The 144179-nt window shown below is 43.0% G+C and overlaps 3 protein-coding genes across 6 annotated transcripts in view; 1 reads left to right on the top strand and 2 right to left on the bottom strand.

The window, feature by feature from the left end:
- The window catches only part of LOC136644003 (fibroblast growth factor 14), a 346427-nt gene extending 333355 nt beyond the window's left edge, over positions 1-13072 (bottom strand). The window contains exon 1 of one of the 2 annotated variants that reach the window (XM_066619460.1): positions 13000-13072. The gene's annotated coding sequence lies outside the window, so the exon portion shown is untranslated. Of the gene's footprint in view, positions 1-9937; positions 9960-12999 lie in introns of those variants that run through there. The other variant, XM_066619462.1, reaches the window with a different exon arrangement.
- A 50545-nt stretch (positions 13073-63617) lies between these two features.
- Positions 63618-119184, top strand: TPP2 (tripeptidyl peptidase 2). Of its 3 annotated transcripts, XM_066619329.1 has the most exons (30): positions 63618-63783; positions 70462-70590; positions 73673-73768; positions 74713-74817; positions 76944-77068; positions 77471-77634; positions 79611-79765; positions 81540-81616; positions 83673-83800; positions 85465-85564; positions 86978-87126; positions 88365-88480; positions 91133-91301; positions 91505-91662; positions 92226-92302; positions 93704-93810; positions 94322-94476; positions 94958-95074; positions 97050-97150; positions 98565-98661; positions 98885-99022; positions 99353-99597; positions 102129-102207; positions 104556-104594; positions 112557-112708; positions 112846-112942; positions 115065-115195; positions 116698-116905; positions 118562-118681; positions 119082-119184. In XM_066619329.1, exons 1-30 carry the CDS (start codon positions 63622-63624, stop codon positions 119169-119171), a joined length of 3786 nt encoding a protein of 1261 aa, XP_066475426.1. In that variant the 5' UTR covers positions 63618-63621; the 3' UTR covers positions 119172-119184. The 3 variants fall into 3 exon arrangements, with proteins under 3 accessions (XP_066475426.1, XP_066475427.1, XP_066475428.1); XM_066619330.1 differs by lacking the exon at positions 104556-104594; XM_066619331.1 differs by lacking the exons at positions 118562-118681; positions 119082-119184 and having other exon boundaries at positions 115065-115206; positions 116698-116814.
- A 2317-nt stretch (positions 119185-121501) lies between these two features.
- METTL21C (methyltransferase 21C, AARS1 lysine) lies at positions 121502-126315 on the bottom strand. The gene is made up of 4 exons (XM_066621345.1): positions 126225-126315; positions 125479-125618; positions 123717-123834; positions 121502-121905 (listed from the first exon to the last, which is right to left on the bottom strand). The coding sequence occupies exons 1-4, from the start codon at positions 126313-126315 to the stop codon at positions 121502-121504; spliced, it is 753 nt and encodes a 250-aa protein (XP_066477442.1).
- Between the last annotated feature and the right edge of the window lie 17864 nt (positions 126316-144179).

Raw genomic sequence — 144179 nt, 5'->3', positions numbered from 1 at the left:
TGCCTCTGGCCTTCTGCTCCTCACCCAAATGAGACCACCCTCACTGCAACCTGTCTTAAAGCTTGGCCTAGGCCTGACAAAAACACAGGTAAATACATCTAGGCTTGCTTCTATCAATGGCCTTAAAAGCATGCCTCTGTCTGTGCTGTATAATGGTCAGTACCTAAAGGCTTCCTCTCACTGTGGAACTGCATGTTCACAAATGACAATATTCATCTCCAACTCATTCTGTCATTTCTCACACCTGCATGTGATCTAACCATCAGCCTACTTTATGATTAGCAGGCTTTCTTTACTGTCAAGGCTTCAGTCTTTGTAATGGTATTAGTAGAAATTTAATTCCAGAGAAACACAAGAGCATGCACATAATTTTAAACCAAGAATGGATGTCACGCTTTTCAGTTGGACTCTTTATGTGATGCTAATCATCTGTACAAATGTGACAGTGAATCAGTCCTGGTTCACTGTAGTTATCATGTCAATCTCTGAAAAATAAAGAGCTTTGCAAACATATTGTTGATTTTATTGATATCAGTGGAAATGAATAGTTTGAAATGAATAATTTAAAATATATATACATACAGTAGCTTGAGTCCTTGACATTTTAGACTAACCAAAACTAAAATCAGAAAGTAAAGAGTATCTGACAGTCCTGAGAATGGGTCTTGCATGTATGGGACTATATAATTTATATGTGCTTGAAAAATTCCCCTCTTCCTACCTACCGTAGATACTCGGGTATATCTCACAGATACGTCAAGGGCAGGTTTTGAGGCAAATCATGGAATATTCTATGACCCTCAGATGAGTAGACAGGTTAAACTAGGGGAGTGTCTGACTATAATTTTGTCTGATTTTACCCAAGGCTAGAGCCTGAAAAACAATCTACCAGTAATTGTTACCTACAAAGTGTGCAGTCTCTAATTTATTAAAAATTTAGTAGAAGATCATAACTAACTTTTTAAATTCTGGTCTTCACAAACTTTTTTGTAAACATTATCAGAGCAAGTGCACTATAAACAACATACCAGTAGAACCAATAATCAAATCCTTCTTTAAGGTGCTTGGTGTGTTAAGTCAGAGGCTCTACATAAAATATACGTACAAAACAAAATATACGTATAAAACTCGTACAACTTATAACACATAACAGGGAGTGTGCAATTCAATTCACAGCAGAGAGACAAGCAACAAGGACTGAGCGTGAGCAAGCACAGCTACACATAGCTGTAACCTGATTTACTGAGAAGCAGACCTATTGCCTTCCATAGATGTTATTCTTAAGTAATGGTGCACTGAATCATATAGTGCAAAGTGCAATGGTGCAAAGTCCCTTATAACCTCTGACTTTGTTTCAGATGGAAATGAGGATTACATCCTGGTGTTTAAAAAATCAGACCTCTGCCAAACATTTGCAAAATGGAAGGAGGGTGCAGAAGGGTCTGGTATGATCCTGCCAAAGAGAAGGAGGCTTGCTTGATTTAAATTGAAGTGTTGAGCCCTGGCTTACTTTTTGCTCAGGAGGAAGGAGTGAAAGTGTAAACTTTGGCTGTAGCTTGCAGAGACTAATACCCTGGTTGAACTGGAGACTAATAGCCTTAATTATCTTTGCATTGTCCTCTTGCTCTCCTTTCTGCTTCTCCTGGCTGCCTGAACAGCCCTGACCCCTAAGTGGCCCCAGATAAGGCAAGGAGAAGATTTACACTTGATTTATTGGCAGAAATTTCTTGACTTATAGGCAAGTATCTATGGTAGGTCTGAACACCAGGAACAGTAGCTAGAGATCACATAGTATAAATATGGAAAGGCACCTTATCCACTGATGCCTCAAAGTTTTGCAGAGATTGTTAGTGGTTCATCCCATGTCCTCCAAAGACTAGTCTTTAATATGATGGGAGCAATTCAGCCAAAGTTGAACACTCTGAGACCATCAGTTTCAGTAATGGAAATTGAGCACATACTTAGCTCTCCCTTTGGCACTAGTGGGACTTTGTGCCTAAAATGTTCTGCTGCGGCATAGCTGATTATAGATACCTCATGAAAATGTGATCAGTAATCCATTGTTAATATACAATATCCTTTTGTATACAATCATTCTCAATTTTTACTTAGGTTTGAAGTGTCCTTTACCAGCACCAATAGTTCCAATATTTCTGATATACATAGCTCACAACATTTCTGTTAATTTCACTCACCAGTCTGACATACTTCCTGTTCAATCTTTACATTAGTAATCAAACAAATCCTGCTACCTACTATGCAATTGGAAATTCTCAGACATTCAAAGCCAAAAATACAGTGCACCTTATGGAGAAGTAGGTTTAGCCCCAACATGGATATGATTAACTATATGACAAAAGGTATGAGTATCTACTTCGAAATAAGTGTGCATCCAATTCTTGGAACTAGATGAGAGGTGAAAGGATTGTGTGAACTGATCATATACCCTGCATCAAATATTCCATCATTTGGGTGCTTAAAGGGCTCTGCTGCCCCTATTGGTATTCAAAGACTGGACATATATAATCCAGTTCTTAGAACTTTTTAACAGTTCCAGGCAGCCCTGACTGGTGTTTCTGGGTGAGTAATCTCTTATGTGGTCTGTTTTTGTGTATGGGTGTATGTTTATTTGTTGCTGTGTTTTTTTGTGACTCTTTACGTATTTTGTATGTTTCCTAGTACTTTTTATTCTATGCCAATAAAGGTTGCTGAAACTAACTAACTAGTACCCAACTGAAATTCTGTTTATTGCTACATATGATTTCAGTGAGTTGGGACAATTAAGATTCTTATCTCCTCATTTTTTCCTGCCATTCATAAAACGGGGCCCAATCCTATGCTTCCGCATTTCCCAGGAAGACAGTGGTTCAGAAATGGCGACTGCTGTATCCTATGGGGCCAGGGAAGCTCCCGGAGGTCTCCTTGGGATAATGGAAGAGCAGTTCCCTTATCCTGTGTTGACCCCAGGCAGCCCCAATGGGTCTACTTGGATCTGCGCCTGCTATTGTGTGGGTGCAGAACCAAGGAGACCTGGGTTCTGTCTGGTCTATGCGGCTCAGGAGGGGATTTACGATTTGGTGGCACCCTCCGCCACCATCTCTGTGCCCTTCTGTGATCCTCCCTCTGGCCCGACCTCCCTACACCCAGTTCCGTCCTCCCCCCGCCCAGAAAAGCCTCACTGCCGACTGGTAGCGATACTCACCACCCCCGATGCATCTTCTTGGCACTGAGGGCTCTGGCAGGCAGTATGGCCTTACCGCTGGCACTCGAGTACATTGACACTTTTTACTACACCTGAAGCCAGTGGGAAGACTAGAGTTGTGGGTGGTAAGTCCAACAGGATCAGGCTATCCAAGTTCAGTACTTATACTACCAACTCTCAGTTTAGATTCGAATGAATAATTAACCTACCTAGTACACTTTTAAAGTGATTTTAATTTATAGTTATAAAAATGTGCCCTGGGAATAATATATAACTGCACTTTCTGCACTTTTCCACCTTGGGGAAAAAAGAAATCTGTGAAAAAATAATTGTATTGAATAACACCTCAACCCATGAATTCCATCACAACAGCAAAAAGTCCATCATAATAGCACGAATGGATGGGCCACCACAGTTATAAGTTCCAGATCTTCTCACATCACCTCACACATGTTGCTTTTCAGTGGAGTCAGTTCTCACAATCAGCTATCAGGGCATGCAGATTATACCTTTGCCATAGTGATATGGGATCACTGTCATCACTGTATAATTGGAATTGACAAGCCTCTTATAAATCCAAGGTCCTCAAAGAGGCACATTATCATTATTATTACTTCAACTGTATCATTCATTTACATGGGACCATGATTGGTGAGAGGAAAAAATTATTTAAAAACGTATAACATCTCATCAATACATGTTCACATAATTTGCTAGACTTTTTACTACTTTTTGTTTATTTGATTGCTTTTTGAAAGAAATGTTTGGACTCCTTGAGTGACTTAGTAATTACTTAGTAATTACTACTAATTTTCTTAGCATGAAAAAGTAATAACAGTTCATTCACTTATGGCCGAATCCAATCCCCCACTATCCTATGTGATGCAACTGCACTTCCAGAGAGCACACTGCATCCAGTGGAGGGGGGGGGGGGGGCTGGCCAGATGGCATGGGAAAGTTAAGTAAAAATATTTTTTTACTTACCTCTCCATAGGCCACCTGGCCATCCATGGCTCTCCTCAGACCTACACCAGTTATTTGCTGGTGTTAAGTCCAAGGAAATTTCTTCAGCAGCTTAGTACGTGGAAGTAATTGGCGGTGACATCATCACATCACTGCCAATTACATCTGTTAGCCCACATTGGCCCAACCAGGGGTCATGCAAGGGTCTTGCAACGCCCTGCCTGTCCAAAATTGCACTGCCCTGTCTTAGCATATTTTCAACTTTAAATTAACAGTCAATTGGCTTTTAAACAAATACTTTCACACAAATATCTAACATTTTTCAACAAAATAAATTCAAATATCATAATTAAATATGCCTGTTACTTATGCCCCCCAAATGCCAATCATCTTTTCAATGCTCAAATCAACCTGAACAGAGCTGGCCAAAGCAGACATGTCAAACAAAGAAGCGTGAGCTGGAAAGCAATTCTTCCATTAAGAAGAGCAATGCACCAATCTGATCAAGGAAAAAAATTAATTCATATAAATTTGAAAATGCATTCCAGGGAGGGCAAGTGTTTGAGTAGGTGAGATATGCAAAAATAGGTCATTTCCCATTTGAGGTCTGGGAGGGGCTTGCCAACGCTTTGCATCTACGTATTAACTTCATAACAGACAAACCTGCTACCCATCACATATTTGCTTACCATTCCAGACTCTGATGTGAAATAAAATAATCAATCCATCAAATCCTCTTTGGGAGATGGAAACGTATGTTGTCTGAATAAGGATCAGGATATTTCCTGTATCTTTAATAGCGCAGGTGTCCAGCATCAGATAGAGTCAAAATAATTCACTTCTGGAGACCAGCTTGCCTATGCAGGCCAGCCAAGTGGATGTTGTATGCATATGGAAGCTTGTAAATTGCTTTGGAGATGCATGCAGCAGGTTGGTCTCACTGTTGCTGATTGGAACTATTCCTAACTAAATGTGCATAGCTAGGTCTTTACCATCAGTGTTATATGAAAATGCCACCAATGATGCTTTGGAAAGATGTGTTTGAACATGTGAAAATCCAATTCTATGGTCACGCTCTGGCAGCACAGGACACTTTTGGGTAGTGTGAAGTCAGGCCACTCCCACAAATGGGTAGAGGCACAAAGCAAAGGCTCCAGAGTCCTCCATCACTGCCAGTAAGTTGGCAGTGGAGGCATGTCATGGGCAGAGATGCAGGGGGAGTTTCAGGATGGGGAAAGCAGAGGGCAGGAGTGGGTGGATCCTAGTTGCAGCATCTTGCAACAGGATCCTATCCCCCTTTTTTGAACCTTAGGTCCCAGGAGATCCATAGGTGATCTCCTATAGGAGATCCATAGGTGAGTTAATATATACTGTTTATTGCACACCCCCACAACCATAACATGCAGCACAATCTTTGTTGCCACAGCTGCATTCTGTAACATGGTGGGGAATACAATTGCAGGTCATGCCTCATTATCCACTGGGGGTTCCGTTCTGGAACCCTCAGTGGATAAAAAAAGTTAGTGAATAGCAAATCAAAGGCAAAATGGCTTTAAAGATCCATTTCCAGGTTTCTTGATCCTCCATTGTTGCCCCAGAATGCATTGCTATAGACACTATAATACATTCAGCCACTAGATGGGGTGAATAAAGGAATCTAATGGAATGAAATTATGGTTGAATGAGGAATAACGTCTATACTGATGCATTCTGGGGCAACAATGGAGGAGCAGGAAACCCAGAAGTGAGTCTTTAAAGCTATCTTTAACCCCTAGACGCTTGCAACTAGTGCAGTTTAACAGTGCAAAGTTAGGAAATGGTATTTTGGCACTTTTTTTCCTTGTTACAAGGCACTTAAAGGTGGATCCGGTAACAGTGGTGAGTAAAACCAGTGGATGCCAAATCAGTGGATAACGAGGCATGACCTGTAGGCTGTGAGTATGAGGGGTCATTTACAATAAAGACACAACTATGCAAATTTACTTATGAGTAACTCAATTGACCTCAGTGAGGCTTGCCATCTGGGCTGTGGGACAAAGTGCCACTTGGACAATTTTAAAATTCCATGTACATACAACTTCGACATGAAACGTGCAATGTTTTGCACTAAACTCCTCCACTACACAATCTGCAAAAAAGGCAGACTTTTGCCAAGTGCAGCTTTCTCCATTGTGGTGTGGCAGCAATGGGAAAAACCAGCATGTTCTGAACATATCTCTTCTATGCTGCTCTTAAATTAAAAGATGCTCTTAGAGTCTGAATATTTGCATCCTAGTAAGGACTGAAATATCTCACTGTATCCTAGTTATAACAATCTCTGAAGACGGGGAGAAAATGGATGCTTACAAACAAAAAGCCAGACAGACCCCTGAATCTGTACATATGGATTGCTTCCAGTGATGTGTAGTCTCAAAGGCAGCATCATGTGCAAAGCAAGTGGAGGATTCAGTCTTCTATCCTGCTATGATTCCTGTCAGTTTCAATTCCATTCTAAAAGCTTACCGCAATACATCTGGCACAAAGTTTTATGTCAATGCAGCTGGCCCAAAATCCCTGGTGGATGGCACACAAGGACAGCATCTCCAGATCTGCTCCTACCATTTCTGCACTCCATTCATTACTCTGGTTAAATAACAATGCATGACACTGCTGCACCACTCCTGGTAAAACAGGCTATTGCCAGCACAATAGAGCAGCATAGACTCCAGCACCAATGTGGCATTACACCTCAGCTCACCACATTCATTCAACACTTAAAAGTTTTGCACTGCACCTTATCTTGAGCTTTGACATGATAAAACCATATCTCATCTGAGCGGGGAGGAATCATGCAAAACGGAAGTTCATTTATTTAAAAGACTTTGCATATTTCTCTCAAAGTAGAAAACTAGGTTACCATAAGATTATTATGAATGTTCTGTGATAAGGGTACCTTATCATTTTGAAAGACTAACTGCTTAATCCTAGCCACCTTTCCAGTGCTGATGCAGCCGTAATGCAACCCCAGGGTAAGGGAACAATCATTCACTTAGTTTGAGAAGACCTCCGTGACCATCCCCCCACTACAGAATATTGTTCATGCCCCTTTAACACGGCTGCATTTGCACTGGAAAGTTGTTTAGGACTGGTCTGTGAGAGTCATATCATGTGCTTATGCCCTGAGTGTCCCACGTCATGAAAGATCTCAGAAACACAAGCAAAGCCATATCTCCTTTACCAGCTTAAGTGATCAGTTATTGCTGCCCATAGTACTGAACAAGATTTCAATCATGAACATTAACTGGCCAAACTAACTCACAACTTGCTATCTATCCAACGCTTTATTATTACTGTTTACACAAGTATAACTGCTGCATATCAACAATTCCCAAACCATTGGCTAGAACTCAAACTGGAGCAAATGGATTTCCATAACGTTAATGGCAATCTACTTCACAGGTTCATTGAGAGAACAAGACAAGGATTTTAGATGCATTACACATATTCATACCAATGTTGACTTCTAACTAGGGTCAAAGAATGCAAACTTAAACCAAAGGGGGGTTAACAAATTAACTGACACATCAGTCAGTCAATAGATTTGGTTGTACAGTGCAGCCAAGGCTCAAACTCTTAGGGAGGAGACAGAACATTCCTGGCTGCATTGTCATTTCCAGTCTTTGAGTAGAGGGGACTGTTCCTGAGCATACAAAAACAGACAGAATACAGGGGAGCATGAAGCAAGAGCAGAAACCAAGAGACTTCAACTCTCAGGGAGAGTGAAACTATACATTACTAAATTTATTTTTTTCCCCAGGGCAAATAGCAGCCACAGAGAGAGCCTGATGCAGACTAAAGAACAGGGCAGGGACTGGGGCAGAGTGCTAAACCCCCTGCCCTACACCAAAGGAACCTCAAACTGGCTGCTATTTACTGTATAAAGAAAGGAGCATATTATCTCCAACCATGTGCTTTACTATCACTCTGGCTGGAATGAGTCCTTAAGTTCCTCTCACCCCATCACCACTCCTTCATCCACAACAAACTTGGTGACTGGTATGTGCACTTGGGAAACACTTTCCTTTGCAGTGACTACAGTAGGAGAATATTCTGCTTGGAGGGGGCATCTGCTGTAGAGGACAATGAGGCACTCCTGTAATCACTGTAATCCAGTCCCATGCTGGTGTCAGCTTCCTGTTCTGCCTGTATTTTATCTTCTCTTCCACCCCAAGCCTAAGAGTTTGTATGCTTGGGAAACACTTTCCACAGCCACAGTCATGTTTACTGGTCAAAACCATATTACCATGCTGTTTGCAGGTTAGCAGCTGAATATATCTGAATTGATAATGGTAGACATACAGTCAGTTGTTTTTTTCTTTTCACTCGCTTAGAACTTTTATGTAGCCCAGATTCACTTATGTATACAATCCAGAGTTGGCCTGATAGTACAATCAAATCAAGAAATCATTTGCTAGGACAATATTTATAGGGGTGCCCAGGTTGTAACTCTTAAATCATGTGCCACCACATCGGATCTGAAAGTTGTGTTCCATCAAGCTGTGTGGTATTGGAAGGAGATCAAGGTGCATCTCCTAGTTCTTAAAATACAGCTGCCCAGGTCCAATTCAAGTTGGTTCACGCCCACACCTTTCCCAGAACTCTGCGAAATCTCAGGATAAAAAAACCAAGCATTATGTACTAAGAAAAATCTAGGCATCAAAGCAAACTATAATGACAATGTAATATATAAACTTTGGCACTCCAACTTATTTTGCTCACTTAAAAGTCTCAAAAGAAAAAAAAGTTTCAAATATTTTTTCTTGAAAATATAAAAAAGTGAAACAGAAAACCATGTCTCTTTTCCCATGAGCCACAACTTGAAAACCGAAAATATATTTAACCATCCACATTTGAGAGACACAAGCTGAAAATTTCAATTCCTATTTTGGGCACAAAGCATATAGTTCTCACTGGATTAGCTATTCGCTCCTCTTCTAAAATTAAATTAGTGCCTTGTCTCAGTCTTTCTGGAATGGCAGTGAAAAAATTAAACCATCTCAGGTAGTAAACAAGGCAGGGGAAGAAAAAACAGAGGGAAGGAGAAGATGATACAATTATTCTTATTAGCAAAAAGTTCGGGAAATATCTACATATTTCTACATATCAACAGTCATAACAGCAGTAGCACATCAGTGTTAGCAACTCCAGGCATAGACATTCAACATTGCTTTTGGACACATTTTCAATCAATTTAAAACCTGCACATCATTCAGAGGATGACGAATATCCTATATATCGCTATGACTATTCATTTTTCTCTAGGCAGTCAAAGACAATACATTCTGAATGCTGTACCACAGGCTTAGAAACAAAACAAAACAAAACAAAACAAAACAAAAAGCTTTACTTGGCCCTGGGCAGAAAATGTGTTTCATGTAACAGAGATGAGAGTATAGATACTGAGACAGGCAATGAAACAAAGGCAAAGAATGGTTTCAGAGCATGTTATTCCTGGATATAACAACTACTAAATGTTAAAAGAAAGACTTAAAAAAGATGTAGCAATACGTTGTTTCAGCATACATTAACAAATATGAATCAAGATGATTACTGCTTAACTTATTCACATCTCAAAAAAACAAATTATCGTGCAATGTCAAATACATATTACTTTCATTTTGGCTCTTGCTATGTTGGAGTTTGCATCACAAGATCCTTCTAAGAATGCAATAAAGGAAAAAGGAGTGAAAGACATTACTTGGTACTTTGTTCTTTGTACTTGGTACAATTTACCTATTAGCAGCACAGATGCTATCCAGACTATAGAACCCCCTTGGAAAAATGTCTGATATTTACTCCCAGAGGTCAAATATTACATCTTCTGTATCATTTGCTTTTCTCATGCCATAGTATCATGCTCAAACCTTGTCAAAGAAAACTACTTCCAAATGTGGATCAGTCCCTGACCTCCTGCAGCACAACCACTGTCAAAGAAATCTATTCTGAATACCCACATGTATTGCCAAGACTTTTCCATTTTAAAATTATAACCTATTTCTCCTCCTCTGAGTCATAACAAACACAGCATAATAGACTGCATTCAGACTATTCCTCTTGGCTGTTTTAAAGTTAAAGTTAAAAACGGTTTGCCTATACGTATTTCACATTAATTGATGGCTTAATTTTACAGCAGTCGTGTATTTCAAGTCCGCAGACTACCTGGTGCATATATTAAAGGCTATACTTGTGTAGCTTTAGCAGAAGGTGGGGGGAAACCACATTACCACAACAAAAGGCCGTAGACTGAAAGGGGGTAGGTTGTAAGAAGCTCTGCAACTTTTAGAAAGCAAAAGCATACGCATCAAAATCCATCTAGGACCCTTAAAGCACTGCTAAAATAGTAATGTTGAAAGATACACGCAACACCTGATGTTCCCTGGTGACACTTAACCCAGACTCCCCCCTACCCTGTCTCATGCTACATTTGACACATTATGCCTTATCACAAAAGGACCAGTACTTTTTCTTCTGTATAGGAAGAACCAGGATCACTTTAAAGGACAAAAGATATGGGAAGGGGGAGGAGAAGGAAACATAAAACCTCTGAGTTGTACTGCTTGTAGTGCAGGAATACTCTAGCAATGCTTATTTATTCTTATCAATCTGGCAAACCATGGAAAGGAAGTTGCAGCAGGGTGGGGGTGGTCCTCGCAACAACCTCCACGACCACTGAATTATCTAGAACAGTGTTTCTCAAACTGTGGGCCAGGACCCACTAGGTGGGTTGCAAGCCAAATTCAAGTGGGTCGCCATTCATTTCAATATTTTATTTTTAATATATCAGACTCGATGCTACCATGGTATGGGACTGCATTTGGGGAAATGTTACAGATGTGTACTTTGGTTACTATGTATATGCTTTAACAATGATAGTCAATGGAACTTACTTCTGGGTAAGCGTGGGTAGGATTACAAGCTAGGACTGTTAAAAATTTTCCTGCTTGATGATGTCACATCTGGTCATGACATCACTTCCAGTGGGTCCTGACAGATTCTCATTCTAAAAAATGAGTCCGGGTGCTCAAAGTTTGAGAACCAGTGATCTAGAAACCAGGCAGCCCAACCCAGCACTTGACTTAGGAAAGAGTCCTAAAGTCACTGGGACAACTGTATGGAGAAGGGACCTCTCCAAGTTGTGCCTGGAGGGGCCAAGGAGCCGGAAAGGGGAGTACGCATTGGCTCCTCTCATTCCAGCTTGTGCATTTCTCTGGCTTCTGGAGGGTGGGGGAAGGAGGCTCCTCTCCCTGCTTCTCTTGGGCCTCTCCAGTGGGCAACGTCTTGCCAAGGGGAGCTCTTTGGCTGTCTTGGAGGAGCATCCCCCGGCCTGGAGCAGAAGCAACACACGGTGCGCCTAAGCGAAGAGCCTTCTACAAAGGTTGCTCTGGGCAGTGTGGGGTCTTTTGCTGCTGCACCTTTGCAAAGTTGCCCATGGCGAGTGCCAAGTCTCCCTCACTGCAGTGCATGCAAGCAAAAGGGGAGCAAAGAGGCGCCTTGCGGAGGGACCAAAGCCCCCCCTCGCCCTCCGGGGACGCGACTGGAGGCAGCGCCTGGCTGCCTGCCTCGCTCCTCTAGTGGAGCTGGAGGCGCCGGGGCAGTCTTGGCTTTTTGGTATTCTGGGAAGGAGCTTCGGTTTGCTGCAGCAGCAGCAGGCAAGCTGGGGGGAGCCCACGAGCGATGCTCTCGCTCTCCCCGGCTGCAGCCCGAGCTGCTTGCTCTGCAGCCCGAGGAGGAGAAGGGTGCACGGCTGCCCCCAGCCACGGGAAGCGCCAGCAGCTGCCAACCCTGCTGCAGCTTGTTGATGTTGGGGTGTCAGCGGAAGCCTATGATCTACTACACTGCAGTGCCAGCGTCAGGAGCCGCCACTGCAGGGCAGACACCACCACACAGACACCCAGACCAGACGGGCGCGCTTCCTTCCCCTCCAAAGTGCGCCAGTGGGTGACTGCAGGGCAACACCGTGACCCTCGCCAGCTCTCCCGCCTTGCTCTGCCACCGGGTGGAGGGGGGGCAGGAGGGCTTGAGGAGGGAGGAAGTGGCCCCTAAGGGTTGGAGCCGTCCCAAATGCACCTGCATTTCCTTATGTAACGCACTGCTGCAAGTTTCCCTGTGGAAGGCTGACTGGAATGGCAGCGCAGGAGCCGCACCACAGGAGTGTCTGCTCGCAGCGTCCCCGCAACAAGCGCCTTCAGGCACGCGCACACATGCACCCCTCTGGTCCCTTTGGACAGGTGGGCTTTCCCTCAGTTCCCTTCCAGGCTGGGGAAGGGACAGCTGAGGCGGCTCCCCCGGAACCGCGCTTGCAGGGGTTTGCTCGGCGACAGTTTTGGCGGGAGTTGAGCCGAAAGTGCCACGCAGGACGCTGCCAAGCCCTGAGGTGCACCTGCCGGCTGCAGGCTCTGCTCTCGGAGGGAGCAGCAGCAGCAAGGCCCCGAGCCCTCTCCTGGAAACTCACAGCACCACCCAGGGGCGGTGGGGGAGGGAAGGAGGAAGAAACTGTGGCGTGGGTGGAGGGAGCTGCTCAGACCCTCTGCACCCATTTCCTCTCCCTGCTGCAAATGCCAACGAGCCAAGTTTCTGCACACTGCCGGATCTCCTCCCCACGGACCCGGGCTGGCTTGTGCACGGCGCTGCACGCATGCATGCCTGCCTGTGCCCCCACCACCACCGGCCTCGGCTACCTTTGCCCCCCCCCCCTCCACAGGACTGCAGACCTACCGCCGGTGACTGAGTGAGCAGCAGACAGAGAGAGGCACACACACCAAAGGAAAACAATGTGCTGCGACGGGCGGGCTTACCAGTTGGGTTCTTGTTTTTCTTAAGACTCCTGCCACAAAGACACTGCAGCATATGCGATCCTTTGCTGAAAATGTTCCAAAGAAACCTCATTGATTTGGGCGAAAAGCAATCCAGCGCTTATACACCCGGAGAAAGATGAGATCCTTGGGGTGGTCGTTGTTGCATAATAATAAGAAACTGAGATCAGTTCTCCTCCAGGGGGGTCCCAGTTTGTTCATAGACCACAATTGGAAAAAGCCAAAAACCAAAACACCAAGATTAGATCCTGAAGTCCCGGGGTTTTCTTGTCCCCCTTTCCCCTCACGTGGTTAATTTCTTCCAGACTTCTCAATGGATGCGTTTTGGCAGCCAGGGTGAACCGTGATACACCCCCCCTCCAGATCGAAGCTGGATTCTCACCCAAAACTGTGGAAGGAATAGATGAGACATAGATCCTCTCTGTTTTTGGTTTCTCCCCCTTTCTCCCCCTTCAAGCGGAAGCCAGGCAAGACATAAGGCGATGAGACCCCAGCCAAGGCCAAAAACTAACCCCAGACCACTGTAAAGCACGAAAGATCCCCAAAGAGGCAACCATAGCCTGTGACTTGATGGCTGGGAGGATGGGTGGATCTGTAGAACAAAGCCAAGGCAGGATGCATCCTACTAACAGACTGCCATGGTGCAGCCCCGGGAAGAGAGGACGGTGGAACACACAGCCAAGACTCCCCTCGGGAAGTGCTGGGCTTTCACCATCAAATCATCTCAGTGATGGATGTAACTGTGTGGCACCTGCAGTTCCCTGTCAGCCTCCGCCACAGATGCGGACCGGAGCCCTTCGCATGCAGGCAGACATCCACCCAACAGAGAGGCAGGTCTCTTCTCCTCCGTTCTCTCTCTCTCTCTCTCTCGCTCCCTGCTTCTTCTGACACGGGCGTGCATGGGGGGGGGACCACAAAGATAGCTTCCCCCCACCTGACACACTCACACACACATTCACTCTCTCTCTCTCACACACACACACACACGCACACACACATACAAACACACACACTGGATTTTGCTCCCGAGCCTGGAATATGAGTTACAGGCATTCAGCGCGAGTAGGAGGAGTTGAGATTTGCATTGAGAGACTGGCTTGCCATGACGTAGCCACGTGCTCCCAGGCCTGTCACCAGTGAGAGGCTTCAGCCAGCCCCGGGAAGGCAGTGTCACTGCAGTCCCTGCCTCCCCCTTCCCTTCCCTGCCCCTCTTCTCTCTCACCTAATGTGCTGCAGCTTAAAATATTGGACCCAGCCTGCCACTTGTGCACTCCTGGGAGAAGCTGTCCCTGCAGCCTACCCAGAAAGGAAAGCCACAGCATGACACACTCAGGCTTGGGGGGAAAGGGGGTGTGTCTGAGACACCCTTGGGACTACAAGAGGGGCTAGAGCTGATTTCGCTCAGGAGTACAAAGAAGGAATCACCCTTTCCTCCTACACAAGGAAAGAGCATAAAATTTATTTCCCTTCCTTGTCCAGGCTTTTTCTTGGTGCAAAACAAACCCAGGGTGAAATGCCAAAAGAGGGAATAGCACATTCATAGCTGTGGCTATCTAGCATAACATTGGGCGCAATCCTAACCCACTTTCCAGCACCAACATAAGGGTAATGCAACTCCAAGGTAAGAGAACAAACTTCCCTTACTTTGAGGAGGCCTCCATGAGTGCCACCCAAGTGCAGGATGCAGCACACGCCCCATTGGCATCGCTATGCCAGTGCTGGAAAGTTGGTTAGGATTTGGACCATTGTCACATTCCCTGCTCCATCCTTCCAAAGACATCAGCTTTGTTGCAAATCCCTGGACATGTAATCAATTGTCCAACTTTCTAACTTTATCCAGCAGGATAAGTGCTTTGTTTGGGTCTGGGAAACAGTTCAAAGCTCTGTCCAGTTATGTCTCACACGATTGAAACAAACCCAGAGCTAGTTCTGTGTCTATAAAAATGGGAATACAAGTGACTCCACCCTTTCTGAAGCAGCAGTGATTGTAAATAATATTAATATTCCAAGCACCCTGCACATTTTTTAGCATGCTATAAATGTAAAGTGAATTCACAGTATGAATTTGAAATTTAGACAATACTGTTTGGGATTATTAGTACAAATCTGTGCAAGTTTTGCATTAACATGACTGGCCATCCTCCTCCTCTGTTTCATTTCTTCATTAAGGCAAAAACAGCCAAAATTCTTTCTTGCCCATATGGTGAGTGGTGATTGTCACCCCTATTGTTTTACAGGAAATTATGAACTAATAGCACAATCCTAGACATGCCTATTGAGAAGTAGGCACACTCCAAGGTAAGTGTGCCCTGGGTCCCTTTTTTAGCCGCCCTGGGTCCCTTTTTGGGAGAAGGGCGGGATAAAAATAAAGTTTTATTATTATTATTATTATTATTATTATTATTATTAAGTGTATATACTATATTTAGGATTATAGCTTTAGAGCAGGGGTGTCAAACATAAGGCCTGGGGGCCGGATGCGGCCCCCGGAAGCTTTTTATTTGGCCCTCAGGCTCTTAGCTGCTGAGCAGCGCTGAGGTGTTACTGCTGAAACAGCAGCCCACATGAAAATTGGGCTGTCCCATATCTTGAAATATGATCAAGATTTGCATATTTTCTCTTCTGTCATTTGCAGTTAATGTAATTAATGAGAACAAAGTGCTGATTTCTGGCTATCAGCTGCTTAATGATGTCACTTTCTGGTTAATGGCATCACTTCTGGCCCTCAGCAGCCACGAATGCTAACTTCAGCCCTCTGTATGAAATGAGTTTGACACCCCTGCTTTAGAGTGCCTGTTCCTTTCACTTTCCCTCAGCCTAGGTTGATGTACAAGACCGGGAAACATTCAGACTCAAGAAGTCTCTAAGCAGGATCTATTGATGCTTCAGACTGCAGGCTCTTGGGACAGCATCATCTTAGAAAGGTGCCTTTCAGAATCCTGTTCCATTCTTAATTTCTTGCTTTTCCCACAAGCAGATAAAAGGTAACCCATTTTCCTTTTCGTCCTTGCACTAATGTCTAAGGGAGGCATTTTTCATAAGTTGAAGCTCCCCCTGCATGTGATATTATATGGACCAAAAAGCTGAAATGTGAAGCATTCAATCATCTGCTTGCTAGTAGGTTTCAGGTTGACACCTGAAGCCAATACAAGTGAGATAGTATTTCCATGAGGTCAGCTGCAATTCTGTTAAGATCAGAACTTTCAAGCATAGCTGGAAGAAAGTCTGATGATGTAATCCTATGCATGTTCACTTGGAAATAAGTGCCACTATGGTTAACTCCCAGATAAACCCCACTGCATCCTACTGGCTGAAAAGACTTGTAATATGGCAATATAAAATGTCTTGTTTTTAACACACACATTTAGGAATGAGATCTGAATGAGTGCAAATATTACAATGCCTGTCAGGCTACAATTCTAAACATCCTTTCCTGGGACTAAGGCTGCAATCCTATCCACACTTACCTTGGAGTAAGCTCCTTTCACTATAATGAGATTTACTTCTGAATAGACAGGCATAACCCACAATAGGGTAAACATGAGTAAACATGCATCGGATTGGTTTTTGGTGGCTTTAAGGGACAGTGCAGAGGCATATCTCAATGCCCACTGAATGGGAGATAAAGCAAGATATAAATTTGTAAATAAATAAAATATGTTTTAAATACAAATTTAAAAATTTAAAGAGCATCTACTGAGGTATGCTGCAAAAAAAAAAAATCAGATTCCTCTTTCCTCCATTGTTTTAATAAGGCCACTCTTGTCAATTCCGGCACATCTGTGCCATTTTGCCATGTATTGAACTGAAAGAATGAATGTGTTGTAACATTTTTCATATCAGGGTAACTTGGTCACCTCTACAGACTCATTATCTCTAGAAAATCTGAGGTTAATAAGTGTTGAAGGATATAACTACATTTGGAAAAGGAAGGATGTTCTAGTGAAGCCAACAAATACTTTGGCAACAATACAAAATTTAGTCACTCCTATGACTAATTAAAATGAATGGAACTTAAAAGTAATCACTTCTAATGTATCCCATAGACTTTAATAGGACTTAAAAACAACAAACTGCTCATGTACCCCTCTCCCAAACAATACAAGACAAAGTTTGGAATGACCCTGGGCAACATTTATTAAATCAAAATCAATCAATAGAATATGACACTCTGCAATGGGTCTGACCTTCTCAATACTCCTCCCTATCTTAGTGCAGATCCTGCTCTGTGGATGTAGCATGTAACTAGAGTATTCCCCCTTCTAAATGGCATCACCATTCTGACTCCAACCAGAGTTGTTTATTATTATGATTATTATTAACAGTATTTATATACCACTTTTCAACAAAAGTTCACAAAGCAGTTTACAGAGAAAAATCATATAACTAATGGCTCCCTGTCCCAAAAGGGCTCACAATCCAAAAGATGCAAAACACCAGCAGGCAGCCACTAGAAAAGACACTGCTGGGGTAAGGAGGGCCAGTTACTCTCCCCCTGCTAAATAAAAGAGGAGCACCCACTTGAAAAAGTGCCTCTTACCCCATTAGCAAGGGTTAATCTACTGAGGGTTAACCTACTGAGGATTCCATCTTCTCAGTGTCAACTCTTGGAAAGCAGGTGGAAGAAGCCAAAATGCACTGCCTCATCCAAGCCAAACAGCCTTTGAGGTTGAATGTGCCAGTGAAGAAGAGTGCAATGTTTCAAGTAACTAAGTAGTTCTGCTTCAGTAAAGTTTCTGCAAGATGGGCAGCCCAATTTGACTTTCTAGTAGAAGTGAACAGTCCTGGCCAGTTTGAGGAAAGCTGCTTCTATAAGGCAAATGAATGTTTTAATTTAATTTAAAACAGAGTTGCTGTAGCAGAGTAGTTAAGATAAAGGAACCAGGACTTCCCTAGTTTGAATCTTGCCTTTGCCCTTAACTCATTAATATTAATAGCACTCATTAGACAAGTCACCCTGTCTCAGCCTCAGCTGTAATATTTGGCAAAGAATACCTTACAGCAGTGGTTCCCAAACGTACCATTGCCACGATGCCCCACACTGTTGCCTGTGAGGATTTTGGCACCTGGAAGTAATCAACAATGATTTGTGATGTGATGATGTCATTGCTACCTACTTCCAGGTTTGAGATAATAAGGGGACCCTAAACATGGCAGTAAGAAGCTCAGGGCGAATGGAAGTGTTGCTTTTCAGGCACCAAGAACCATACACAGGAGTTCTGCCTACCAAATCAAGCCTCTGCTCTGTGGTCTTTGGCACTGTGTCATGGTCTTGCTGCTGGGTGGCAGGCATCCCATAATGCCCCTATGTGGTCACTGCAATACCCCAGGGAGCAATGATATCCACTTTAGAAATCACTGCCTTACAAGGTTGTTGTAAGAGAAATATCATGGTAATACAAGTGAAATGCTTTGCGTATGCAAAAAGCACTATACATATACTAAGTATTATTTTGAAAATCATTTTGAAAACCACTGTTTTGGCTCTTAAGCAAGATACTTCTGTTTAAGAGAATGGGAACATATGGCAGGCATAGCCAGTTGTAAGAATACAGCTGGTAAGTGTGTGTTGTGTTTAGTTGCTCAGTGTACAGCAGAGGGTAAGTTGCATTCTTATATGGGGGGGAGCAGGAAATGGCTGAGGATCTTCTACTTCAAGGAGAATATTAGAGAAGATTCAAAAGAGGACAAACAAAATGATCAGTGAGCTGAGGCACCTTCCTTTATGAGTTAATGCTACAGCGCTTGGGGCTTTGTTCATTGGAAAGAAGATTAAGGGGGAATATGATTGACAGTGCAAACCTATGCATGTTTCCTCAGAAGTAAGTTCCATTGTGTTCAATGGGTCTAATTCCCAGGAAAATGTGCATAGGAATGCAGCCTGAGACTTATTAAAGTTCTGCATGGCAGGGAGAGAGAGAGAGAGAGAGAGAGGTGTTTCTCCCTTGCTCACAATGCTAGAGCCAGCATTGTGGTTCTCCTAATTCTCCTTGTACATGGCCTCAGTCGGAACACCTAAAGAGTTGTAGAAAAATTTTCCTAGAGGATTTTCTGAGTTTCATGCCTTTTATTTGGTTCTGTCTTCTGACCACATGCCACACATGGTGGCACATATGGTGCTTCTGACCACACATCGTGCTTCTGTAGGTCTGTTGACCACCTAGAAATCCAGAATGCTAGAGTTGGAAGGTACCTTGGAGGTAATCTAATCCAGTCCCCTGCTCAGTGCAGTTGACTACAGCTCCCTGATGAAAGGCCATGCAGCCTGGTTAGGCCATGTGCTCCTTCAAGTCTGTTGACTACCTGGATCCATCACATGGTACTTATATAGGTCAGTTGCATCCCAATTGCCCATGAAGTGCATGGGCAATGTAAAGATATTTCCATTTTAGAAAGATGAAATGTGAAAAGGAAAAAAAAAAAGATATGGCCAGCTACACATACTTAGGATCAGATACTGAGAATGAAGCATCCTTTGCTAGTGGAACTGATTAGACCTAGATATGTTGCTAAAAATAAAATAATGATATTGAGAATATCCCACACAATCCAAAGCCACATTCTGTCACACTGGAAGAACAGAGAGAAAAATGCCTTTCCCTCTGTTTGTAATAAAAATTTTCCTCAGGCTTTGGATACCATGGCAATAAGTGCCATATAAAAACCTAGATCAATAATTATTCAGACACCATGTTAACCAGATCAGAGGACTGAGAGAAGGCAATCTAACTTGCAGATTACTAATCAATAGTTTCATAAGGTGGTGGGTAAGGGACAACATTTAAGCTACTGGTAACTTACACAGTACTTCCTTTGAAGGGTTGATGTTTGTATAAAAACCTCTAATTAGTTTTATTTTTATTTAAAGATCTGCTCAAAATAACTGCACAGTACTGGAGAGCAGAAGAATTTGTAAATGTCTGAGTAAATACTCCTATACCGCTCTAGTACAGTGATAAAGGCTGCAATTGTACTCACACTTCCTCAAGAATAAGCCCAATTGAACATAGTGCAACTTCCTTCTGAATAGATATGCAGAGGATTGCACTGCACAACCATAACTAGACATTTGGTATGTGTGGCTACCACTAAAATAGCAGAACCATGTCTCCTGTACTCTTCCATAGTAATGTCTAGCAATACAACTTTTGTGATGTAGTATTAAACAGGGTTAGTTTCCTCCTGAACATCATTAGTTTCTTCTTGTGATTGTGAGGAAATTCACTGCAAGATTATGTCACACCATACATTTTGTATTACCCAGGGAAAGGAAGAGGAGATGCAGGGATGCTGTTTTCAGTGGCAGTCATGCAGCCTCCGTACAGTCTAGTTCTGTTCTGGAACTGCTTCACAGGCTACATTTGTAGTGGACATGTCATTATAGCATCTTATAAGATGTGCAATAAAACTGCAATTGCTGGAGCAATGTGCATAACTTCACCACAAACCATGATAATCCTATAATTCCTTTTATTTGCACTGTACTTGAGTGGTGTAGTGGTTTGGGAGGTGGACTTAGACCTGGAAGATCCAGGTTCAAATCCCCCCTCAGCCATGAAGCTTCCTGGGTGACTTTGGACCAGTCACTTTCTCTCAGCCTCACCTACCTCGCAGGGTTGTTGTGAGAACAAAAGGAGAGCAGCAGTTGTGTACATCGCCCTTCACTCTTTGGAGGAAGGGAGGTATAAAAATGTGAAAAATAAATAAACTGCAAAAATATTGGCAGCAACTGTTACCCTGCACATGCCCAATCTCGTAAGCTAAGCAGGGTCAAGCCTGGTTAGTACTTGGATGAGAGACCGACTGGGAATACTGGGTGCTGTAGGCTTATACCATAGTCTTTCGAGACTGAAGGTTGCCAACCAACCAAAAATATTACAACACATGTGTGATCTCTCATGCACAATCAGACCACGTTCACAACTTTTCCTGCTACTTCACACACACACACACACACACACACACACACACACACACACCAAAAGGGCTTTGCACTTTGTTTTCTGAAGCCTGGGAAAGTTGTATCTTGAGATGCCCTCAGGAGCTTCATCTTATAAGTCCTCCAATTCAATCAAAACTCTTTCCAAAGAGATCCTACCTAGGATTGTCAAAATATAAAGCAACATCCATGGGACTTTCTCTTTGAAACAAGAGCTGTCATAACATTATTTAGGGAGAAGACTTTAGCACACAGGTTTCTTGATCTGTGTTTCAGTGAAACTCAGTTTTTCTCTGTGATCCCACAGATGAGCAATGAGAAAATGTTGCCATGCCAGCCTTTACTCCAGCCACGGAAGGAGCACCATCTGTTCTCAAACCAGAACGTTTGGCAAAGTCCAATGCAATTATTCATGCTCCACTAGACTCTGGGAGGAGGCTATAGCTTTGGAAAAGGCCATAGCTCAGAGGCAAAGCAAATGTTTTTTCGTACGTATAAGGTTTGCCTAAATCTCTGGGCCTTTTCTGTTAGTCAGAATACAGCCACGTCACATTTCAGTGATTGCTGGAAAGCCTTGCTAGCTCTGATTTAGAAGCAACAACGTAATAACCAGGCCTCTCGAGATGAATGTAGAATGGTCCTGTGGAGGAGCTGCTTTGACAAAGCCCTGCATAGTCTAATCTGTTGTGCTGCATTCCACATTAGAAGTCCTAATGTGGTGGGCATCTGCTGAGTGAGTCTGCAGCAGTCCTCCAAAGGCAGGTCTTTTCCAGCAGTGGCACCTGTTCTACCTGTTAAGCTAAGTTTTATGTTATTTGTTATGCTTCCCTCTCATCTATACTTTCAAACTGCCTAAACTTTCCTTCTCTGAATCTGTTAACAACTGATTAAACTTTATTGCATATTATCTAGCTTTCATGCCCCTAGATCAAGGGTACAGGGCCCTGTGTACCTCAGCTTGAAGGGTGTCAAAAGGCCTCCTTGCTGCCACAGTGCAGTACCTTCTCCTGTACCCCTGTCATGGGTACTTGGAGCAGTTGTGCACCACTCTAAGTGGGGCGCAACCATTCTGAGTGTCTGCGACCTGGAAGTAATTGTTGGTGATATCATGTGACAGCAATTACTTTCAGGCCAAGGACTTCCAGTGGGTGATATTGAGACTCATGGCCCCAGGTGCCAGAGGGGCCAGCTATGCCACTGCCCTTGGTGGAATATTTATCCTTGCTTAGGTCAGGCTTGGGTAGAAGTCAAAAAACCTCCCTTGAGACTGTACTCTGCCCAGTGGAGGCTCCAGTTTTGGGGGAAACCTGTGAGTGAACCCTCCCATGGCTGCTCCCCTTGCTATGGAAATCATGTGTGAGTGCCACAGTTATCCCTCCAGGAACTGGATAATTAATGGGTGGGTGTGCTGCTTTTTTACCTATTACTGCTCTAGGGTTTTTTTTAAAAAAAGTTGAAATGTTACTACTTTTAATCGACTCATCCCCATTTGTTACTCTGGCTTTTTAAGCATGTTTTGTATTTTACATTTGTTTGTTTTTAATTTATTTTTTTGAATTGTATGCTTTTAAAGTTATTTTTTGCAACTTTGTATATTTAGATCGATTTTGTCAACTGTTGTAAGCCACCTTGACCTTCTGGAATAGTGGGATATAAATGTTTTACAAAAAAAGAAATGTCCTCCTTTATCACCACTGCCACAGTTATGGCTTCAGTTATGTTTCACGGTGTGAAGGAGAACTTACATCCACTGCTGCTGCCATCAGCTCCCCACTGCCTACCAAAAAGCATCCCAACTGGACCAGGGGCCCTTGGCTTGCTTACCAGGCGATGGAAGAGAGAGGCACAGCATCCTGCCCAGGAGGGGGGATGGGGACAACAGCAGAGACCGACACTGAATTCTATCCTCCCTCCCATGCCTCAAAGCCCTGTATGGGTCTACTCAGTTCTGTGCCAGCGATTGAACATTTTGGAACTGCTGTACCATGGGACAGCAGCCCAGTTAGGATTGCCCACTTAATGTCAGGAAGATGATTGTTCAACTAACTGAAAATTAAACTAACCTGAAGAGCCAGCAAACGTTTTTGTCTTAAATCAGTCATGCAACAAACTGTGTTAAAAATATATTATAATGTTAAACCAAAACTGGCATCTGTGGGTGTAGCCAATTATATCCAACTATACCCTATCCGGTGGCGTCACTAGGGTCCGCGTCACCTGGTGCAAGATGCCAGTGCGTCACCCCCCATGCAGTGGGTGGGGCAATACCCCTGGTGGTGGGCGTGGTGATGTACCATCTGCCCCCACTGGTTTTTTGGCTGTACCATTTGATGGAACAAAGATAGAACACATTCTGCATGAAATTACGCATTGATTGATATATAACATACTGGTATTATTCCTCCAAACTGTGATTTTAGTGATTTTGATCACTAGTGGTGTCCCGTCCCCCCCAGGGTATCAACTTACTACGAGTAACACCTTATTGCAGCAGTTCTCAAACTTTTAGCACTGGGACCCGCTTTTTAGAATGACAATCTGTCCAAGACTCACCAGAAGTGATGTCATGGTGGAAGTGACATCATCAGGCAAATTAAAATGCTGGTCCAGCCCTGGTCCACCAAGTGAATTTCCTCTGTAGCCTGCCTGCAATAACAGCCCCCTTCAAAATCAGTAAAGTTTTCAGCCCTACCCAGTGCCCAGTTCAATTTAAGAACTTCTGTTTAAACCAGATCACTGCCAGGATCCACCTGGCTTTGCAAGTCTCAAAAAGGTTCACCTTATCAGCTGAAGCCTCTGTTTTGATCCTTTGGGGGGGGGGGGGGAGGCTGCCTTCAGGAGCACTTGTTTAGCTGCAGGTGCATAGGATCAGGACCATTCTGGTAGCCTTGCACTCTCCTTCACCTGATCTTCCACACCAGCCAAGGCATGTTTGCTTTCTCGTGAGTAAACTCCACTGTGAGGTTTAGTTTCACTTTCCATAGGGCTTGATACATTTGTCTGCTTGGAGGGAGGGACTTCCTTCTCAGGTGTTTTTGGGGGCTGCATTCATTGGATCAGGAAGGCAAAGGTGATGGCCCAATTATTGTATGGAGCTCCGTTGGGACCTTTTCCCAACATCACGATAATGGAGCGTGTCCAGTCTATTAGGGCCGCCTTTAGTGTATCCAGTACTGTCTCGAACACTTTTTTACTTCTGGAATCAGGCCTGATTAGGATAGAGGCCCGTATCTGTATAGCCATTTGCTCTTACTGGTTAAGGCTGCACCTATACCCATTAGGGATTGCTCCCCTAATCCTCCAAGATGAGTATAAATCCAGGTGGATTAAAGGGCTGGAACGAAAACTGTCCTCTTTGGGATTTTCCATGCCATTTTTGTTTGACATGGGACTGGCTCAGGCGGAAGTAAGGATTAAGCAGCGGATCTTTGACATAGAGCGCCAAGAAGACCTTAATAATGTCAGAAAGTTTTGTATCAAGGAGGAGCTCAGATATATAGCTGCCCCAGCTCCCTACCTTTTCCAGTTAGAAATCCCAAACCACAGAAGGGTGTTTACATTGGGGTGTTGTGATAGTTTGTCCTCAGCTGTAGTGGAAGGACGCTTTCAGAAGGTCCCATTTTTGGAGCGACTGTGTCCTTGTGGGGCAAACCAACCAGAAACCACCAATCATGTTTTGCTGGATTGCATTTTTTATAAGGGTATATGGTTATCCCTTATCTCCCCATTGTTAGAAGAGCTGACCAAAAGCCCAGGTCAAGATTATAGTCATTCTCTACTATCAGATACAAATCCAGAGGTAACGCGAGGGGTGGCTAAATTTTTAGCCGCTGCAGTTAGCATCAGGAGAAAGAGAGTGGATTGTGGCCTTCCAGGTTGCTCATAGAGGAGTATATATATTCTGAATAAGTTTTAAATTCAATATGGACTAGAAGACTTTCAGAAGTACCTTCCTCAGTTACTGTACTCCGTTCAATCCACAATAACTAGACCAAACTTAGTCTTATCTAGACTTAGGTCTATTAATTGTTAGTATTTTATGTTGTTAAGTGCCTATGTTAGGATGCTAAGATGGATCGTATGTATTTTCAGTTGTATACTATGAATGTATTGCAACTGTTACCCTGCACATGTCCGATCTTATCTGATCTCAGAAGCTAAGCAGGGTCAGGCCTGGTTAGTACTTGGATGGGAGACCGCCTGGGAATACTGGGTGCTGTAGGCTTATACCAGAGTCTTTTGAGACTGAAGGTTGCCAACCATTGCTATTTTTATGCTGGTCGGTGACCGTAATAAAACTGAACTGAACATTGGATCAGGACCATTCTGGTGTGGTTGGATTCCTCTCAGTCTGCCCTGTCTCACGGACTAAGGCAAGTTCACCTACTTGCAAGTAAATGCGTGATATGCTTCACTTTCACATTCCATAGGGATCCATTCATACGTTTTTTGGCCATAACTTTTGATAGAAAGGAGATATTTCACTCTGGTTTTTTGCATTGCATTCTGCTTGAAATTCTACATCCAACTGTATATAATATGATGGGGTTACTCCTAACTACCATGATTTTAGTGCGTCACCCCCCCAGTGCGCGTCACCCCCCCGTGCGCGTCACCCGGTGCAGCCTGCACCTCCTAGTGACACCACTGACCCTATCCAATCCACACCATTTCTTTTTCCTTCTTCTTGGATTTATATTCTTTCTCCATTTTCTGATTGTACTTTCTCATCATAGCTCACGCACATCTTTAATGGCACAAAACTGTTACTGGGTTGTCTGGCTTCACTTTCAACAAATAAAGACATCAATTAATATTTGGGAGTGACTCATCCTAATAGGAAATACTAATAGACAGGTACTTGTTTTTAGTGAAAGAACAATAAATAGGGATGTTAAATGGGGTGCATGAAACAACTCAATCAGATAAAATGTGCCTTTATGAATTACAAACAAGTGGGGGGGACAGAGAGAACTGCAAGTACTACCACTTTTCATACTTCTTGAGTAATGTACAATGAGGAAGTCACATATTTAGCTCACTCATTCATTCTTTTGTTCCTCAAATAGCTTGTAATATCATGGTCTGGAAATTTTTAATAAACAGAAACAGTTCCATCATTATGATGGGAGGGATCTGTGTGTAGGGAAGGACCTTGTATATTGCAAGGTAGACCCTTGGGAGGATCCAGTATGCCAGAACAAAAATATAGCTCAAATCGGAGCATTTCATATCAGACTACACAGTGTCAGGAGCAGAAAACAGGTTTTACCAACTCACCCCAGTAGTAGTAGTAATAGTGGTGGTGTTTGTGGTGGTAACATGTGTCCCTCCACATAGTGCTTTACTTTTCTACACTGGAAAGAATGCCAACAGAGGGCCCAATCCTATCCAGTTTTCCAGTGCTGGTGCAGTTGTGCCAGTGGGGTGCGTGCTGCATCCTGCGGTGGAGGGGCAGTCACTGGGGCCTTCTCACGGTATGGAAACATGTGTTACCTTACCATGGGGCTGCATTGTGGTTTCACCGGAGCTCAAAAGTTGGATAGGATTGGGCCCTAAGACAAAGTAAAGAGAACACCTTGGGGAGGGTGGCAAAACCTGCTCCTTGTCCCTCACGACCAAGCCACTGAAACTTCACCTTCCTCCTTTATCACCCCCCCCCCCACTCTTAATTTGTCTGATCCCTTCCCATATTCTGTTTCATCATCACATAGTGGAAAACTGGCTATAGATACCAAATCGAATCTATAAAGAAGTTGCCATACATTATCTAAATCATCCTTAAAGCAACTGTATACAATACAGTGGAGAACACATCCTAAGTTCACGGAAAGCTCCGAAGAGAACATTTTCTACTTCACTGCGTGGTCTCTTAGTTACGATGTTGAATGGAAATTTTAAATGACATATTCTTAGATCGCCTTGAAGGTGCTGTTCATGTTCTTCAATTTTGTTTACTTTCCACTCTAAGAAAACCATGCTGGTGGGTCTCCTACCTAGTTCCTGTTGATGCTGGGTCAGTCTGCAGATTTGGGTGTTCATCATTTGTTCAGTGAAATGGAACTTCCCAAAGACAGTTAATAAATCTTGTCAGCGGAAAGGTGAAGCAAAGGGGAAGCAAGTGTTCATGTGTAACTTAAAACAAAAAACAGAACCTTTTCCTGAACATCTCTTTATGAAAACTACAGAGAAAATACTCTGTCCTGCACATAATAAACCCAGGAAGCTGCCTTAATACAGTCAGACAATTCGTCCATCTAGCTCAGTACTGTTGACACTGATGGGCGATGGCTCTCCAAGGTTACAGAAAGAAATTTTCTCTGCCCTAGTGGGAAGTTGAACCTGGGACCTTCTGGATGCAAAGCATGTGCTCTACCACTGAGCAACATTCTCTCCTATATGCCTCCTGTGAGTCAAGGATAAATACAAGTAGGTGTGAGACATAAAGGGCTTTTGTTTCTCACAGGACCATAAAAGCATTACAGAGGAATTCCTGTAGGACAGAGAGTTTCTTAACACACACAGCCACATAAAGAGTCTCCTTGTGTTGAGAAAGCATTGCCTGCCTGTGAGCACTTCAGCAAGTGCATCACATGTGTATGGCAAGGATCAAATGCACAGCATGCCCCTAGATTGACACAGTTTGTTGTCACTATGGTGATAGTTAAGCCCATCACACAAACCGCATCCCTTCACATAAACAAATTTCTGAATGGATTTGACAGCATACTTGCAGCAAATCTTATTGCATGATGGGGAAACGCTTCCATATGAATTCACCTTGGGTGTCTCAGGTTTGAGGAACCATTTGCAAGGTTATTTATGGACCAAGGGTATATAGTCAGGCATTACCCTGCTATCCAGGAAACATTTGTGTTAGCATTCCACACATTCTTAATTTTTTTTCCAGTTTAGCTTCCACATGCTAAAATTCCATGTGCATTCAAAATTTGGCAGAACAGAAGTAATATGATTGGAACTTGTACCAAACAAACAGTTCTAAATGTACAGAATGAGCCTGGTACAAAAGACCAACATGTACACAGAGTGAGCAAATTTGTACCAGTTTTTATTTTTATGCAGGTCCAGTTAGAGAACATACACAAAGCAACTTGTACAGTTATTTGCCTTTCCCACCAAAAAACATAGACTGTTATAGTTGCCATCCAGGATGGGTCTAGCTACAGTAGCTCTGTATCCTACAGACATTCCACTACAGTGCTTTCATGAGCATGTGAGAACTAATAGACACATCCTATGTTAGTGAGACATCCTGTCTCACATCCTGTGTTAGTGAGAAATGCTTGAAAAATGGTCAATGCTTGAAAACAGCCAAGGCCCATCCAGTCTAGGCTTTAGTTTCCACCAGCAGTCAGACATAAACAGTCAGGGCAGGAAGGAGAGGACCATCCACAATGATTTGTTGTCAGCATACACTAAAAAGAACACAGTATGAAGGAGTTTAGGACTAGAAGCTATACCAGTGGTTCCTAAACTTTTTCAGCTGGCAGCTCCCTTGATCTACTGGGCCACTGGCTGTAACCCCATTAGAGCTACAATCCTATACATTGTATAGGGTGGCAGGTTTTTTGTGAGGATTTCACATCTCCCTTGGCTGGTTTCCGCAGCTCCCCAGGGAGCCACAGCTCACAGTTTGGGAAACACTAAGCTATACCAAGGTGATCAGGACCTTGCAGTCTAGGGAGGGGAAGCAAAGTTTTTTGGGAATCTTATAGAGATTTTGCTTTGAATACACACCATCATGAGCTGGGGAGGACAGCAAGATGTAATGAGCTAATTCCATTGTTCTGAAGAGCCAAAAAAAAAAAAAAAAGGCTTCTTACCAGTCAACCAATAAAATAATGCCATCTCCAGTGGTTTCCTCAAACTTTCATAAGTCTAGGCCAGTGGTTGTTAAACTTTTTAGCATTGGGATGCAGCTGAAAAAAAATGTTTCACTTTATTAGCCATCCAAGCCTTTGTAGTTATAATGGTGATTGGGCAGCAGTGCTTCCCCCGCCCCCTCCCCGTAGCAGGTTGTTTAACTCTTGATGCATGTAGCCTAATCTACCCTGTAAGTTTCACAAACCACCAAAAATTGGGTTATGATTCATTTGTGGGCCACAGACTCATAGTCTGAGAACCACTGCACTAGACATTCTAAAGGGTATTTGAACAATGTTCTTACCATGTGAAGATATGCAGGACTTTTCCTGGCTTGGAATACAAAAACAACCCAATGCTTTTTCACAGGGGTGAGAAGACTTCTAATGGGTAACTGCAGAATTTGGTGCTGCAAACACCATTTACGTTTGGATCCCTGGGGTCACAAGAAGGGTTAAGAACATAATGGTTTATGTCATAGCCTAAATATAGTTGGTTTTTTGCTTCAATGGAAATTAAGAGTTCCACTGAAGCTTGAAATGGAAGCAAATTTTATAACACTTAGATATATTTTAAAGCCGTTGCATGAATTATTGAAGGCTTCCAAATAAAATGGGACAGGTTGTAATGGGTTTGCTCATTCCTTAACACTAGTTAAAAGAAGATGCACAAAGAGTTCTGCAGAGAAGAAAATGAGGAAGAAGAAAAGGCTTATTTCTGCCACAGTGCCTTGTCTGCTGAAATTGGCATATAACAACCCAATCCTAACTAACTCCTAGTGTGGTGATACAGCTGCACCAATGATACAAAGTATTTATCCATTAAGGGTGCAATCCTGACCTGGGTTTGGGCCGGCGCAAGTCCCTTGCACTAGCCCAGGACAGTCCCAAACGTGCCGTAAGGCACATTTGCGCCTCCTCCGGAGGAAGCTGCGTCGGCGCAAGGAGATGCACTGGCACACTGAATTCAGCCTCTGTTGCGGCTTCCCCACCGAGTCTTGCATCGACCCAGCTGGGCCGACACAAGAGGGAAAGGTAGGCATGGGGGAGGTGGGGAGGAGGCGGGTGAGAGGTGTTCCTGGGAGGGGGAGGGTGGGCGATGGGCAGCCTCAGGGGCGGGAGGGCAGGGAGTGAGAATAAAGAGAATAAAGAGAATCATTTCCCCTTACCCTAAGAAACTCCCCAAGCTGTCCTATGGGACTACTTAGATCTGCTCCACCTAAGTTGGTGGCGCAGATTCAAGAAGCCTATGTAACACGAGGCTGCTCGGGAGCAGGGTTAGGATTCAGCCTAAGTGTCAGATCCTGGTTCCACCCCCCACCCAGGCCTGGTCCACCCACTGACCCACCCGCCGGCCACCCTCCCCCTGCCCTGGATTGCCCCGGAACACCCTCCCCGTACCCTCTCCAAACACCTGCACTGGTGGTATGCCACTGGTGCAAACTTACCCCATCTTGGCATGGTTCTGGTACATCTGTACACCAGTCTTGCCTCCTCTCATGTCAGTGAAATGTGATTTACATGTTTGCAAGAACTGGAGCATGCACAAGGAGCTTGTGCCAGTCGGGGGTGGGGGTGGGAGGGGGTTAAGATTGCACTGTCAATGGCATAGAGGGGGAAAGAAACCTTTGCAAACAAATGTGTTCATCAATATTTGCTCTGCTTGAAACAAAACAACTGTGTTCATCTACTGTGCTCTTAAATTATTCTAAGTCATCTTGAAATGTTCCACAAAACATTCTGATTTCAAAACTAACACTCCCCAAAATCAAAAACACCTATTTGTGGAAGAAAAAACAGCCTCATCTTGAAGGAAAATTTGTAAATACATGAATAAATAAGAGCATGTAGCATGGACCTCACACACGCTGTATCTTATTTTTGATTATAAGTATTATAACCCACTCTCAGACCTATATTGTCTGATACAAATTATCCCACCCCACAGTTGTGATCAGCACTTTTTAAAAGTGAGAGATCCTATTCACAGATATTCCATGTTGCATCTAGGCTGGTACTCAAGCTTACTATACTTGGTGACCTATATTCTCTATTCCATTTCTGCTTTTAACCATGGCTCTTATTCTTCAAGTTTGGCTTTCACAGAATGAGACAAATTTGTGCTTTGTGTACTTTGGGTATAATTTTCATTCTGTGAAAACCACTATGCTATTATAAGCTGTAAAACAAGTTATTATTAACTATTTTATGTGAGAAAGCAGAAAGAGCATAATTCATTTTGCTACTGCTTCTGAAAACAAATGCATTCGGCCTCTTTATGCAGATTTCTCAGAGCCTTAGAAGAAGCCAGATAGCAGTCACCAGTTTCCATGTGCCTAACAAAAATGCATGGAACAAACATATTGTGATTTTTGTTATTGCTCCAAAACACAATTTCAAACTAATTCCAAATTCCATTAATTTTTGTTAGCTACTTGAACAATTTTTCGAAAGAAAGAAAATGTTATTTAGTGGGCATGATGACCCTAACAACCTTTCAGGGGACCATGGAACCAAGATGCCTCTGAGCATGTTCAGGGTGCTAACCGACAGCCCAATCCTACCTAAATTCCCATGTGATGATACAGCAGAGCTGGAGCAGCTACCACTGTATCCCAAGGGGGATTTTCAGCTGCAGAGGTCTCCTCGGGGTAAAGGGAAATTTTTTCCGCCTTGCTCTGGGTTAAAGCCCAGCAGCCCCTATGGATCAACTTGAACTTGGACCAATTTGATTGCTGACGAAAGTCCATGTTAACCCAAGAAGGCGGCAACTCCAATAAATTGTGTTGCACTCATATCCTTGTCTCTTTCATCCTGATTCAGTGCCAAACCATTGAGGTATATCTCAAGGCATTGTATCCAGGTTCCTGCACATGTATTCAGAACCCCATGTGCACATGGTGCATGTGTCTCAGAGCATGCCTGATTAATTATGGTTTAAAAAAAATATACATATTTGTATCAAAACACTTGTTACATAAGCCACCCTCATGTTCTTGTACTCAGAAGTTATTTTTAAGATCCAGTTTCGTTTTTGTCATGGTGTATACACAGATATGGTTTCCTTGATGTTGCAAAGACAGGCAAGATGGAAAGCATGTGGAAAGGCTCCGACAGCAAGCCCATTTTGATGAAGTACAATAAACATTCCTTCTGTTTGTGGGGAAGGGGAATATTTGTTTTGTTCTAAAATCCCAAATGTCCAGGCCATTCTAATTTTGGAGAGATTGTGCAGAGAAGCATGGAAATTACCCTTTATTGTAATCATGCTGAATTAAGGAGTTATCAACACATGTAGCAGAATGAGGTGGTAATGACACGGCTTTATTACCTGAGACTATGTGTGGAAAACACCATCTTTTTGTTAGCAGAGCTGTGGAAAAGGCAACTAATTTACAACTAATTTTGGGGATATGTACCCCCAAAGTTCAGTGGCACCACACTCCCTACATGAGCTATGGCGTACAGTGATACCATTATTTGGAAGAGAGACTAAGAGCCTGATCCTGAACCTGGCATGTTAGCTAATTGCGGGTGTGCAGTGTTGCAAAATTGCTGTAAGGCACACCTGTGACACATACTACCCAGCCAGCTCTGGCTCAGCGCAAGATCACGCCGAGCCAGCGCCAGGCAGAGGATGGATGACTGCTGCCCAGAGCTCCGGGCAAGCACCGGGCAGTGGAGAGGTAAGTGGGGACATGGGGGAGATGATCCAGAGCAAGGGAGGGTGGGGAGAAGGCACGGTAGGGGTTGGAGGTGGCATGACCTGCAGAACTCAGCTCCGCTGAATCCGAAGGCCTACGTCAGGCCTCCTGGCCCAAAACAGGACTCCCTTACTCTGCACCAGCTAAACAGCTAGCACAGAGTTGAGTAGCCCCATTGCAGGGCTACTTTCCTTACTCGGGAGAACGGGATGAATGACCCTTTCCCCAAGGAGCTGGCGGCAGCTGCCCGGTGTGCTCAGGATGCCACAGCAGCCATTTTGGCTCTGTGGCAGCCCTGCATCTGGGCAGTTCAGGATTGGGCTGTGAGGCAACTGATAAGCTCTTGTAAGAGAACGGAGTCACAAGGAGTCACTGTCACAGTTGCTGTTGATCACTGGGCTGTGAGGGGGTGAAGGAGTCAACTGCAGTAAGGAACTGCAATAATTGTGGCTGCTCCGCTAGAAGCTTGAATGGCATATGTTGGCAAAAGAATGAGGACCACACAGGAAAGAAAACATCTGGAAGTGAAGAGTTCTACGAGTTTCTCATAGAAGATAAATTGTAAAAACTCCATTTGTAAAAAACCAAAGGGGGGTTTGGTGATAGCCTGCCTATGTGAACTGCCTTGGATCTGTACGTCTCTCACACATTGTGAGAGTTAGTGAGAAAGGCAATACTGTATAACAACAACAACAACTTCTTGGCTTTCTGGGCCCTGTCAATCAGCAGTGGAAACCCTACCCTGGTCCATTTGATGGGAGATGGAAAAGATCAATATTCAAATCAACCTAATCCCTGCTAACTGGGCAAGAAGCACTTTTTCAAGTGGTGTTCCTCTTATATTCAGAAGGGAGAGCATAGCTGTCCCTTTTCGCCCCAGCACAGTTTCTTTTCTGGTGGCTGTTTGCTGGTGTTCTTCTGCATCCTTTTAGATTGTGAGCCCTTTTGGGACAAGGAGCCATTTAGTTATTTGGTTTAGCCTGTTAACAGCTTTTTGAACTTTTTTGTTGAAAGGTAGTTCATAAATACTGTTATAATTATAATAATAACCCAGATTACCTGAAGCTGCCATACAATGCAAAATGGTTGGACACAATGCTTGTGGAAGATATTTGTTTACTTTAAATTTGGGTGTGTTTAAAATTCTAGAGCAATCTTAAATTTTGGAGTGGGCTTGGAACTTACAAAAATTAACAGTGCAATCCTGTGCATGTCTACTCAGAAATAAACATCACTGAATTCAGAATAACTTGTTCTCAGGAATGTTTGTATAGGATTGCAGTCCAAATTAGATAAACAGGACTATCACTGCCTAAAATGTAGCTGTGGGCAAGGATCCTTAATATCTTCTGATAATGTATAGCATTGTTCAGGACATTATTTTAGATTTTTTGGAGATATACCCCTCTCCATAAGAGGAAAACAGTGGCCCTTTCATTTTTATTTTTCTTGTGTTCATAGAACAGCAAAAGCTTTAAAAAAATCTCTTAGATCATCTATCAGCCCATCCTCATTTTCACGGTAGAATTCTTCTATGCTTCATCATGTCTGAAAAGATGGATTCCTTAAAGGCAGGCATTTTTCAAAGAAAAACACTAATCTCACGTCACTCTGATATGGAATGTGACACAGAGATAAATGTTTGAAGTCAGATGTGCTTGAATCCACCGCATGTGCAGCCCCAGATTCAAATTTATCTTTTAAAAATATCAACCTGGAGGTGCCAGCGAATGTGTGTTTTAGACAGCTGACAAGAGATAGATCTCAGAAAGAAGGTCAGGCAGGGATGAAATTCATTCTAAAAAAATTAGGTAATTAAAGAATAAGCACCACAAAGCTGAATTCTGCAATCTGTATAAATTATGCATATTGAACAATTTCACATTATTTTTCTTTGCATAATTTATTCTGGTTTTGCTATGGATGAATATTTGGTTTTGCAAAAAAGTTTCAGGTGGAATTTTATTTATTCTTTACTTCCCCATAGGCTCCAGCTCAAAATCTTAAAAAGCAACTTGTTGCAACAGAGGCATTAAAAGTCCTTCCGAGGGCCGGAGAGGCTGCACTTCTAGGTAAGTGTGGATAGGATAGCAGCCTGAGAGTGCACATTCTGCCCCTTTCCTGGCAAAAGAGGGAGAAGTTGCCTCATCGCAGGAGAGGTTTGTCTGAACTATCCCTCCACACATGATGAAGGTACTGTACTAGTCTCAAGTATCAGCTGATCAGGCCTCATTTTCAACAACTACTGGTCTGTTTCAGTACCATTACATTTTGGGCACAAGGCACTCAAACATGTAATGGTGGCTCAACTCCACGTAACTTGGATGATACAAGTTTCTGAATCTTTTTTATCTGCCTTTAGGCCTGGTTTGGCCAACTGCTTTAAGCTGCAGTCCTATGCACTCTTACCTTGGAGTAAACCTCAGTGAATATAATGTGACTTACAACTGAGTAGACATGCATAGGATTGGGTTGTATGTCACCCTGGGTGCACAATCTTCACTGAAAGCTGGGAATGGAGAGGTATACCTGTTGGTTGCTTATATAGCTTACACTCGTAGCTTACAGCACAGTCCTAACTAAATCCCTCCCCGCTGATGCAGCTGTGCTTATAGAGCATGCACTGTATTGGGGAGGGGGCAGTCTGGACACCTCCTCCAGATAAGAGAAATTTCATTCCCTTACCCTGGGGCAAGCGTCTGCTTCCCCAACACATCTCTTTGGGCCTGTGCCAGCTATTTTGCTAGTGCAAGCTTGAAGAGAGGGAAGGAGACAGGGGATGGGGTAGGATCTGGTGCACACTAGTGCCACCAAGATTCACCCTCTCCCACTCCCATTCTACCTCTGCCCACTCCCCTCCCCTCCCCACCCAGAAACTTCCCAATTCCTCCCCCGCCATGCTCCATTCCACCCACCCATGCCTCTACCTTACTTTTGCTGCCAGAGGAAGCTAGCAGTATCAGCGAGTCTGCAGGGTATTTAAAAAACTGTGTGTCCCACAAGATCTAAACCCCTTTTGGGGTTTAGAAAATGAGGGTTTTCAATTTCAAATTCTAGATTCAAATTCTTGGTGAATCACCCTATTATATGCTAGGAAATGTTTTAATTTAATTTCTCCTGCACCTGAATAACATAGGGTAGTCAAGGTAACATATGTCAGAAAGTACTCCAACTGTTGGCAACCTTCAGTCTCGAAAGACTATGGTATCATGCTCTGAATGGTGGTTCTGGAACAGCGTCTAGTGTGGCTGAAAAGGCCGATTCGGGAGTGACAATCCCTTCCACTCTGGGAGCAAGTGCAGTCTGTCCCTGGTCTGTGTCCCTGGCTATGGGCCTTCCTTCTTTGCCTCTTTGCCTCAGTCTGTTGGCCAAGTGTCTCTTCAAACTGGGAAAGGCCATACTAAACAGCCTGCCTCCAAGCGGGCTGCTCAGAGGCCAGGTTTTCCCACCTATTGAGGTCCACTCCTCAGGCCTTCAGATCCCTCTTGCAGATGTCCTTGTATCGCAGCTGTGGTCTACCTGTAGGGCGCTTTCCTTGCACGAGTTTCTCCATAGAGGAGATCCTTTGGGATCCGGCCATCATCCATTCTCACGACATGACCGAGCCAACGCAGGCGTCTCTGTTTCAGCAGTGCATACATGCTAGGGATTCCAGCTCGTTCCAGGACTGTGTTGTTTGGAACTTTGTCCTGCCAGGTGATGCCAAGAATGCGTCGGAGGCAGCGCATGCGGAGAGCGTTCAGTTTCCTCTCCTGTTGTGAGCGAAGAGTCCATGACTCACTGCAGTACAGAAGTGTACTCAGGACGCAAGCTCTGTAGACCTGGATCTTGGTATGTTCCGTCAGCTTCTTGTTGGACCAGACTCTATTTGTGAGTCTGGAAAATGTGGTAGCTGCGTTTGTTTAGTGAGGTTGTCCATGACTTTGTGTACCTTGGCTCAACGATCTCCGACACTCTTTCTCTCGATACCGAGCTAAACAAACGCATTGGTAAAGCAGCTACTCCAACTAACAAGCATGGAATACAACCTGAAAGCTACTGTTTTGTCTCTGTAAACATTTATTTAAACATCTGAACATTAAAATTCCAGGGACAGGAAGTGCAACTTGGGAGGACATTTAGAGCAGCAAAATGAGAGGTGGTGAAAGGGTTAAGCACCTATCCTTCACTTCCTGTTGGGCTTGTGTTTTAGGCTTGTGTATGGCAGTGCCTACCAAATCAGACCACTAGCCCAGCTCACTCACAGCAGTTTGCACTAGAGCAGGGGTGCCCAAACCCCAACACAGGGGCCACTTGCTGCCCTTGGGGACTCCCAATCCGGCCCACAGGGAGCCCCTAGTCTCCAATGAGCCTGTGGCCCTCTGGAGACTTGCTGGAGCTTGTACTGACCCAACGCAATTGCTCTCAGCATGAGGGCAACTGTTTGACCTGTTGCTTGAGCTGTGGGACGAGGGCTCCCTCCATTGCTTGCTATTTTACATCTGTGGTGCAACAGCGGCAGTGAAGGAAAGCCTGGCCTTGCTTTGTGCAAGGTCTTTTATAGGCCTTGAGCTATCGCAAGACCTTCATTTATTCATATAAGTTTCATCTCTAATATATTCATATATGTAAATTTATTCAAATTCAAAATGTAAATTAATTCTTTTTCCCAGCCACCAACACACTGTCAGAGAGATGAAGTGGCCCTATTGCCAAAAAGTTTGGATGCCCCTGCACTATAGTCCCAGCAGTGCTCCAGGTTTTCCAATAGGGGTCATTCCCTGCCCCCAATTGGAGATACCAAGGATTCAACCTTGGACCTTCTACCTGCTCCCAAGTGAAGCTGCTTTTCTGCTTTAGGTCTGTTGAGTTAGCATTTCCTCCATTTGTATGTCACGTGTAATCTGGCTTTTACATTCACACTTTCAAGACCTCTACCATGAGAATAGCCCAATAAATTCTGCAGTCTTGGTTAAATAGTTTTTTTTCCCCCCTGCACACTTCATCGTGCTAACAATAAACAAAAATGTGGATGAAATGCATTTAGATAAAAATATCTGAGACAGCAGTATTGGCTGCTACTATATTCACAAAACTTTGCACTTACCTACTTCTTTTTTTTCCTCAGTGCAAGAAATTTGCTGAGGCTTAAAACCCATGACTACACAGACATAAATTCAGGCATTTGAAGATGCGATTAGCACTGAAGCATATTAAGGAGGCAATCCTCAAGTGCTAACTTCAGGACGGTCCCATTTCAATCAACGGAATCATTCTGGAATGAATGGCTTCAGAATGGAAACCCAGGTGGCTTATAGATCCAGTTTGGTCATGGTGTTGTTTTCTGTGCACTTGGCAATAAAAGTTGAGTAAGAAGCAGATTTATGTAACTGCTTAAAGGATACGCATTTACTGTTTGATGTGGCATTTTGCCATCATTTCAGTTATTCTGGAGGAAAAGAAAGGCCTGGCTTGTGCACAGAATTATAGTCTTGCTGTGGACTGACTACACTGTATTAGCCAAGGTTTAACCAACTGCTTTAAATCCTTATGAATTTTTTAGTCTACAAAAAAAAAGTCAGACTAGTTTCATTACATCTAGACAGGAATTGCGTAACCTTTGTGAAGCAATTAATATTTCATCTCAGATGAAGCAATCCCATGTAGCTTTTACAATGCGCTGAACACACTACCAAAATGGAGGTTCGAACGGTTGACATCAAGGGCTGAACTTGGGCCATAAATGTCAGTCTCAAATGTATTAAGCAAACCATTAGAGGCCAGGGATGGGGTCTCTCCCACTTGAGCCAAATGAAGTGGACAAACACTTCTTCATCTCTAAGCATTTTCCATCCAACTTTCTATGTTTCTGGGAAGCTGCCAGGATCTCGTCTACAGTTAATTAGAGGTAGTTTGTAAAGCACTTCCAAGATTAAAGTGCTGCACAAGTACCAGGTATTAAGTATCATTCAAAGGAATAAAGAAAAGCCATTTCATGATATAATAAAAGAAGCTGGATGGTAAGACTATTGAAGCTTTAGAAGGAACTGTTCCAGAACTGAGCAACAACACAGCCTTTTAATTTGTGACTATGGATCTGCTACTATGCAAGTGGTCCTTTCCTTTCCAAGACAATCGACAAAAGGATTACCTTGCTTGACTTATAGTAGTTTCTTCACAAATGCATCATTCAAAGACTTTGGGACATGCAAAGGAAATTTTTTTCCTGTCTATTCTCAGCTGCCCCCTTCTTTATTAGGTGAAAATGTTGCTTTTAAATACATCTAACAGGTTTACAATAAATACATTTGCAATAAGATTTGAAACAAATTTGGCTGTAACACGTAACATGGTTTATTTAGCTCAACCATGATTTCTGTTAGTGCCTGAACCCAAATCGCAGCATTGTAGAGTATCTGATGTCACATGGAGGAGTAGGAAAGGCTATACAGTACAGTACTGTAGAGCTGCTCTGCTCTCTGTAGCTGGAATGGCTGAACCCTAGTGTTTTAGAGCAGTGTTTTTCAATGTTTGTCCCCTGCCATACCACTTTGCATGGTCCCTCTATTGGTAGTACAGCAGAAGTAACTGGTAATTATGTCATTGCCAGTTACGTCTGGGTTAGGAGGCCAGATATAAGAACAGCCCCACTGGATCAGGCCCATCTAGTCCAGCTTCCTGTATCTCACAGCAGCCCACCAAATGCCCCACATAATGACGTAATGAACAATAGTAAGAGGCTCAAGGTGGACGGGAGGGCTTATTCAAGCACACAAAAATCATGCTTTGGAGCTCTGCCTGCCAAGCCAAGCCTCCTACTGCTGTTCATTGCGTCGCATCACTGGTCTTACGGCCGGGTGGCAGGTATTGAGGGGTCCCATGGATACCACCAGGCACCACCTCAAGTACCACTGGTGTACCTGTACCAGTGGCTGAAAAACACTGTTTTAGAGCCATATTAATCCCCAGGATGCAATACTCCTTGTTTGCTGGCTTTGTACTGCAGGGCTTGACTACTCACACTGAGCTTTGAGGACCTTCATTTCATTTTCCCCAACACAATGCTCATTGGTGCACATTGATATGGGCAATGTGGTTTTTGTATAATCTCTGTGATAAGCACCACACACACTGTTTATAAAAAAGACAAGGTCCAAACCTAATAGAACCCCAGAGGGTTCAACATAAGCCATGAGTCACAAAGAAATGGTTGCTAATTGTTGAGTCACTGGCACACCTGTATATTGCCTATCGTCCATTGTACTGTATACATTCTGTAGCACTCTTCCAGTCAGAATCGATTCCCATTTTAGCAGAAATTCAGATGATTCTCAGTCTCAGCTAAAGTAAGCAATGGATCAAAATGAGCACACCTTTGAAGAAAATGCTTAAGTCAGCACTGTACTTCCCACAGGTATTCCCTTAAGTTTCAACAGGTCTGAAGATATCCGATTACTCATAACTACCACCTTTTGAAATGTCAGTTTGGAAGAGTGACCAGTTTGGGTCTTCTGCTGTCTTATACTTTTGCTTAGCATAAGTGGGCCAGACTTCATACTCCTTCTGCATATTCCATATGCAGAATAGACTAACAGTCCAATCTTATACTTACCACATGTCCTTGTTCCTGGTTCCTGTCCTTGTCCCTGTTCCTGACATAAAGCAGTTAGTGCCAGTCACAAAAGGTGCTCTGCTGAGAGCACCAGCGGGAAGGCCTTCACCTTCCCACCCACTCCAGAACTTTTCCTGCCAATTGCAGATGAAGATAAGTCAGAGAGGTGGGAGGGGCTGGCAGGAGAGTGGGGAGGAGACAAGATAGGGTGGATGAGGGTGAGGGAGAGAGATGGGCTGATTAGGCCTGGGAAGGGGGCAGGATGAGCACCACCAATATCATAACTCTTTCAAACCCAATTCATGCAGACCTGCACCAGCTATTCAGCTATTGTAGGCCTGAGTAGACCCTCTCCTGTGCTGCAGAGGCTTACCCTCAGGTAAGGGAACAAATGCTCCCTTTCCCAGAGCAGACCTCGAGGACTGCTCCCCCCCCCATAGGATTTAGTGGTCACAATTTTGCATCGATGGGGGGGGGAAGGAATAGATAGGATTGGGCTAAGTCATAATAATGTGAAGTGCCATGGTCATAAGACTGAGTCAATCAGACAATGAGTTCGTTGCATATGTTTGCTAATGCAGATTGAATTGAGAATCCCTGGATCACAGAAAGAAGCCTGGAGATGATTCTTGCACTTTGATTTCTGCTTTGGCTTATTCCAGTTTCTGCCTGCTGATACACCTCAGTGCCAATGAGCCATCTGAGAGTCCCAGCTGCAGCCAGTGACATTCAGATATAACATCACATTGGTGCACTGGCTGGCCTGGAAGGAGACAAACCCAAACAAAAGTCAGAAACTCCACAGCATGAGGAGTGTAAGAAGCCCTAGATGGCCTGAAAAAGAATGAGATACGCGTAAGTAAAATATGAGGTTTGGAAGGCCAACAGCAGCATCTGTTCTGGGTAAGGACAACTGACTTCTTCAGAGCTAGATAGGATAGCAGCCTCAGTCTGTGCACTATGTACACTTTCCTATGAGTAAGTCCCATTGAACATAATGGGGCTTACATCCAAGTAGACCTGCAGAAGATTGTACTGTAAGGAGGTTAGGCTGACATCTGTGGCTCTGGTCGTTGGGGAAGAGGGTATCCGAGTCCATGGAGGAGACTACACCCATCCCACTGGAGCCTTGGTGCGCATATAGGAGTCCTCAACTGCAAGAAGGGGGGCCTAGGAGCTGCATCTTCTCCCTTGCTCAAGGTGGCCAGCTCAGGAACTGCAGCAAGGATCACTAAACCATATTTGGCTTTGCTGCTGATTTGACTAAAAGGCATTAAGCAACAAAACTTGGGACTCAGCCTTTTCTTTGATGGCAAGAACTGGGCCCTGCTCCAACCCCTGGTGATCCTGATGTTGCTGGTCAATTCATTTTTATTGCCACTGTGGCTTCATAAGTTTCATTGCTGCAGTGTCTGGAGTTTTGGGGATTGATTCTGCTCTGCACTGTGTAACCTTCTGTCAATATGAGAGACGTAAACAGTCTCCAAAACGCACCTGAATAATTGATGAGGAATTTATTGCTTTCACCACTCATAACAGTCTCCAGATGAGAAGTTCTCCCTGGAGGAATTCAGGGCCAATCATTTCTGGTATTCTTAATTAAATGTAAAGGCAATGGAGACCCGTTTTGGAAAGATGGAAACAGCAGTCAGAATCTTGGAGTATTCTATTTTGGTGCCCAAACCACCTTGTGAAGGATAAAAGGGGACACCTTCACAGTCTTGTTTGCAGAGTGCCCTGTTGGCACAAAGCACTAGTTAAAGAGCACAGAGCTTGAATAAGCCCCTGCCTTTTTGGAATACGTTGAGTTTCGCTTCCTGTTTCTGTAGCTGTTTGTATTTTTACAGGGTGGGGTTGCTAGCCCCATGCCCAACCCTCCTCCTTTATCTGGGCTTGGGACCGGCAATGGTGGCAAACCACCACGGGCACTTCCGATTCGCAGCGCATATCTTATGCCAACCACTAACCCAACTCCCAAGGACAGCCATGAACTGGATTTCATATAAGAGGAAGCGAACACCAGGATGTCCAAAGATCACATGGCCATTAGATCTTCAGTGAAGGTCTTTTTCCATCAACCTGTCATGGGATGAAGCCAAGGCTACTGCAATTGATCAAGTACAATGGAGAGTGTTTACTGCCCAATGCACCAAACAGAGTGGGAGGATCTAAGTTTTTGGAATAAGAAGTCAAACAAAGATCTCCCCATCAAACCCTAGAGGTGCTATTTCCCCATTACAAAGAACCAGGCCATGAGTCATCTGCCCATGCGTCACCCAAATTTTGCATCCATGGGCAGCTATTGGTGACAGCTGCATTGGTTCAAATCTGCCTTGCCTTTTGCAAGATTTTCTTATCCTTTTTATGTCAGTATTCATTCTTTCTCTGCCTTCTCTCTACTTTTATTTTAGACCTGTCTGCTACAAGGAATTATTCTCCAGTATCTTGAATTTAAATACATCTCTTGTATTTTCAGAAAATATCTTGCAAGAAAATAAAATCTGACCCAGTCCTATCCCAATTTCCCACACCAATGCAGCCATAATGGAGCCCTGAAATGAGGGAACACAGGGCTCATACCCCAATGGTGGAACTGCATAAGTACTAGACAGTTGGATAGAATTGGGCCCTTAATGTTCCAACTTAGCCATTGTTCAACTTCCTTCTTTTTAACTACTGTTTATAGAGGTAGATTACGCTTTATCTGGACATCTGAAATCTAGACTATTCTGAAATCCAGACATTTGCGTCCAATACCTTAAAAAATTTTTTCTATAGTGTGAACTGTAGAAGGTCTTGTACTCATTCCCATGTACAGTGCAGGTACTGGCTAAGTGCCATTCTCGGCTATGTGGTGTATACAATGTACCAACAATGTTGAAAAATTTCAAAGAGGTCAGCAGACACTCATATGGGTAACAGTAAAAGGAGCAAGAGGTAGCATTTCTCATTATATTTATGCAACTATTCAAAAATCTGGACACCTTCCCAACCCAAGCAGTCTAGATAACGGATACTCAACCTGTATAAACTCCAGATGATGTTGTTGCCAAATCATGAGAATCCAGTATTTTCCTGTGTTGTTCTCGGATCATTTTTCAGACCTGATTTTTGGCACTTTTCTCACTAAAAAAACATGCTGAAGGTCAGGGGTTGCACACAGCCTCTCCAGCCCTCAGACTTCTTCAGATGCAGAATCACTGGGTACAGGTGGGGTGGCAAAGGTGGAGGGTGCCACCCCTCCAGCCGTACCACCAGGGACACTTGCACCCACTGACCCTCCCTAGATAAGCTAGTGCTTGAAGTGCCTTTGCAGTGTCAGCCTGTCCAGCATGGACTGGAAAAGTGCTATTGAAACTTTTCAGAACTACTGTGTCTTTAATTAGAAACTTCTTGTAACTTCTGCCTCTTAATGCAGCCTGTTTTATTTTTGGCAACTCATCCCTTAATTGGCCTGTAATTAGTCAGTTGGGGAAGTTAATTACTAGTTTCCTCTCATTACCTTTTCATTACGCAGGGTTAGGTTCCTGGAAAACCTAGTGTTTTGCCAGATTCCCAGTCCAAGCTCCACCTGGAGAATTATGCCCACTTTTAGCTAATTAGCACCCCTTTTTTACCCAAGAATGACCCTGGTTCTGCCTTGCAGTACTACTGGACTCCACCACCAGGGTAGCTCGCCTGTTTAACCTACAGAGGTCCTCCTTCCTGCAAGCAGCCTCCCGCCACTATAGCAGCTCCTTGGTCCTCAGCAGGTCTTGGACACAGCAGCCAAACACCAGTCTTAGTGTCTCCAGTAGTTTCTGCTCCAGCAGCTTTCAAAGTCCATTCACACATCAGTTCATCAGCAGTTCCAGCAGTCCATTAGCCATCAATTCCTCAGTCCATCAATCCAGTCTGTCCTTCCTCAAGCTTTCCTCCTTCTGCTGCCCACACCAAACTCTCCCTTCATCAGGTGCTTTTATGCCTGAGGGCTCTATTGCCTTCAAGTGGCTGCAGCTGTGCAGCACACTCTGCTGGATGCTCAGGCCTTACCCTTAAAGGGGCCACTGCTGATACCACATCTACCTCATCGCCAGATCTTCTCCTCGCGATTCCAGTATACCTAGTGGATACTGAATTAGCAGATACTGAATCATTGAGCCGATGGGGAAAATGGGGTTAGGTTCCAGGGGACCCTCTTCACCATACACTCTATGAACTTTATGAAACCGAATCTCAACTTGAAATCTATGGGACTGGGTGACAGTGAGGGCTCATCAACATCTCCAACATCAAATGCTTCCTCCTCCATGCTGGGTATCCCTCATCTCATTGAAGTTTGTGGCAATTACAATTTCCCCATGCTGGCTAACCCTCAACTTATTGAAGGTTGCTGGCCCAACAGTGAGGCCTCAGAGTTCAGCAGTGGGAAGGGGGTTGCTTCACAGGTCCTCCTCTTCCACCTGTCTCTTGGCACTTTCCCTGAGCTTTCCCTAGCCCCAGAACAGCCCTCGGATAGCCTACCAGAGACCTCACATGATTGGCCTGTCATCATTGCCAAGGTTGTGAAGGTTCAGCTGGAATCCCCAAGATCGTGGGGCAAATCTGGAAGCAGTCACAAATGTGTCTGATTCTCCAAGGGCCAATAGCAATACCCGTTTGATGCTAAACTTGACCAAATCCTGAAAACTTTCTTAAAAAATGAGTATATGGACATGATTACCACAATCCCTTTTCTCATTGGCTGTATTCTGTATAAGCATCTCCTCCTCTCACCCCTGCATGGTGCCAGCACTGCCTTCTCCACATGAGGAGGCCACTGTCTCTTCTTCTCCTGCAACCTCTCTTACCCCTGCTTGCCTGCCGGCTCATAGCTACACTAAGCCCCACCCCCACCCTGAGTGCACTGGCACACTATTAGTGGATAAGGAGAACATAGTTGGTGGCAATTCTGCCCCTTGCAGATAAGCAAGTTTGCATATAAAGAGAACCGACTGTATCTTGTTGTATAAACAGGCAAGGGATTCTGAACACTATAAGCAGCCTCAGCTCTTCTACCATCATTTCAAATTGCTGAATTTAGTTTCTGTGGCATTAAGTCAGAGATAACCTTAGTGACCTTTGATTTACAGAACCTCGTCAAGAGTCCTGATATGGCTTTGAAGTCATCGCCTCTGCCCACAAAGAATATGATTTGCTTGCTCATAGAAGCATTTTGTGCTTGACCAATTGTGCCTGTACAACCTGGATTATGGGAACAGGCATGAGCCTGCCCAGAAAAATCCACTTCTGTGATCAGAACAGCATTGAAAAGGAACAGAAAATGAGAGATGCACTGAAAATGGTTGTGCAGGGCATTCACATTGTACTGATGTGATAGCAAGAATCCAAAGACCCTCATGTTTTTGATTCTGTGATTTTCTTTGTATTTTTAAATCTTTGACTGCACCCCAGCATTTGAGGATTTCTACTGAAAAGTGGGCTGTAGCTTGCCTAAATAAATATTCTCAGGTGAAAGCACATTCATTGTGGTTAACTGATGAAAATTAAAGAGAGGGACAATTGAATGTCCACTTGCAAGCAGCCAAAAGTGGAACACACTGAATAAAAACCACCCAATCCGATCCCTGCTATGCTATAGCATGCAGCTGTACCAATGAAGCATGGCCTGCATACTATGATGGAAGGTGTCAGAAGGCCAATCAGTGGTAAGTAAAAAAAAATTGCCTCTACATAGGCCTTCTGGCTGCCTCTAGGTGTCCTCGGTCCCACATTGGCTCTTGTGCTGGCATTAATATGAGGAGAGGAAGGGGCAGGCTAGAAAACTGAAGATAAGCTCCACTGTGCGCATTTGGGTCTGAGATTAGCCCGTTTCCTGTCCCCTGCTCTTCCCCAGAACCGCCCAAACTTCCCCCTTCCAGCACCCACCACCAACCTACCAACACTGGTGCAGCCTCCATTGACTGCTGGTGCACACACTACCCCTCTGGCCATTTGCACCGGCAGTGTGGAAGTGGGCGATGGTGTCGTGGCTCTCATACCACCACAAAGGACCTTGGACTGGTGGAGCACAAGCAGAGGCGTATATAATGTTGTTGAACTGGGCACCAATGTTGTGATGTCACTTCTGGGTTCTGCAAGAAGGAGGAGGCACTGGCAGAGGCTACCTTGCATTCTAGTTGCCACCCCCATTCCTTCTGTTGCCACTCCCCATTCCTTGAAGGGGCACCCCCTTCAAGTCAGAGCTTCCACAGAAGCAGGAACAGGGGCGATAGCCATTTTGCAAAGCAGCTGCTGCTAGCGTCTTCTCCTTATTTGGACAACCCATAAGTCACGGAGGAGGCAGCATTAGTGAATTAGTGCCCCCTTTGGCATAGCACCTGGGGCAGGTGCTCCTCAGGCTCCCCCTTGTTACACCTCTTGTGCTGCACACAGTAGCATCACTAGGATTCGTGTCACCCGGTGCAAGAGGCCTGTACATCACCCCATGCAGTGGGCGGGGCAGCACCCAGGGGTGATGTACCATCGCCCCACCCCCACTGGGGTTTTGGCTGTACCTTTTGATAGAACACAGATATTTCAATGTGGCTTGTTTCATTGCATTCTGCATGAAATTACGCATCAATTGATATATAACATGATGGTATTATTCCTCCAGACTCTGATTTTAGTGATTTCGAACACTTGTAGAGTCACACACACACACACACACACCTTGCGTCAACTTACTAACACCTTATTGCAGCAGTTCTCAAACTTTGAGCACCGGGACCCACTTTTTAGAATGACAATCTGTCCAAGGCCCATTGGAAGTGATGTCATGGCCAGAAGTGACATCATCAAGCAAATTAAAATAAATAATTATAAATTAAATTAAAGTAAAAGAAATAATTAAATAAGGGGGAGCCAGCCCTGTTCCTCCAAGTGAATTTTCTCTGTAGTCTGCCTTCAATAACACCCCCCCCAAAAGAATCAGTGAGATTTCCAGCCCTCCCCAGTGCCCAGTTTAAAGTTCTTCTATTTCAAGCATATCAAGATAAAGACCCACCTGGATTTACAAGTGCAAAATAGAAAACTTTCCCCTGACCAGCTGCAGCCTCTTTTTTTGTCTTTTTCAGTGGGGGGGGGGGGGAGAAGAGGCTGCCTTCTGGAGTATTTGTTGTGCTCCAGTTCCATTGGATCGGGACCATTCTGGTGTCCTCACATTCCCCTTTGCCTGGCCTGATCAAAAACCAAGGCACTTCTGCCTACTCACAAGTAAATGCAACAGTGAGGCTGCTTCGCTTTCCATAGGGCTCAATACACTCATAGCTGGGAGGGAGGAACCTCCTTCTCGGGTGTTTTTGGGAGCTGCATTCATTGGATCAGGACCATTCTGATGTTGTTGAAGTCCTCTCAGCCTGCCCTTTCCGAAACACACTAAGGCAAGTTTGCCTACTCACGAGTAAACACACAATATGACTTGGTTTCACTTTCCATAGGGCTCCATGCATTTTTTTCTTTCCAGTTTTTTGGCCATAACTTTTGAAAGAAAGGAGATATTTCAGTCCGGTTTTTTGCACTGCATTCCGCTGGACATTCTGCATCCAATGATGTATGGCATGATGGGGTTACTCCTAAACTTGCAATTTTAGCGCATCATCCCCCAGTGTGTGTCACCCCCCTTGCACATCACCTGGTGCGGCCCGCACCCCCCTAGCTATGCCACTGGCTGCACAAGTTCTGTCAGTGCAAGGCCCAGATATATTGGGCTGTGAGACTACATCTGTTCTTACTTGAGAGTAGGGACCACCAAACTCAATGGCATGTGTATGATTGAACTGCAAGGCTGCAATCCTATACACACTTTCCTCAGAGTAAGTCCTATTGAACTCAATGGAGCTTATGTTTTGCCAAATTCCCAGTTCAAGCTTTGCCTAGAGAACCTATGCCCACTTTAAGCTAATTAGCCCCCTGTGTTCCCCAGCAATAGCCCTAGTTCTGCACTGCAACACTGCTGGAGCCCACCACCAGGGTAGCTAGCCTGTTCAACCTGCAAAAGTCCTCCTTCCTCCTCTGTCCTGCCAGCAGCTTTTCCAGACACCATAGCAACACCTTGGTCCTCAGTAGTTCTTAGGCTGGTGTGTGGAAGTCACACACCATTCTCCAGCAGTCTCTGTTCTAGCAATCCTCAGAAGTCCATTTACCCATCTGTTCATTAGTCTGTTTGTCCATCAGTCACTCAGCAGGTCCATTAAACCATCAGTTTAGTTCTCCAAGCTCCTCCTTCTGTTCTCTCAAGCTCTACACCCACCAAACTCTCCCTTCTTCAGGTGGTGCTTTTATCCCTTAATGACCTGGCTGCCTCTAGTGGCTGACGCTGTGCAGCACACCCACTGCTAGTTACAGCTTGCCTGCCAGAGCAAGGGGCCAATGTTGACACCACACTCTCTCCTTGAGGGATCTTGCACGCTTCCATCACAGCTGAGTAGACATACCTAGGATTGAACTATACATGTCTCTGAGACTACCTGGCTGCCAAAAGTATGCAATAGAAAGTGTTGTTTCTGCATAGTACATCGTTTGATAAATGCAGGGACAAATTCAATGCAGGGACAAATTCAAGCCGCAATCCAGGTAACACGGCTTTAAAATGTAATAACAGAAAGGTTTGTGCTTGGATCATGAATAGAAAAACAGGGGCTACTTTTATATTTTTGATTCAGGGCTCTCCAGTGCTTGCCTGAAATTGAAAGGAAATAATAATAAACCTTCTTATGCACAAACCAATCGATGGCTCATTGGCAGAGCACCTGCTTTGCATGGAAAAAATCCCTGACACCTCCAGTAAGAGCAGAGAAAAGTTTCTGTCTGAAACCCAGGAAAATCATGGTTGACAATATTGACCTAGATGGGCCAGAGGTCTGTTCACTAAGGGGCCAATCCTATTAAACTTTCCAACCCCTGTGCAGCTACAATGCAGCCCCAAGGTAAGGGAATAAATGTTCCCATACATTGAGGAGGCCTCTGTGACTGCCTCCCCACCACAGGTTGCAGCGCATGCCCCATTAGCATGGCTGCACTAGCACTGGAAAACTGGATTGGATTGGGCCCTAAGGCAGCCTTCTATAAAAGATCACTTTAGATAAGAAAAAAAAAGTGAAGCAAATTCATTTCTTGAATTATTAAAATTTATTTTCTCCCAATCTCTGTAGGACTGACTGGGAATTGTTGACCTGAATTTAGCCTAGGAAATAAAAATCTAAAGCAGCCATTTTCAACCACTGTGCCACGGAACCCTGGTGTGCCACAAATGGTCTGCAGATGTGCCTTGGGACTTTGGGGAAGGGTCATTTATTAGTAGGGCCACTGGGGGATGTGAGCCCCCACCAACAGCATGGTGTGCCTTGTCAATTGTCAAAAAACTGTCGGTGTGCCTTGACAATTTTAGTACCTTGTCAGTGTGCTGTGAGACGAAAAAGGTTGAAAATCACTGATCTAAAGCAGGGGTGCCCAAATCCCGGCCCGGGGGCCACTTGTGGCCCTCGAGGGCTCCCAATCCGGCCCCTGGGGAGCACCCAGTCTCCAATGAACCTCTGGCCCTCCAGTGACTTGCTGGAGCCCTTGCTGACCTGATGCAACTGCTCTCAATGTGAGGACGACTGTTCGACCTTTCACCTGAGCTATGGGATGAGGGCTCCCTCTACTGCTTGCTGTTTCACGTCTGTGTTGCAGCAGTGGCAGTGAAGGAAAGGCTGGCCTTGCTTTGTGCAAGGCCTTTTATAGGCCTTAAACTACTGCAATACCTTCATTCATTCATATGTTCCATCTCAAATATGTAAATTTATTCAAATTTTTAATGTAAATTTATTCTTTTTTTCCCCGGCCCCCGACACAGTGTCAGAGAGATGATGTGGCCCTCTTGCCAAAATGTTTGGACACCCCTGATCTAAAGGACTATAATAGAGACATCAAGCAAGAAAAGTCTCTTCATACAAGCAATGTTCATACAAGCTTCATACAAGCAAACATTTGGCGTTTGCTGTGTTTTTTTCTGCTACTCTGGGTTTTTATTTTTGTAAGTTCCTAACTTCTACAAACCTCTTGAGTTCAGTAAGTACCCAGAAACCTTTATCTTCTATGTAGGTGGTTGCATTTCAGTTCATTTATCAATGAACACAAGAGGGCACTATTGTTTCAGAGTTTAGGTATAGTAAGTACATATTCCAGAACTGAGAGGCTGTTAAAAGCAAAGAGAAGAATGGGAGACATTACAATTGCTTCTTCGCCTAATTTTTGGTACTCAGAGACAAATGTATCTGAAAGCTTCCTTGAGAGATAGTTCCCCATCTGTGCTGGAGGTGTAGAAAATGTACTGGGTCACATAGTATCACATACAATGCAATGAATTTGGTTTAGTTACATTATAACTAAATAATTAAAAAACAATATAAGAAAATAGTTAAATTTTTATCCCACCCTTGGTCTAATGGCAAAGAAAGTCTTTGAGTCTTCACTCCTACCTTTATCCTCTTGACAACCTGTACTGTAGGTTAGCCTGAGAGACAGTGACACAAGCTCGCACAGTGAGCTTCATGGCTGGGTGACTGAACCGGAGTCTTGTCACTTGTAGTTCAGCACACTAGCCAGTGTACCACAGTGGCTTGCTATAAAAGCGCAGTGAAAATTAAAACCCTTCTGCCTGGCCCTGGCCCATTTCTGGGCAGGAAATTAGTGTTCCAAACACTGGGAAGCTTCTACAAGAATCTAGGTTCTGTCTCTCTTTAATCCTTAGAGTCCTCAGGAAGAAAACATTTGGCGTTTGCTGTGTTTTTTTCTGCTGCTCTGGGTTTTTATTTTTGTAAGTTCCTAACTTCTACAAACCTCTTGAGTTCAGTAAGTAGCCAGAAACCTTTATCTTCTATGTAGGTGGTTGCATTTCAGTCTCAATCTAATCAGCACTCAAGGCCTTGGCAAGGCAGAGACTAGACATTAGAGGAAAACATGACATCCAACCCCATGTTGGGTTGGAAGAAATAGAGGAGAATCAGTGGGTGGGATAGTGTTGGCCCCTGCATGACATGAACAAGAGAGCTCATGTCAAGCTGCTGGAAGAAGTGAACAGACAGGGTGTCTTTTACCCTGAGTTTGCCACCAACTCCTCCTTCCTTTCAGGGAAAGTGGCTCCAATCTGCTTCTTATTCACTAAAAGCTAAGTGGGAAGCAAATCAGATGGCAGTGATCCAGCCCCCTACTCCCTCATATGCAGTCCTGTTTTATTTAAAGGGGCTACATGAGGATGGATGAGGGGTAATGAGGGGGTAGGGCAGTGGCTTCCAAACATTTTTGACTGGCAGCTCCCTTGACCTACTGGGCCATTGGCTGTGGCTCCCCGTTAGGGCTAAACTCCTATACGTTGTCTAGGGTGGTGGGTTTTTCCGCAAAGATTCTTCTGCTCCCTGGGGAGCCATGACTCACAGTTAGGGAAGCACGCAAGTAAGGGATTGCCAATGAAGTGGTGCTTACTCCCCCCCCCCCCGAAAAACTGCATGGAAGGCAGTGATTAACTTCTGTACCCACTCACCTTGCTTCTTCATTGCATAGCCTTTCAAACAGAAGAGAAATGTGGGACATGCTAGACTTCCTTATTAATTTAGATTGCACGAAAAATGAGAAACACAAGGAAGCTCTGCCTTCCATGTGGTTTTTTTTGGGGGGTGGGAGGTTGTGGAGGCCCTGTTTGTGGGATTGGAAGTGGAACAAGGATTGATTTGACCTTAGCTAGGTGTACTCGAGGTTTCATAGCCTACCCACGACTCACAAGACCTCCTGGATGTGACTTCTGGTCATGTTCGGGAGGTCCTCTGTGGGTCCTCCAGATGCAGTTGTAATCCATGGTGGGTTAAATCTGTGGATAAAGAGGACCCACCATAACACCATCAACATAGTCTTGTAATCCTTCAGAGATGAATTATTTCAGTGTGAGCTTCCACAAAAGCTTATGCTGAACTAAAGTGTTAGTCTTTAAAGGTGGTCCTTTGTTATTTTTGGCCCAACAAAGATGGCTGTCCCACTGGAAGTTGTTACCATGGCCATAGGCCAGGGTAGTAAACCTTGTCAAGGGAGTGCCCAGTTGGGAGGGTACGAAACTAGAAGGAAGAGCATATTCCTGTTTAGCATATGGCGGTGTGGTCTGATGGTGGAGGTTAGGGCAGGATGTATGATCTGATGGTTGAGTTGCTGTACTGCCTGAAGAACTAACCAGGAGAAGCAGTGGTCTCGTTTCTGGATGGGAGACAGAATGTCAGGCTGTGACAAGCTTCTGTACCCGTGTGGCAGAATGGAGTCACTGCTGAGTTGATGAGCGACTGCAGTGAGAGAGCTGGGGAGTGTGTCAAGGTCAGCAGGCAAAGACCTAGAGGACCTGTCTGGGCTTGATATACAATTGCCTGCTGAAGCTTGCTGGCACAGAACCACAAGCAAGAACCACACCGTTAAGGCAACATCAGGTGACTTAAGAGTTCTGTGAGTCTTTCCACAGAACATATTGTAAAAACTCCATTTAAAAAATGGTGGTTTAAATTGACCTGCCTATGTAAAGTGCCTTGAATGCTGTGTAAAAAGAGAAAGGCAGTATATAAACACTGATGTATGTATGCTACAAGGGAGGCCAGAATTAGGAAGAATATATGCAGGTTTAAACATATGGCAGCTTTTTAAAAACAAGGGAAAGGATGATTTAAGAGCACCTCTGATTTGGGACAGGACAGTCACTACCCATCCAGAAAAGAGACAGACAAGGGGACAGGGGGAAGAGAAACTGCTCTTTTCATATCAAAAAAAGATGTTAATTGTTTTCTCGGACAGGGCAGAGAATATATAATACATGGTGCACATGCAGACAACTGATTGACCTTCCATTCAAGCCAAATACCTGAAAGCTGAAAGGAAGGTGACTGAGTGTAATGGAAACGTGCAAGATCCCTCGAGTAGATAGGGTATTATGTGGTGGCCCCTTGCTCTGACAGGTCAGGGAAGCATGGCATTAAAAACTTGGCTTTTAGCAGTATATGTGCTGCAAGGTTGCAGTCATAGAGGCAACAAGGTCTTCAGGGATATAAGTAGCACCTGGAGCAGGGATAATTGGGGATGTAGAAGGAAGGAGGTTGGAGGAAAGAGGACAGATTGACTAAATGGACTGACTGATGGACTGAATGATTGGAGACTGGTGTGTGGCTGCCATGTCCAGGAGCTGATGGGAACCAAGATGTTACAGCAGTGGCCAGAGAAGCTGCTGGTGGGAGAGGGAAGGGAGGAGGATCTCTGCAGGTTGAACAGGTGAGCCACCCTGATGGTGGGGTCCAGCAGTGCTTTCTGCTGAATTAGGGCTATTAGGAACTAATTAGCTTAAAGTGGGCCTAAGTTCTCTAGGCCACATTTGGAAAGGGAATTTGCAAAACACTGCGTGCAGGGACATTGATAGGTTGCTGTGCCAAAAATTGGATAGAATGCAGCTGCAGCAGGAGGCTTGTTGGCAGATGCCACCAAGAAATAAACTCACCCACAGATGCACCCATCAAAAGCACTCACTATGTCCTTTGTAAAGCTCAGAATAGAACAGACGCTTATTCCTCTTTTAATGAGCATATGCACATACATATCATGCAGCAAGGAGACTTAATTGAGCAAATGGGGACAAGGAAATTATTGAAATGCAAAGGGAGAATTGTTAGCCACAGATTCAGTACTTCTGAATACATGCAGAGCATGTTTCCCTTCCCACTTACTTACACTGCACAGCGAACTTTATCAGGCTATACTTGTGAGATAAGGTGGTATCGTTCCACACAGGTCAAAAGGCCATTTTATGGAATGTTTCAGAGCAGGGGTGTCAAATATAAGGCCTGGGGGGCTGGATGCAGCCCCCCGGAAGCTTTTTATTTGGCCCTCAGGCTCTTGCTCAGCAGCGCTGAGGTGTTACTGCTGAAACAGCAGCCCACATGAAAATTGGGCTCTCCCATATCTTGAAATATGATCAAGATTTGTGTATTTTCTCTTCTGTCATTTGCAGTCCACTTCTGTCCACTGCCTTGTGGCTACATCCAGTTGTGGAAAAGGCTTCAGGAGTCAACCTCGAGGCAAAATCCGGAGCCGGAGTCCCTGAGGCAGTTCATGGCTGAACACAGTCACGTTCTGGCACCTCCTGCGACGCCGCTGGAACCAACCATATTGGCTTCTGCCTTTCCATTGGACCATTTCAGCAACGTGGAGAGGGGGGATTTGCTGCATGGGTAACAGCCCATACCTACTTTACCCAGGCTTCGCGCACTGGAGAGGACACTCTGTTCCAGAGCCACCATTCAGAGCGTGACACCATGGTCTTCCGAGACTGAAGGATGCCAACATTTGCAGTTAATGCAGTTAACGAGAACAACGTGCTGATTTCTGGCTATCAGCTGCTTAATGATGTCACTTTCTGGTTAATGACATCACTTCTGGCCCTCAGCAGGTACCCTGAATGCTAACTTCGGCCCTCTGTATGAAATGAGTTTGACACCCCTGTCTCAGAGCATGTGTCACAAGTCCTACATTACTGGAACTGGTCATGAACTACAGTTGCATAGAGTAAATATTTGATTTTTCTCAAATATAAATATGTAAATCGCTTTGTGAACTTTCCGTTGAAAAGTGGTATATAAATATTGTCAATAATAATAACGAAGGGAAAGATTTCTAAAAAAGGGATAGTGCAATATGTGGGAAAGTAATAAATGGTTCTTTAAAACAATGCAGAATATCATTCTGACAACTCTGGGCAATCACAAGGTACACTAATGTGCAAGGGATTTACTATGGTAAAAGGGCTTGGAGGCAGACTTTGGAAACCTGGCATCTGGGAACTGGGTAAAGAGGCACCTATTAAACTGGTGTCCTCTTCTATTTAGCAGGGGGAGAGCAACTGTCCCTCTTCACCCCAACATGGCATCTTTTCCAATGGCTGTTGCTGGTGTCTCTTCTGCATCTCTTTTTAAACTGTGAGCCCTTTGGGGACAGGAAGCCATTCGGTGATTTGTTTTGCTGTGGAAACTACTTTGTGAACTACTTTTTGAAAAGTGGTATATAAATATTAATTAATAATTAATTAATATTAATTAATAATCTCTCTCTGTGACTCGGTTTATTGGCTCTGGACTCCAGTTTAGCTGATTGGACTGACTTGCTTGGAATCTGTGGACTGGGACTTGACTCTGACTTCTGCTTGCTGCACTTGTGAGTTTAACAAGGTAAACTAATCAGCCTTAAGCGGGCACGAGGCCCAGTGGGGAGGAGCTGTGGCAAGATAATGCTATACCTCCATCACATTTCCTCACATGTCTCCCCACTAGCAACCTTCTGTCCCAGACATCCACTTGCCCGCCACTTCCCATGATGCTATTCTCTGTACCATCTGATTCCTACGTTGTTTCCTCTGAAAACCATTCTCTTTCCCACATTCTTTCCTCTCCCTTCTAGTCACTGACTCACTTAATCCCAGGCCCAAAATAATAACTTCAGCTTGATTGATGCAACAGTCCTGTAGGATCTGGAAGGAATTTCTGAGTATTAGGAAGAAGTCTCAAGATTCATTGCAAGGCATGATCTGTAACATCCGTTTATTTATTTAAGGCTGCAATCCTAGCTGCACTTCCCTGAGAGTAAGCCCCATTTAACAAAATAGAACTTACTTCTGAGTAGACCCGGTTAGGATAAATCCGGTTAGGATTCTGTTTGCAAGGCAGAATTGTGCATCCACCCAAGCACACTTCAATCATTTCATTTAAAAAGAGTTATTCAGGAAGGAGACTTTCTGGGGGTAAGTATGCTTAAATACACACATGCACACAAAACACATCAAAGGGAATACCAAAATTGTAGAAATCAGTTTTGAATTGATTGCTTTGCTATGTAAAATGCTAAGAAAAGTGGGGTTTATGTTTTTTTGTTAAGAAGTATGTAAGGGTATCAACTGACAGCCACTCTTTATAGCCTTCATATATCTCACGAAGGCTTTCGACCTGGTCAGCAGGGACGGCTTCTTCAAGATTCTCCCCAAGATTGGATGTCCACCCAGGCTCCTCAGCATCATCAGATCTTTCCACAAGGACATGAAGGGCACATGATGGCTCCACATCAGACCCCTTTGACATCCGAAGTGGACTGAAGCAGGGCTGTGTTCTTGCACCAACCTTGTTCAGGATTTTCTTCACTGTCCTGCTGAAGCATGCCTTTGGAACTGCAACAAAAGGCATCTATCTCCGGACCAGATCAGACGGAAAGCTCTTCAACCTCTGCAGACTGAGAGCAAAGTCCAGCTGAAATGTCTGCGCGACTTCCGCAGCTGTCACTACGCAGTCTGCCAAAGATCTCCAGCAGCTCATGGATCGTTTTAGCAAGGCCTGCCAAGATTTTGGACTGACAATCAGCCTGAAGAAAACACAGGTCATGGTTCAGGATGTGGACTCACCTCCCTGCATCACAATCTCTTCGCATGAACTAGAGGTTGTCCATGACTTTGTGTACCTTGGTTCAACGATCTCCGACACTCTTTCTCTCGATACTGAGCTAAACAAACGCATCGGTAAAGCAGCTACCACATTTTCCAGACTCACAAAGAGAGTCTGATCCAACAAGAAGCTGACGGAACATACCAAGATCCAGGTCTACAGAGCTTGCGTCCTGAGTACACTTCTGTACTGCAGCGAGTCATGGACTCTTCAATCACAACAGGAGAGGAAACTGAACGCTTTCCATATGTGTTGCCTCCTACGCATCCTCGGCATCACCTGGCAGGACAAAGTTCCAAACAACACAGTCCTGGAATGTGCTGGAATCCCTAGCATGTATGCACTGCTGAAACAGAGACGTCTGCGTTGGCTCGGTCATGTTGTGAGAATGGATGATGGCCGAATCCCAAGGATCTCCTCTATGGAGAACTCGTGCAAGGAAAGCACCCTACAGGTAGACCACAGCTGCGATACAAGGACATCTGCAAGAGGGATCTGAAGGCCTTAGGAGTGGACCTCAACAAGTGGGAAACCCTGGCCTCTGAGTGGCCTGCTTGGAGGCAGGCTGTTTAGCATGGCCTTTCCCAGTTTGAAGAGACACTTGGCCAACAGACTGAGGCAAAGAGGCAAAGAAGGAAGGCCCATAGCCAGGGAGACAGACCAGGGACAGACTGCACTTGCTCCCGGTGTGGAAGGGATTGTCACTCCTGAATTGGCCTTTTCAGCCACACTAGACGCTGTTCCAGAACCACCATTCAGAGCGCGATACCATAGTCTCTCGAGACTGAAGGTTGCCAACTACTACAACTAAGGGCCTAATCCTATCCAATTTTCCAGTGCTGGTGCAACTGTGCCAATTGGGCATGCACTGCATCCTGTGATGGGGAGGCATTCACAGAGGCCTCCTCAAGGTATGGGAACATTGGTTCCCTTATCTCAGGGCTGCATTGCAGTTGCACTAGTGGTGGAAAGTTGGATAGGATTGGGCCCTAAATTAATAAATAAAAACTGCTTTCCCTCTTGCAAAGCACTCTCAAGAGCAAGGTAAATGATAGAAAAAAGAACTACTAGTTCTTAACTGGAAACCTTTTCTCCCCTCTACTTTCTCTTTAACCTGATGGAGTTTCAGGCAGGGTGACAAGATGTCATAACCACAAAAGAGGACAAGGCACTTCAAAATGTAGGACATTCAAGAAAAATGCAGGACATGACAAAATAAAAGCTAAAAACACTCAAATATTGATTTCATGTGGTTAAAGACTATATCACTTGTTATTAAATTTGAAACTATATTACATAGAATGTATTATATATTGTTTATTACAACAAGGCTATGTGCTGCTTGCTCACAGGGAAAAGGAGGGCATTTAAGTTCTTTTCCAGAACATGAGGCTAAAAAAGAAGACATGTCCTGAAAATAGAGGACATGTGGTCACCAATTTGCAAATTCAGGATGCAAATTCTGAAAGAGATCCAGAGAGGCTCAGTGTTTAATAATCTAGCAAATGGAGACTTATTGATCATATAAAAATTATACTGTGGCGCAAATAGGTTTTTGAGTCCCTCCAGTGCAATCAATCCTATGCATGTTTACGCAGAAGTGACTATGCTCAATGGGACTTTATCCCCCAAATTAGCATGCATTCAGTGGCATCCTTAATTTGTTAAATTTAAAAGGTTGGAAACACAGGGCCAAACTAGAGATTCTCTTGCCTTGAACCAAAAGGTACAAACTGCAAGAGAAGAGATTCCTACTGGACATCAGGAAAAAAATTCCTGACGGTAAGGACAGTTCGGTAGTGGAACAGTTTGCCAAGGGAAGTGGTGGACTCTCACTCACTAGAGATCTTCAAGCAGAGGCTCGACAAGCACCTGTTGGAGATGCTCCAAGAGGATTTCCTACTACGGGCAGGGGGGTTGGACTAGATGACCTATTAGGTCCCTTCCAACTTATGATTCTATGAAATATAATCTGTAACATCAGCAGCAACCAAAGTGCAAAGTGCTTGCACAGTGAATGTTCTCCTACACTCTTACCACTTCTTAAAGAACATTGCCAACTTCCTTCCCATGCAAATAAAATCTGCATAAAGACAGCATTGAACCCGTGTCCTTGGACACTTGGGAGCAAACCCTGCTTTCTTTGAAGAAGCCAGTACTGACACTATCTCCTGTAGCCACTAGATGTAAACCAGTGGGAAGTGTGGGATCAGACAAGCTGGTACACAGGGCTGCCTTGGGTACTTGTCCCTTTGATAACACCCGCTCCTTCCTACCCCATTCCATGCACGCGGCAGGACCAGTTGCATTCTAGTCCCTTCATCTTGCTGCGACTTGAAATGACATCATTGATTTCATTGTCCAGTCCGGAGTTGTCTTCACGCGCCTCTAGCCTCGCACTTTGCACAGGTGTAATGTCTGACGTCACTCCTCGAGGCTCAAATACACGATTGGCTCAGAGTCTGGCTGTCCTCCACTTCAGTGGTTCTCACATGTTTAGCACCGGGACTCACTTTTCAGAATGAGAATCTGTCAGGACCCACCAGAAGTGACGTCATGACTGGAAGTGACATCATCAAGCAGGAAAATTTTTAACAATTCTAGGCTACAATCCTACCCACACTTACCCAGGAATAAGTCCCATTAACTATCATTGTTAAAAGAATATACATAGTGGCTTGTTAAAAGTACAGGTCTGTAATACGTCCCAAAATGCAGTATCATACTTGTAGCATCAAGTCTAATACGTATATTTAAAATAAAATATTGAAATGAATGGGGACCCACCTGAAACTGGCTTGCGACCCACCTAGTGGGTCCCGACCCACAGTTTGATAAACACTGCTCCAGTTTATTAGAATGTCTTTCTATTGGCTGAGGCTGCACAGCCCTGTGAAACAAGAAAATAGTGAGCTTTAATTAAAAAGAAATGGGAATAGAATGAGGATAACAATCTCTTTGGTGGACACTGAAGCTTTGCTCCTTAATTATGTCACATACAGCACCATCCTATGCAGGTCTACTCAGAACTAAGATCCATTATGTCCAGTGGGGCTTACTCCTAGGAAAGTGTGCATAGGACCATAGCCTTAATTGCAGTGAATATGTAAACAATGCATATCATAGCAGTGCACCCAAGTTTACAACACCTTAATAAATTATAGAATTTTCATTTATTACATTTTTATTGCACTTCTCCAAGGAGCCCAAGCACATGGTTCCTTCCTCTCCATTCTGTAATGGAAGATCAGATTATCAGGTGGATGATGTGGTGTTGACAGCTATTCCCTGTTTTGACAGCTGGTTGACAGCTCTGGGAAGGGCAGGGCTGGCTCCACAGCTGCAATCAATCAAGGCCAATGGGACTTGGATGGACACCTGAGCTTCATTTGACCTTGATGGGACTTTGAATGGACATGGATTTAAGAGATGGCTCAGCTGAGCCTAATTTGGACTTAACAAGGTAGCTCACAGCTGAGCTGCATTTTGGATTATGAGACATCCAAGGATAAAAAGCAGCTTCAGAAGGCCCAAAGGAGGTGAATAGAAGCTGACTCAGACCTACAGAAGGGGATTGCCAGGACCCTGCTGGAAGACACAGAAGAAAGAACTGCCAGGACCCTGCTGGAGGAGACACTCTGCTGGAGAGGAGGGATCCTACTGCAGAAGACTGGACCAGGAAGACTAGACTGTGCTTTGGAGATTGGATTGGACTTGCACTGGAGGCTTTGGACCTTTAACCACTGAGTTAAGTGGAGTTTTGGGGAGGGAAAGCCTCTGGACAAGAGGATTTGCAGGGAGTGTCTGTGTTTATAGCAATAAATTTGGTTAGTTCTTATAGATAAGGAGTTCTGTATTCATTTCTTTGTACACTGCAGCTGTTTTTTCTTGGAAAAGGAGGGTGTTAATTAGCCAAAAAGCAGGCATTAGAGGGGAGTTGGGATATTTGGACAGGACAAATTGGCATAGTCTGCAGGAGTCAAAAATTAGGATAGGACCATTCTCAACAACAACCCTGCAAGGTAGATTAAGCTCAGGCTCTGTGACTGACTGAGGACTGAAGTGAGGACAGCCTCTCCAGTTTTAGTCTAGCATTCTTACCTGCTGTGCCACACTTGTATCTGTGGGTGGCATCAATGATTTCCCCCAGCCTCCTTCTGGGTCTTAGCAGTTTACTCAGAGATACTGTGTTTAGGTCCTTCCTCCCTTTTAAATTAATGTTCAGCAGAATGTCTGTGTGCATACCCAGAAGACCTGTGTCTTTTCCAGTACAGGTTGAGTATCCCTTACCTGAACTGCTGGAAGGTGTCTGAGTTTTGGATTTGTCTGGATTTCAGAATAATTGCCTAATTATAATGAGAAATGCTTCCTCTTGCTCTTTTCACAGTTAGCCATACAGATGTCTGCTGGCCAGTTTTAACAGGGTGACCAGATGCCCTCTTTTTCCTGGACATGTCCTCTTTTCTAGCCTTGTGTCCTGGAAAAGAACTTAAATGTCCTCCTTTTCCCTCTGAGTGGGCCTCTGCAGGAAGATAATAGCCTTCATGTAATTAGCATATGTATGAAATTATATGTAATATAGTTTTAAATTTAGTAGTAGTAAGTAATATAGTGTTTAACTTAAGGCTCAGTCCTAACCTGTTATGTCAGCGCTTTCCAGCACTGGCATAGCGGTGCCAATGGGACATGTGCTGCATCCTGCCGTTGGGTGTTACTCACTGCGGCCTCTTCAAAGTAAGGGAATGTTTGTTCTCTTACCTTGGAGCTGCATTGCCCTTATTCCACTGCTGGAAAGCACTGATATAAGGAGTTAGGATTGCGCCCATAATCACATGAAATCAATATATAAATGTTTTTAGCTTTTATTTTGTCATGTCTGTTTTCCTTGGATGTCCTACATTTTGGAGTGCCTGGTCCTCTTCTGTGGTTATGACATCTGATCACCCCAAGTTTGACTTTTTTCAACAATTTAACAGGCATGTTATAGGTTCAGAGCAGAACAGAGAACTTCCAGCCTGTACCTGCATTCTACATGGGAATAAGCACAATCTAGTGCTCATATTACATAATTTTTACATATTTCATATTACATATTACAGGGGCTGGGGGATAAGAATAGGCCCTCAGTTTGGCTGTACTTGTCATAAGAGGCAACTGAACAGCCACCAGGTAGATGGGACTCATCAGCCTGGGAAGGCAGCTCATCTGAGAGAAGGAAAACTCTGATCCCAAACTTCCACTGCCTTGTGGCTACATCCAGTAATGGAAGAAGCTTCAGGAGTCAACCTTGAGGCAAAATCCGGAGCCGGAGTCCCTGAGGCAGTTCATGGCTGAGCACAGTCACGTTCTGGCAATTCCTGCAACGCCGCTGGAACCAACCGTATTGGCCTCTGCCTTTCTACTGGACCATTTCAGCAACATGGAGAAGGGGGATTTGCTGCATGGGAAACAGTCTATCCTTATCTACTTTACCCAGGCTTTGTGCACTGGAGAGGACACTCTGTTCCAGAATCACCATTCAGAGTGTGATGCCATAGTCTTCCGAGACTGAAGGATGCCAATTACAGAAAGTTTTTTTAAGTCTTGGACAAAAATGCCTCGATTTCAGAATAGTCTGGATTTTGGATGTCTTGGTAAGGGGTTATTACCTGTATATTATGATAATAGAGGGGGTAGGGTTGTGAATCTGCAGCCCCATGGTTCAAACTGCCAGAGGTTCAAATCCTGCCCCAACCATAGTCAATTGCAGGCTCTCTCTGGTCACAGATGCAGAGAGGGAACCTGGAGCTGTCTTTCTGTGCATGCATTTTAATTGTGGTCCTTAAAGAGGTGACCAGACACAATGGAGGACAGAGTGCCTATAGTATACCTTTAATCAATGTATAGAAGAGGGAATTTTGGCAGGTGCTGCTCCGCATGGAAGGGTTTGAAAACTGCACCTTCTAAATTTCCCTCTCCTATACAATACTTAAAGGTATAGCCACTCTGTCCTCCATTGGATCTAGTTGCCTTGGCTGCAATCCTATAGCACAGTGGTTCTCACACATTTAGCACTGGGACCCACTTTTTAGAATGAGAATCTGTCAGAACCCACTGGAAATGATATCATTAACCTAGAAGTGATGTCATTGCCAGAAGTGACATCATCAAGCAGGAACATTTTTTAACTATCCTAGGCTGCTACCCTACCCACACCGACAGAGGAGTAAGTTCCATTGACTCACTGTTACAAGCATATATATTGTAGCCTATTAAAAGTACAGGTCTGTAACACTTCCCCAAATGCAGTCACATCCCATGGGAGCATCCAGTCAAATATATTAAAAATAAAATATTGAAATGAATGGGGACCCACCTGAAATGGGCTTGCGACCCACCTAGCGGGTCGCGACCCACCTAGCGGGTCGCGACCCACAGTTTGAGAAACAGTGCAGTTTCCTGGGAGTAAGCCCTGCAAAACACAGTGGGGCTTACAGCCCAAGCCTAAGCATGCCTACTCAGAAGCCAGCCCCGTTCTAGTCAGTGGCTGCCACCCTAACCACACTTTCCTGAGAGTAAGTCCCCTTGAACAAACTAGGACTTACTTCTGAACAGACCTGGTGAGGCTTGTGCCCAGTGGGGCTTCCTCCCAGGAAAGTGTAACCAGCAGGCATGGGCTGGGCTGGATCTTTCCAAAGGGAACCAGAGCCCTGCACTGCCTCCCCTACAGCAACTTCCACTGGACCTGCATGGTCTGGTCAGGTCAGAACAGAATTCCCCTCCTTGACGTGCTAAGGCGTGACGTCACTCCTCGCGGCCCCGCCGATTGGTGCGCTCGCTTCTGCCTTCCCATTGGCTGAGGTCGGGGTGCATGCGCATTACGGGAAACGAAGCCTCCGTCCCCTCTTCTGCTCGTCAGAGGAGTTGCGTCACCGCGAGCGGCCCCCCGCTTCCTCTGCCCGTCGCGCGCGCGCTGGTCTCTCCCCCCCACCTTTGCTTCCTCAACATGGCGGCGGCCGGGGAAGAGCAGTTCCCCTTCCAGGGGCTGCTGCCCAAGAAGGAGACCGGCGCCGCCGGCTTCCTCTCCCGGTACCCGGAGTACGACGGGCGGGGGGTGCTGCTGGCCGTCCTGGACACAGGCGTGGACCCCGGAGCGCCGGGCATGCAGGTAGGGGGGCGCCTGCGGGGGGTGGATGGTCTCAGGCTACGAGCCCCTCCACGCTTTCCTGGGAGGAAGCCCCACTGACTACAGTGGGGTTTACTTCTGAGTAGACTTGCATAGCACTGGGCTCTAAGGCTGCCGTCCTGTGCACACTTTCCTGGGAGGAAGCCCCACCGACTCTAGTGGGACCTACTCCTGAGTAGACATGCCTAGGATGGGGCTCTGGGGCTGCAGTCCTGTCCACACTTTCCTGGGAGGAAGCCCCACTGACTACAATGGGACTTACTCCTGAGTAGGCAGGCGTAGGATTGGGCTCTTAACAGTGCAATCTTTTGGATACTCTCCTGGGAGTAAGCCCCACTGACTCCAATAGAACTTACTTCTGAGTAGGCATGGCTAGGAGTGGGATCTCAGTCTGCAATCCTATACGCACTTTCCTGGGAGGAAGCCCCACTGACTGAAATGGAATTTTCTCCTGAGTAGGCATGGCTAGGATTGGGCTCCCGTTGTTGTGGATGTATGTAGGCAGTTTGGGGGTTTTAATTATTGATTAATATGAGTAATATTGGTAGGGGAGTCCAATGTTCTTGGCAGGAAACGCAGTTCGTTTGGTGGGGAAATCTGGGAGTAGGTTAGTGAGGCGGTGTAGAAAGGGCAGGAGTTAGGTTCTAAGGCAGTTATTTTCAGTCAGTGTCCTGTGCTGCAGGTGGTCTGCAGTTGTGCCACCAGAGTTTAGGGGTGCATCGTTTGTTAAAAGGGTTATTGGGGAGCATGAGGCCACCACCAGCAGAGTGGTGTGCCTTGTCAATTGTCAAAAAACAGATGGTATGCTGTGAAAATTTTAGCAACTGGTTAGTGTGCCATGGGATAAAAAAGGTTGAAAATCGCTGCTCTAAGGCTCTAACACTGGAGCTAAAATTGTTAAGGCGTACCATCGGTTTCTTTGACAATTGGCAGGCACAGCAGGGACTAGCATCCCCCAGTGGCCCTTCTAACAAATGACCCTTCCCCCAAAGTCTCCTGGCACACTTTCAGATGATCTGTGGCACAGTGGCTGAAGATGGCTGCTCTGAGGACTCTAGGAGGTAATTGTAACCAGTCACAACAACAAGGCATACATTGTAGCTCTCGTAGACTACAAAAACAGCAAGATTGTTTAAGGACTAATGCAGGACTTCAACCTTTTTTGTGCCATGATGCAAATAACTGATGTTTCAAACTGGGGACCTACTGTTGATCCTGCCCCCCTCCTTGGACCCTATTCATCACTCCCTGCCCCAATATGCCTTTGGAGCACTGTTCACTATAACCAAATACAAGTCCAGCCTTGTTATACATGGATTTGACTCCTCAACAGGAATGGCCCCTGCAAATGAGAAGGAATGTGCTGATCCCTGGAGAAGGGGAAAATGCACCCCTTTAAAATCAGTTTAAAAAACTGAACAGTCCTGTAACAGTTCCCTCATTAATGAGAGAGAGAGGGCAGCTGGCTGACAATCCACTAATCCTTCTCTCTTCCCCCTGAGCATGTGAAAGAAAGGTGATCTCTTTGCATTGGTGGAGGGACTGAGTGAGTGGATGGAGGACTGACTGATGGATTGTCTTCTTAATGGCTCTTATCTTACATCACAAAGGTCAGCAAGGCTGTTTTTAAATCATCAGAGCAAAGAAACTTTGTTTTTTAAATTGATTTGCTATAGTGCATTTTTTGCCCAGGGGAATAATGAAGCTCAATCTGTTTTCTTATTGCAGCATGAAAAGTTACCATGAAGCCTTGCACTAGAGAGAGCTATTTTAGCACAATTGCTAAGAACCTGAGCAGGGCTGGGACACAATCTCCTCTTACTCTAGATCAGGGGTGTCCAAAGTTTTTGGCAGGAGGGCCACATCATTTCTCTGACACTGTATCGGGGGCCTGGGGAAAAAAATAATTAATTTACATTTAAAATTTGAATAAATTTACATAAGTTTACATAAATGAATATATTAAAGATGATCTTATATGAATGAATGAAGGTCTTGCAATAGCTCAAGGCCTATAAAAGGCCTTGCAAAAAGCAAGGCTGGCCTTTCCTTTGCTGCTGCTACTGCATCACAGACATGAAACAGCAAGCAGTGGAGGGAGCCCTCATCCCACAGCTCATGCAAGAGCTGTGAGAGGTCAAACTGTTGCCCTCACGCTGAGAGCAGTTGCGTCGGGTCAGTGAGGGCTCCAACAAATCTCCAGAGGGCCAGAAGCTCATTGAAGACCGGAGGCTCCCTGAGGGCCGCATTGAGAGACCTCGAGGGCCGCAAGTGGCCCCAGGGCCGGGGTTTGGGCACCCCTGCTCTAGATGGCTCTCCCTTTATCTGGTGGTGCTCTAGTTCAGTGGTATTCAATCTTTTTCGCTCCTGTAAGTTGCCTTGACCACACAGCTGAGGCTTCATGACCCCATTAGAGTCCCAATCCCAATGTTGAATAACACTGGACGAATGCATGTGTTGTTGCGTGAGCAACTCAGTGGGAAAGGAATGATGGAAGAGATGTGTCCCTGGCAGAGCAGTTACAGAGCAGAGTGTATACAAAGCATTGGGAAAACTACATGAAATGGAAAGGCCCCCTGATTGTGTTTTTTTTAAAAAATGCTGGAGATGTTCTTGACAAATGTTGAAGAGGTAAATGGGGTTAACCAATGCTACCTAAAGAAAAGTTTAATGTACTTAAATTGCAGAAAAGAAACTGCCTTTGGCCATTGTACTAAAGATATTATAAAGAATCGCACAGCACTTTATAAAATGTCACTTTGCCATCCTGACCACTACTTTCAGAATATTAAATGTTTGATAGAAAAATGAAATTTAACCCTCTTCAAGTCCTTTCTGCTATTGGCTGAAGAGGACTACCAAATTATGGTTAAGTTCAAGATGGGGATAGGGCTTGGAAAACTCAGGGTTGTCAGCATTTCAAAAGAATCTGTTTTGTGTGCAGTGTTTAAAACAATTAAAAGTCAGAATGAGTAAAGATAATCAATAAGGAGATTATTATCAGAATGTCTTAGTGCTAGATTTAGGATACACTGACAAGTTCCTCAGGATGGAAAAAACCAGTTTTGCTTTCCTAATGATTGGGTAATATTCCATAACCACAATTATGTTTACTGTGTTTGAATATTTAACTGGATTTAATTAAATCTGGATTTAATTTTTGGGCAACGCCTTCATTCATAAGAAGCATAAGGTGATAGGATGTTGCTTTTGTTTGAAGTGTAGGTGCATTGTGTTCTAGATGTCTCTTGTTCTTTATCATCTCTCCCACCCCCTAAGGGTGGGTTAAGTGAGTTCATGAAGCTTTTCTCTGTACTCCTCATGGGGTTGAGCCTTCTGAGGTCTCCAAGAACCTTCAGGTGAGCCCAACTTCTTCCTCGTTTTCTTCTTCCTTATTCTGTCCTCCTCCTTACCTCCTCCTTGCACTGAAAATGGCTTTACCTTTTCCTTATCCTTCTGCCATCTCCCCTGACAACCCAGAACTCCCTTTAAATGCCCAGCCCTACCATCTATTGGCCAGGTAGACTCTGTTTACTTGCTGACCTGGCTGAGAGAGGGCAGTGACCAGTGGCATTGCCAGCTGCTGCCCCCCAGCCATCTTCGTGTATGGAAGCTCTTTTCTCACCTACCTGCTGCCAAGCTGGATAGTTGATTCACCTTCTCTCTTGCTGGGCAGGGCTGTATGGACCTCTGCTTAGCTGGTTGGTGGTATCATCTGGGCTGACCTATTGCTAGGCAGAGCTGTGTCCCACTCTGCAAGCTGCTGAATCCTGCTGTGGCTTACACCCTCATAAAATTAGATTGACCAGCACAGTGTTAGGAAACTCCATTGGTTTCAGGCAGTGGAATTCAAACTGGGGTGTCGCGATGCCCCAGCCTGTAGGTCCTGGTCTCTGCCCCCTTAAGGGGTGGGGGCAGCCGCTCAGGGGGCTGCAGGAGCTTGCGTGCTCTTGCCCAAGCCTCCTGCAGCCTCCCGGGGGTGCGGGGAGCCCTGCGCAACCTTCGACAGGGCTCCCCAGATCAGGAAAAGTGAAAGTGGAGTGAAAGTAAAAGCAAGATTGCTCCACTTTCTCTTCTGACAAGGCTGCAGGGACTGGGGTGCACCCTCCAGTCCCTGCAGCAGCCGTCCCTGTGTGCGGGGAGCCCTGCCCAAGCACCTGCAGGGCGCCCCAGGTCAGGGAAAGGGAGAGTGGGGCGATCGTGCTCCGCTTTTGCGGAGGCAGAGCAGATCGCTCCACTCTCCCTTTCCCTGACCTGGGGCGCACACAGGGACGGCTGCTGCAGGGACTGGAGGGTGCACCCCAGTCCCTGCAGCCTCCTGAGCAACACAATCCTGGGGATCCTTCCCCCTGCCCCTGCTGCCTTCCCTGCCCCCGCAAAACTTACTGCGGGTTTCAAACTCCTGGAGAGTTTGAAAACTGCAGATTTCAGGGAAACCTAAGTACAATCAGCTTTGCACTTGATTGTAGCTCTTGTTTCAGTGTTCTCGGTACAAACATGGTAATTCTATTTAGTAAGCCTTCTAGCATGCAGATACATTTCCATCAAGCTTGTCAGTAGGTCTTGTCTCAAAATCCAAATACATGTTCTCTGAAAGCAAGATTTTGCTGGAGGAATAGATATGAGATTGGCTTATCCAGCATATGCTGAAAATGTCAGGATTGTAGCGCTCTCCATTATATTTCTGTTGTATGAGAAAGTTGCTTCATGATGATATTCCCTTGTCCAGTTCCGTTACGATTGTAATCTTCCTTCGTTTGGAAAGAAGGACTTTTAAAAAAATGTCTTTTTTGGGATTTGCAGAAAACAAAACATTGTGAAAGTCACTGCCTCTTTGTTGGAATTGTGATCTGTCATGGAAATAATTGAATTTAGAAACATTTTACTTCTTTAACCTGACTGGGTTGATTGTTGCTGCAGGCCTGGAGAGATGAAAACACACGATAGACTCCAGTAGTCTTATCCTAGATATGTCATGCACCCGAATGTGTATAAACAAAATAATAGAGATCGGACAAGTTTGTAGGATGGGTTGAAATTAAGTCCAGTGTAACTGTACTGTTAAATTTTACTTCTAGGAAAATGTTTCCTCATGAGATAGATAAATTGTTCAGAGTCTGGCTGTTTGGTGTTCTTTGTAATTTCAGATAAAAGTCTTCACCAAAAAATTCCAGGCATCTGAGTAACTTGAGGGGATAGTCCAGTGGTTTTCAAACTCTCCAGGAGAGTTTGAGCCACTGTAAGTTCTTGCGGGGGTGGGTGGAAGGCAGCAGCGTGTTTCCCAGGATCGCGCCAGTCAGGGGGCTGCAGGGACTTGGGAGCACTTACCCAAGCCTCCTGCAGCCTCCCCAGGGTTAGAGCTCCCTGCAGCAGTGAATTAACAGCGGAGCGATCGCGCCCCGTCTCCTCTAAAGCGGAAGTGGAGCGCACTCGCTCCACTTTCACTGCTGCGGGGAGCCCTAACAAAGATTCGCACCGGGCTCCCTGCACCCTGGGGAGGCTGCAGGAGGCTTGGGTAAGTGCTCCCAAGCCTCCTGCAGCCCCCTGAGCGGCGTGATCCTGGGGAATGCGCCGCTGCCTCCTCCCTGCCTCCAGGCTGCTCCCGCCCCTTAAGGGGGCAGAGGCCAGGGCCCACAGGCTGGGGCGTTGTGACGCCCCAGTTCGAAAAACCCTGGGATAGTCCATACATGTTTTGAAATTTCTGGTTCATTTTCAGTTGTGTGAAATTAACACATCCCAATTTTGGGGTGTGTGTTTGCGTATGTGCACCAACAAATAAGGTAAGGAGCAAAAAATCCCTTCTTGCCACTCTCAGAATTAAAACTCTTTGGGTTTCAGGTTTTTTTTCCCCATTACTGGTAGATATACAAGTTTCATCTTTACTAGACTGTTGTTACAATTTAGACAGGTAACCTTTTTTTTGGTTGTCATCCTTTTCTATAAGGAACATAAGAAACCTGCAGCACTGTCTATTGCACAATGCTTGAATGACTAATGTTGCTCCTTGTGCTCCATTGTGAACCTGAGTATAGTCCTACTCCCATTGCTCAGTTGCACCCTTGCTTAATGTTTACTTCTACATATCATCTGTGTTAGGCTGAACAATGGCCAGTTATGTGATGCTTGACTAACTGCAGGTGGTTCTTAAACCTTTTGAAATAAGTTGGCTGTTCTTTGCCTTCTTGTCTGGTTTAAATTCAGTACATTTGTGTCACAATCCTGTCTCTGTTAAGATCTGTTCTTTTTCTTATTCTCCAGTGCTGTTGCTACTTGTGCTGATATCCTGTTTGTTGACTTTTTTTCTGGGTGATATCACTTCCTACTCCATTTCATGCTACCTGTTCTTATCTGTTGTTATCTCATTATTAAGAAACATCAGTGTGCTTGATGTGTCACTGGAAAATTTTAATGCTCTTAATTAATGTTTTAGGGACACTCAGTTCATGGGTATTAATGTTGTGTATTGTGTATGCTTGTGTGTTTTTCTTTTTCAATTCTCTTTTCATATTGCATAAGGAATAATTTCTTAAAACAAAATCTGACACTTTGCTAAATCAAACAAAAGAGTTGCACCTGCTGGAAGTTCATACTTAGGCTTTAGGTACTAGAATATTGTATTCATAATTATGTTAATTGTATCTTCTTTATTTCATCATATAGATTACAACTGATGGGAAGCCCAAGATAATTGACATAATAGATACAACAGGCAGTGGTGATGTAAACACCTCAGCTGTTGTAGAGCCAAAAGATGGAGAAATCATTGGTCTTTCAGGAAGAACTCTGAAGGTAAATGTTATTTGGAATTAAACACAGAGAGATTTTTGGTGTCATGTTGCTTTGGAAACAAAAATTGTATTTATTTTTTACAACAGGTTATGTGGAGGGAATGCAACTGAGAGCTAGTAATATTATCAGTAAGAGTTTTAATGCTTATTTGAATCTAGTTCTGACCATTGAGCGTACACTGTTTCAACTTCAGGTAGTTGAAATCTTTAGGAATCAGCTTTCTTCCCTACCAGCATATTTTCAGTTTGCTTTAGTAAACCTCAATTTGTTGGGAATGTCCTTTGCCTGGTCCACCTGCTGTATCCTTTCCTTGATGAGGATACACAGATTGGACTATTCTGATGTGGTCTGTGTGGGACTTTGAATACAGCTCAGAAACTTCATGTCACTCCAAAACAGCTGCTAGAATTTTAACTGTTACACATCTTTCTGAAGCAGGGGTGTCCAAACATTTTGGCATGAGGGCCACATCATCTCTTTGACACTGTGTCAGGGGCCAGGAAAAAAAGAATTAGTTTACATTTAAAATTTGAATAAATTTACATAAATGAATTTATTAGAGATGGACCTTATATGAATGAATGATGGTCATGCAGTAGCTCAAGGCCTATAAAGGACCTTGCACAAAGCAAGGCCAGCCTTTCCTTCGCTGCCACTGCTACATCACAGACATGAAACAGCAAGTAGTGGAGGGAGCCCTCATCCCACAGATCAAGTGAGAGTTTGAACAGTCATCCTCATGCTGAGAGCAGTTGCATTGGGCCAGCATGGGCTCCAGCAAGTCTCCAGAGGGCCAGAAGCTCATTGGAGACTGGGGGCTCCCCGAGGGCCGGATTGGGAGCCCCTGAGGGCCGCAAGTGGCCCCCAGGCCAGGGTTTGGGCACTCCTGTTCTGAAGCATCCATGTTGATTGCCTGCATGTTTCCAAGTCCGTTTCAGAGGACAGGGCTTGACCTTCAAAGCTCAACATGACTTAGACCCTGCTCTTCTGGAGAAATGCCGCTCCATATACAGGGGGGTCTCATATCCGTGGATCCTGTATTTGTGGATTCACTTACCTGCGGATGCAGGAGGGATCCCCATGCCCCATTCCCACCTTCTGGAGTCAAAGGGAACTAGCTCTCCTTGCCTCTGGAGGGTCTTTTGAGCCTGGCAGAGGCCACAGACATCTACCCACAGGCTCTGCTGGGCTTAGAATGATGAAAAATAGCAAAAAAAATGATACTTCCGGTTTTCACGGAGAAACCAGAAGTGCAGATTTTAATGCTTTTATAAGGCTTTGCTATGACCATTAGCAAGTCCTTAGGGTAGTCTTTGAAGGTGGCAGGGTTTGACTTGTGGGAAGACTGCTTCTCACATGGGCTGTTCTATGTGGGCTGCTCCAGAGTGAGCTCACCAAGCAGTCTGGTGATCCTAGCACCTGAAGGGGAGCCACTAATATAGTCTACAAATAAGTCCTTAAGAAGAGAACCAAAGGTCGTAGGTATTTTTCATGATATTTTTTCCAGTGCATTCTTTATTTCTTCATCATCAAATGTTATATTTCAAATTTCATATCATTTTTCTGCATCAACATGCTTTGCTTTATTCGAACTACTTTTACTTTTTCTTAATTTGTTTTCCTTTATTTTTGCAAATAACTTTGCGAAGCATGGGTGCTATGCTATTATAGCACAAAACCAATTCAAAATACAAAAATAACTATTTATTAAACAAAATAATTCAATGGAACCATGACTTTCAATTATCATAGGGTGTTGCCTGACATGGGATAGTTGTTTGTTCATTGCAATCAATGGAAAGTTTATTGGAGTAAAAATGAATTTAAGGTAGTTTAATGCCATAGTGAAGCATGGGAATAATGCTAGTTAACTAAATAAGCAAAGATGTTGATCCTCGAAGAATTTAACAACCCGAATGATATCCTTGATCTAACTCAGGGCTGAGAAGATATTTCAGAGTATGGAGTGAGGACTCAATTCTTAGGAATCAGCCCCTGTAGCAGTCTTAAAATCCTACTATCAAGTTCTAGGAGTCTGGACAACTTGGCATGTGACTTCTTTTGCAGGCTTGTTTGTGAATGTAGGCCTGAGAATGGACAAGCTAGTATAAATGAGAGAACCATTCTTATAGCCGGAGCTTTGCTGTGGCATGCACATCAGCAGTTTTCATTGCTCAAGAGGCAAACTACTTTTCAAAAGCACTTTCTCTTGTTGACACTGGGAACTGCTCCAGTAAATACTGTGTGCAAAGTACTGGCTATGTGGGCAGTTCTCTGTCACATATGCATCTCCTATCTTTGGTTCCCTTCCTGTTTGTTTATACTTCATGATAAGCAGTCCAACCTATGTTACAAATTCTGTGCTGGACTGTTCTTTGCTAACACTGTTTGTGAACTAGTGTAATTTGCTGTTGAAACTGGGTGTAGAGATCTTAGTCAAACTTACTTGGGAGTAAGCGTCACTGAACACAGTGGAAGTTTTCTTCTGAGTGAGATTTGCATAGGCATGGGGTGTAGTTCTTGTTGATAAAAACCACCATAATATATTGTGGCTGTTCAGTTGAGGTGTATTATCATAATGCTAAACCATCGTATATAGTTTCATGAACTAGTGTGTATGCTCTAAAGCAGGGGTCTCCAAACCCCGGCCCAGGGGCCAGATGTGGCCCGCAGCAAGCCTCTTTCCGGCCAGTGGCCAACCTTTTGTCCCCTGAAAGCCTCTGGCCCACTCATTGTGTCTGAAGGGTGTTCTGAGAGCCAGGGAGGTTGAATGAATGAGCCCATTCATTCATTTATTCACTCATCTAAGTTCCATCTGTTATTTATTTAAATTTTATATTTAAATTTTTTTTTTCTGGCTCTCTGCACCACACCAGATATTTGATGCAGCCCACTGGCCAAAAAGTTTGGAGACCCCTACTCTAAAGCAAAAGCATTTACTCTGATCCTCTTGTACACAAGAGGAGGAAGGAACATCTGGCAAACTTCTTGCTCAGTTAGGTTTGTTCATGTATCACTAAGCCATATGGTAGTATCAGACCAAAATATTTAGATTTTCTAATACTGCTTTTTATTTCCCCAGATCCCAACAGACTGGATTAATCCAACAGGAAGATATCACATTGGTTTAAAAAATGGTTATGACTTCTATCCCAAAGCTCTTAAGGAGCGAATACAGGTAATCCCTCTTTGCATCTTCGTGTCATAGTCCAACATTTTAATTCTTTCATGCTGGTTTGCAGATATACTCCATCAAGTCTAATGCGATAAGGTACTTTGGCACTATGTAAATGAATCCTGTACTCACATGCTTACTTCCACTCACCACTCCCCTCCCTCTCACTGCACTTTTCTACCTCCCTTCCTGGTTTGCCATAAACAGTAGTTTGCTGTCATGTCTCATGTTTCAAATTAGATTGAGACAAACTGGGAAGCAGGGAAGGAAATGTGGCACAGGAGAGGAAGGAGGGAGTATACAGGTCCAAAGCTTGTTCCAGGCTCATTCATATAGTACCAAACCATTTGACTGGACATTTGACAGTGCGACCCCCCCAGGTAGGATTGCAAGCCCCTGGTCCCCGCAGTGCTGCGATCACTGTGGCACCCCAGGTACCCATTTCTGGGCCCCTTTAAGGGGAATGGCCTGGTTCCTTTGGTGGGTCATGACCCACCACTTTGGGAACCACTGGTCTATACACTTTTTTATTCTTCCTCCTTCTTACTACAGTGCTTGTGTCACTGCAAGTGCCCCCCCCCCCCTGTAACATTACTTTTCCCCAAGACCTGACCTGAAGTTGCCTTTCTTCATTTCTGTCAGAATAGTAGGGGCTAGAAAGAGATTCCCATGCAGATACATACATGGGATATGTGTATCATATCCCTGCAGCAGCATCTTGACTTCGGCAGCAATTCCATTTTCCTTCTATTGATGTTTGTATGTGCAAAGTACCTAGCTTTCAAGGAAGTTAAAGGAGATTTTAGAAGGCGGGGTACAAGGATAGAGCTAAAAATTGTTATTCTTCCTGTCTTACATTAGCATTTTGCGTTTCTTGGTGATAAGAGATGTATTTGTCTCACAGAATACACATATGCTAATACTAAACTGATTATTACCTGTTGCAGAAAGAACGCAAGGAAAAACTTTGGGATCCTGTTCAGAGACTGGTGCTAGCAGAAGCCTGTAGGAAACAAGATGAGTTTGAAGCTGCTCACAGTTCTCCGTCACAGGTTTGCACTAGTTACTGTTATTTTAAAATTACTTTTAAAATACATTTTTAAAACATCTGTTCTGAAAAACCAACTCCATTGAATTACAACTTTAAGCAGTTGTTTTGGGTGTTGAAATAATATTGATGCAAATTTTTGTTGTGCAGTGGGCCCTTGGTATCTGCAGGAAATCTGTTCCAAGACCCCCCCCCCCCACTGATACAGAATTCCTCGGATATTGAAATTTATGGGGGGATGTGCCTGCCTACAAACCAGTAGTGCCTTTCAGAAGCTTCTGGGAGACCTGAAGCACAGGTCTGGGAGAAGCTTCCAGAAGCTCCCAGAAGCTTCTGGGAGACCTGAGGCTGCACACAGCCTCCCCGCACCTCAAAAGACCCTCCTGGACGCAACTGGAAGGTACTTCTGGTTTCACCCAAAATGTCCTCTGCGGTCCTCCAGCGGGGGCTCGGGAAGCTTGTTCAGTCAAGCCTGCAGATGCTGAGCCCATGGATAAGGGGGCTCCACTGTACTTGTAAGTACTTGTACCTGTATTTTGTAAGGACTGTATTTGCAAAGGTATTGAATGTAATTGTTTCCCAGATATCATTATTTAGCTTTAAATATGCTTATTGCATCCTAAACCTGTAGACTGCTTCTGAATATGAAATTAATTCTCAGGATGGCATATTAGTAGACGTCACAACAAAGAAATTCAAAGTCTTAGCTAAGTACTAAATAGTTTGTGAATTGTTCACGGTTCATTATCATCAATAATCAGTACAGACTGTGGGAACTAGGGCTAAATGACTTGAGCAAATTATTTTCAGGGTTTTTTTCTTGCATATGTTCTTTGATTCAGTCTTGATCCTGGATCAACAGTCATGACCAAGCTAGAAGTGCTTTTACCAGTTGCTAGTAGTACACTCACTGCCCCAAAAGGGGATTAATGCCTGTCTGGAACATATAAGCTTGTTTTAGTGCAGAATAGATGGGACTTCTCTTAAGGCTGTTCAGCAATTTTGTCCCATTTTTAAATTTTAGAGATATTATAGCTTTGTTTGTTCATGTGTGTTTGCTACCAGCAAGCTTCCAGGCATAGTTCTGGGTACTGGTGTTGAATTCTAAAGCCTTAAATATCTTGAACCTGGTGTAATTTAGTTTTTGCCACCTTCTTTTATGGTCTGCATACAGTCTGTTGCCTCTCTAGCTGTTGAGATGAGCAGGTGAGATCCTGCTTTGAATCCCTCTGTTTTGATGGGTTAAATCTGCAGTGCTGTGTATGTGCATGTGTGCGAATCTTGTGGTAACACAACTATCTTAAGGAACTCTCTCCTTAAGGAGACTACCTGGGTTTACTTTGTAACAGCATGGTGGAAACATTTATTTTGATTGGTGTTCAGTGTAAAATAGACATTTGGAGCAGCTGCATGTTTCTTAATTTATTGAAGGATTTTTATCTTGCTTTCCCCTTAACAAAGTACCCAGGTGGCTCACATCAATAAATTCAGTCAACCATACAATCCCACACACATGTACACCCAACACCAGCTGTGAATCCAGGAGAACACCCAAGCTGTAAATCTACCCCTGCACAGGAATGCAACCCTATTCAGAACATATGTGATAAATGCTGTGGAGGAGGGTATGCGTTTTCTAATGCAGTGTGATCAGATGTGGATCTGTAGCCATAGGCTGCTTATACATTGTACAGCATGACTGCGTCTGAACTGAGGCCCATATACTTGAAGGAGCCTTGATAATATGATTATTTTCACAGTATATCAAACTGTTGGCCACTTGTGGCATAGCTCACATCAAGCCATTTCTGCCCAACATTGTACATACACAACAGGGACCAAATGTGTACACCTGTGGGCTGGGCAAAAATGGGTTAAGTACCTGTTATCCTGGCACAGATCCAAATCTAGTTGCATATAAACAAGTTGTTACCATATGATTGGGTGCCGAATATTTAGATGGGGATGAATGTAGGAATGTGCATCAGTTCAAAGCAACATATTGCAGATAGACGACATCCTCTTTTGGGGGAGGTGTGCAGTTTGTGACACCAGTTCCCAATGCAGCAGGAGATATGTGGAACTAGGATTCCATGTTTAGCATATTTTATGAAGGACTTTGTCTTTTAGGAAAGCAAGCTAATGAAGGAAGAACTTCAGACTCAAGTGGAGTTGTTGAACTCTTTTGAGAAAAAATATAATGATCCTGGTCCTGTGTACGACTGCTTGGTGTGGCATGATGGTGAAACCTGGAGGTAATTTTGGACAGAGAGAATGTTCTTTTCTAAATTAATCCTAGATTTTAAAATGGCACATGACTGGATTTACACATCTCTTTTGTAATGATCTTGTGGATGAGAAGTCTCACTCACAACTAACAGTGCATGCATGACCAGGGTGCACTTATCCAGAGCTGCTATGTTTCCAGGGGAAAGGATGAAGACCTTGTAAAGGGTGTAATTTTTTTCCCCATTTGGCACTTCTTTCAAAGAAGAAAGTGGGCTGTACCATTTTCAGCTTTTAAAGCTTTAAGGGAGGTGAAAAGATCTTTGCTTTCTGCTCACCTGCATGGAGGACGAGGGAGAGCAATAATCCATTCTTTTGTGTAGTGCTGATAATCTGAGTAAGGTGTGTATGCCTTTTTCCTCTGTCCATAGAGTGTGCCTAGATTCAAGTGAAACTGGTGACTTATCTACTTGTACTGTTTTACGAAACTATAAAGAAGCTCAAGAATATGGATCTTTTGGCACATCAGAGATGTTGAATTATTCTGTCAATATTTATGATGACGGGAACCTGCTCTCAATTGTGACAAGTGGAGGTAAGCTTTAAAGCAATTCTCAAGTATCTTTATTCCTATAAATGTATAGGCTTGCTCTGTCCTGAAGGCTTGTTGTAGGTAGTATTTAAATCCAATGAGAAAAGACAAAAATTCAAGTATTTTTTAGAGCAGGATTTATCAAACTGGGTCTTGACCCACTTGGTGGGCAGCGACCTGATTGTTGGTGGGTTGCAAAACTGCAGCTGACAAACTGCCAGCTGAGGAGGAAAATGCTTGGAGCCCTATGTAAAGTGAAACTGAGCCACACTGTGTTCACTTATGAGTAGACAACCATGCCTTGGTCTATTGCAAAGGGAGGGCCAAGAGGAATCCAACACCACCAGAATGGTCCTGATCCAATGAACATGTCTCCAAAAAACCTGAGAAGGAAGTCCCTCCCTCCAAGCTGACAAATGTTTTGAGCCCTATGGAAAGGGAAACTAAGCTATACAGTTGCATTTACTCACAAGTAATCAACTGTGTCTTGGCTCCTGTTGAAGATCAGGCAAGAGGAATGCAAGGCTACCAGAATGGTCCCCATCTCATCTCCCCTTTTTGTTGTCCTTTATTTATAATTTTATTAAATAATTTATAGTCCATCTAACTAGAGAAAATGGTGCCATTTCAGTGCTTGCTGCATTTTCAGGACAGCACTTCCTGCTTGATGATTTCACTTCCGGCCATGATATCACTGACAGGTTAATGACATTACTTCTGGTGGATTTTGGACAGATTGTTCTAAAAAGTGGGTCCTGGTACTAAACGTTTGAGATCCACTGTTTTTCAGCCCATTCCTGAGCTGTATGGGGCTGCAGTGGCGCCGAAAATGGCTGCTGCTGCATCCTATGTGCTCTGGGCAGCCGCCGGCGGCTCCTTGGGAGAAGGGGACTATCTTGTGCAATGCCCCACAATGAGGCACTCGATTCTCCGCCATTCAAAAGGTTGGCAGAGAATCAAGAGTCTCCGTGTTGGGTGGTGAGCCCGACACTGAGGCTCTGGATCCGGTGGAGGTCCTGCCTCCCCCTCTCCCCTAGAACACTTCCTCCCTCCTCCCCACCCTCCGCCTGTATCTCCCCTTCCCGAAACACCTCTTCCCCACCCCCCCAGACCACCCCTCCTCGGGACGCCTCCTCCCCGCCTCCCCCAACACCGCCACTTACCTCACAGCTACTTGTTGGTCCGCGTGACCACCAAGTGGCGGAGTTCTTGTGGCCACCTGGTGCTAGCCCAGTGCTCGCCTGGTGGTAGGACCTGCAAACGTGCCTTAGCCGGTGGTAAGCCGGCGCACACTGTTCAGGAATGGGCTGTTAGTCAGTTAAAATAAACCAATTCTTTTAGCTTCTTGACTACAAAGACCTTTTCAATAAGTGGTAAGGTATGCTAAAGGGCAACTCCGCACACAATTTAGGCATATTTTAATTAACCCAGGGCAGTGTAGTGGTGCTCTGGTGTGTTCAGATTATGTGCTGCATGAAGAAACAACACTGAACACTTGGAATTATAGCCATATATGTACATTGTATTTGCATAGGAGCACATAGGCTCAAAACAATTATCTAAGTGGGAAATTCATAAGCTCTTTCTGTAGAACAGAAGGGGTATCACTGGCTTAATTTATTGATGTCTTTTCACCTTTTAAAATGTTTTTAAGTTATTTTAAAATTGTTTCTGTTACTGTTGTAACATTAATGGCCTTCTTGCAAATATTGTGTGGAACATAAATGTAAAAATTGTAGAATAGCTGCAAAAAGTGTATTTTAATCACACTTAACATGACATTGTCAAAATATACTGCCAGGGCTCTTGTCAGTGACAAGTTCACCACTAACAATAACTTTCCTTGTAGAAAATTATATATATGTACAAGTATGAAGTGTAGCAAGAGAAATTATTTTGCAATTTCATCAACTGGGTTAGGCAATTTCATTTCATCAATTTATTATCTCTTTTAACATGTGCTGTATTTGCTTCCTCAGGAGCACATGGAACACATGTTGCTAGTATAGCTGCTGGCCATTTTCCAGATGACCCAGAACGCAATGGAGTGGCTCCTGGTGCACAAATCCTTGCAATCAAGATTGGTGATACAAGATTAAGCACGATGGAAACTGGCACTGGTCTTATAAGAGCTGTAAGTCTTGATTAAGTTAATAGATGAAAAAATCTAGCCATACATAATATATGATATAGAAGTGTATAGTTGTGGGAGGGTGTGGACTGTCTATTTTTTAGTATGAAATTGTCTAAATTGTTTTTCCTTTTTTACAGAGGAAGCAAAAGTTTGTAAGCTTTAGAATTTACATTTAAACCTAAAAATAATTGCTTAGTAATTGGGCATGCTTGCTTGCTCATGCTTTCTGTCTTCTCGTACCACCTGAGGTCACAAGAGTCTTCCTTGTTGGAAAGCTATCTTGGAATATTAAGCTCCGTGTCTCCCCACCTTATTTGTTTACTGAATTCACCCCATTGTGGCCAGCATGAATGTACACAGAAACGGGCTAAACAGTCTTAAGCGGTAACTTGAGTGACCCAGAATAAAAGGGTTTACTGTTTTGATTTGAAGCAATGGTGGCCACCTTCTTCAGCTTGGAAGGTTAAATCTTCCACAGCCAAGCTTTTTGAGGCCCAGATGTTTTCTCTGCCTTTGGCCATGGTGTTGCCACTTTCTCCCCCCACCCCATAGTTGTTTGCCACACATCGTCCATAAGATTAATTGTGCTGGATCAGGCCAAAGGACCTTCTAGCTCTGCATCCTGTTTTCCCACAGTGGCTATCTCAGAGATTTTTGGAAAGCTCTTAAGCAGAAGGCATACTTCTGTCCCATAGCTGCTCCTTTACAACTGTTATTTGGCAGTATGCCAAGTTGACCTTTCAACTTGGAGATAGTAGGTACACATTGTGACTAGCAGCTATTCATTGGTTTGTCTTCCATTAATCTATTTAATTTTTTTAAGCCATCTAAGCTAATGGTAGTCACTGCTTTGTGCCTGCAAATTACATTTATTTGAAAACATCCCCACTTCTTTCTGTGCAGGAAATTGAAGTTGACTTGGAGAACAAAGCAGCATTTTATAAAATGTGTGAAGGCAGATATTAACAAAAATATTCAAACTAAAGGTCTTCATAGAACCCTATCATCTCACCCCCTGATCTCCGAAAAAGTCAGGTTTTTATCAGTACTTTGAAGGTGTGTAGAGTAGGGACTAACTAGACTTTATGATGGAGGGTATTCCATTGCTTCTATAGTTTCATAGTTTAATTATGAACTATGAGAGGGAGGAAAAACTTATCTTCACCCCCCCCCCCGAAGATTTTCCTGGATGTCCTCTCATTTATTTTTGAAAGAATTGCTGACTGAATGGGAAGCAATTGAGAGTGGTGCTGTGATTTTTCTGGTCAGCAGCATTTTTTTTTACTTTTCCTGTTGGTGTAGCCCAAATGCAGCCTTCACCACCACCACTGCAAATCATATCATTTCTGACCCAGAAAATAACCTGCACGAAATGAAAATCTCACTCAAGAGGCCTCTGCTGTTTGTTGAGGCCTCTAGGACATTTCACTGGGGTGGCAGGGAGACATTGTGAGAAGGGAAACTTCAGAGGTACAAGAGGGCACTGGGAGGGCAGCCTGAAAGTGACACTGTCCAGCTGGATAGTACCTCTCAGACGGTATGGGGTTTGGATATCATGCATGACCACTGCTTGGTTGTCTCTGATTTAAAGGATGAATTGCTGCCTTACTAAAATATTGAGGGAGAATTCAGGATCAAGTTTTTAACTATGTGCTTTCTAGAAAATAATAAATGAAAGAGGCTTGTTTATGTTTGTTGATGATAGTTCTCTCTGCACAGACAGTGCCATTGTACACATTGTGGTTTTGATTGATCAGTTCTTTTATTCTAACAGATGATAGAAACAATAAAATACAAATGTGACCTTGTCAACTACAGCTATGGAGAGGCAACCCATTGGCCAAATTCTGGGTGAGTGAAGTATGTTTTTATAACTGTATTGCTACTGTATTGCTTTGTACTTTGTCAGGGACGGCCAGCTTCTTTATTCCAGGAACTGACTTTAGCACCAGCTACTTGGAGCTCTCTTTGTTTGAACTGAATAATCCAGGAAGGAATATTGTGCCCTCAAGCCATTAAACTGTCAAAGCTAGGACAAGGTGAATAGAGGTGACTGTTGCAATTGGGGGATGCCAAGGGAACAAAACAGTAACTGGGGTGAAGGGGGTCAGTGAGACTGCAAAAGTAGGGTGTGTTTTACTTGCTACATTAAGAGAGGAGTTGCTGCAGTTCTTGGTATACCAACGTTTTGCATGCAGAAAGTCCTCGGCTCAGTCACTGTCATGTCTAAGAAAAAATTCTTGTCTGAAAGTGTAGAGACCCGGTGTCAATCAGCATTGATAATACTGAGCTTGATGGACTAGAGCAGTGGTTTTCAAACTGGGGTATTGTAACGCCCCAGCCTGAGGGCCCTGAACTCTGCCCCCTTAAGGGGTGGGGGGAAGGAGGCAATGTGATCCCCAGGGTTGTGTCACTAAGGGGGGGCGCAGGGACTGCCATGCATTTGCCAGTCCCTGCTGCAGCCTCCTGGGGGTGCAGGGAGCCTTGCACAACCCTCCGCAGGGCTTCCCGAGCTGTAGAAAGTGAAAGTTGGAGCAATAGTGCCCCATTTCCAGTTTGCAATTGCAGGGGCTGGTAAGTGCATGCCAGTTCTTGTGCCCCCCTTTCCCCCTCCCCCCCTGTATTCCCCCCTCCCCTCCCCTGCAAGGACTTACAGTGGTTCTCAAGCTCCCTGGGAGCTGAACTAAAGGCCTGACTTGGTATAAGGCAGCTTCCAACAAGAAACTGCAAATTAAGAAGTAGAGGCAATGCATTATGGATTTCTGTTCAGATGTTCTGACAGGTCATGGAGTCCTAGAAAGAAAACAGAAGTCTAGGTTGTGCTTGTTGTAATGCAGTACATTGAGGGCTTTGGTCATGGCTATGTCCATGGGTGATTTTGAACTACAATGGAGGCTAAGCTTTTGGTGTACCTGCTGAAGTGTCTGGTCATCCAGTGTTGTTGAAATGCTTTCCACAGAAATGACACTCACGTTAAATATTACATTTTCACATGGTTTGGAAGCTTCCAAAGAACAGAACATTATGTTGCCAGCTGACTCATTGTCTGTTTGGGTCCATTCCCTTCTAAGCAGTAACTTTTGAATTTAGAAATACCTATGTGTTTGCTGGACAATTTGTTGGGCAGGATTTTTGGTTATGATCCCAGATAAATCTAGATGATCAGGCCAGGCTGCTCATCTGTTGTTGCTTTTTCTGAAATGCTACTCATTTTCTGTACAAATTCCCATCCTCTCCAAATTCTGTATCATATGGTCATGGCACTAACTGCTGAGGGGCAGGCCAGCCCTAAGCTGCCTGGTGCACAGGGCTGCCGTGGCACCCTGAGCACACCCGACAGTTGGCAATTGCTCCTCAAGAGAAGGGGATATTTATTCCCTTCTCTCGAGTAAGGGCAGCAACCCTGCAAGGGGGCTGCTTGACTCTGCATCAGCTATTTAAGCTGGCACAGAGTAAGGATTCCTCGTGTTGGGCCACCCCCCTCCTACCATACCTTCCCCCACCTTCCACCCGCCCTGGAACTCCTCCTCCCCACCTCCCCCCAACCCAACTTACCTCTCTACCGCCTGGCCTCCAGCCAGTGCTGTCACAGCATCGGCTGGTACTAGACAGAGCTCTGCCACTGGGCTGGCGCTAATGCCGGCAAACTTGCCTTATGGCACATTTGTGACAGTGTGCACCAGTGTTGAGCTGGCACACACTTCTCTGGATTGGGCCCTGAGTGTGCAGGGTGTTGCAAGCTACAAAGTCAGAGAGTAGCCTCATGGAGTACTACTTCAGTAGGTCATATGTTGGGGTCTATGCAATGAAAGCCTCTTCACTTCTGCTTGATTTTTTTTATAGGTGGAAGAGGATGGAAGTAGAAAGAATTGTTTAACTAGTTTGTCCTTTCTTGCCTCTCTTCCAGGAGAATTTGTGAAGTGATTAATGAAGCTGTGTGGAAACATAATGTAATCTATGTCTCAAGTGCAGGGAACAATGGTCCCTGTCTATCAACAGTTGGATGCCCAGGTGGAACTACTTCAAGTGTGATTGGCAAGTATTTTTAATCAAGTAACAATCTTCATAAGGATCAAAAGAAACATATTTTGCTGAGGGTGGGCCTAAATGTGGGGTTTCCAATCCAGTGTTTGCTTCTGACATGTGTTGGAGGGGAGGTAGAATCCACCCCCTTCTTTTAATCACCACTTTTAATCAGCACTTCAGCCTTTTCCCAAATCTTCTTTTCCCTGCCTGACTGCAAGAATCAGTTTTGGAAACAAGGTTTCACATTGGACATAAACATGGAGCTGGTCATGCAGCATTTGCTGCCCAGTTCTGCCCTGTCCGAAATCAAGTAGTTCTTAAGTTAATGGGTAGATTGCACTGAGATTTTTGGGATGTATAAAGTAAAATTTTGTCAGAACTGCCAGCTTCAGATCAGATTTGTATTGATGACCTGTAGAGTAGGATAATGCGGTTACAGCCAGAGGGTTATAAATTCTGTATTTCGTTCAGAAATGAGATCTATGAAACTTATGGAAATTTTTATTTTTCATGCTTCTAAATTACCTTTCCTCTGAAACACTCCAAATAATTTTCAGCTTTACTCTTAAGGCAGATTTAAAATTGGAAATATGGAAGGCTAAAATACTTACCCATCTATTAAAGGGAAAGACAACAGAACAGTCTTTGCTTAATCTGAAGCTATACAATGAGACAACTTGCCTAATTTCTATGGAGAATGAATTGCATTATGGCATCTCCATAGACAAAAAAAAAAACCCTGCCCTGACCAACTTTTTATGAGAGAGAGAGAGGTGCAGCAGATCAGCTCGTATGAACAAGTGGGGCAGCTTGCATAGGGAAAGGGTTCCATAATTAACCCTGAGCTCAAGATGTAGGTCAGGACCAGCACTTTGAATTTTGTCTCATTCTAGTGTAACTAGGCTAGAATGGCATCTTCTCAGTGACAAGACCTTTTTATTTGCCCAGATTTTCCTGCTACCTGGTTTTAATTGATTGTTTTGTGCCCTGCAACATTTTATCATACTGTCATATCATGTTGCTTCTGGACTGTTTTTAACATTGAATTTTTACTGTTTTAACTTTTTTGGAACATTCTTGGAAGCCTTTAACTGAAGGGTGGCATATAAATTAAAATGCATATGCTTTCAATGTCCAGTCCCAGCTAACTGGGAGACAGCTGCATTGTGCATCTGCTATAATTTCCAAATAGTCTTCAAAGGCAGTTTCACGTAGAGCCCACTGCAGTAACATTCTGCAAGATGATCCGAGCATACTTTACTACGGCAAGATGGCATATCTTCTAGTAAAGGATGCAGTGGAAATATCAGATGCAATGAATAAAATGTCATTTCTTGCCACCATTGCCAACTTGGCACGTTACTTTCTATGCAGGTGCACTAGATTGAAAAATATGCTGAAGAAGTGGTTTTGTCAAATGTGTGAAAAGATTTGTCCATAGTTTTTTGTGTAGGCTTGCAGCTTTTTGTTTTCACTTCACCTGGCAAGTCCTCATACTCAATCAGAAAGAAATAGTGTTTCAGTTTACATCTGATATTTTGCTTTTCTAAAGTTAGGCCAGTTACCATGAACACTTTTTAAATTTTGAAATTGTAATGTTCTTGGTAGGTAGAATTTTGAGAATAGCCTCTAGCAGATGATAGTTGGCTTGAATATGCAAAATAATTTTACAGGTGTTGGTGCTTATGTGTCGCCTGATATGATGGTTGCTGAATATTCACTGCGAGAGAAGCTACCTGCAAATCAGTACACATGGTCATCTCGAGGGCCAAGGTAAGCAAAGTATTCATGAAGTCATAGGAAATGTATCACATAATTTGTATTCTTTGTTTACCCTGTTTGAAAAGAATTTCAAATGCAGCTCTGAAAGATCTTTCCTGATTTTGGAATTTATAATAATTGGAATCATTGGAACCATAATTCCATAATTGGAACCATATTTGGAACCATATAATAATGGTTCATAATTGGAACCAATTCTTAAGGCTTCATAATTGGAACCAATTCTTAAGGCTTATCTACAGCTTATCTTTTCCCTCTATGAAAAAGAAGTGTTATCATTGGGAATTCCAAACTACCTGGCATTGGGCTTCTTTTTTTCTCCTTTAACTTCATAATACAAAATGTTAAGAGATAAACTCTTGATAAGCTAATTATCTCTATTATCCTGCTAAGTAGTGAGAAGTATTCTTACACACTCTGCTCCTAATCAGGAATTTGAGAGAGGAGGTAAGTGATCATGATCCTTGCCATTGTGCAGGATGATCAGAGGTGTCACTAGGGTTTGTGTCACCCAGTATGAGAGCTGATTATATCATCTGCATGGTGGACCTCCTCCCATACCAGACCATACAGAATAAATTACAATATCATATGCGCAACCTAAGTGCAGTAGCATCGCTAGGGTTGGTATAACCTTCATTAAATTTATGTATTTTTAAAAATATATAACAGTACAGGTCACCCATCAAATCAGTTACCAACAACAACAAAAAGTGGCCAACTTGATGGCAGTCACACAACTGAATAAGAGTTCTAGTATTAACTCAGATCCATAGAAATGAGAGCTGACGTATATTAACACCTCATTGGTTCCCTGCTGTGTCATAATAACACCTCATTGGCTCTCAGAATAATCAGTCTCACTGGTCAGTTTTGAGGTAAGAAAATCCATTTTTTGTTACATTAGACAGTTGTTTTCCTTTTCTAGTTATTTGCCCATACCTTTTGATAGAATACAGATATTTAAATGTGCCTTTTTCATTGCATTCTGCATGAAATTCCACATTGATTGTTATATAACATGGTGGTATTATTCCAAAATACCAAGATTTCACAATTTTGACTAGTAGTCATTTAACAACCCCCCCCCCCCCAATGCATCACCAAATGTGGTCTGCACCTCCCTAGTGATGTCACTAGATACAAACAACCAGCTTATCAAGTGGTTATGCTCACACTATACTTGGTAAATAGTAATCTCTCAAGTGATAGGGCACATTGAGTTGAGAGAGGGTTTAGATTTCATCCATTCAGGAAATGCCTATAAACTCTTAAGTGATGCCCTCATGGCAGTTAGGATATTGTATGATACTTTTCTCTACATGACTGGGAAATAATTAAAAACCTTAAAGGGTAATAAGGGTTTTTACTGTATTATGTAATGCTATATTCTGTTAATTTCAGTACTGATGGAGCATTGGGAGTGAGCATCAGTGCACCAGGAGGTGCTATTGCCTCTGTACCTAACTGGACTTTACGAGGGACACAGCTCATGAATGGCACATCAATGTCTTCACCCAATGCATGTGGTGGCATTGCTCTAGTACTATCAGGTAATGTGCAGAGAATGATATTCTTCCTTTGAGATGGTGATAAACTGAGAACAGTTGTATTTTGGTAAACCCAAAAGCTGTTAGCTCTCAATTTGTATGGTCTTATTTTACCAATTTTTGAAATAGCATAATTTAAAAATTAATACCAGAAGTGCAATTTGCACTGGCTTGTTTTTACAATAATAAAGTTATTAATGCAAGAATTACTTGAACACCTTCTTCTGAAGTTGATAAATGGCTTGACGATTGGTCACTGTTACTCACTTTGAAGTTCACAGAAAGACTCTTTAAAGTGCATTAGAGGGGAGAGGTGAAAATGTGGCCCATGCAATCCTGGATGGTTGGATCCAGGCCCAGATGGCATCAGTGGTCAATCATGTTTGGTGCTAGGGGCACATGTTTCATGTGCATTATTCTTAAACCTGCAAAATGAGGCTCCCACCTCCGAATCCTCCCCCCCCCCACCCTTCCTCAAAGCTGTGAAACCTCTCATGCTCCTTCTTGAATCCTGGAGGAACCTGCCTTTGCTCTCGGGACTGCCTTTGCCATTGCCCTGTCTCCTTCTGCCTCTTTTAAGTTTTATTTTCAATTTCAAAAACCTTTATTAGGCATTGAAGTTTTATTTTCCAGCCTTGTCTGGCTGGCAAGCAGGTATGGACTGTATCTGCCTGGAACAGACTTTGCTTGCCTGCCTCTGATTCAAGGTATAGTCCATTCTAGTCTGCCTGTCTACCAGCCAGACAGGACTGGGGGCAAAAAAACTCAGAAGAGGCAGAAAGAGATGTGGCGTTGCAGCCAGAGATCCCAAGAGCTGAGTCAAGTTCCTCCAGGATTCAAGTAAGAATGTGGGAGTTTTCACAGCTTTGAGGAATGGTAAGGGAGAGGGCAAGACTTATTCCTGGAGTTTAAGAACAGCACACCCTCCCTTCCCCAGCACCAAATGTGATTGCTTGGGCCAGTGAACCATCAGCATTCACAGCCTCGCTCCCAGTAGCCTGCCACCACAATCACCATTTGTCAGTGTGAATGCTTGTGGGCTATTCCCCTAACACATGCCGATCCCATAGTTTTCATTGGGAAAGCTGATTTTTATTTACATGTTTTTGAAATACATCCCATTTTGCAGGAAAATAACTTCCTTAAATTGAGAGCTACCTCTATCTGTAAGAAAAGTTCATTGATGTAGATTTGCTTGTGAGGACCATTTTTCTAACTATACCTCCCTTTTTCTGCTGCAGGACTCAAAGCTAATGACGTACGTTACACTGTTCATTCAGTCAGAAGAGCACTAGAAAATACTGCAGTAAAGGTTGAAAACATTCATGTGTTTGCTCAAGGACATGGTATAATTCAGGTACCTATAAATTAATGCTGAAAAAAGTCAAAGGCATGCCATCTGTTAGATCCACTAAAAATTGAGTTGCCCTGTTTTTGTTGATGAATGTAGCTCCATACCAATATTGGAAGTTTTGTAATCTTTTCCCTGCACTTACTGTTTGCTCTTTGAAACTGCTTCCTTTGTTCACTTCCTTTTCAACTCGCTTTAAATAGAGGTTTGCCTGTAAATGTCAACGTGGCAAAAGAAATGTTTGACTTGAATTGTGTCTAGGACTTGAGAAAGTGCCTGAAATTATCTTTATCATGTGCATGTCTCTTACTATACTAGCTTGTCTTGGCTTTACTGGTTTCTTTTATTTCATAGACAATTTTCCTATAATATCAGTTTCCTTGTTCATCTTTTAAATGTTCTTTTGATATCTTACTTATAGCCGTCATTTATCAAGGCAGTATTCAATCCCTCCTATTATGGAAGTTTATAGAGTACAAGTTTATAGAATACAGGTGCAACCAATTTATCCATGAATTTTTTATCTGCGGATTTGTCTCAATGCGATGGGGTGGGGGGGAACTGAAAATCACACACACCTTTGCCTCCTTTGCCCTTCGCTGGTGTTTCAATCCATTTCCAGGCAGCCCAAAACACTGCAAAAAGGCGGAAACAAAACAGCCCAGCAAGCAAGTCTTCCCAGCAAGCCAAAGCATGAGATTTAGGCTACAATCCAATCCACACTTTCCTTGGAGTAAGCCCCATTGACTAGAATGGGACTTACTTCTGAGTAGGCAGACATAGGACTGGACTCTTAAAAGCTCAACATCTCACCTGTGAAAGAAGCGGGGACAGCTGACAACAGGGAGGGCTGAGGAGGGAGAGGCGAAGGAGGGGATAGGATTGATAACAGCTGCCTTAGTTTCCTTCCAGCCCCAAGTGTCAAGCTGCAGCGTATTTGTGTGACTCTATGGAATTTAGCATAACGAATTTTTTATTAATCACGCTGTCTCAATCGCTCCAGCGGCACTCACGTGAATAAATAGGCTTCACCTGTAGTGATTTTTCATGCCACTTGCTACAAACTGCACAAAATCCCCAGAGTTCTTTCTGAAGCCATGTGATCGAGTGGTTGTTTTTATTATACTTGTGGTTTTTAACTGAGAATTGGCTTCCATTTTAAAACCATTGTAAAAATACAAAAACTTAATTTTAAATGAAATCTAAAATATTAAAGCATAAAATCACTCCAGGAAAACATCCTCTGCAGTGCCAGTCCAAATATTCTTCTGTTCTAAAGGGAAATGTCTCCCACCTCTACTCCTTAGCATTAATTCCCCAGATGAACTTTGTTTACAAGTCCCCCTTCCCCTTGGCTTCTTCTGTTATTTCACTTATCTGACAGGTATATATACAGCTTTCTTCATGAGGGCTCTCTAGGAACATAAGAACATAAGAAGAGCCCTGCTGGATCAGGCCAAAGGCCCAACTAGTTCTTCCTGTATCTCACAGTGGCCCACTAAATGCCCTAGGAAGCATACAAGACAACAGACACAATCTGAGTCCCGGTGCCCTCCCCTGCATCTGGCAATCAGAGGCAGCCTGCCTTTAAAACCAAGAGCTTGCACATACCTACTGTGACTTGTAACCCGTAATGAACTTTTCCTCCAGAAATGTGTCCAATCCGCTCTTAAAGGCATCCAGGCAAGATGCCATCACTACTTCATGTGGCAAAGAGTTCCACAGACTAATTACACGCTGTGGAAAGAAATGTTTTCTTCTGTCTGTCCTAACTCTCCCAACACTCAGCTTTTGTGGATGTCCCCTGGTTCTGGTGTTATGCAAGAGGGAAAAGAGCGTCTCTATCCACTCTGTCCATCCCCTGCATGATTTTGTATGTCTCAATCATGTCCCCCCTCAGGCGCCTCTTTTCTAGACACCTGAGGGGGTACAAGATTGAGACATACAAAATCATGCAGGGGATGGACAGAGTAGAATTCCTCTTCAAGACAGAGGATTCCTCTTCAAGGGACCCTCATAACGAAGGAACACTGTATTCCTAGAGGACTCCTGTGAAGAAGGAAATGGGGCAGAATGGCACTGCAGAGGGGAGCCTTGTCAAGTATGTGGGGAGGCTGGTTGGGATGCTTTGGTAAGCAGCACGCTCCTTTTAACTAGCATCTCGGCCTGCCTGAAACAGTGAACTCATTCTAGTCAACTGAGTTTGCTTCTTACCAAGTGTCATATAATGCAACTGTTACTTATGCTTGTACCAATTTAATCTCTGTCACAGAACAGGTCAGGGAGTCTTGAAATACTTCCAGAAGATATTTAGGACTTTTCCTTCTGTGCTTTAGGAAGGAGTCTTGCTTGTGGAACTGCCACCATGTGCTTTGCTCTAATTCAGCCATTTTCAACTACTGTGCCGTGGCACATTGGTGTGCCACAAGTGGTCCACAGGTGTGCCACAGGAATTTGAGGGAAGGTCACTTATTAGTAGGGCCAATAGGAATGTGAGGCCGCCACTGGCAGCATGGTGTGCCTTGGCAATTATCAAAAACCTTGTCAGTGTGTCATGAGATGAAAAAGGTTGAAAATCTCTGCTCTAATTAGTTTTTTGGGCTCTTGATTGACCTCTACTTCCAAGTTTTGAATTTGGTGGGTTTTTTTCTCCAACAGGTTGATAAAGCCTATGACTACCTCATTCAGAATTCATCATTTGCCAACACCATAGGTTTCACTGTTACTGTTGGAAACAACCGTGGAATCTACCTCAGAGATCCTGTGCAGGTAGCTGCCCCTTCTGACCATGGTGTTGGCATAGAGCCATTTTTTCCTGAGAATACAGGTAGGAAAAAACTGCTTGCATTATGTATTTTCAGAAATCTATATTGTGGAGCAATAGACTTGTGTACAAGTTTATTCTCTAAACACACTCAAAAATGTAACACAGAATTTATGGCAGCATTCAGCTGTGCAATATTTTTATTTTTTATTTGGTGGTTTTAAACGTGGGAATTAACTTTCTACGCTTTTGTGTTCCTGTTTCAGAAAATGCTGACAGGATCTCTCTCCAGCTTCATTTAGCCTTAACTTCAAATGCATCCTGGGTTCAGTGTCCTACCCACCTTGAGCTCATGAACCAATGCAGACATATTAACATCCGTGTGGACCCACGTGGTCTGCGAGAAGGCGTTCACTATACAGAGGTACAGTCTTTCAGACTTGGTGTTTGAATTTCTATATCATGTGGGCTTCATTCTCAACTTCCTTGATGTTACTCAGCCATTATGGACAGGGCTGTTGGATCTTACCAGCGTTGATAAAATGTGTTCCTGCCCACACAACTTTAATCTCTAACTCTAGATAAAGATGCAGCATTGTGATCCCTGTCTTGTACTTTAAATTTAATTGCTTCATTGGGCTGTGTGTAGCTGTACAACTGGAAACTACCAATTCCTTGAACTTTCCATAATTAAGATTGTGGGGAAAGATTTGAGACACGTTAAGCATTGTGAATAAGGTGAACTGATGAAGTCTGTTGGCTTTCTGTCAGACATCTTGTACGTTTACTCACTGTCAGGGGAAAAACAGGTTACAAGTTTTTTCAATATTTATTTTTGAGTGGCATATTAAGTGTCAGGGTTCATGCAATTAAAAGAAAGAATTAACTGTAAAAGTTGAATGTGTGACAGTTCATCTGTTTCTTATAGAGTGAATTTTTTTAAGCATGACTAATTTTACTGTATTCTCTCCTTTTTTCTTTTTTAAGGTGTGTGGTTATGAAATATCAATGCCTACAGCAGGTCCTTTGTTTAGAGTTCCAGTAACTATTGTTATACCAACAAGGTAAGTATGTTTTTACTTTCAAGAATAATAAGGTCCATATCAGATATGTAGTTAATTTGTGGAGAAATTACATCTGTGAATTTTAACCCACTGGGGATTTGCAGTCACATACTTGCTCCAATCTAGAGGTTTCCCTGTGAAAAAAGCTATGCTAGTACCTCCTCCATCACTGTTAGTCATCCTTTGAATGTCTTCCTATGCCAGCATGTATCCCAGTGGCACTTGCCTGTTAAAAGATGTGGCAGTTTCCACCTCGGGGTTTGTGCTTCTGAAGTAGTAAACTTCCTGGTCTGCAAACCCCAATCTCCTGGAGACGTTCTAGGATTCTGCCTCACCTCCTCCAAAGAATCAGTTCACAGATATCAGATATTCATGTGATTTTTCCAACCAGATGTAAAAAGCCCACGTGAAAGATTCCAGGCTTGCAGATTAAGAAGTGAAATAGTACTTGGTTTATTCTGTGAGAGAAGAATTCATGGATAAGGAAACCCACATAGGTTTTGCCTCCAAACTTGTGCAACACTCATGGGAGATGCTGATTTCCATGTGAAGTTCTGCACATTTGTTCTGGGTTTCTAAACACCCTCATGGGGGAGATTTGGCTTCTCACTATCTCTGTGTATGTCTTGCACTAAAGGGGGAAGAACCTTCTTACATTTATAACAGACAGTTGCTAGTGTGTTCTACAGGACAGTGTGGTCCTCAGGCTAGAGAATTGAACTTAGATAAAAGCAACCTAGGTTTGGGCTGTGCCATGAACTCATCATATGCTCAGTTTGTTCAAGTCGCTATCTCTCAGCCTCATTTTCGATCTGAAAATGAAAATAATCTACTCTGAGGGGAAGAAGTCCTGTATAAATTAGTAGTACATAAGAAGAGACTTGCTTGGTCAACCAAAAGGTCCATGCTGTCTCAGTCAGTGCCACCTAGATGTTTTCTGTGAAGCTCACAATCAAAGCACCAGAGCAACAATCACTCCCTTGTCATAGTTCAAGCATCTGGTATTTTTTTTTTAGTAGTAGTAGAAAGCTCTTATTTGCATTATACTTATCTAATACTCTTGGAAGTATTTATTCTGCTGTGACCACATGACTTGATGAAACAAGTACTGTGGCTGGGCTCTTCGAAAAATTGCAGAAGCGAGCACTATTAAAGTTCAATTTCATGTTAATGCACCATTTTGATTCTTCAAAAGTGTATGGGCAAGAGTGAACAGCTGCCCTAAAAAAGCTGTAGCCATAACAGAAGACATATTTGAGTATTAAATGCTTTCTCATATAGTGGAAATATATAATTGATGGCTTTTGACATTTTTTTAACTAGCAGACATGCTTGAACCCACAGCAGGGAGTTTTCTATAATAATAACGCTGCCTTTTCTCACCACTGTTTCTGATTACAGGACAGATGAAGCTGCACATTCTGATCTTAAATTCACTGATGTTCATTTTAAACCGGGTCAAATCCAACGACACTTTATTGAAGTTCCTTCGGGAGCAACCTGGGCTGGTAAGGCAAATAAGGCATGTTGTCCATAGTACTTTGCTGGAGAAAGCAATGTTTGCAAATGTTTTTAGTACAGTTTAAATTCTTTGCATTCTGTTGAACGTTGCTTTGAGTAACCTGACCAGAGTTGTAATTCTAGATGCCATAGTTCAGAACTTGCTTGAGCTTTGTGTTTTTACTTCTGTGAAGGTCAGCGTATTCCATTACTGTGGAGTTGCTGCAAAGTTTCCTTTAGAAATTATTTTTATTCTTCTGCCCTTTGCTGACACAGGGTGCAAAACCCTGCATTTGGCTCCCATTGCACCCCCTGATGGTGAATGGGCACTACTGTTGCCACCTATACCGAGAGTTCAGGGATTGTTCTAGTCAGGTGGGCAATCTGGGTGTGGATCCCCAACTGAGCTGTCTTCTGACACCCTGTCTGAAGCATGGTAGCTTCAGGAGTGTAAGCCAAGACCTTTGTAGAATTATTTTGTAGAATTAGTACTAAGGCTGTACTTTTTCTCTTATCTAGAAGTAACAGTTTGTTCATCATCATCTGACGTGACTGCCAAGTTTGTCCTTCATGCAGTTCAACTAGTGAAGCAAAAGGCATACCGAAGCCATGAATTCTATAAGTTTTCTTCAATACCTGAAAAAGGATCCGTTACTGAAGCATTTCCTGTCTTAGTAAGTTACCTCCAATTCACAATGAATCTTGGCAGTTCTAAATATATTTCAGAGATGGAGATGAGCCCAGTGGTAGAGCATGTGTTTTGTGAACCGAAAAACCCAAGCATTAACTTCTCTAGGTAGGGCTGGGAAACACCTCAATCTTAAACTCTGGGAAGCTGCTGTAAGTCATTGCAGGCAGTGCTGAGCTGAACATCCAGGAATTGGACCTGGGATAATGTATTATTTAACCTTTCTCGTCATTTAAAACAATAGGAAAGCAGGTGGCAATGCGTGCTTTTTCCAAAATTCACAGCCTTAAATCTGCAGTTTGGAATATTTTATATGGTACAGTCGTGTGATTGTCACTTTAAGGTTTGCTAGAAAGTTGTAACAAACCTGACTGTACTGGAATTTCTTTCCTTTTGAAGCCTTGATAGAGAATGAGAGATGGTGTATACATTTTAAATCTTTTCTTTTTTTCTTCTCCCCTCCAAAGGGTGGAAAAACTATTGAATTTTGTATTGCTCGTTGGTGGGCAAGCCTCAGTGATGTTAGCATTGACTACACAATTTCCTTTCACGGCATAGTTTGTACAGCTTCTCAGTTAAATATTGTAAGTATTGTTTTTATTTTGCTTTATTGAACAGCTTGTCAAAAGAAGAAGAGAAAGTTAACCTTTGAGAACTATGGCTTTCCGATATGTTGCTCTGAAGGCAAAGTTGGTTTCCTAAGGGAACTTCAAGGCAAGGGCTGTGAAATTCAAATCCCTCCTTTGGTTCAGAGTACTCATTACCTTTAGTATCTTAACCAGGTGGTTTGTCCACCTTGATAACTTGCAAATAAGACTCCATGCCTCTCCTAGAACAGCTTGTTCCATTGCGGTACTGAAGTGGAAGTTTTGATAGCTTTCCTTTGCAGCTTGTTCTTAAATAAGCATATTTTCCTTTTCTCTGGTATCTATTGTATTTGTAGGCCATAGACACCTTTAATCTTTTCTATGCTACCATCTTTTCCTTAAAATAAGATAAAAACCCATTTACCTTCCTTGCATCATCCTCTTAAATTTTCCATTTCCTATTTTTTTTCAGTTTGAGTACAAAACTTGAAGATCTCTCCTAAAGTTAGCCTTTTCTGACTTCAGGATAAATAATGTATTTTAAAAGATGTAATGCAGGGCTTCTCAAACTGGGGTGTCGCGATGCCCCAGCCTCTACCCCTTAAGGCATAGGGGCAGCCTGGGGGCAGGGAGGAGGCTCAGGGGACCACAGAGGCTTGGGTGCATTTACCCAAGCCTCCTGCAGCCTCCCAGGGGTGCAGGGAGCCAGGTGCGATCTTCAGCAGGGCTCCCTGCAGCAGTGAAAGCAGAGGGATCACGCTCCACTTCTGCTTTAGCGGAGGCGGGGCACGATCACTCCACTTTCACATTCACTGCTGTGGGGAGCCCTGCTAAATATTGTACCGCACTCCCCGCACCCCCAGGAGGCTGCAGGAGGCTTGGGTAAGCGCTCCTAAGCCCCTGCAGCCCCCTGAGCACCACTCAGGGCACTGCACCGCACTGCTGTGCACCGCACCGCTGCCTCCCCCCTGCCCCCCCTGCCTCCCCCCTGCCACCGCAAGCACTTACAGTGGCTCAAACACTCCATGAGAGTTTAAGAACATAAGAACAGCCCCACTGGATCAGGCCATAGGCCCATCTAGTCCAGCTTCCGGTATCTCACAGTGGCCCTCCAAATGCCCCAGGGAGCACACCAGATAACAAGAGACCTCATCCTGGTGCCCTCCCTTGCATCTGGCATTCTGACATAACCCATTTCTAAAATCAGGAGGTTGCACATACACATCATGGCTTGTACCCTGTAATGGATTTTTCCTCCAGAAACTTGTCCAATCCCCTTTTAAAGGCATCCAGGCTAGACCCCATCACCACATCCTGTGGCAAGGAGTTCCACAGACCAACCACATGAGTAAAGAAATATTTACTTTTGTCTGTTCTAACTCTCAGTGGTTTGAAAACCACTGATGTAATGTATACTGGATGTTTGCTTGTACAGCTACTTACCATGCAAGGAGTTACATACATGCTATTTCAAGGACCTCTTGTGCATTTTTTCAAGCTCTCTGACCAGTCAACTCAATTACTTGAGTTGTCAATTATTGATCTTCAGTGCCTTCTCGTGTACACTGAAATTCCCACTGTCTGGCATCAGATTGTCCAATGCTTCCAGTAACCCAACAATCCCAAAAAATGTTGGTTATCTGTTGTCTGGGAGCAGTCTCCCTTTCTGGTTACTGCACAGGCGCAGTTGCAACTGTCTTAGCAATAGTGTTGCCTAGACAAGCTACAGAAGCCATTTGGACTATCCGAGTGACTTGGTGCAATGTCAGTAGTGACTTTGTCACTTCTAGGCATCATCAATTGGGCTCTAGCACCTCCTGGTCACCTGGGATATTAAATAATCTAGCACCACCTAGGTCCCGAAGATGCTGGATTATCAGAAGTTATTGTAGGCATTTGCATGTGTGTAATTTAAAATTTGCAATACTATTTTAATTTTCTGCTCAAAAGTAACAATTGCTTTCATTCTTAGCATGCTTCCGAAGGCATAGTTCGCTTTGATGTTCAGTCAACGCTGAGATACGAAGATATTGCCCCTTGCATAAATCTCAAAAGCTGGGTTCAAACATTAAGGTATGGAAGCAAATTTCAGTCAAAAACCAGATAGCTGTGTTGGTTGTTTATTAAATAATTTAAAACCCACCTTGTCATTTGAAGAGGAGAGGGGGAAAAACCTAATCAAGGCAACTTGCAATTACAAAGTTTGAAAGTTTTAAAATGGAGAACAGCTCTTGACTGTGTTCCAGTTTTATCTTATGACTTCTTGTAGAGCTAACAGGATACAGCAGTTGTATTAGCCCAAAGGTTTTCTGAAAGAGCCAAGTTTATCTGCTTGCCAAAAGCAAACAAGCAAGCCTAATTGGGCTGGGCATCCCACAACTTGGATGTCACAGCTGAAAAACCCTATTTGTATATTCCCTCCCACCGAATAGCAGGAGTGAGGAACCCTCAACCAGGCTTCAGTCATGAAACCAAGTGCCTGGATAAGCTGTTATGGAAGGGGGTAATTCTTGAGGTATCCTGGCCTCTCAAGTTTTGTTGCCATTGCTTATGTATAACTCTTCTTTTGTGGCTTTGTAAGGAAACTTGTCTCTTATATTGGAAAGATAAATATTGCAAAAGTATACAATTTGATCAGCAGATGCAGTAAACATTTATTGTCATATGAAGTTTTCTGCAGCACTCTGAACACTGCAATTTGTTATAGAGAAAATAAAATATGGTCCTGCAACAATGAACTAAGGGCACAATCCTAACCCCTTATGTCAGTACTTTCCAGCCAATGGGACGTGTGCTGCATCCTGCAGTTGGTTGTCACTCAAGGAGGCTTCCTCAAAGTAAGGGAATGTTTGTTCCCTTACCTCAGAGCTACATTGCCCTTATGTTAGTGCTGGAAAGCACTGACATAACGGGTTCGGATTGCCCCTTAAAAGGTTCACTTTCAACACCATGCTTTATGTTATGTTGGAGGCTGGCTTCTTGTTTAGCAGTGTCGACCGCATTGGAAACTGTATAGTTCAGTGTTTCCCAACATTTGTCCTTGGCCATACCACTTCACATGGTCCACCTATTCAAAGTACCACTAGAAGTGGTACTACTGGATGATGTCATCACCAGTTACATCTGGGTTGGGAGTCAGATGTGACTCAACAAACACCACTAAGAGGCTCAGGATGAATGGGAGGGCTTTTTTCAAGTGCAGAAAAGCAAACTTTGGAGCTCTGCCTGCTGAGTCAAGCCTTCTACTGCTGTTTGTGTCATTTTCCTGGTCTCACTACAGGGCGGCAGGGGTCCCGCAAGTACCACCAGACACCATCTCAAGTACTACTGGTGGTACCTGTACCGCTGGTTGAGAAACACTGAGAAACACTGGTCTAGTTTAATCCACATAAATCCCTACAACCCTTAATGTCTGTAATGTTTCTGAATTTTGTCTTTAAAATGGCATTCTAAACCTAATTCTTATCATTGTGTTGCTAAATTATAGGCCTTTGAGTGCTAAAATAAAGCCATTAGGATCCCGAGATGTTTTGCCAAATAATCGACAGTTATACGAGATGATCTTGACATACAGCTTTCATCAAGTAAGTTTGAATTGGTGGAGTGCCTCAAAAGGGATCATGATGTTCTTATCCCTGTTTAAGTTTCTGGTGTGTGTTCTTTTGTTGAAAAGAGTAAGAATTTTGAATTTTATCTAGTGTTAGGGAAATGGTCTTTAGGTTTACAAAGTCTGATTTTCTGTATTCAAGTGTCCTTTTTTGCCACTATTGAATAGTTTGCCTTTTATGCATTCTGACTTTTCTTTAGCCTAAGAGTGGAGAAGTAACCCCAAGTTGTCCCTTGCTCTGTGAACTCTTGTATGAATCGGAATTTGACAGCCAGTTATGGATAATCTTTGACCAGAACAAAAAGCAGATGGGCTCAGGGGATGCATATCCACACCAGGTATGCAAAGACGTCTTGCTGTAGATCCGTGCTATGTTCTGTAAATCATTGTTTGCTTCACCAGTTCCATAGCCTGAAATCTTTGTCAAACTTTCTTGGGAATAAGTACCTTTGGGTGGGCTTGTCTTCAAATCAGCGAGAATAGAATCCAGCTGTTCTGTGTTTTCTGAGTTGGGAGTTCCTTTAAATCCCTTACCTTGTTTCATCTCTCTTGTACACTTTTTACGTTTATAGGTAAATTGACCTGCCAGAGTCTGTGTCAAACAATTGTTCATTTACTTTGCAAAATGTTAATAAGTCGTGGCACTAATAAAGCACTTCTTTTCCTAGTATTCCATGAAATTGGAGAAAGGAGATTATACCATTCGGCTACAGATTCGTCATGAGCAGAACAGTGAACTGGATCGGATAAAAGACCTTCCATTTATTGTCTCCCACAGACTGTCTAGTGCACTGAGTTTAGATATTTATGAAAACCATAGCCATGCTCTTTTAGGGAAGAAGAAAGCAAATAGTATGTCTCTGCCACCAAAACACAGTCAGCCCTTCTTCGTTGCATCTTTGCCAGATGACAAGTGAGTAATCCATGTTCTGCTTTCCAGTTTATAACACTTTTATAAGTTGTAGACTGTTTTAATTGTTGAAAATTGGGAAATAAATATGCAGTGATAGTTTCCATAATCCATAAAGGGGGTTGTCTGTTAGTCTAAAAAATAGTGATTCTGCAAGCAGAATGATTCCTGATCCCCCACAGTCTAGGCCAGGGGTCGGCGACCCTCGGCTCTGGAGCCACTTGTGGCTCTTTCAGCTGTCTGCTGAGGCTCCTCTGGGTGAAATTGGCAAAGGGGGTGACAGGAGGCACCTGTGTTGGGAGGGCAGGCTGCTTCCCTCAGCCCACTGAGCTCACTGCCCTCCTCTCCCTTCACCCCCACCTGCCCCGCATTGGTTTCCCTTTTCAATTTTGCCCACTCTGCAGGCTTAAGGTCCCTGTTTTTCCCTTCCCCAACTCTCCAGCAGGATGCCCTCCTCCTCAGCCATTGCGAGCTCTTGCAGGTCCCCACTCAGTGCAAGGAGAGGCTTTTCCTCCACAGCAGAGGAGACATCCTGTGTGTCTACTCAGTAGTAAGCCCCATTACAGCAGATGAAACTTACTCCCAGGAAAGGGTGCCTGGGATTGCAACCTTGGAGCCTGCTCCCGTGCGTGTCTACTCAGTTGTAAGCCCAATTACATTGGATGAAGCTTACTCCCAGAAAAGGGTGCCTGGGATTGCAGCCTTGGAGCCTGCTCAAGGCCAAGCTCAAGGACGGGTGAGTGGGAGCCTGCGCCCGGCAGGTCTGTTAGCGAGCAAGCCCCGCTGTAGTCCCTGGGCTACTTCCAGGAAGGTGTGGAGGGCTGCAGCCTCAGCCCCCTCCTATGCAGGTCTACTCACAAGTAGTCAGTGGGGCTTCCTCCCAGGAAAGTGTGGAGAGGACTGCAACCTGAGAGCTCCAACCAACTTGTCTGCTTAGAAGTCCCATTGTAGTCAATGGGCTTACTCCCAGGATAGTGTGGAGAGGGTTGCAGACTGAGTGAGGGCGGGTGGGCAGGCAGTGTAGAAGCTGGCCTGTGGCTCCCCCCCAGCTCTGGCTTCTTCTCTTCCCCACCTCAGGAGTCTGTGTCCTTTTTTCCTTCCAGCAGGGTGCCTCAGGAAGGGGGGGGGGAGTTCTTTAGTATCCATGTAAGATAAGCAGATGTCATAACCACCATTTGTATTGGAATCCTGGAAGATCTGGTGAGGAGGTAGATGTGGTGTCAGCAGTGACCCCTTTAAGGGTAAGGCCTGGGCATCCAGCAGAGTGTGCTGCACAGCTGCAGCCACTTGAAGGCAGTAGGGCTCTTAGGGATATAAGGAGCAGCTGAGGCAAGAAGAGGTTGGAGAAGGCGTGCAGGTTGGAGGGGAGACTGACTTGGCTACTCTGACTGATTTGCCTGACTTACTTTGGACTCTGCCCTCGGACTGTGACTTGCTTATTGACTTTGGACTCTGCCCTGGATACTCTGACTGACTTTGTGACTAACAGACTGCTGGAGACACTGGAGTTTGAAGTGTGGCTGCTGTGCCCAAGACCTGCTGAGGACCCAGGGTCTGCTGTAGTGGTGGGAGGCTGCTGGCAGGAGAGAGGACCTCTGCAGGTTGAACAGGCAAGCTACCCTGGAGGTGGGATCCAGCAGGACTGCAGGACAGAACCAGGGTCATTTGTTGGGGGAAAGAAGGGGAGCTAATTTTTTTAAAGTGGGCATAATTCTCCAGGCAGAGAATGGCCTTGGAATTAGGCAAAACACCATAGAGGACCAGGCATCTGAAAACACAGGACAATAATGTATGACAAAACTAACTAAAAGCTACAAGAGGGGGCTGCATTATAAAAATGGGACCTATAAGAGCATAAAGGTAAAAAAAACAACAACTATATATGCAGTGTTATCTTCATTTTAGATGTCAAAAGGGTTTTGTGGCTCCTGAGGTTTTTTTTTTCTCCAGAAAAGGGGTCCAAATGGCTCTTTGAGTGTTTAAGGTTGCCGACCCCTGGTCTAGGCCTTACCAGAAGGTGCTTCCGGCAGTGATGGTGGCTTCCTGTTGGTAGGAGGGAAATAGCCAGAGCCTTTAGTCTGTGGTTGATGAATACAAGGGTGATGGCTTACACTTCTCTTAACTCTCTGACTCTTAAAGGAAGGCTATCTTTCACTGCAAGATTCTTGGACAGCAGTGATATCCATCAAAAAAGTACAACTCTTTAGTATGCTTGCCAATTGCAGTGGTTAAAGAGGCTCCTGTAAAGTGGTCATTCTCTTATATACAGCTGTGGAATAGCAACTGTTCTTATTCGTTATAGGGCAGCATCCCTTCCAGCAGCTATTAGTGATGTTTTCCTTGTCTATCTTTTTATATTGTGAGCTTTTTTTGGGACATCGAACTACTCTAATTCTTTTTGTTATGTAAGCAACTCAAAGAGCTTGTTTTTTGAAAAGCAATAAATAATGTTTGAAATTAACAAAGAATTATTTGTGATTGTGTCTTAAATTGGAACTTAATAACTTCATCTTGTTCTGTATTTTTTTTATTAGAGTACCTAAAGGAGCAAGCCCAGGGTGTTACCTTGCAGGATCATTAACCCTTTCAAAGACAGAACTTGGAAAGAAAGCGGTGAGGAAAATACTACTAAGCTCTAAAAATTTGCATTTTTCAGAAAGAAAGCTGTCATATAAACACATCCTTTTGTGTAAATATTTTGTATTGTACACCTACCGATTTTTTTTTGGGGGGGGGGAGAGGAATTTTTGAAAACTTATAAAAAAGCATTTCTGATGCCAAATGCCAGCAGTTCTTTTTGGACAATGGTTATCCTTCAGTTTCATATTGAACTTGTATTTTTGCTGTATTCCTGTAATAACGAAACACTTTGGAATTACTACAGAAGCAACAGCTTCTGCCCTGTCAAGACTTAACACAGGACAGTTTACAGGCTTTAAAAAATTGTTTTAACTAACTTTTTTTTCCTATAATGTGAGGTTTTTGGTAATTTTGCTTTAATGGGATTTTGTGGATCACCCTGCATCTAAACATGTAGCTTCCATTAAAACAATACAGGCTGCTCTGCATAGTCTGTAGAACACAAAGTACTTTGTTTGATGCTCTACTAGTATGAGAATTCTTCTGCTTCATTTAATAATATGAAGCTGTGTAAAAAGTGACAGTCACTCACTATATTTAGAAACAGGAAAATAAAATTCTACCTCAAATGAATTTTCAGTAGTAAGGGTGCAAGTCACTACACATTTCCACTGAGCAAATTTTACTTAAATGGTAAATTAAATGAAGTGAGGATATGTATCAGTAGCACTTACTGAATTATACCAGCATCTGTGCTTACAAAAGATTAAATAATCTTCATGTTCACTTAATGCTAGGTTTTTGAAGGGTTTCCTTAGTTCTTCATTTTCCATAGCTTGTTAAAGCCAAGCAAGCTAGAGGTTACTGTTTTTAAAATATCCTTACAAATGCTTTCATACTAAAATGTTACCTAGGTCAACTAAATGCATCTTTTATAATAGGGATTATTTGTAATTTGGCTGAACACACAGAGGTTAGCTTAAACATAATTGAGGTGATTCAGAAACTCTCTTAGAGCTTTAATTAAGTATTTTTTAATAGAATTTTGGGAGGATAGATACATTTTATCCACATGAACTATAATGGGACCTGGAAGGAGCAGCCAGGCCAAGTATTTGAAAAACCAAGCCATCCATCAATCTTGTAAGGTACTTTTGCTTTGCAAAAGTTCTGACCCTATAGAAAGTGTGTGTGATAGAGGAAGAGATAGGAAACCACTTTCCAATTGCCTTTGCCATCCATTTGGCCACATAGCACCAAGATGCTGCATTAAGGCTGAAGACTAAAGGGGTTTCTAAATTTACTGTGGCATTGATCATCAGCTGCCTATAGAAAATATGTTTACTGAACCATGTGAGCAGTTTTTTTCCCCTGCCTACTTGGATGGAATTGGTAGCGGATAGTGGCACTTGGTGTATTGAAATTTCTCAGAGCACCTTATGTTTTCCTGGGCTCCAAATATTTTATTTACCAATGTTAAATGATTGCTGATGAATCCCATTTTTTTCCTGGAAAAATGGGTCAGAGCCCAACATATTTCTGAAAAGATTCTACAAGATCAGTTTCAGCAAACAGCTTGCCCAGGAGCTATTGATAATGTCTGGGTGAGTAGGCAAACTGTTCTCAAGCCTGTTCTTAAGCCCATAACACGCATATTTAAAGGGATTTATTGTGATGGATATAAGTTTCCTCAAACCAACTCAAGTGGCTATTGATTGCCCCATGTCTTTTTTGTTTTTGGTACCAAGAGTGTTGAGCAGTTCCCCTAATGGTGTGTGTAGTAAATTATTGACTCAGAAAAAAAACAAGTTATAATATAGTTAGCTGTGAGGAGGTCAGTCCTTTTTTCTAACATGACTAAGAAGAACCAAGGAACTCAAGTTGACTGGAGCATTTGCCCAGAGATTCGTCACATAGTCATGCTGTAACGTGTTTTGGCCCAGTTGTTGAAAGGCATACCATCCAGCTTTGTTGCATTTTTAGTTCAGCCAATGCTGTATTTGCTTAGGCCCCTGAGACTCAAAAGGGAAGCAGGTAGTTTCATGTTAGTTCAGTCAGTGTCAGATGGGGAATTTATAATAAACTGTGCTAAAGATTGGTGCTTTAACCTTATGGCACTTATTAAGTGAAATACCCAATTTAACTAGTGCCCTGAAGTAATCGAGCACTTTCCTGCTTGCTCAAAAAGAACAAACTATATGCAAAAGGATGCATTAATTAATATTTTTAAAAGCTAAAATACTATGCTTTGCAAGCGCACTTGATTAGGAACAAGGCACTGAGTTTGGAATCCCTAAATGGGGGACAAAAAGATAAGAAGAGGTGTCTCCATTCTTTAGAGTTTGTGCATGTTTTCTTACAGTATTTGTTCTAACTCCCAGGGGCAGTCTGCAGCAAAGCGACAAGGAAAGTTTAAAAAGGTACTGAATGTCAGTTTTTGAAAGATGTATTTAAGTCTTTTTGCATATGACTTAAAATATTATATTGAGTTATTTCTTTGTCCTCAGTTGCCTTTCATACAACTTCCTGAATAATGCTTTATCTTTGAGCAGCACCTTTTACTTAGATTAATGAAGCAGCATTGGCTTACCTTTATATTATAGAAATTGTATGGATATACAATTCTGTGATGGGTATCTTTTAGAACTCATTGTAGTAATAGTTTGTCTCACAGAATACTTCCTGTTTAGAAGAAAATTCCCCTTCACAACACGAAGTTCAAATGGGGGAAAGCTCCAACCCTGCCACTCAGTCGAGTGGCAGTTAGCCAAGTAGCTAAGCAAAGATGAGCCATGTGTAGCCCTCTGTTGATCTTACATTTAAACACTGAAATTTTGACACAGCTAGGTAAACTCCACTATTTAATGGGGGTAATCCTTATTTTCATGGCATTGATCACCACATAAATGGCCATGATCCATTAGAAACAGGAAGTACTGGTCAAACTGCATTGGTGCTGAGATCCCTTAGTACAGGCAGGAATCTGCTTTCTTTTGACACCTCCATCAGTGTAACCCATATTCCCTTTAGTATAAGAGTAGGTAAGAGGTCAGAAGATATTCCAAGTTCAAAAACTTGGGCCTTTGTTTTTTTTTTTTCCCTTGAGCTAAATTACCCCCATGACCAGTGAAGAAACATCAGACACAAAATATGACAAAACTTGCTCAAGAGCTATGTGAGCTACTTTGGACTAAGTGTGAGATACAGCACCATTTTTAGTAGAAAAATAAGTTAGGTAGCCAGCTGTGCTAGTTAGGTAGCCAGCTGTGCTAGTATGGGTGTTTGCACAGAAATAGGTTTTTCATGATTTAGTAAGCAAGTGCCTGCTAATATGGAATAACTGACCATAAACTACTGCTGGGCATTGGAAGGTACAAAGCAATCTGCAAGCACAAAGCAAATCACAGGCTCCTCTTTACTGGGAGTAGTTGAGTTAAACTTGGGAGCAGCCTAAAGGTATGCAGGCCATATAAGCTGGGCAACTTCAGTGCAGAGAGAACATTACTCATTTTCTCCATTATCTGATAGCCATTTAGGGATCTGTACTTTCTATATATGTTAGCAGCACTTTATTGAATAATATTCAAATCTGACTGTTTTAGGGCCCAATCCTATCCAACCTTCCTGCTCTGGAGCAGCCATGCCAATGGGGCATGCACTGCTTCCTGTGGTAGGGGGGCAATCACAGAGACCTCCTTCAGGTAAGGGAATCTTTGTTCCCTTTCTTTGTGGCCGCATTGCTGCAGAATTGGCCCTGGAAAGTTGGATAGGATTGGGCCATTAGTTAGCTAAGTCAGCAGCCTCTTATGACTTCGTGTATTTTTAATCTTGGTAAATCAAATGTACTGTACTATGCAACCTGAGTGAAGTGTGTGCACTCCTTGCAGAGGTGTGGGGCTGCTGGAGAATCTTGAGATAATATTTCTAGAAGATGTCTTCATTCTTCTGTGGTAGATCAGTGTTGATGTTTGTTTTTTGTTCTTGTAGTGAGTGGCATACAATGAAAACTGTAAGAACCTTTGGGACTGAGCATTGTAGAGTATAAATGCATGAAACTCCTTCACTAGGCAGAGAAAAATGAAAGTACGGGTGCCCCATATCTGCTGATCCACTTATCTGCGGATTGAGTTCAGGCCCCCCGCACATGCTCCCTTCAGAGCCGAGGGGAGCTTCGCTTACCTCCAAAGGGTCCTCTGAACCCAGCAGAGACCGTGGGCTTCCCAGTGCCTTATGAAGCATTAAAAATGTCACTTGCAGTTTCACTGAGACTTTTTTCACTGTTGGGCTCAGAGGACCTTCTGGAGGCAAGGGGACCAGAGCTCCCCTTGGCTCCAGCGGGTAGGGGGAAACATTTGACCCTATCTGCAGTTTCACTTAACCACAGGGGGTTCTGGAACAGAACCCCCTGCAGTTATGGGGGCACACTTGTAGATGACATTTACAGGATTGTGGTCTTTAGTATGCAGGTCCAGCCTATTTATACATGGATTTTTTTATACACGGATTTGACTCAACAGAGATGGCCCCTGCAAATGAGAAGGAATGTGCTGATCCCTGGAGAAGGAAAAAAATGCACCCCTTTAAAATCAGTTTAAAAAACTGAACAGTCTTTTAACAATAGCCTCCTTAATGGGGGGGGGGCAGCTGGCTGACAATCCATCAATCCTTCTCTCTCCAGTGGACCCCTCCCTCCCCCCATGGATTGTCTTCCTAATGACTCTTATCTTACATCACAAAGGTCAGCAAGGCTGTTTTTAAATCATGGCAGCAAAGAAACTTTGTTTTTTAAATTGATTTGCTATAGTGCGTTTTTTGCCCTCCATGTGAGTGCTTGGAACAGAACCCACTCGAATAATTAGTCTCAACCTGTATAAGGATTTATCTTAGCTGCTATGGATTACTGGTGTTCAACATGACTAGTGTCTCAAATGCAAGGAGTTCATTACTGTTTCTTGTAGTAGTTCAGAGTTCTAGAAGGGTGTTCATAGTGTTTGTACTTTAGGAGACCTTCATGGTCATGTGTGCATTCATCTGTAAGCAGGCACAGCAAAAAAATTTTTTCTTGGGCCCTGTTTGTCTGATATGCTTCCTCTCACTTAACCATAAGACTCTCAGACTTTCCATAGTAGACATCAATTTCACTTGGTCATGTTATGACTCATAAATTTTACTGAGATTATGATAGTTTTGTAGCCTTCCATCTAAGTATAGGAAACGTCATCTACAGTCTTCATGAGAATATGCCCCATGTCTTTCAGCTTTTGCAGCGGTGTGTTCAACTTGCTGTCACCAACTCTCAAACCCCAGTAATGTCTGGGAGCTGCAAGTGAAGACTCATTATGAGATTTCTTCCTCACAAGGCATGTCTGCGCATTAAGCTATTGGAAGGGCAAGGCTATTGAATATATGACCTCTTTTACAATTGTGTTTTGGCTGTTGCCAGCTTCATGCCATATTTCTATACAAACCCATCTAGTTTGGTTCTGGGATTAAATCCCATTTCACAAGTACGTGCTCAGCACTATAGTAACTTTACTGTGCTGGATCTGTTTGCTTTAAGTTAATGTCATTATCAAATCTCATTAAAGATGCACGTTTGCTACTAAGGCTTTTATTGGTTGATTTTGCTACATAAACGAACTTCTTAATGAACCTCTTGTCAAAGAGCAGTATATAAATTTTCTTAATAATAAAGTCATCCTCATTTAGTATCCTTAGAACAAGGCTAACAAACGCCGTAGTTGGTATAGTGGGTGCTCCTCTTTTTATCAGGGGGAGAGTAACTGGCCCACCTCAACCCAGCACTGTCTGTTCTAGTGGCTATCTGCTGGTATTCATTTGCATCTTTTTAGATTGTGAGCCCTTTTTGGACAGGGAGCCATTTCGTTATTTGATTTTTCTCTGTATACCACTTTGTGAACTTTTAGTTGAAAAGCGGTATATAAATACTGTTAATAATAATAATAATAATAATTAATATATAGAATTGCAACCTTAATTTGAAATGATTATCCGTTGGCTGTTCTGCCAATGTTAGTAAAATAGCTGATGGTATTTTTACTCTATCCTATTGTGCTTGATGTATTTTAACTATCGTAATTATACAACATAATTGAATACCTCACTTACAATGCCTAAGGGTTATTTTATTCCCTTTTCCGGAATACCTTAGGGAAGACTTCTTAGGGGTCCCTACATTATGGCATAATGTCGCTGCAGAATTCAGCAGATTCAATATTTAGATTGGAAAAACCTGTGTATATAACACGTTCATAAATTTCCCCGTGGAGCTTGCCTCACGTGAGCAGTCTTGACAAGCAATTAAGTGTGTTTTGACTTGCTTTCCAGACTTGTCTCTTGATAATAAGAGAATTTGTGATGGTATTATATTATAAAAGTAAGAATAACTGTGATTTTTGAGAAGATATGCTTTCAGCAATGTTAATATATCTACAGTCAGTGATATGTGATAGGAGATGCAGAACTGTGGGTAAGTTTATGAGCTGGGAAATCTTTGCTTGGAATTTCAGTTCAGTCATGAACTCATCAGGTGAACTTACGTAAGCCATAATCTCTCACCCTCATTAACCCTACCTATTTTATGAGAAAAATACACTAAGTCCCCAACATACATACCAGTTCCATTCTGGAGGTCAGTCTAGAAGTTGGAACATATGTAGGCCAAAACATATGTTTTGCCATATGTAGCTCTTGCCAGCCAAGTGGTATCACACCTGAATGAAAATGCCACAAAGGATGTACTGCACCTGTGCAAAAAGTGCCAATGCAGCCATCTGTAACTTCAGAAGCTAGTGTGCTTGCCTTAATTCACAAGTGTGATGTAAGGATTACAAAGATGTGCTATAAAGCATTTGGAATGCTTTGTATTTAGAGCCAACACTGTCCTGACATCCAGGATATGCCAGGCATGTTCACCTAATGACTTGGTTCCAGAGAAGTACTGGAAATGGAAACATTGTGACAGTATCAAGAAAAATAAATTTCTGGGAAAAAGTCCAGTGCTGGCTATAGAACAACTTAGCTTTGCTGATTCTTAAATGGCAAGACTTCATCTAACTGTATTACTGAATGCTTGTGATTGTTGCAGTTACCAAGACCACTATATAGAACATCTTGCACATAGCTTGTTGTCATGCTATCCTGAAAGATTTCTCTATTGATTTGCTTTGGGCTAAAGAAGTCCACACTGTCTGATAGAAGCTTAGAATCATCTTAGTACTTAATTAAAAATGTGTAGAAAATACACTTGCCATTCATTGGAGAGTGGCATGCTGTGATTGTAGCTTTTATTAAGGTGAAATTTGCAAGTGTTGGATTGTTATAGCCTTCTTATTATCTAGCCTAGCAGACAGCAAGTTTCTTCCATTTGTAGTCATGATTTTCATATTGATTTGTTGTGAGTTGAAACTAATCGTATTCTTGCTGATTAAGTGTGAGAGAAGAATTACATATTCACATGTGCAAAGACGATCTCATGTGAGAGCAAACCTTCTCATAGTGGAGAGCATTTCTGATACCAAATAAAGGACAGGAGACCAGCATTTACAGGGGATGAATGGCACAGCCTACATAAAGCTGTCTTCTGAGCAGAGTCTTTCTGACATGCAAAAACAAACACGCTGCTTGCTGGAAATAGTAAATGCACTGCCCAAGGTCCACTCATGTAGTAGGTTGGAGACAGTGTGCACAAGTTTGCAATTAGCCATGTTGTTGAGGTATAGGTATACTCAGCAGGACCAGTTTCTCTTTCTACTTTAGCCATTCTTGTATCATAATGATCTTTCAATGTGCTCAAAACTAGGAGTCAAAATTAGACAGGGTAATGGCAGTACCCTCATCAGTGTTACATGTGTCTGGCTATTCATTTGGTAAGCTAAGGAGTTCTAGTTCAGACAATTATTGGCTGTTCATCAAAGGACAAAACAATATTAGGATATATTTGAAGTCAAGTATGCAGAACTAAATAAATAAAAGCCCCAGGAGTCTCTTGTTGAAAATTGCACGCAGAAGAGAAGGTCCCACTTGGCTGCTGTTTCTGTGGCAGTCAAGGAGGATCCAGATATGAAGGCATGACCCTGTGCCATGGAAATGAGTAAGAAAATGTTTACAACAGTGGTCACCAAACCATGGATAGCTGCTTTAAGGAAAAGCCCTTCCCCATTGTGAACAGCGCTTATCATTCTGCACTGCTCCATGTTATCTCTCAATCTGATCTTTTCACAAATTTGCTCCAGGCAGACACTTCTGCCCAAAATTGGGACACAGAGCCTGATGGGGTGAAAGGCAGCAGGAGCAGCTGACCAGTGTGACTCACATTGTAAGTGCTCACAGTGGGGAAGGCTTTTGGCAGTCACTAGATCCGGACCAGGGTTTGGTGCCTGTCGATTTAGAAAGTAGGTGTGAGTAGTAACTTGATTTGTGCTAAAGGTTCTGTGTTTGGTGGGGGAGAGGTGTCATGTGAAATCTAGTTTGAGGTAGTAGGTGAACAGGGCTGTAGAATTTTCTAGAAGGCCTCTACCTGTGGTCTGCATGGGCAAAGTTTCTTATGTAGGGGGTGTAGGCAGACTACAGGTGCAACCTTGTTATATGTGAATTTTTTATACATGGATTTGACTCAACAGGAATGGCTACTGCAAATAAGAAGGAATGTGCTGATCCCTGATTAAGGGGGAAAATGCATCCCTTTAAAATCACAGTTTTAAAAACTGCTTTTTTTTTTTCCTGTTGTAAAGAGTCATGCAAGGGATTGCAGGTATAACCTAGTTATCCACAGATTTTTCTGTCTCAACTTGATGAGAAGGGCCCTTTAAATTTAAGGAGAGTCCTTTAACATTTAAACAGTCCATTTAAACAGTCCTGTAAAAATAGTCTTCTTAATGCAAGAGAGGGCAGCCTGCTGATTCTCTCTCCAAGGCAAAGCAACCCCTCTTCCCCCACCATGTGAATGAAAGAAGGATCACTTTGCTCTGGGTGAAGGGAGGGGTCTCTAGCTGGGACCCCTGGAAAGAGACTAATTGATGGATTATCTGCCTAATGACTCTGTCTTAACATCACAAAGGTCAGCAAGGCTGTTTTTAAATCATCAGAGCAAAGGGACTTTGTTTTTTAAATTGATTTGCTTCAGTGCAATTTTTGCCATCCAGTTCTGGGAACAGAACCCTCACAAATGATACTCAACTTATATGTCACTAAACCTCACAATTTTGTGAAAGAAAAATTCATCAACTATTCAGAAATTAAACTGAATAAACTTTCTGTGCTGATAAAAACTACTTTGGTAATCAGCTATTGGGGTCATCTTGGCTCTGATTTATCAAATTTTACTGAGCTGTATTTGACTGTAATGTAGTCAAATTGTATTTGTATTTGACTGTAATGAAACTAAGGATTTATTTTTTTTAATAGGGCAAGGATACAACTGTATAAGGAGATGGTATCTGAATCAGAGGACACCCACAGCCTTTTCTCATGCACTGTTTTGTTTCAAAGCAAAACAGAGCTATGTGCTTCAAAATTGAATTGTTAAAAGTGTCCTGTTTCAGTAGCTGCATCAATATGAAGTAGTTGTTTTACTACCATGCTGGGGCCTTTTAGATCTGTCAGTATTTTGTTCATGCTGTGTTCCTTTTTACCCCATTCACTTCCAATGGATATAACTGATCCCAGTGCCATTTTAATGAAATGCTCAAATGTTTAAAAAGTTGGATGATGGGCTTAAAAAACCACAGAACCGACCCTTTGTTGTAAAATAATCTATGGAGTATGAAATACAACAGGTTACTCCATAGTCAGCTACACCAAAAGCACAAGTAACTTAAAAAGTTAACCATGGTTGAACTTTATTAAAGTCAGGGGTCTACAATTTACTGTTAACTCACTTTTCTCTTTCCGCTTCACCCACATATTTTTTTACTAGAAGATGAATCATCTGATTCAAATTTCACAGCACTGATATGAACAGCACTTTTTATTCTGTTGTTGGGGGTAACTGTGTCTGATGCACTCTTTATTTAATATAAAGAAAATTACAGAGGGGTGTGAGTTCCTATGATTCACATACCATATAAGAGCACTTTTTAAACCAGCATGTTGAAGTACCTCTGATGGAAACAATTTACATGTAAGCCAGCAGGCTGAAATTATTTGGAGTAACTATTTTAAATAGTAAGTTTTAAATGAAAAAACATACTTGATCATTTGCCTTATTTCTGTTGATTACAGAAACTAATCTCTTCATCTGTTTCAAAAGTTACTGCAAATATTGATGTTGCTTACAACTTCCTTTTATTAGTTTAAGATGTTTGCAGTATGAAGTATAGCATACAGTTACTGGTTGTGACCGTATTATTTGTTTTTCCTAGGACATAATTCCAATTCATTATCATCTGATCCCATCCCCAATAAAAAATAAAAATGGCAGCAAGGAAAAGGAGAAAGAACCAGAAAAAGAGAGAGATGCAAAAGATGAATTTGCTGAAGCCTTAAGAGACCTGAAGATACAGTGGATGACAAAGTAGGTTTCTGTAACTCCCCTGATGTCAAATCACACCCTTCATAGAATAAATTGAAATATAATGTAATTTATGTATTTGTTCCTCTGTCTCAGAAACTGTTCAGTTGGTGCTTCTCACTGCCATTCTTTCTCCTTAGGCTTGATACCAGTGACATATATAATGAATTGAAAGAGGCTTTCCCTAGTCATCTCCCCTTGTATGTTGCAAGACTTCATCAGTTGGATTCTGAAAAGGTGTGATTCTTTTTTTTTTTTAATGAGACTTTAAGTCTATTCTCAGCCCTAGAATTCTTTGAGCTTTTCTCCTTGCAGTGTTCTTTACAAATCCGTAGCCTTCAGTGCTCTGGGCAGATTGGAGTAGTGAACTAGAAAATCTTGATTTTGTCTAGTGTGTCAGTGCTTGTACAGGTCAGTGCTTTAACAAGGTTAATGGTTTGTGGATAGTATTTTATTTCTGTCACTCCTGTAAGTAAAACCACTGGAATCATTTGCTGCTGAATTTCATACTTTAGGAAAAAGTTAGGACTTGATCAAGTTTAGAAGTAGTAAAAGCTACAAACCAATACACTTGTCAGTTTTGACTTTGATCTATATGAACTTTGTCTATTAAGTGCCCACCAGTCATCAGTTCTGTTTTCTGGATCATAACTGTGGTGGGTTGATGTGATTGTGAGTAAGGGATGTAGACCTTTCAAATTATAGCCTATAGCACATAATCTAGTACTTCAGGTGTTGGAAGTCAGGCTGGGGTGGCTCTCTCTTGTCTCCACAGCACAGGCAAATGCAAATGGGACTGGAGCTGCCGTAGGACTATTGAGAGCAGGGTTATGACATTCTGATACTGCCTCTTCCCTTTTGTAAGCTGTAGTTGATTCAAGAGCAGAGGGAATCTTGGAGATGAGGCAGCAGCTGGCAGGAGGCAAGGAGGAATAGCTTCTCCAATTCCGTGCCCATAGATGGAGCCGGGATAAAACGACCAACGTGTAGAGGGCAAGGTGCAAACTATACCCAACCACTGAAATAAGGATGGGGCAACCAGACTTTCAAATAGCCCCCTTTTCTTGGCACATTCTAGGGAAATGCGTTCTGTATGAACACTCACCTTGCTAGGTAGCTTAGGCACAGCAGCGGAGAGCATGAGACAAAAGGGAGGTGCATACAGAGGATGAAATGCCCCATTTCTTCTCTACTTCAGTGGTTGGGTTAAAAGGCATGTTGTGGCCTACTTGGGATGCAAAACAAGTACTGAGTTCAACTACTTCTGAGACTTGTGTTTCCCGCTTCCCTCCCCCGCTGGCCACTTTCATTATGGAAATTTTTCCATTTGAAGGCAATGTAGATTTTGGTTGGTCAGATGGTAAGATGCCTGGATTTCTTACAGCTTTCTTTTCCTCCCAGTGTTCCTAAATCCCAGTTGCCCCTTGCCTTTTCCAGTATTTCATTAATTCTTCTCAAGTTCCCATCTATCTATTAAAAAAATTATATATGATAACCAAAAGATAAGAATTCTTACCATCTTAGTCTTTACTATAGGGATACAATAGTATTCATTTGAATTGCTAATTCAGTAATAGAATTTGTACTTTTTAAAGACTATTTTAAAAAGTACAAATAGTGTACATTAAAACAGTGGTTCCAGACTTTTTAGCCCTGGGACCTACTTTTTCAAATGACACTCTGTTGGTGTCCACCTAGGTTTATCAGGCTTTTAAAAAAAGAATCTAGAAAGAAATAATATACATTTATTTATAAGTAATAGTAACCAGAGAAAAGACCCTCAAACATTTATATCCCTATATTTACACATGCCTGCAAATTTCAGGAGCTGGACTCCTTGCAGGGCAATTGTAGTTGTCTTGCAAACTGGGGGAGCTGAGCTCTTTGCAGAGTAATTAGCAACTACAGTATCTATTTTTGAATAGCATTAGGGCTTGAGGCAATTAGTTATCTGATCTTTCCATCGCCCTTTGGCAAAAATCAGGTCGCAGCCAACCAGTAGGTCCCGATCCACAGTTTGGGAATGACTACTTTAAAGAATTTTGAACTTTAACAGAGCTAGCAGAATGCTCTTTCATTATTCTTCCATTACAACTTAAGCACTGGCTGTAATAGTTGTGCTACCTAAATATGCAGATCTTTGCAACAAGAGCTTGAATTGGCAAGTAAGTGAAATGCATTTTCCTACTAAGAGGAACTGTTTGCATGTCTGTGCACTGCTGCTCCATTGTGGGGATGAATCCTGTCTTGTGGTGTTTGGGTGCTGCAAGTATGGCAAAGAAATCAAATTAACATACCTATTAGCCACTTTGCATTCATGTCCCTTAATGTATAAACTTCATGTGTTTGTTTCAACTAGGAACGAATGAAAAGACTGCCTGAAATCATTGAGGCTGCCAATACAGTTATCTCACATATCGATCTAACAGCCCTTGCTGTTTATCTTGCTATGAAGACCGACCCCAGGCCTGATGCTGCTACTATAAAAAAGTACCTAACCAGTAAATACTTTTTTTCTTGCATCTTATTTCTGCAGCCTGTTCTAAGGCTGGCTCCCATTTGTGTCTTCATTAGAAGCAGTTCAGTTTTCACAATAGAATGTTAGCAGTCACAATACAACAAAGACTTGAATAAGGTTAGGCCCTTACAATCCTGTAAGGAGTGTGTATGTGGTGCAGTCCTATGCATGTGTACTCATGTAAACCCCATGGAGTTCAGAGGCACATAGCTCCTGTATAAGTGTGCATAGAACTGCAGCCCAGGTGATCTTAAACACATTTGTGCTGGACAGTGAGAATTATTGCTTTGGTCCAATGTGTCTAACCTAGAAGTCAGTCTGAAATGGGTAGTGGAGGCAAGACATTTTTCGTACAAGTACAGTGGAAGTTGACAATCATTATCCACGGAGATGATCAAATAAGATTAGCAATTAGATTAGCTGCAGTCAACAATCCTATGACTAACTTTGATTTCAAAATGCAAGTTTGGAAACTTATCCAGTAATAGCCTTAGGCCCCCCCACCTCTGTCATGTTCAGTTATTTCATAACTAAATATTCTTTGTTCTACAAGTGGGGTATGTCAGAGAGATGAAGGAGAATTCCCTCCATTTGTCCTTATCACCCAGCCCCAAAATCCCTGTTAAGGGAGTGTTTCAGAGCTCTTTTCCTGAGATAGTGCTTAGAATGGCCAGGTAGTGGCTGCCACCAGAGAAAACCCAAAGAAAGCCTAGCCATTGTCAGAGCAACCCTACTGAAAAAGGAATGCCTTTGAGAACTGAGGCTAGTGTCCATGTATGTCAAATGGCAATTTGGGTTTTGGAGGTCAGGTGAGACTTCTTTTCTTGACTCCATGATTAATTTTCTGTCCCTACAAACATCACCAGTGAATTAAAAATGGGAGGAAACAGCTATTCAGACTTAACACATTGGGATCATTCTAAGCTGCCTTTATTGTGAACATCAAGATGTTTAGGGCTTAATTTGAACCAGGGCTCAAATTTGAAACCAGCCCCTGAAAGTAGTCATATAAGTGATAGATGTGTTCCTGTCTTCCTTACAATGGGCATTCTAAATTTATAATAGAATTGTAGCTTAAAGACCCAGCTAAGGATTAGTTGTAGTGAAGCTTTATCTAAAATAAGTGTGTTCACCTTTTTGGGGGCTTGTAGATTTGTTCCCTCCATATTATGTGCCCCTAAATACACTGTGCATTTTGGATCCTGGTTTCTTCACCTAAATTTACAGGTAAATTTCTAAGTTCTGATGTTACTCTTTGTTCTGTATATCATAGGCAGACAGTTTTTCCTTGTATTTTGGAAGTGGGAGACTTAAGTATATCTGTTTTCTTCAAAAAATTTAACTAATGGAGAGGGGGTTGCAAATGCTAATCTGTAGCTGAGAGTATTGCATTTCTGAAAACATAAAACTTATTTAAAAAAAAATCTTTGTTTCATTGTAAATGCAATGAATTTCTTGCCTATTTCCCTTTTAGTGAGATGGAAAAGCAGAAATCTACCTTAGTGGATGCCCTGTGTCGGAAGGGAAGCGCATTGTCTGACCAGCTTCTGCAGTTACAGGCCCAGGAAGGGGCAGTGTCAAGTGATACAGAAAATAAAGATGACAGTCAAGAGAGCAGCTTGGATGCTTTGACAGAAACATTCTGGGAGACAACTAAATGGACTGACCTGTTTGACACCAAGGTATTGGGGCAGGGGAAAAGGAGTCCTACATTCATGCATTTGGAGGAAGGAAATCCATATTGTGTCACTCTTTAGCTAGCAATTTATACATAATCTCTGCAAAAATAAATCAGCATACTCCAACCCAGCAGCATCTTTTAAAAGAAGGTCCAAAATAGCCATAGTAATCTTTTATGTTGTGTGACTTGCAGTGCTTCAGTCTTGATTTGAAAATTTCTACAACATCCTTCCTTCTGCTTGTCTTCAATTGTTGAAGTCTTTTCAGTTGTTTATATTCTGAGTGCACTCTGTTGGTACCCTTAACTGGGCATGTAGGAAAACAAGAGTGCAGTTGTGGAAATGCAGGAATATTTTAGGAAAAACAGTAAGAAAGGGAAGAAATGTGGAAGATGAGTCCTGGGACAAAAGTTAAATGAAATATTACACAAGTCTTAGTGTAGACACCTCCTAAGTATAAGCAACACATTTTTTGCATACCTTCATGGTCTGAATACAATATCACCAATTTTTCATACTTCAAATGTAGATACTGGAAGCATATAATTAAGTATGAAGTATTGCTAGAAAGTCTGGGTTTAGAATTCAAAGTGCTTGCCTGAACATAAAAATCCCCTTGCTGTATCATACCAAGGCAAAATCGGTCTAGTCCAGCATTTAGCTTTTAAGAGCAGCCAGCCAGGGCATAAAGATGATGACCTTCCTTGTTTTGTCCCTGGCATTTACTTTTGAGGGGCACACTGCTCTGTAACGAACACATCAAACTTACTAGCATGTTGTTGCATCATTAGAATGAACCTTGTTGTGAAAAAATACGTTTGAATGATCCTTAAAAAGAGTGTCTTGTAGAATATTTAGGCCCAAATCGTAACCAATTTTCCAGCACTAGCATAGCTGTGCCAGTGGGGCGCGTGCTGCATCCTGCAGCTGGGGAGCAGTCATGGAGGCCTCCTCAAGCTAAGGGAATGTTTGTTCGCTTACCTCAGAGTTGCATTGCCTTTAACTTGGTGCTGGAAAGTTGGTCAGAATTGCACCCATAGAGTCATAAAGCTGCAAAAACACAGCAACCTCTTAAATTTTTACTTCAACAATGTTAGTGAATGGAACAACTTCAGACATTACTGCACCTATAGCCAACTGTATATGAAAGTATCCTGTACTTCTGGTTCTTGCAGTGGTGTTGTGAAATCCAAATCCAGTTTGTTTAGGCCACTGTATCTCAAACTTTGAGGGAGATTTACTCCCTAAGTAAGTTTTTTGTGAGGGAGGGGCAAGGGCAGTGACGCGATCCTCAAGCCCTCCACAGGATTCCCCAAGGCTTGGAGCATTAAAGACAAGTGATCGCAAAGCACCTCCTGGAAACCGGAAGTGCTTTGTGCTTGCTTTTTTCAAACTCTCCAAGCCTTGGTGAGCCCTGCAGAAGGCTGTGCAGGGCTCCCTGCACATCCTTCAGCCCTGTGTAAGTAAAAGCACCCTCCTTAGCAATGTGATTGTGGAGAATGTGTTGCTGCCTCCCCCTTCCCCCACCCCTTAAAGGGACGGAGGAACCTCTAAACAGACTGGTGGGTCACAACCAACTAGTTTGAGAACCACTGGATTAGGCAAACCTTTCTGTCTTCAGTTTGTGAATCTTACCTCTTTATTTTGTGTCCTGTATAGGTTTTACCATTTGCCTATAAGCACGCACTGGTAAACAAAATGTATGGGCGAGGTCTCAAATTTGCAACAAAACTTGCAGAGGAGAAACCCACCAAGGAAAACTTGAAGAATTGTATACAGGTCAGTAATTGTTGCATCATCATTCAGTGAATTGCCACATGCAAATCTCCCTTATGTTTTAAGAACTATAAAAACTTATTGTAGGAATAGGTTAGAACTCCAGTACGCAGTGTTGCCTGTAATTTCCGTAGGTACTGTACGGAGTAGTAATAGAGCTGCGCAGCCTGTAATGATGTCATTGCTGGGTTCCAGAGTGCCATCAAAGAAGCTGTGTGGGGCTCTGACTTGAGCTGCATGGCCATGCAGGCTGGAGGGAACAGTGCAGGTACCTATAGTGAATTGGGGATATGTGTTTCTGGCTTCTGGTGTGTGTTAGAATTCTATAAAAAAATCATGCAACTTTTTAGTGCAAGGTTTAAAAAGAATGGAAATAAGATTTCTGATTTCTGATTTTCTTTAGCTAATGAAGTTGCTTGGATGGACTCACTGTGCATCTTTCTCTGAAAACTGGCTTCCTGTTATGTGTCCACCTGATTATTGTGTGTTCTGAAATATCTGCAGTTGTAAATTTTGATGTGTTCTTATATTGATTGGATATAAAGGTATGTTATCTTACTGGAATGCATGTTTTCATCCATTATTGAATGCTTAAATTGTGTGTATTAAACGAAGGCAAGGGATTGCAGTTTGTGTGTGCTAGCTAGGCTCCTGATAACAGGAAGCCTGTTTACACTCTGACATCTAATTTCTTGGGGTAGCCCCTGGTTGCCCTAGAAATGACAACATATGAACAAAACCTTTCGCATATATCCCATTGCTGGCAATGTGGAACAGCCAGCACCAAGGAATTGGAAATGAAGGTAGAAAGGTTTCTTGCATGTATACATGGTTCTTAACTGTTGGTAATTTTTAACCAGAAGCCTGTACAAGCTGTTTTTTTTACAACAAGCAGGGTTTTAACATGTTTAAACATAAGTTTTTTTCAATTGTATGAAGGCCTTAAAAAATAAAGCTACATAAATAGTAGCTACAACCTTATTTATTAGACTTAACAGTAATGGAACTTAATTATCAGTATCACTTGCAAGAGTTTACATTTTGAATTTTTTTAAATAAACCTTTCACATTCACTACAAATGTATTCTGAACTGCTGGTGCTCTTGAATATCTTCAGTTTGGAGATACTCTGTTTCACATGGATATTTTAGAGTATCAGGATACACTGATACAGATATATGTATAAAGTGTCAGACAACACTTAATCAGGTATTGTAAAACTTATACATACAGATATGTTTAATAATGTTTGAAAAACTGTAAAACTGCAGAATAAATGTGCAAATTTCAAGATCAAAAACCTGCACTCTCATACTTCAATTTTTAAAAAATAATAAAACAATTAACAAAGCTGCAATCTGTCCTTTTTCAAGAATATGTAAGGGAGACATTAGGAATTCAGTGTTAATTTTAGAGCAAATGGAGAGAAGGTGCAATGCTGGATATATAATGTATGATTTCATGGAGGCCAGGTTAACAGTATTTTTGCTTTTTAGCACTGTGTCAAATATTGGCCATATTTTGTATACCACTTAATGAGTAAGCTTGGCAGTTCAGTAGTGATGTAAACATGGGGTATAAAAAGGTTTTCAGTTGATACCCTGTGGATATAGAAGGCCCACTGTATATCGCATTCCAGACCCCACACCATGTACTAAAATCTGCAGATGCTGGAATCAGAGGGGTTAACACATGGCTGAAATTACTCACCTTGGGATTGCGCTGGGCCTCCAGAGGCCATGCTGGGCCTGTGGCTCATTCCATGGGCCTCTCTGCCCCCTCAGAACTCTCTGACATGACCAAAATCCACTGCTGGTTCAGGGACCAACTTCTGGTTGCAGCCAGGAGGTGTTCTGAGGAGCAGGGCGACCTGCAGCCCACTCCACAGACCTTCTCCTGCCTAGGAACACCTCCTGGATGTGACCAGAAGTCGTGTCTGTGAACTGGAAATGGCTTTTAGTTGTGTCAGAGGTGTTCTGAGATCACGGATAGCCCATGGAGTCAGTTGCGGGCTCTTCACACCTCAGAACATCTCTTGGACATGACCAGAAATGGCTTCCAATTGGCCTGGAGGCCCTCTGTGGCTTGGGCTTGGTATCCACAGGTGGATACTGGGCCCACTTTTTTGTCCATTAGTATGCAAGACCATAGTGCATTTTTGTGACTATGTATGCTTCCAAATGTGGGTAAATAATAATTCAGCTATAGCAGTATGGCTGATTGAGTACATTCTACTATCTGGAAACGGTGTTATCCTTGTAGCTCTGTGAAAATATTCTCAGTGCTTATGACCCCAGATTTAATCTGAAAAGTAGCTTCTCCTTTAAATTGTTACGCTACAGTCAATTTGGATTAAGAGGATTGCTTGGTGTAGTAACTTGGAGACTTACTAAAGAATGAATCTAGTAGTCACCTTTTTATTTCGTTAGCAACTGATGTGGCTATAGTGGAGTTCAAGTTAAGGTTTCAAGTCCGGTGGAAATAATTTTATGAAACTGGTCATAGTGACACAAAATGTGTTCAGTGATGGAAAGATGCATTTGGTGGTGTATACTCGATAAGTATTGCATAAGCAAGGGAAAGAACATTCACTGTTCATCTTTTCATGCCTGTTGCACAAACACAGTGGGGATGGCTTGCCACAATTAAGTAGTCTATGTTTATATAAATCATTTATAAATAGGTAGTTATTTTCTTTTTCCCAGGTCAGAAGTTAGAACCTCAATGCTACTCTCTTGTTTTTTTCCACAAACCAGCCCATAGTAAAATAGAGAGTGTTGCTTCTAAAAACTACCTCTTTGTAAACTTTGAGGCTGCTATCATTTATTCAGATCCTAATTTTCTCACTGTGCCTTTGAACAACTTGACATTTGACTCTGGAAATTCTGCTAGATGTGTAACATTAAACATGTTGCTGATTTTGTCCAAAAAATCATAATCTGTGCTGAACCTGAATTTGTTTGCCCATATCAATACTGTTCCAGGCTGGCACAAGTAGCTTATGGTGGCTAGCAGAAGATCCAGAGCAGTGTGGTGATACACCACATCAGTAGCTACAACAAAATCATAATGGTGGGTTGACCTTGGGAAGTCTTCATTGAGGTTTTTTCCCCAAACCAACTTCCGTACTTCAGGCTTTGGAACATCGATGTCCCGTGTGTTTTTTGAAATATTGAATTCCAGATTTTCAAGGACCTCTGGCAAATCAGTAGCTGTGACAAAAGCACCTGAAAGAGAACAAAGCCACGTTCACTATATAATTTGCCTTGATTAAATGGCCTGTCTCCTTTCTTCAGGTTAGCAGTTTCTATTACTGCTGCTCAGTGTAATAATCACTGACTGCCTAGGCGTTCTGCCCACTAAGGTGCAAGCATAACAGATTATTCTTTAAATAAAACCATACTACTGGATAATGCTCTGCAGAACACAGTCTGGGGGTGGATGAATAATTAGCACTGTCATCCAACTACTTAAGAGAACACCTCTGCTCGTGAACCTATACCTTTTAAGAAATTTATTGCAGGGCAGGGCAGCTGGCATTATGTTAAATAAAATTTTTAAGGCTTTATCTAAGAATAGCAAAGTAAGCTCTTAATAAATTAGTTCAGTGGTTCTAAAACATTTTAGCACCAGGACCAACTTTTTAGAACGACAATCTGTTGCAGCCCACCAGAAGTGATGTCATGGCCAGAAGTGACATCATGAAGCAGGGAAATTTTGAACATGCCATACGAGAAAATCAAATCAAGTAAGTAAATTAAAAACTTACAATATGGATGTTTGAAAAATTTATTTAAAATAAAGAAGCTCTCCTAACTCTCCCAAGCAGTTACTGATCAGTTTAAAAAAATTTCCCCAAGCATCCCAAAGGCTGCAATTCTATCCACACCCAGGAGTAAGCCCCATTGACTATTATTGTTAAAAGTATATACAGAGTAGCCTGTTAAAAGTACAGATCTGTAACATTTCCCCAACTGCAGTCACATACCATGGTAGCATCCAGTCTAATATATGAAAAATGAAATACACATTGAAATGAATGGGGACCCCTTGAAATTGGCTCGTGACCCACCTAGTGGGTCCTGATCAACCGTTTGAGAGAGACTGAATTAGCAGGTTAATAATAAATGCCACCATTCTCCACTGAGAGATCAAAACTAATCTTGGGCAAAAATCTACAGCACTTACTTGTCTATAGTATCAAATTAAAGCACGGTGCACATTGATTTTCAGAATACTTGTGTTACTGTCAATTCATTCTCAGCTCAAATAAAGTTGTTGAAAAGAGGAGAGGGAGGAGAGGATGGAGGAATCTGAGCTATATCATTTTGAGTTAAAGGTTATACAGTACTGTATAAATCTTTTAAATAAATGTGTTTGAAACGTCTGCAGCTGTTGGTTTCAGAACTGGCTTTCAGAAATCTTCCTTCCTGGCCATTGCCACTGAGTTGTTGGTTAAGAACTTTCAGCTGCTTATCAACTAATAGTACACAGTGCCTGAAGACTGACATGGTGTTGTGGGAAAGAATTTGGCAGGGATGGAAGCAGACAGCACATTTGGAGGTAATCAAACAGAGCAGGAGTCTACAAACCCTGACCCGGGGGCCAGATGCTGCCCACAGCCAGCCTCTGGTCCTCTGAGAGCCTCTGGCCCAGATGACCAAACACAACCAGAGCTGTGCTTGTGGGGTGGGGGAATGGGGGGTCCATTTAAGTGTGTACTTTATTTCTTGGGCTGTGTTGGTGCTTGGAGAAATCCTGGACATTTGAGCCCATTTATTCACTCATCTAAGTTCCATCTCTAATGTATTTATTTAAATTTTATATTTAATTTTTTTTCTGGGCCCTCAACGCTGTGCCAGATATTTGATAAGGCCTTTCGGCCGAAAAGTTTAAAAACCCCTGAAATAGAGTATGTGTTGAGAATTGTGAACAGGAGTGGGCTTTCATGTGAAAGTGAATGAAAAATAGAGACAGTGAAGGTATTGCTTACCCAGGGAAGTACTCTTAATAGAATTTATTATTGCAGATTACTAACCTAGTATACTTGCCACTATAGCCACCAGGCCTGTCCCAGCTCCAATTTCAAGTACTTTCTTGCCTTTGAGATTAATTTCTTCTTGTTCGGACTCCAGATATTGACACAGAGCAAGGGCCTAAAATAATATTCATGTTTAAGAATTAGTGGAATTGCCTGTTAACAGAAGTTTAAAAAAATAGATCTGGTTATCGTACAGTGTACACATGCCCCATTGATTTTAATATGTGAAAACTCTTGCTGTGTTTCTTGAATTTGTGTATTTGATTGAACACAAGTTCAGCCCAAAAGTAAAAGGAAAGGAAGATGACTTACTTATGATGGATATATCATTTAAGGTAGCGGTTTTCAAACTCTCTTGGGGAGTTTGAGCTGCTCTAAGTTCTTGTGGGGGCGGGGGAGGCAGGGGCACAATCCCCAGAATCGTGCTGCTCACTTCCGCTTTAGCGGAGGTGGGGCGCAATTGCTTAGCTTTCAAAGCTGTAGGGAGCCCTCCAGAAGGTTGCACAGGGCTCCCCACACCCCCGGGAGGCTGCAGGAGGCTCGGGTAAGTGGACCCAAGCCCTCCTGAGCGGCATGATCCTGGGGATTGCGCCACTGCCTCCTCCCTGCCTCCAGGCCACCCGCCCCTTACGGTGAAAGTGGCCAGGGCCCACAGGCTGGGGCGTTGCGATGCCGCAGTTTGAAAAGCCCTGATTTAAGGCAATGTTGCAGTAGCAGCAAAGCAGAGAGGTGAAAAAGCTGTGGATTTTCTCCAATTGAGGATGTTACGTAGGCTGTACTTCCCACTTCTGTAGGTGAGGACTGTGTAAAATAATGTCTCTGTCGTCCTCTGAGATTTAGTATCCCTAGTTCAGGTCCAGCCTTACTCTTAGCAGTTTAAACCCAGGGACTAGAGTTCACAGGTTCTATCATATCAATTTTCCTGTGGTTACAAGGAAGGCTTCACTAGTTCCACCTTGCTGAACGGGTATCATCTACAAGCAACTGGGCACTTCAGACCACCCTAGATAAGGAGCCCAAAGGAGTTCATTTAAATTAAGATACTGATATTTTCCCCCCAAAGTGTGTATACAGGCGTGCGCCACTTAACAACTGTTTGCTTAACAGACCACATATGTGACGGTGTCAAAGCACAATAAAGATGCTCTTAATGAGGCAATCACATCTCCCATAGCCTGTAGCAGAGTGTCTGTTTACACAATAGATAGACATCCTCTTAATGCAAAGAAGATGCAATCTCCAGTAGCCTGTGCAGCCAGCTAGTTTCTGGCAGGGAATGTCTGTTTACACAACAAAGGCACGAGATTGGGCTGAATGTTCGCTTAACAACCTAACTGCATAACAGGATCAGAGAATGCATCTCCATCAAGTAGCACACATCTGTATAAAACAAAATGGATTTTCTCCAACTAATCCAAGTGTTTCTTTGGGTGTTCAAGGTATTGAATAGATATCTCTTTCAATCTAGTATTTCCTTGGTATTCAGGATACCAGAGAGATACCTCCAATATATACCAAGAAAAATTCTCAGGTATTTACTTCATACAAAAAAAAAAAAATTCAAACATCTGCACAAATAGGCTGCCAAGCTTATGGGAACCACATAATTCGTCAGAGGAATCAAGACTGCATTCAGTCTGGCTAACAGTGCTATCCTGTGCATCTTTTAAATGTATGTTTAATTACATTTAAATGTGTTCAGTGGGGTTTACACCTACATAACATGTACAGGATTACAGTCTAGATCTTCAGAACTTACACCAGGCCACACAACAGCTCCGAAGGAGTCTATGGACTCTTGAATGACAATCCGATGGCCAGCATAACAATAATGTTCTTTGTCAAAATAATGAGAGGCTCTTGGAACCCACTTTTCCAACATTTTACAAATGCGAGGCCCTATGGCAAGAGAGATCAATTGTCATCTGTGAACATAAGACTGCAGTTATTAGCACAAGCATATTGGAAAGAAAACAAACTCACTGATTAGCTTGTCTGTGCACAAGCATCTAAAGAAATGGTTTTCAGTGAAGCTTTTATAAATTGCTCCGTTATTTGTGAATGTATTTTATAAATTTATGCCCTGCTCTACAATGTCAAAACATTGCCAGTGAAGCTTACAACAGGTAATACAAAGAAGCTAAAAAAGCAAGAAAGATTAAATGGCAGAATAAAAACAGTGTTAAACAGGTGTAAAAATCCTGTTGGGTGGTGGTGGTGGGATGTTAAATAAAAAGCAGATACCTTTTTCAGAATTTTGTGTGGTTCAAATGTTTGCATGTTTGAAAAGCTCACTTAAAAAATCCCAGGCTGTAATCAGCCAAAGTTGATGAGCATATTATGTCCCTCCAGTTTCAAAGGTAATGTTTATTTCTCCCATGTAAATTGTAGCAGGATGAGTACAGTCACAAATTGTATTTTCTGCAGTTCAGAAAATTATTGGCAATTATTAGAAATTATTACAATGCAGACATTCTAGCAAAGAAAAACGTGCTCAAGGGCAACCTGAGCCAGATCTTGGAGAACTGTAAATGTTGTCCTGGAGTTCAGATTCATCTTCCGAAAATTCAGATTCCTCCTCCTCTTCTTCTGCCATTTTTTGGGATGGTTTGGGGAACAAGCATTGCTGTGTAGAAATCATAGCAGGAATGCTGTGGGAGGGGACGATGACGACACGAAATCATTAGCTGTTCTGTGCTTAAGGATGGTTATCTACTTCTCTGTCTAGCTCTCTTTTAATTTTCTTTCATTTATTTAATTTGTAGCCAACAGATGTTGACTGTTAAATAGTTTAACAGTTTTTTTAAAAAACAAAATTAAAAAACCCACCAAAAAAAATCCATGTTATATAGATATCTATTATCTTTCCACTAAGGAATAATTTTGGGTACTTACTCAACTATTGTTTAGCATACTTGTAATTTGTGCTTCTGACAATCTTAAATAGCTCAGGAGTTTAGTTATTTCTAATTGTGGTGTTATAGCCTATTGGTGACTTACAGCCCAATCCTAAAGGTGGCAGTGCTGCCAGGTGCAGTGGCGCCAAATTGGCTACTGCTACATCATGTGGCACCATGGCAGGATACTTTTGGCACCTTCCCCGGGGAAAGCCCCAAGTCCCATAATGGGGCTTCTCAAATCTCCGCTAGCTATTTTGCTGGCACAGAGTTCAGAGAGTCTGTGTTGGGCCAGAAGCCCTGATACAGAGTTCAGAATCCGGTGGAGCAGAGCTCCTGTCCCGCCCTTTTCTTCCCCCCATCCTGCCTCCCCACACCCCAGAATGCCTCCCTCTGCCCCCAAAGCCTTCACCGCCACACTTACTCCAGACCACCTAATGAGCTTCCAGGATGAACCTGAGTCAGGCAATCTGGGTGGTGGTGAAACCTAAGTCAGGCACTCTAGCAGCTACATTATAGGGTCTATCAAATGTGTGTTCTTGGAACTCATTCCCTTAGATTATTGCAGGTATACTTTATGTTCCCTTAGTACAAATGTGTACTGGACAAATATTATCACTTCCTCTCTCTAATTTGTGTGAGTCTAGTGCAGGGGTGCCCAAACCCCGGCCCGGGGGCCACTTGAGGCCTCTCAATGCGGCCCTCAGGGAGCCCCAGTCTCCAATGAGCCTCTGGCCCTCCAGAGATTTGTTGAAGCCTGCACTGGCCCAATGCAATTTCTCTCAGCGTGAGGGCGACTGACCTCTCGTGTGAGCTGTGGGATGAGAGCTCCCTCCACTGCTTGCTCTTTCACATCTGTGATGCAGCAGTGGCAGCAAAGGAAAGGCCAGCCTTGCTTTGTGCAAGGCCTTTTATAGGCATTGAGCTATTGCAAGACCTTCATTCATATAAGTTCATCTTTAATATATTCATTTATGTAAACTTATGTAAATTTATTCAAATTTTAAATGTAAATTAATTCCCCCCCCCGGCCCCTGACACAGTGTCAGAGAGCTGATGCGGCCCTCCTGCCAAAAACTTTGGACACCCCTGGTCTAGTGTATTATTAGCAATGTCATCGTAGACATTTAATCTGGACTTGTACACTAGTCTTTCTGAGTAACTGGAATTTTGGGTATGTTTTCTGTGTTAAGATTAATCTTTGTACACATTTTTTTTGGTCCCATCTTTTATCATAAATGTCTCCGGGATGGCTTACGGATAGCCTATGATTTTGTACTCTTGCAAATGTATACTGAGAAGAGTAACATGTATCTGTTTCTAAGAGAAGATGCAGGGAAGAACTGGAAGCCAGTCCATGGGCTGTGTGCTGTGTAAAGAAGGATAGGAAGCAGTCAAGTGCAGAAAAGAACAACAAAGAGGCAGGGATGCTCTTAGTAAATTCATTTAACTACTTTTTTCAAATGTCTACTTTCCTGTGTTTAGGCTATTGGCTGATGATTCTAAAGCCCATCCTTGGCAGTGGCACACTGAACTTGACAGAGAGGTGTAAAAGTGCTTATAAGAAAGCTTCCTTTGGGAACTGTTTCACAGATCTCTGGATCAGATGAGCTTCCCTCCCTTCTTTTTCACATAAATGTGTAAATGGCTAACAAATTGATTGTTCCTGAACACAAATTTATGTATATTAACTTCACGTACATCCCCTTATTTATCGTTTTGTTACCAGAGAAGCCAAATGATTAAATGGCCCATTTAAATTATCTGGCCACCTGACATAAATATGAACTCTAGTAGGTGAACTCTAGTAGCTCCAGGCACTAGTTCCACAGTACAGTAAATGAATACAGTTGCATCAAGCTAATGCTGAAGACAAATCCTCTTCCAAAGGGAAGTCTGAATTTTCCTACACGTTCTAGTAAGTATCACATTTTTCAAAATCTGTCTTTTTTTCTCTACCAAGAATAGTGCTATTCTTAGAAGGGGGATTTCCAAAAATCTAAGTTGGAAATGATTTTTCCAAGCCATACATCTTTCTAACATCTCTAAGCAAATGTATCTAAATCCTTCTCGGATCCCTTTGATTTGAAATTAGACAATGCGACTTGCACTTTAACCTTTATTCCACATTTAAACAAATCTCACAGATGCCAATTCTAGAAATGAAACGCATTAAAATGAACATGCCATCTTTCTGTTATCAAACTTACTCTCAGAGTGGCTCACAAGAACACAATAAAACCACAAGCAAAATAGAAGATGATAAAGCAGCATTAACACACTAAAACAGCAGGAATAAAAACTCAACTGTCCATGCAGATTAGAAGTCTCCTGAATCAATTCAGGCTTTCAAAATTAAAACCATTGGGTTCGAAAACAGGTGGTAAGTAAACAATGTAGCAGCTGTTGTAGCAAGGTTACATGAGCTTGATACCCTGCACCAGACAGCATTTTGGTACTGCAACTTTCTGGACTAGCTGAAGTTTCTGAGCACCTTTCAAAGGTAGAGCAGTGCAAGAGCACACTGCAAGAATCCATTCTCAGCAGCCAGCTTATGTCAACATGGTCAGATCTGATGTCTTTAGCAATGGATGTAGTCGGCACACCAACCAATGTTGAATAAATTGACTTGGGCAGCCACCTTAAAAAAACCAGCGTCAGGAGTCACCCCCAAACTATAGGCCAGAACTTTCAACTGGAGCACTACTCCGTCTGATGCTGGTTAACTATTCCCACATTAGCAGTTCTATCCATCAGGAGCATTTCTGTCTTCTTTGGTTTAAGCCTGAACTTGTTTGTCCCTTCCTTGCAATTTCTAACTTCAAACACTGGCTAAAATTGAAATGATTTCATAAATGCTGTATCCCTGAAATAACAAGCACAACTGCTTGATTCAATATAGGGTAAGAGGCAACTACAGTGATGGTGCTGGAGAAAATAGAGAGGGGAAGAAAGTGATCTATGAATATCTTATGGTGTGGGAACTGCAGACAGCTTTTCCCTCATTAATGTTACCTCTGCTTCTAGCAGCAAAAAATGGAAGAGGCTGTGAGATTTTGACAACCCTGCAGAATTAACAGAGATTATTTTCTTAGAGTGGTTCCAAGTAGACTATATCCCAGTTTAGCCAAAAGGCAACAGTGTGGTTCAAATCCCTGCCACCCTTCGCATTCACAGCCTCCCATGAGAACTGGATTCTCCATGTGAACCCTCATTTGCATGATTTTTTGCTTGATTTTTGCTACAGCAGATCTCTCTGGAACAGTCACTGAGTGTCACTCCGCACTCTGGTTTTACATCCTTTCCTAATCTAGGGCCAAATCCTATCCAATTTTTCAGTGCTGGTGCCAACGGCATGTGCTGCATCCTGCCATGGGGGGCAGTCATGGACGTATCCCCAAGGTAAGGGAATGTTCGTTCCCATTCCTCGGGGCTGCATTGCAACCGCACTGGCATTTGAAAGTTGGATAGGATTGGGCCCTTAATCATTTCTGAAATAGGGTATGCTTGGCTTTTGCTTTTTTCTTCTTTCATTTTCAGAATGTCTTAAGTGAAATTCTGCTCTTGAAAGAGCCTACTTGAAAACCTGCAAGGCAAGAAGTTGAGGATGTACAACCGGACAAATACGGATAAATGTGCCAACTGATAGATGAGCTTCTCAACCTCCAATGCCAGTGGTACAGGAAACAGCAAAGCATGAATAATGCTGAACAGTTTCCCTTGGGAAAATCTCTGGTGCAAACACCATTGAAAAGAATGGAAGCTGCTCGAGAGAACTTTCAATGGGGCCTAAACTGCGGAGTGGATGGGGCTACTGTTCAAACACCCATCACTTCACTGGTCCTGGATTCAATTCTGCTTTTACCTCTTATCTCTGTTTTGAATTCTAAATGCGTTTTTACATGCACTCTTGTTCTGCCCTTTGGAAGTTACATCCTGTTCTCTATAAATCTTTTACAAGAATGTCCACTAGTCTTTCAGATGCTGAAGTCTCCTTTCAAATTTACGCTTAACTGCTGTGAGTTATCTGTTACTGCTTCATCACACATCTTGTTTGACCTAACAACCACCCATTGTACCCCTTATCCCAGATACATCATATGTATTTAAAACAAACATGACATTTAAAATCCCCATCATACCCCTTACGCATCAGTATATCACCTTTTTCCTTCTCTGAATATCCCATAAAAAGGCTTGCATGTTTTTACCTGGAAAGTGAACTAATCCACTGAATTAATCTAGATGCCAAGGATTCAGATCCCAAGCTGACAGATTGCCTGTCAAGCAGCTCAGTGTCTTTTATAAAGAAGGTGTGCCAAAGTGGGATGGGAACTGAGGAAGGGGCAGGGCTCCAAACTATTTAGGGATTTATAAAAACCTTTATGTGGAAAGAGTAGTAGTTGTGATTTACATTCACTGCAGATAAGCCAAATGAATTCCATTTAAACTGAAAATGTAAATCATTCATGTGGTGTGCTACAATGAAGTATTATGTGCTGTGTCTATATGAAGGCTCTATTGAAATCAATGGCACAACTACCATTCATTTTGGTATAAAGTCTACCCTATCTAAGGCTGCAATCCGATCCACGCCTTTGTGGGAGTAAGTCCTATTGAGCAAAATGGAAATTATTTCTGAGTAGACATGCACAGGATTGGGTTGTAAGAAACTGAGCTCATATACTCAAGTGTGCTGCATGGTATGAATCTGATCAGATTGATAACTTAAAGTATGGGGGCAGGGACAGGGGTTTTAAAAAATCATGCTAAAAAAATGGCCATGGATGAGACCATAATTTTAAATGATTTGATCTTATGCCCAGACTACAAGTTTAAAAAAGCACATGGCAATGTATGTGTATTTTAAATTAAGGAAATGTTGGCTGTAGACATTAATGTATTCATGCCACCTGCAATTTTGTTGGGAACAAGCAGCTTATTTGTACCCATTCTGTATATTCTTATCTACCTATTAGTAAGGACAGAAATGTTCACCACAGATAATGCAGGGCTGTCACTGGGAACACAATCCCCTTGTCAAGTTCTGCTGCTTCATAATTTATTGGGCTTTTCCAGTATTTTTATTTCCAAATCAATAATAAGCAATAGATTGCCATTTTATGGAAGTGATACAGGAAACAGGTTGGGACAACCTTCTCTATTTCACTGTAGCTATTGCCATCCAAGGCATTCTGATTTATTAAAAAAATATGAAGAGGTTGGTATAAGGCAGGGGTGCACAAACCCAGGCCCTGGGGCCACATGTGGCCCTCAAGGCCTCTCAATGCTGCCCTCAGTCTCCAATGAGCCTCTGGCCCTCTGGAGATTTGTTGGAGCCCACACTGGCCCGACGCAACCGCTCTCAGCGTGATGGCGACCGTTTGACCTTTCGCATGAGCTGTGGGATGAGGGCTTCCTCCACTGCTTGCTGTTTCACGACTGTGATGCAGTAGCGGCAGCAAAGGAAAGGCCAGCCTTGCTTTTTATAGGCCTTGAGCTATTGCAAGACCTTCATTCATTCATATAAGTTCATCTTTAATATATTCATTTATGTAAACTTATGTAAATTTATTAAATTTTAAATGTAAATTAATTCTTTTTTTCCCTGGCCCAGTGTCAGTGACACAGTGATACAATGTCAGAGAGATGATGTAGCCTTCCTGCCAAAAACTTTGGACACCCCTGGTATAAGGCATTATCTTCAAGCCTTGCATAGGAAACTGTATATTATCTCAACTGCTTCGAGCAAAAATTGTAGCACATAGTTCTGGGGTACAGAATGTGAGCAGACTGTATGCAATACATTTGCATTCCACTTTCCTCCCATGGAACTCTAGGTAGCATATGTAGGATTCCCAGTCAGTTTCTCATCTACAGTAGATGCAGATCTGTTTAGCTTCAGCATGGTTTCTATATCATGTGCCTTTAGGCCACATGCACTTAGGCCATGTGTCACAAGAACGGGATGTGAGTCTGCTTTGAGCAAGGGAGTGTGCCATGTTTTGGAGTACAGGGTGGTCACGTTTCCTAAAGAATTCAACTAGTGTGTACTTCAACTACTGTGTAATTCACTGCCTTCAAAACAGTGAAAAGGAACCTGTCTTTTTGTTTTGTTACTCTGCAGAGTACTATTGTATGTACATGGATAGAAGTATACCAAGACGTAATGAAAAAAGTTTAACCATTAGTAGAATTCATGTATCCTTCACCTACTATTTGATTTTCCCACATATCGAAAATGTTTCACATACCCAGGTGATAAGAGCAAAAAAAGTTATCTCTTGCAGCCTGATCCAATAAATCCTTTTAGCTGCAGAATTACAAACAGTTGTCGCAGCTAAATATAACCCAATCGGTTGCCGAACTCTGCTCCCTATAGATACCAAAACCCTATAAAGAATGGAAACATGCGTACACCATTGTCTGCTGCTCTGTGAGACCAAAATGCATCTCAGATTATGAGAGCTACCAGGTCCCCTAATCTCTCTCCTCCAAATTATGCACACGTAACATATCAGTTTCCAGCATAATGCCATAGTGTGGGGTACTGCATAGTGAGAAAGAACTGGGCCCAATCCTGTATGTTTAAAGAACCGAGAACTGCAGATTCAAAGTAACTGGAGGGAACAAAAACTACTGGAAGTTCATTAGTACTCATACTTTAAAATTGAATTTGAAACACCAGGCCTAAAATGAAAATCTGGGCAAATTGGAAAGTACTACCTCCTCTTTGTACTTGGAATGAAAGCTAAGTCAATGATAACACAGTGCTCCTATCTTTGAGCCTCTCCTTCAGCACGCCAGAGAGCAGAACCTCATTTAAACCCCAGTCCTCTTTCTAATTGCCTAGTATGAAAAGTGGTTTTACTGCTATGAAGTCCATATAAAGCTGCCTTAATCATTGGTCCATCTAGATGTCAACACTGACTGCCATTGATCACCAGGGTTTCATAAAGGGATCTTGCAGGGAGTATCTAAGGGATCTTGGGTATCTATGGGGAGCAGAGATGGGCAACTGATTGGGTTATATTTTAGCAGTAGGAAATGTAAGAACATAAGAACATAAGAACAGCCCCACTGGATCAGGCCATAGGCCCATCTAGTCCAGCTTCCTGTATCTCACAGCGGCCCACCAAATGCCCCAGGGAGCACACCAGATAACAAGAGACCTCATCCTGGTGCTCTCCCCTACATCTGGCATTCTGACTTAACCCATTCCTAAAATCAGGAGGTTGCGCATACACATCATGGCTTGTACCCCATAATGGATTTTTCCTCCAGAAACTCGTCCAATCCCCTTTTAAAGGCGTCTAGGCTAGACGCCAGCACCACATCCTGTGGCAAGGAGTTCCACAGACCGACCACGCGCTGAGTAAAGAAATAGTTTCTTTTGTCTGTCCTAACCCGCCCAACAATCAATTTTAGTGGATGTCCCCTGGTTCTGGTATTATGTGAGAGTGTAAAGAGCATCTCCCTATCCACTCTGTCCATCCCCTGCATAATTTTGTATGTCTCAATCATGTCCCCCCTCAAGCGTCTCTTTTCTAGGCTGAAGAAGCCCAAACGCCGTAGCCTTTCCTCATAAGGAAGGTGCCCCAGCCCCGTAATCATCTTAGTCGCTCTCTTTTGCACCTTTTCCATTTCCACTATGTCTTTTTTGAGATGCGGCGACCAGAACTGGACACAATACTCCAGGTGTGGCCTTACCATCGATTTGTACAACGGCATTATAATACTAACCGTTTTGTTCTCAATACCCTTCCTAATGATCCCAAGCATAGAATTGGCCTTCTTCACTGCTGCCGCACATTGGGTCGACACTTTCATCGACCTGTCCACCACCACCCCAAGATCTCTCTCCTGATCTGTCACAGACAGCTCAGAACCCAGATGTAGCAGTAATTCTGTTGTAGCAGTAATTCTGTAATGTAGCAGTAATTCTGCAGCTAAAGAGAAGGTGCCAGAGACTGAACCTGGAACCTTCAGTATGAAAGTAGGTGTGCTATCACTGCACTACAGCCACTGCCCTAGGAAAGGAGGGAAGTCTGAAAACCTGGTCATTGCAAAACCCCTTCCCTAATTTATGGGCAAAGTGGCAGTTTAACCTGTTGTGGACAAACTGAATCCCACTGCAGAACCCTTCCCATTTTGTTTCTCTAGTACTAGCATCACCAACCACTCCCCTAGCTCTCTTTTCAAGCTGTGTAACTTGCAACATCTCTTGAACTCAGTCAAATGTTGCAAGTTGCCAATGGCTCTCAAATGACGTGTTTTAAAAACAGACATCTTTTATTGATCCATTTGTTTCTGTTGGTTCACACACTATTTAAACCCAAAGGTAATAAACCTAAATGATCAACTCTGGAACAGTGGAGTTAGTTTTTGGAGTTGGCACCAAACTACAGTGGTATAATTTGACATTCGACGAAATTCTAGATTGCCCCAATTTCTTGCAGAGACTAGTTTATCCACAGAGCCCAATCCTGAGCTCAGTGTGCCAGTTTACCGCCAGTGTGCACTGTTGCAAACATGCCATAAAGCCTGTTTGCAAGGGTTAGTGCAGGCCAAGCACCAGAGCTGGCCCATTGTGAGCCTGCACTGGGACAGCACCAATCAGAGGCTGGCGATCCACCACCCAGCTGTAGCCTGGACTGCCAGATGGCAGTGAGGTGAGTGGGGGTGTGGGAGGAGGTGGGGAGGAGGCGTTCTGGGGCTGGGGAACAAAGAGGGAGGGGGCATGTCTTGGCTCTGTCGAGGAGTCAAGGAACTCTGTTATTCTGCACCTGCTTGATAGCGGGCACAGAATTAAGTAGCCCCATTGCAGGGCTACTTTCCTTATGCAAAATTCCCCTTCCCCCAAGGAGGCAGCGGCAGCTGCCCCAGGCATCATGGCAGCTCATTTGACACCGCAGCAGCCTTGCACTCTGGGTAGCTCAGGATTGGGCTGTCAGTTATCAGGATTTGACCAACAGAATCTCTGTTGCAGCTAATAAATTATACTCATGAAGGATCTATGTTCTCTGCTTACCGAATTCTTTAAACACCCAATGAAATACCAGTAGGTCTTAAAAGGATTGTCCTAACCAGTAATAACCTTTCTATTTATTTATTTATTACAAATGGCTAGGATACGAAGGATTACCTGAGAATTTTGGCATATGCTTGCCTCCTGCCCCAGGCAAATTTTTTACTCCCATGTCATGTCACAAATGAGCTTCCAAAGTTTTCCGGATTTCAGGAAAGGTCACTGTGCAGCAACTGACTGTCATTCAGGAAAATGAACTAGTGGTATGGTTGTTTGGCAAATACTTTTTTTCCAGAAAACCGGAACACATTTACAATTTCACCATATAATGTAAAATGTACAGTCCACATTAATAATTGCAGTGAATTGCACTTCTTAAAACTATCCACACTAATCCAATATGCCTTTTGAATGTTAATAAGTGTGTGCTATCATTAGTACAATATTTAGGAAAGCTCTCCTTAGAATCATTTGTACTGAAATACAGTAATATTTGGGACATGCCTTCTTATCTATACTTCCATGGTACACATGAGGTTCTAGTTCTTCCCATTTGATCGTATATCTAAGATGTTAGGCTACAGGAAATGCATATTTTAGTTAAAATTATGCTCTGATTTACTGGAAAAAAAATAAAAAATTTTCACATTAAAATGAGTACAGGCTGAGGTGAGTTTTGAACCGGGAACTTTCTGTATTCCTGCTCGATCCTCAGGAGCCCTTCTGTACGTAGAAGTTCTCTTCCATTCACAGAAATGCTGTTTTACATCTTGTTCTAGAACATTGCATGAGAAAAGTAAAAATTTTGCATAGGGTCCCATGTTCCCAGGGTGACCAGAACCAATGGAGGGCACAGTGCCTATATCTTTAACCATTGTATAGAAGAGGGAATTTTGTCAGGTGCAGTTCAGCATGGAAAGGCTTAAAAAGCTGCACCTGACAATTCCTCTCCTCTACAATGCTTAAAAGTATAGCCACTCTGTCCTTCATTGTATCTGGTCACCCTGCATGCTCCCGAAGGAATAACTCAAACTGCTTATTGCAGTCAAACATGCTTCTTTAGACTTGACCTTAAGGCCTATAAAGGAAGAAGAAAGAAAAGTCTAAGGGTGGAGCCTAGCACCATCCCATAATAGCTGTAATGTTAAACTCTTTAGTGGCCAGGTTACTACAGAAATATGCCAGCCTGAGGACTGCTATAGGACCTACCTCTTGCAGCCCTGCCCTGCCTGAACTCTTCCACTAGTGCTTGTGATTGCAGAACAATGCTAATATAGCTCTTTTCCTTCCACACCCAGTTGTTTAGACTCAACCTATAGACTTTCAACTGCAGCCACATTATAGAATTGAATTTTTTAATTTAGATTTTTCATAATGAAACAGAAATTACAACATACATGTGGGACCTCAGTATCTGCAAAGAATCTGTTCTCGAACCCCCTATGGATAATGAAATTTGTGGTTTCGGCCCCTTTAAACCCTCTGAAGGGGACCACAACTCCAATTGCCTTTGGAGCGTTTCAGAAGGGCCATTATGACTGAAAAACACTACTTCCAGTTTCCAGAAGCTTCCCTGGGAACTCAGAATGCCTTATAAAGAATAAAAAGTCACTGCCTGTTTCCCTCCAGAAACTGGAAGTAGTGCTTTTTTCAGCTGTAACGGCCATTCCGAAGATCACAGAGGACGTAGGCAGATGTGTGTGGGGGCTTCAGAAAGCCTTCTGGTGGTGACCAGAGCGATCACCTTTGGAGGGTTCAGGTTGGGCCAAGTCTGGCTCAGCATGGGTCCAGGGAAACCGCAGCATGAGCCAGATCAGAGGATATAAAATCCGTGGATAAACAGGCTCCACCTGTATTATTATTATTATTATTAACAACAACAACAACAACAACAACAACAACAACAACAACAACAACAGTATTTATATACTGCTTTTCAACTAAAAGCTCACAAAGCGGTTTACAGAGAAAAATCAAATAACTAATGGCTCCCTGTCCCAAAAGGGCTCACAATACATAAACAGTACCTAGGAGTTTTGCAGGTTTACAGCTAGGGGTAGCCAACTCAGAGGTGAGTGAATGTATCCCATAAGTGAATAATTAGCCTTTTAATTTAATTAGATTTAAACAGTGCTTTGAGCCACACTGCTTTTCTGATTAACCTTATGAGGGATGCCAGGCTCAAATCTCCATAAAAATTACTGGAATTTTCCAGAACACATAATTGTTGCCCGTTTCATTCCTAGCATATGATGTTCATGCTATATTACTCACTTCACACACAAATAACTTGACAATGTTAGGTTTGCCAAGGTCTAAACTAAATCCCTAGGGAATCTTTCCTGGGCTGCCTCCATCATTACGTCTGAAAAAAATACACTCCACTTAAAGCAAATATTTTTATAGGCAGCAATGATGTTACGTGAAAATCCCCTTTTGCCTTTTAGTTGTGATTTTCTCTCTATCTGGTTATGTTACTATGGACTAAAATATCATGCAGGCTAAACTTCTCACGAAGGCCACATTTCCAAAACTCTGGTCAAGTCGCAGGCTCATGGTTACATAACCACCACCTATGGTCACACATTATGGGAGGAAGTCTGGCATCTTAAATCATTGTTTAAGTGTCTCCTACATTACTGTATTCATTGTATTGTTTTAACCCAATCACTGTATATGCAAACTTGAACTGCCTTTTTGTGTTGCTGATTGTGTAAGCTCCCCCATCTAGGACACAACCACCACCTCCCTTTCCAAAACCCTGGTCAAGTCTCAGGCTCATGGTTACATAACCACCACCTCTCTATGGTCACACATTATGGGAGGAAGTCTGGCATCTTAAATCATTGTTTAAGTGTCTCCTACATTACTGTATTCATTGTATTGTTTTAACCCAATCACTGTTTAAATACTGTATGCAAATTTGAACTGCCTTTTTGTGTTGCAGATTCATTGTATTGTTTAAGTTCCCCCATCTAGGAAGCCAGCCATAGACCCCATTGAATTTTGCTGATAACTGACCTCCTGATCCTTTCAATGTTTTACACACGCTAAGCACCCTGCTATGTGGTAGTAAGCAAGCTACCATCCAGCTCAGCACAGTCAGAACCCCTTTTAAGTGAGGGCTTCCTCTCACATGCTCTCTCTCTGGCTCTCTCTCCAAGGACCAACACATCTGTGTTGTGTCAGAGGGTCCTCTTCACAGGACTCTTCCCCCCCCCCAACTGCTACAGGACAGGTAACTATCTTGAGAATGGAACTCTTTCCCTTCTTTCCCCCCCTTTTCTCCCCTTCTCTCCCCATCTTTAGTTAGCAACTGGGTTTGGCAGATCAGGGACCCTTAAAATCCTTCCCTACAACCTTTCCTTTTTCTAATTTCCTCGGATGCACCAAATACTCTTTACATGCAACCACCATGAAAGCTAGGTACACTAGATTTAAGTATTAGGACCAAGAAACATACACTTATCATTTCTCCATGTGCATTATGTTTACCTTTGTGCTTTTGTAATAAAACTATAATCTTTTATTTAAAGTTATCTTTCTCCCAGTCTCCTCTTTAAGCAAAAGGGACTTTGGCCCCTTCTCCCGGGTAAAGAGAGTAGCCCCACAATGGGGCTACTCAATTCACCACCAACCAAAAGGTCAGCAGTGAATCAAGAGCCTCCATGTAGGGCAGTGAGCCCAACACAGAGGCTCCGGATCCAGCGGAGCGAACTCTTAGCATGAGTGGTAGCACCCAATGCATTAGCTGGAGCATAATTGTCATGTGAACCTGTGCAACGCTCTGCCTCATCACCCTCAACTGTGCTCTCCATCAGCAATTACAATACTGGCTGCTTCCCTTACAAGACTGTCACAATGATGGCTGCAGGCAACATCCTAAAGAAGGAGCAACAAAGGATGCATTTCAGGTTTTCTTCTGAAGGAGGAAGATGCTTCCTTATGCTGGTACAGAATATGTATCACATCCCACTTTCTCATGCACAGTCACATCCATTTGCATTTTTATCCTTCCTGCTTTGTTACAATGTTAGAAGTATGCAGGAGATATGTGTGAAATAATTTAAATGCATGATATATGCTATTTATTTTTCACATGTTTATACCACCCTTCCTCCAAGGTGTTGTACATAGTTCCTCTCCTCCTATGTCTTCACAACAACCCCTGTGAAGTAAGTGATGCTGTGAGATAGCGACTGGCTCAAGGTTCCCCAGGAAGCTTCATGGCTGAGCAGGATTTGAACCCAGGTCTTCCAGATCTTCAACTCCCAAACCACTATATTATCCTCACTTTAAATAACATTTTCCAGGAAAGCTTTAAAAAGGAATGGACTTCAAGGGGAGCTGTAATATGCTAGCCCTTTTAAGACTCTGAGTGGGTTTGTCGAGACTGTAGTTATTTTGCCCCAGCTGGCTTAGGGTTGTGATGGTTGAAGAGAGGAATGTGATCAGCTGATTTGGTTGGGCATAAAAGAGAAGGGAAAGAAGGGGGAAGGGACTTCTTTGTTAGCTAGGAGGATGATCTTTCCTTGATTTGGAACTTGCAGGTGAAAATGTGCTTCTCTTGTCTTTCTGTGAATTTGGAATGTGGGGAGATTTATTACTGAGCAATAAAAGTGGGGGTATTTTGTAACCATTGTTGGTTGTTTTTTTCATTTGTATGAAGGAACAGAGCACTCCCTACTCCATCCAGCCCTTCTCCCCTTTCTTTGTGAAGGGAGCTTAAGGCCAGTAACCTACGAGATGGATCTAAGACTGTCACAGATGCTAACTCATCAGTAACTAAAACAATATCCCTATTGCATTTTCTGGAAATGCCTTTGAAATGTTTTGTTACTACAACACAGTTCAACATAAACTACAGAAGATACTAGGTGGCAATAACCCACTGAGTTAGAAACCTGGGTAATAGGGTAGAAACTTGTTATGGCCTGTGATGGTCATATCCTGTGGCAAAACAGTTTGGGGTCTGCATTGTCTCAAAAAGTGATAGTACTCGTTTCAATGTGAAATTATTACCATAGGCTAGTGGTTCCCAAACTTTTTTGACTGGTGGCTCTCTTGACGTACTGGGCTATTGGCCATGGCTTCCCATTAGGACTTTTAGGGCTATTGTATACATTGTATAGGGCTGCTGGTTTTTTTGTGAGGATTCCATGATTCCCCTGTCTGATTTCCATGGCTCACCAAGGAGCCACTACCAAAGGCAACACAACTGGGGGTGGGGGAGGTGGATGAAGCAAAACCATTATAAAAATTCACAGATAAATAAATGGGTCAAGAAACCATGTTGAAGTATTAATTAAAATGTCCTTTTAAAATGCTGCTTTAGAAGAATAATTGCCACCCCTTCCAACCTGCATAGCATTTGGGTGTTATGCTACTTGGTGCCACAAAAGGAGGTGGGAAAAGTAGAACTGCTTCCACAGAACAGCATGGAAGCTGCACAGCTCATTCAGTGCCTCAGAGCCAGACAGGGAAGAATTTTTTAAAAGGCCCCGTTGGGAGTTCAACAGGCTCTTCCTGGCAGGCAGCCCTATTCGAGCCACGGCAAGAAGAACAAGGATTCAGGCATGCTGAGGACTCAGTCCCTTTCCTACAATTTTTAAATGAAGAAATGGAGGCTGACTATGTGACATTTGTAGCAGCCAGAAAGGAACCTGCCTTAGCCTAGGCCAGGGGTCTCCAAATCCTAGCCCGGGGGCCTGAGGAGAGCCTCTATCTGGCCCACGGCCAGCCTCTGATTCTCTAAGAGCCTGTGGCACAGTTGACCAAACATAACCAGAGTTGTGCTTGTGGAGTGGGGGAATGATGGTCCATTTAAGTGTGTGCCTTATTTCTTGGGCTGTGTTGGTGCTTGGAGAAATCCTGGACATTTGAGCCCATTCATTCACTCATCTCAGTCCCATCTCTAATGTATTAAAATTTAATATTTAATTTTTTCCCGACCCTCGACACTGTGCCAAATATTTGATACTGCCCTTCGTCTGAAAAGTTTAAGAGACCCCTGGCCTTGGCCAATGTGCCAGGGACTCACAATCTGGCCCATGGGGAGCCCTCAGACTTCAATGAGCATCTGGCACTCCACAGACTTGCTGGAGCCCATGCTGGCCTGACGCAAGGGCTCTCAGTGTGAAGATGACTGTTTGATCTTTTGCATGTGCTCAAGAGTTCCCTCCACTGCTTGCTGTTTCACATCTGTGATGTGGCAGTGAAGAAGAGGCTGGCCTTGCTTTGTGCAAGAACTTTTATAGGGCTTGAGCTATTGCAAGTCCTTCAATCATACATACAAGTTCCATCTCTAATATATTCATTTATGTAAATTTATTCAAATTTGAAATGTAAATTAATTCGGCCCCCAACAAAGTGTCAGAGAGATGATGTGCCCCTCCTGCCAAAAAGTTTGGACACCCCTGGTCTAGGCTATGGAACAGACTTGGTTCCCCAGTCCTTGGAGCCCTCGGGACTCCATCTTATTAGCCAGCTTCAGAAGTCAGATTAAAGGCTGTCACCAAGTTGCTGGGGGCCCTGGCTTCAAGCTGCACTGCACCCTCGTGGAGCCTCTGCCTGGCTCCCTCCTGGAGATGCATTGGGTACTGCTACTAGTACTGAGGATTCAGGGGTTTGCTCAGCTAGGTGGGCATCTGACACCAAATCATGGCACTACTCCTGCCCTTCCCCATGCTGACTTATTGGCACTGGGACTTCCTGGTAGGCTGCTAGTAGATAGTCGTGTGCCATTTGCAGCAGCAGCCCAGCCACACTCTATGGCATGCTGCTGTTGGCAACAGCCATAAAGCATGTTACACTGCTGGAATGCGAGTTCTGGCCATGCAGCAACCCAGTAGGATTGGGCCCTTAAATTTGGAAATTGTGCATTGTAGAGACTGTGAATAAATCCATATAAATTGTATGAAGATGTCGGTATTGAACAGGTGTTGTGGGAGGGTATGACTGATTTGACAGAATTAATAGTCAAACCAGATGCTATATGCTACTGCTGTGATTGGAGCATCCCATGCCTCTTTTTAAAAAGAACCAGCTGTAGGAGCTGATTTAAGTGGGCCTTCATGTAGGAAGTGGGGATGACCCTTCCCTTCATGCTGCTGCCCTGATGGTACTGTCCTTACCCCCAAAGCTGCTACTAGAAGAGAAAAATATCCAGGCACTTACATGTATGTCTGCATGTTTCCTTTGTGCTAATAGCAGCCTTGGGGAGGGGCGATTTGCATCAAGGAACTGGCACCTGGAATTGGGGGCAGGGCAAAATGTTAACCCCCCTTCCCAGTCCACATGGCTGCTTCTTGCAAATGAAAAAGTGGTGGGGCACTCTCCTCATGGAATTCCTATGTAAATCCAGTTTGGCTGTTAATTGTTAGTTAAAACTGGGTAGAGTGAAGGGCACATTACCTATGAATGCTTTCCAGTTGGAACTATTTTCTGTAGATAGAAGGTTGCATCGCATGTCTTTGCCCAACTCCTATAACATTACATGCAGTAGTTTTTAGTGAGCTGGATTCTGAAATGTCAGATTTACACTGGGGATAAATTAATAAACAAGTCATCCTACTGGAGCTTAAGTTTAACTCCTGTGACCAAAGCTTGAAAGTTTCCTGAATCAGTGCCAGTGTTGTGGATTGAGAGCTGAGAATTATTATATCTTGTCCATAAAATGCACCTCCTTATTTAGGCATGGGAATAGAAATCACACTGACAGAGCTTAGTTGCAGATTCTTTGGTGACATCTCCCTGATTGCCAAACGGAAAGCCAGTTTCAATTGTTGCCATCAAGCTCTCTGTGACAAGCTTCTCATCCAATGGTCATATCATGATAACGCCAATATAAACTAGATCCTAAATTAGATCCAGTTGCTAGTAATTTTTTCTTTTAGTTTTGACTCTGGAAACATTTGAACATCACATCAAAATGTTGTTCGGTGTCTGGGAAACCATGATGTTTTGATGAAAATTGTTGTGTGTAATGTTTTGGATTGCCAACTTTATTCCGGCAGGATTCCCAGGCCTTTAACTGAAGTATGCCATGCTGACCATTTTGCATCCAGGCCTACAACAATTTTTGAAGCACTTTAATGAATGTGCAATGAATTGTGGCATGTGCATTCAAACTAAGGGACATCACATGTGTTTTGTATTTGCTATAGCAGACTAACAGCCCAATCCTATGCATGTCTACTTGGAATGAAGCCCCACTGTATTCAGTGGGCTTACTCCCAGGAAAGTGTGTATAGAATTTCCGCCTAATATGGCTATCCTTCAGGGATTTTCCTTGCAAGGAGATATGTGATAAGACTAGCTTACTGAAATGTGCCTGTTTTACAGGTGTACAAGGCAGAGAACTTTGCCAAGAAAAAAATTAGGTATTCTAAATATGGATGTTGTGTGATAATATTTTTTTCAAAGTCACTCACTTTGTTGAATATACATTTGATATATTTATCTCTGCCAGCTCTTGTGAGTTGTTCATTTATTTTAAAATGTCTACTGCAGAAACAGTCCTGATATAGCAAGGGA

This window comes from Tiliqua scincoides, chromosome 3 (assembly GCF_035046505.1).
Source record: "Tiliqua scincoides isolate rTilSci1 chromosome 3, rTilSci1.hap2, whole genome shotgun sequence".
Classification (NCBI taxonomy): domain Eukaryota; kingdom Metazoa; phylum Chordata; class Lepidosauria; order Squamata; family Scincidae; genus Tiliqua; species Tiliqua scincoides.
This window is presented reverse-complemented; position numbering and strand designations above follow the sequence as displayed.

Coding starts and splice junctions, on each gene's coding strand:
- TPP2 (XM_066619329.1), top strand. CDS start 63,622: ATGGCGGCGGCCGGGGAAGAGCAGTTCCCCTTCCAGGGGCTGCTGCCC. Junction 70,591..73,672: donor TTTCAGGAAGAACTCTGAAG/GTAAATGTTATT, acceptor TTATTTCCCCAG/ATCCCAACAGACTGGATTAA. Junction 77,069..77,470: donor CATGATGGTGAAACCTGGAG/GTAATTTTGGAC, acceptor CTCTGTCCATAG/AGTGTGCCTAGATTCAAGTG.
- METTL21C (XM_066621345.1), bottom strand. CDS start 126,315: ATGGCAGAAGAAGAGGAGGAGGAATCTGAATTTTCGGAAGATGAATCT. Junction 123,835..125,478: donor GAGCTGTTGTGTGGCCTGGT/GTAAGTTCTGAA, acceptor ATATTATTTTAG/GCCCTTGCTCTGTGTCAATA. Junction 121,906..123,716: donor TATAGTGGCAAGTATACTAG/GTTAGTAATCTG, acceptor GTTCTCTTTCAG/GTGCTTTTGTCACAGCTACT.